General features: G+C 29.3%; 1 protein-coding gene across 5 annotated transcripts; it reads right to left on the bottom strand.

Moving 5' to 3' along the window:
• Positions 1-17,800: 17,800 nt before the first annotated feature.
• Positions 17,801-118,137, bottom strand: LOC129612343 (moesin/ezrin/radixin homolog 1). Of its 5 annotated transcripts, XM_055525891.1 has the most exons (9): positions 117,912-118,137; positions 57,602-57,667; positions 23,936-24,115; positions 23,360-23,488; positions 23,171-23,197; positions 22,266-23,032; positions 21,007-21,394; positions 20,601-20,810; positions 17,801-18,264 (listed from the first exon to the last, which is right to left on the bottom strand). In XM_055525891.1, exons 2-9 carry the CDS (start codon positions 57,611-57,613, stop codon positions 18,100-18,102), a joined length of 1,878 nt encoding a protein of 625 aa, XP_055381866.1. In that variant the 5' UTR covers positions 57,614-57,667; positions 117,912-118,137; the 3' UTR covers positions 17,801-18,099. The 5 variants fall into 5 exon arrangements, with proteins under 5 accessions (XP_055381866.1, XP_055381867.1, XP_055381864.1 ...); XM_055525892.1 differs by lacking the exon at positions 117,912-118,137 and having other exon boundaries at positions 57,602-57,668; XM_055525889.1 differs by lacking the exons at positions 57,602-57,667; positions 117,912-118,137 and adding an exon at positions 31,775-31,934.
• Positions 118,138-144,179: the final 26,042 nt, after the last annotated feature.

The raw sequence follows: 144,179 nt of genomic DNA on the forward strand, positions 1-144,179 counted from the left end.
GTGATAGGTATACATAGACTGTATTTAAAAGTAGAATTTTCAATTGTTGAAGGGAAAAGTGCTACAATACAAACCATTGGTTTGCCATTAGTACATTTTAAAAAATCCTGTTTTCTATACGAAATGGAGCATTCCCATTTTTTAATAATTGATATATCACCTGAATTGTATTTTAGCAAAGCTTTTACTTCTCGTGCTTCTGTGTTTGTAATAAAGTTTTTTATAGTATTGATAATAGCAAACATTACATTCTACTGTACCGTTTATTTCTGCTTCTATATTGTTATCTAAACTCAATTAAACACAATATTCTTTTTTATCTAAACTCAAGGAGGTCCTTCTTTAGTTGTACAATCTGCAAGGAAATTTATCTGTTGATTTTCTTCCTGTTTCTTTGCTATACCACGCATTCTAAAACGATATAAAAATATACGAGCCCTACTTTCATTTGGCTTTTCTTATTTCTATTTTACCTTGGTTTCTTCAGGTAAATTTTCTTCTATTTGTGCAATATAGAGTAAATTTCCAGTGCACAAACGTGGTATTTTCCTATCAAGACAATCTTTAATTCCTTGAGAAATGTAATTCCTATCACTTTCACATGACTTAATTTCTATAACTTGTGAAATGAGTTTGGTGTCATTTCACATCTAAAAAATTAAAAATAAATTTAAATTAATTTTAAAATGTTTAAGAAAAAACAATTAAATATAGGAAATATATTTTTTCAATATATGCAATTATGGTAAATAAAAATGCTTCTTACATAGTTTGTACATGGTGACGGTAAATTTTGTGGTTCTTCAATTAAAACTTGAGGTAGATGTTGCATCTCTAATTTTAAAATTTAAAAGATGGTGTCCATGTTTCCATTCATAGAGTTCGTGGCTGAATCCAATTTTAAGACTACGTAACAAAAACAAATTAAATAACTTTGTCTTGCTTCTACGTAAATTGTATATGATAGAAGACAAATCGATACAAATTTCCCTTTTTGAGTTTGTAATAAATCTTCGCATTCTATGTCACTTATATCAGATTCTGGTATTGCATCTGCTTCCACGTCGCTGTTACTGTATTTGCTTCAGTAAACTCCATAATTGCAATATTTGAATGAATTTGTATATGAAATTAAACAATATTAAAAAATTAATATTATTGAGAATCCTTCTCATATGTTTACAAAACTTCGAAATATATAAAAACTCCTGTTTACAATCGAAACATATTCATGAAATGTACTTTCCATATTGCATTTATGTTCTTGTTTTAAATTTTCAAAGTATAATTCGATTTCAGAAAAATTTTTTAGGCAGTTAAAGCAATTTATCATTTAACTAAGAAAACTTTAATTGATATAAGTGAGTTAATTTATAAAATAATAGATTTTTTTGTAATAACCGATATGTAAAATTATTTAAGCCTTTAAAAGCTTCAAAATTAACAAGATCCCAAAAAATAAGTCCTACAAATTATCTTTTTAAAAAAATACAAGTTTTTCCAATTTGAACTTGATTTTTTTTTGCAGAAGGTCAGCCACATTTTAAAATTCACAAAGGAATTACTAAGAAAAATATTATTTGATTTAAAATTTTGATGGCTTTACTTTTGTAAGTTTCTAAAAATTGCACATATAATTTTTTCCAATGATTTAAGCTATTCACTTACCAAAATAAAATATCTGCAGTCTCGTATCGCAATGAATTATTTTCTTTGTTATTTTATGTTCATTACTCAAATAATTATTAAGTTTTCTAATAAATATTCTAATTTTTTTAATTTTAATTGGCGTGTATTTTTTAATTTTACCTTTTTTATGCATATTTAAAATAAAAAAATCTTCCGTACAAAAATTTAACTACTTCTTCAATATAAATTAAAACTTGTTATAACTTGAAAAATATTGCACACATTAAATAAACTTGAAAAATTGCGGTACTTTATTTTTGACGAAACATTTAAAGGATTACTTTGTAAATTTAACAAAAAAATTTGTTTAAAATTTCGTAGCAGCGGAATATTTCGCAAATTTCGAAAAAAGTATTCCTTTGAAAAATAGTATTAAAGAACTCGTTTCCGTTAAATAAACGAAAATACTTACGGTTCAACGGAATTAGTTATTTAATTCTAATTATTTATAATATTGGTGCCACAAATATTGAAATCTCCTTTTAGTTTCTGATACGTAAAATATGAAACCTTTCTAATAATTATGATACTTATCAACTACATTTTTAATTAATTAGAAAATCAAAATTAAAAAAAAAAAGATAATTTTTGATAATAAGAAGTAACAATTGATATATTTAAAATAGAAAGCTTTTTAATAATATGGCAATAGAATCAATGAAGTTTAGTATTAAATGAAAACCTTTTATATCTAACGAAATATATTTTAATTACTTTAAAAGTTTTAACAAAATCGCTAAAAAATAGATTCTAATAGTTTAATACACTAAATTAAAATTAATCATAGTTCATAATTGATTAAATTCATATATTATGAATTGTCATTTTAAAAATCATTTTCGAATAAAACTGACACAAAGATCATTTTATAAACATATTTAAAATGTACAGATTTATGTGCGTTAATTTAATGATACCTTCAACTCCTTATACACATATTTTGAATAATACATTAATTATTATGTTAAATGAATGTACGAAACTTAAAACAAATGTCAATAAATATTAAGAATTCGCCACATTATTCTTTTGAAATTCTTTTACTCAAAAGTGATATTTTTTAGTTATGAGTTCTGATTTTGAAACAAACAATATAAATATAGAGGGCATATAAGTTTTAACATGAGGGAAAACACAACTTAAACTGTCGCAAATATTGCATGTATAACTAAGTACATCGTACATGTACAATTTTTAATACATATATTATTCTCATACAAAAGATTTGTAAAATATTTTTGTTAGTAAAGATCTTGTTTCAAAATTAATTTTAATAGAAAACCTAAGCAGCTCCAAAAATTACTTTTCTAGGACACAGCTCACTGTTAACACTAATTATATTTTTTGTAGAATAATAGTTATTTTAAAGGTATTGAATAAATATATTTAAAAATGTTCATTTGTGAAGAGGTACATTCGTAGTGCATATGAAACTAAAATGAAATTTCGCCAGTGCATATGAAATAAAAAATTAAAAGATTCGTTATGTTTTAAAAAATATTTTTTGTTATTTTGGCTGGAAATTTTGTTGTCTTATTGAAATTTTTCCATTTCTACGATTTTAAAGGAAACAGTTTCGCTACAATTAGCGGACTATGTCCTTGCATAAAAATAAATCCGTAAAACTAATAACCGGTTTTAGCTTCAAACGACATTTTAAACAATCACATATTTTTTCTATTCAAGTAGAAAATTTAACTGGTGCCCGAGTTATATAATATGTACGTACATAAGTGCATCTAATTTAAAAAACATTCATGTTAATATCGCCTAATTTATCAATGAAAAAACATCAGTAAACCAGGCAATACGCTTTTTAAATTTATTGATAAAATCCATCTGACATATTTGATATGATAAAAAAAAACCTTGTACTTTGTGCCTAAATAAAAATTTTTGCCTGAATTCTAAATTAATCTACAAATATATGAACAATGAAAAAAACTCCATTAAATATGAAAACATTGAAAAACTAAAACAAGAATTTGTTAAAATAAAAAAAAGGGTTATACTTAACTATAAGTAAGTAGAAGCTTTTTCATCGTGTCTTTCTTCAGTGAAAGGTCAAGTCTGTGTTTGAAGAATGAAATCAACAGCCTTGCTGTTTAATATTGTTCTCAAATTTTTTCATGAACATTGAATCTAAATGAAGGTAAAAATGTTTAAATTTTTGTTAAAATTTTTCTTTTCAAAATAAATTTGGGTCGGGAACGGGATAGAAAATCTAAAATGTAAAAAACCTCAAAATATTTTACATTATTAGAAAGTTAGATTAAGTTCTTGTTGCAATTTGAAAAACTTTTGTTCTTGTTTAGTTAAGAAATTTTAATTAGCGCAAAATAATTATTCATAAACTTGTTTTCCGAAAGGGTTAGTGAAGAGATATATGTTGGCGCATGCAGTTAGCAGCTCTTAGCAACTCCTACCCAATTACTACTCTCTCCTTCACGTTGTGGAACCTGTTAACCTGAGTAACCTGCATGAACGATTGTGTATCAACCCCAGTGTAGTAATCACGTCAGGAATAAACGAGAGAGGCAGAAACGCTACTGCATTGTAATTGATGAGATTGGTTTCTCAAAGGCTTGAAGATGAAAACTACGAAATAAAACAAAATCCAGGAGCGTCTGACCCAGAATGCAACAACAACACAAGCCACCATAAAGGTGTTGGAATTATCATTCCAAAACATATGAAGCAGTACGTGAATGAATTCATCCCATATTCAGATAGAACATTACTTCTCAAATTTAACGCTAAGCCTGTAAACTTATTGGTCTACGCTCCAACAGCTGATAAGGATGAAGATGAAGTCGAAGCATTTTATGAAGAAATCAAAAGCATCTTCAAACTGACAAAACCACATGATGTCAATATAGTAATGGGCGATTTCAACGCTAAAATTGCTTGTGGTAAAACTTTCCCTAGTTGTTGGACCGTTTGGGTTAGGCGCGCGAAATGAAAGAGGAGACAGATTGTTACAGTTTTGTCAAGAATACAGCCTTAAACTAACTAACACTTGGTACAAACTTCCTTCTAGAAGGCTATATACGTGGAAATCACCATTTGACAGCCCAACGAATATAGCAAGAAATCAAATAGACCATATGTCAATTAACCACCGATTTGCTAATTTAATCGTCAAAGTATCAACATGTCCAGGAGCAGATGTTCCATCTGACCACAATCTACTTTTGGCAAAAATGAGATTGAAGCCAACGTCTATCATCAAACCCCAAAGAACCCCTAAACCGAACCTAGAAAAGCTCAAAGACATTAATATAAAGGCAAGAATTTCAGGTGAAATAAATGATCAAATAAAATCCATTAATCTCGTCAATAACAGCTGCAATGAAATATGGCGTAATACAAAAACTATTTTAAGTGAAATTTCACTGAATATACTTGGGAAGAAGAAACCATCTCTCAAGCAAAAATGAATGACCCCAGAAATCCTATCTTTGATTGAAAAAAGAAGGGAGTTTCGGAATGGAAACCGATTGGAATACAACCGACTAAATAAAGAAATCAGATCGCAATGTAGAAGAGCAAAAGAAAACAGGATGAACGAACAATGTAATGCATTAGAGCGTCTTCAACATCTACATGACGACTTCAATCTTCATAAGAAAGTGAAGGAATTGTCAGGATCTTTCAGAAAATCGAATTCATCCTATCTAACAGACTGCCAAAATGAGATAATTACTGATCCAGAAAAACAGAAAGAAATCTGGGAAAACTACATCTCAGATCTTTTTGGAGATTCTGAAAGAGTTTCAATTATGAAATCGAGTTCGATGACCAATCCCATCTTCCAATAACAAAAGCTGAAATTCGTAGGGAAATTAATATGGCTAAAAACAACAAAGCTTGTGGTCCAGATGAAGTGCCAAGCAAGATTCTTAAACTTATTAATGATGAAAATCTGAGTATTTTAGAAACAATATTCAATAAAATATACACAACTGGAATATTTCCAGTGGAGTGGCTTAAATCCACATTTATAACTTTGCCAAAAAAGTCCAATGCGAAACGGTGTTGTGATTATAGATTGATAAGTTTGATGAGCCATGCAGTTTATTTCTCTTCTGGAACCCCTGAACAGCTCGAGCAATTGAGTATTTGCATCAAAAAATTGTAAAATAGTAAAACCATGGGGAATTTTTTCTTAAATTTATGTATTTCAAGAAAAATATTAAAATTCAGATTTTTATCAAACTAACAGTTCTTAGGAATGTTATTAGAATGATAATGCAATAAGAAATTAAGAGTAGGTGATAAATACAGCTTTTTAAATCAATAAAAATCAAAAATAGGATCAATTTTTTCATTTTTTACATATAATTAGGGCCCTTTAAATATTGACATAGAAATGGTTTTCGTGCTATATCTTCTGTACCATAAAAGATTTCTCAACACTTAGTGAAATTAAGGCTTCAGAAAGTGGCCAAAATTGTGTAAAAAAAATATCAAATTTTCCAAAAATTTCGAACGAAAGTACCTGCTTAGAAAAAACTGAAAAAATAAAAAAATGAAAAAATCTGATTTTTCCTTAAGTTCGAATGATTGATGTTTATTTTAAGCCCTTCACTAGACCTTTTAGAAACTGTTTGTTTGAAGCCCCTATCTTTTTCGGAACGGAAGTTATAATCAAAAAAGCTTATATATGTAACTAGAAATTTCGTGAAAATTCGTTAAAATCCCTGTATCTCGAAAACCCTTGAGATTTTGCACCTACTCCGGAAAAAAAGTTTTACCTATTTTCGACCCTCTAACCAGGGGTATATGTTGTTGTATACCTTTCTGAATCACTCTGTATATGCTGAAGCCAATTTTTCCGAAGCTTTAGACTCAGCCAACAAGGGGGTGAAACCAGTAAAACCTTTAATCTCAAGGTGAATACAATTCCGCCACAATACTATTGAAGGCGCACCCATTGAAAGAGTGTCTAGTTTCCGATACCTTGAGTCATGGCTTAATGATAATAGAGACTGTGATCAAGAAGTAAGATGTCCAATTGAAACAGCTAGAAATCCCTTTTACAAATTCAAACAACTGTTCTGCAGCCGCCAAATCAAATTGCAATTGCGTTTACGTCTGCTTAAATGCTACATCTGGTCGGGTCTCTTATATGGAGTTGAATCATTTACATTAAAAGTTTCACATATCAACAAATTGGAAAGCTTTGAAACATTGATCCATCAAACAATGCTGAAAATATCGTGGGTAGACCATATATCCAATGAAGAAGTTCTCCGAAGTATCAACAAAGGGAGAGAGCTACTATTAATAATCAAACAGGAAAACTTCCTATTTTGGTTATGTAATGCGTGGAACGAAATACCAATTTCTTCAATTAATAGTCGAAGGTAAAATCGGAGGAAGAAGGGGCGTAGGCAGGAAACAGCTGTCATGGTTGAGGAACATCCGTAACTGGACAGGTGTAAGATCAGCGGGAGAACTAGCCCATTTTGCAAAAAACAGAGAGCAGTTTTTTAATTTAATATCAAGCATTTTATAAAAAAAAAAAAAAATCGTAAGGTTCCTTCAAAAATTACATAATTTTTATTTTGAGTGATATTATCTATGGTTCTTTAAAGTAATAAAAAAAGTTTTGTAAAATAGTATATTACCCAGCATTTACACGTACAAGTTACTTGCAAGAAAGTTGCAATACATACAAAAATTTTACTAACACATTGAAATATTTCTACTTGCTTGTTTACTTGCAGTTCAACTTGCAAGAAAATTTTGCTGCCAGTAATTTGAGCAAGTAATTTGACATATTGAGAAATTCACAAAAAAAAATTTGTTGTTTTGATTTTTTTTTTTTTTTTAATTTAAAATTTTTGAATTTTGTTTTGAAAAAATTAAACTTAGCAAACTTATGGTTTCTAAAATTTATAAACAATTATATATATTGCTAGTTGTTTTCTTCTCAAAGACATTTTCAAAAATTAACTTGCTAAACGCCTACGTCATAATAGCAAGTAATTTGACATTTCGAAAAACTAATTGACAATTAATATTATACAAACTTGCATGCAAGTAACTTGTATGTGTAAATGCTGGGTTATGAAAAGAAAACAAACAGGAAAATATATAATCAGAAACTATTTTATAGACTTAGAAATTCATACAAAAGAAGTGAACATTTTTTTTTCTACTTTGCAGCTTTTCATAAAAGCTGCAAAGATAAATTCTAGTTTTCAGTTTTTTTGGATGGGAAATTCTTACTTTTCAGTTTTTAAGAAAAATATACTGAAAATTACAAGATATATGAAAATATTTAAGTAGATACAAAAACCAAATATTAAAATTATAATTGATGACTTTTAATTCTTTTTAAAAAACTGAAAAATAGAAATTTCCCTTAAAAAAATTTTATTAAAAAGCGTTTTTAAGCATTTTAAAAGCGTCAAATATTTTTGCTAGAAATACACATCATCACCTACTTAAACACTATGTTTTTTTTATTATTAAAAGAACTATATACAGATTTTGTCATAGTATGTGTAGACACTCACACATATATATTTGTTTTTTAAAAACCAAATAAATTATTTACAAATCGAAAAGATTTCCTATTAAAAGTAGCTAATAAAATTAATAAAGTTGTTTAAAACATTAAATAGTTTTTAAAGTAGCAATTTTCCAAGTGAGATATTTCCGTTTGAATTCAATGGTTGATTGCGTCATTTATTGTTAGTTTTCATTCATAGAAATTTGAAAAATCTTACAGTTTAAAAGAGTTGAAAAAGTTGAAAAAAATTTTTTATTAGTATCTAAAAGCTAGAAAAGTTTCAGACTTCTAAAACCTATTTTTATAGGTTTAGATAGAAAACCGATATCAAAAACTTGAAAAGAAACGGGCTTTAGGTAACGGTTAATCTTAGCAGACATTTCTTTTTATTCTGTGCCGCTTTAAAAAATGCCAGCCGCAACTTTTTTTGCATTTGAATGTTTTACATTTCTTTAAAATGGCTCTTTGAGAAGCTATAACTATTAGAGGAAAGAGTAGATAGCTAAAAGTTTTCTTCTACGGAAGTCAGTTTCTAGTAAAGATCTATTTATGTATTATGAAATATCAGCTTTATGTTTTTAATTGTGTTTCAAGAAGTTTTGCAAAGGGTTCCACGAATGAATGGGTAAAGGGAAATAAAGCACTTATTTTCAAAATTTTTGAAGATTCCTAAAAAAAATTAAATAGAAATAAATGGAAGACTAAATAATCAACATCATTAATATCAAATTCATCAACGTCATTTTTAAAATTATTTGAATATTTTTTAAATTCCTCAAAATATTAATATTTCATTTTTTTTAGTTTTGTTTTTATGTTTATTTTGTGCCCAAAAGAAAAAAAGTCATTTTTTAAATTTCAGTTTTTGAAAAATTTTATTTCGGTGTACATAGTGACATCTAACCAAAAACTGTTTCAATTCAGTATCGCTTACTTATTTCTGATAATATGTACATATTTTAATAAAAAGAATTCAAATTTGAAATTTGAATTTCGATAGAATTTTACCCTGTCCTTTGTCATTTTTTCAAATTTGATGTGTCAAAATATATGAGCTCTTTGAAATATGAAATCTTTTTCGAGAATGATACAGAGCGATCTGATACTTTGATCGTGGAAAAATATGAAAGCGGGCATTGCAGAGTACAGTATGGTAAAAATTTTTTCAAGTAGGGGAAAAAAAGAAAAAAATTATTATAACAGTTTTCCAAGGTAAAATAAGATAGAAAAATGTATCAGTATGATTGAAAGTCACAATATAAAAAAAAGATTAGAAGACTTTTATAAGCAGAATCAGAGGTAGGAGTAAGAAGGACATGCGAGTATCCGTGACTTCAAAAAAGCACTCAAAACGTAAATTTTACATTCAAAAAAGTTTTGAATTAATCATGCTAAATTACGAGTTAATCATCCTAAATTTAGCAAAATATCATTGTACATTGGCGAAGCTATTTTTTTATTTTAAAAACAAAGTTGAATCAAACCAAGAACCAGTTTTAAGTAAGCACTTTTCTGTTAAGCTAAGAAAGCACTTTTTCCTTCAAAACGCGGAAATAAAGTCTCTAAAAAACAATCTACTACATATATTATTTAAACTGATATACCAAATGATATATAAAACTATTGTACACAATTAGGATGATACTTTTAACAACCATGTCGTTTTTCTTAAAGGTCAACAGCTCTATGTCGCGGTAGAAAAAGCTCACCACTACTTTTCTGCGTTTACAGAATTTAAAATAAGTTTGCGGCTTTGTTACAATAAATAGTCAAAAAATGACATTTTTGGTGCTTGAGGGGCTATAACTTTTCGTGCAGGGGAGGTGGGTAAAAATTTTCTTTTACTGAAATTACTTTCTAGTAAAGACCAATTCATGTGTAAGATTTCAGCTTTCTATCTTCAAGAGTGTAGAGATTTTGCAAACAAACACGCAAACCAACAGACTTACGAATGAACGGACAAACTGACGGATGGAAAGTAGGGCAGAATGAAACTAATAAGCGCTTTATTTCAATTTTTTTTGGAAATGTGCTATATAGTTAAAGAAAGTTGGTACTGTCATCATCATTTATTTTACAGAACAAAGAGGATAACAAGTACATTGCTTCGTATATGTTATTCTTTTGGAGTTTAATATAAAGTTAACTATACGATATTATTTAAAAACCAAATGTTTTTTGCAATATTCAAACAAGTATAAGTGAATTTGTTTCAAGTTTTTCAAGTAAAATTTTGAAATTGTTTTTCAAAAATCTAAAATAATTTAGAAATCATATTCTTTTACTTGCGTCACTGGCGTAATAAAAAAATCTATCACCTAAAAAATGTTTTTTTGTTTGCCAGCATTTACAGCATGATGTCACAAAAAAACTGAAAGCGGAATCACGAGAAAAATATTTTGGTATGTAGATAATAAAAACAAAAAGAAAAAAAGTTTTAAAGCAATAGATAGCAATTTTTTAAAAGTATTTTTGTAAGTTCATGAGGCATCACATTAGAACCCTTGGAGTTTCCTATTGCATTTGTATGTATGTAGATAAAAAAAAATATGTATATACATATATTGTAATAAAATATTAAAATAAAATTAGAGTAAAACACTTTTCTTCAATTAGTTGTACCTCCAATTTCAATTAGTTTTACCTTCAATATAAGCTTGCCTATGTATTACGCTGTACGCGGACTTAAAGTGAAAAGTTTATTGTTTAATATTTTTGGCACCCATTTGTAAAGGTGACAAGTCGGTTTTTTAAAATAAATGAGATATGTGTACCATTTTGTAGATCCTTCAAAACTCCATCATTTTAAAAAATAAAAAGTTAAATATGTAAAAATTTTACACATAATTGCTATCCAAAATATAGGGTTTTTGCAAAATGGGACAAGTCGTCTATCTAATAAAATGCAAATTGGGTCAAGTTCTGTGTTAATATTAATAACTAGCAAAATGGGACATGTTGTTAACTTGTTTAAAGCAAACTCAAAATGAAATTGCGAAAGAGGGCAATTTTATCAAAACAAAATTTATTTTATGTACATAATATATGAGATGCAAAGGTGCTTTTAAGTTTCATGAAATTGAATAAAAGAGAACACCAGTAGGAATTTAAACAATCATTTTCAGGATTCCTGGCAAATACTATTTTTTTAACATTGGCAAAAAATTATAGGAACTTAGATTATTATAAGTCAATTATAGACGATCCAAAAAAAGGTGCCGATTACGAAAGCGACTTTAGTGAGTTAATTGACAACGACATCGGAACTATTTAAAAAGTCTTTTTTTTCATTATAAATGTAAGACTTTAAAATAATATTGATTAGGTATAATATTGAAAAAGAAAAAAATATATTCTTTCAATAATTTTTAACTTTGAAATTTACATTAAATCACTATATCCTGCTGCAAAAGGAAATAGTTGAAGAATTTTTTTTTGCAAAAAGGGATATTTTTGAAAAGCTTCATCAATTTTTCTTTAAAAATATTAATTTACGATTTTCAAAATAGGTGCTATTAAAAACAACGTATTTTGAATTTTCAAATTGTGAAAAAAAAAATCATTAACTTCGTTTTTTTCACAATCAGTTTTTCGGCATTTACCAAAATTTTTGAGTAACTTATCCCTTTTTGTAAATGGGTGACAGATTTTTCTGTTATACAATAGTTCTTGTAGTAAAAAAATGGCTAAATTAAATATTTTTGCTGTAGTTAGTGCTTATAGAGTTAGAAGCTTTACCCCACTTGAAATTTAATAGATTTTTAATTATCACATGCCCTATTCGGTGTGATTAGGTTTTTTTTAACCCTAGATGATCGCCTCTCCTGGAATACCGGCTAGAACGACCTGTATTATGTAAACAACAAAATTTAAGATTTAAGTTAGAACTTTAAGTGCATTGGTACATTCTTAAATGTCAAATCTTACAAATTCAGAGTTGTATGAGTTAACGGATACTCGACTACGTTGTAACTGTCAGTCAAAGTTTAAGTTTTTAAACGTTTGGAAAAAATCAAATAAAAGTTTTTTTACATGCAGGGAGCTTGAAAAACCTTTACAGAATTAAATCAATTGGATATTTAGAAACTAAAATAATAAATTTGATATAAATACGTTAAGTACTATATTAATGCCATATATGTATATCTACAGGTCATCAAGCTCAAACAGCAAATCAAAAATAAATTTCAAATTTATATGTAGTTTAAATGGAAGGTGTGTAGGAATTTATTGGTGTGAAGGAAATTGATCAATATTTTTGGCTCTACTGATTCTACATATTTTTTGAAATTTAAAATTTAAATTTCAAAAAAATTGGTTGGTAAATTCCATCTAAAAAATGCATTTAAAAAAAAAAATTGCAACTCAGACAACCTTTTTTGTCTTCCATATAGAAAAAACTTTTGAATAAAAAATATAATTTAAAAATAAATTGAAGAAAAAAGCAAAAAAATAATAATTTTAATCTAGATGGCTCTTAAAACTGTACTAAATAATATTAGATTCATAAAAAATACTCAGAATTTCACAAAAAAAAAATAAAAAAAATATTTCAATCGGTATATTTCGAAAATATAAAACATTAAGAATTGATTTTGTATTTTTTTCGGATTCAAAATTTCGAAAAATATTTTTAGCTTGGGGGCCTGATATATATATATGGCATTAACTATATTATAAAAACGAGAAAAAAAATAGAGTTGACCTTGTCAACTCTGTGATACCCGTACGAATTTGTTATCCTATGTGCAAATAAAGATGCCATAACTGACTAAGGGACACATTAATTTATGCAAAATTTCAATACTGTCTGTTTTTCAAAATACTGTGTGTGCCAAACTACTATTTAAGTTGTATGGCAGCTACCAGAAAAAGCTAAGAAATTTTAACAAATTTTATCAAAAACATTGGCCCTAGTAATATATTCGCTTGTGTGAAATTTCAATACCATAGCTTTTATAGTTTCTGAGATATAGCCAAATAACTTTTGAAGTTGTACGGCAGGTACCAGAAGGAGCCAAGTAATTTCAACGACTTTTATCATACACATTGGCCCTACTAGTGTATTCGTTTGTGTGAAATTTCAATACCATAGCTTATATAGTTTTTGAGATATAGCCAAATAACTTTTGAAGTTGTATGGCAGGTACCAGAAGGAGCCAAGTAATTTCAACGACTTTCATGAAACACATTGGCCCTACTAATATATTCATTTGTGTGAAATTTCAATACCACAGCTTTTACAGTTTCTGAGATATAGCCAAATAACTTTTGAAGTTGTATGGCAGGTACCAGAAGGAGCCAAGTAATTTCAACGACTTTTATCATACACATTGGCCCTACTAATATATTCGTTTGTGTGAAATTTCAATACCACAACTTTTATAGTTTCTGAGATATAGCCAAATAAATTTTGAAGTTGTATGGCAGCTACCCGAACCGGTACCCCGATCATGCCCAATTTAAATAGGGTTCTGGCACTTACTACAATAAATCATTTGTGAAAATTTGGTGAACTTAGCTCAATTAGTTTTTCAGTTATCGTGGGGACGGACGGACAGACAAAGCTAAATCAACTCAGAATTTGACGCTGATCAAAAACATACACTTGAGTCTATATGTAAGACCGTTATTTCTTAGCGTTACAAACGGTAAGGCAAATTTAGTATACCCTTCGAACATACGTTCGTACGGGTATAAATAGTATATAAAATATTCTTTTTCTTAATTTATAATATGTAATATAGATAATATAATAATTTTATATAGATATATAAAATTATTATATTTTATATATAATTTTATATATATATAATATAATAATTTCTAATATGTAATAATAAAATTATTTCAAATTCGTTATTAAAACTATCATAAAATTTAAAAAAAGTTTCGTTAAATTAATCTTATGCCAACATGATTACATTTATTTAAAAATTAAAGAATTAACATTGACAAAATTTTTTCCACTCTTTAACTTATATGACTTTATATGAACTTTTGAGTTATTGCAATTTGTTAAAATTATCATCAAACTTGACACTTTTCTTTTTTTTTGTAATTTTTTTTTTTTTTAAACATTTGGACGTTTTTTCAATAAAACGTCCAAACGTTTACAGAGACCAAAATTAAAAGTCAACTACCGGACGATTTGCAACCTAAAAACAAAATTTTGACGTTTAAGAGTTTTAGGCATTTATGATTCCCTGAATTTAATAAATAACAAAAAAAAATCACAAAATAATGGAATGTTATATAATTTTAACTTTTTATTGAAACAAAGAAAAAAAAAGTTATCGCTAGTGGAAACATTGTTTAAAAATAATTTTTATTATATTTAATTTATGTATATAGATTTCTTTTTGCTAAAACCTAAAAATATTAATTGATTGTATATAACTTAAAATGATTAATGGCTTCTTGTTATTAATGTACTTTATTTTTATAATTTTTGATTTCATATTTATTGTATATTGTCAATTTTAAGACATTGAATTTCATATACATATATTAAACTATTTTATTCAATAAAAAAACAAATAAACTTAAAGTTTGTAAATAAGTATGGTACCAAAGTTCACCATATTAATGTATATCTTATATTTATTTCTATTTATATTTTTTAAACATAAGTGAATACTTTTTAGTTTGATTTAGTATTTATTCCAACAATCCGTGACTTCAATAATGCGCTTAAGACGTAAAATTTTACAAAGCATCAAATTCCAAAAAGTTTACTAAAAGCTCTTGACATTGTACACTTTTCCAAAATGCGTTTTATACGTAATGGAGACGTAAAATAAAAGTAAATCGGGTATCGAAAAAATCGAGCACGCTTTTCTTATACCTTGTCATATAAATGTTACCAGAAATAATCGATAAAATAAACTATCATATATTTTCAGCAATAAAGCGCTAGCTATCAAGTTTTTTCCAAAATAAAGCATAAGAATGCTATTTTTCCAGTGGTGTGGTAACGTTTGTTAGTTATACAAAATTTAGTGTCATTTGTCATATTTCAAATTCATAAACAAAAAAGTTTTTTGAAAACATTCACGTATATGTTATTTTTAAAATTTGAAAAAAAAATGGCAAAAGAGCAGTAAGTTATACCTTAATTCATTAAATGTAATATTGATTTAACATTTAATTTTTGCAGTAATAAGAAATGGACCGTGGATAGGAAAAAATTATTGATTACAGTGAGGCTGAAATACGAAAGTGAATTCGTATCAAAACGTTTTAAAAAATCTACGTTATGGAACAAAATATATAATGAGATCCTTGAAATAGAACCTGATTTCCCATTCACTTCAATTGAATTATTTACAACAATATTTGCGAACACATTAATTTTTTTTAAATTAAAATTTGCACAGAACTTTAAATTGAAATTTTCAAACAAATGTCAAAGTTGTATTGATATGGTAAAAATTGTATTCCAAAATGTATCAAAAGCTTTAGTAGTTTTTTTTACAATGTAAAAGTATTGAAAGCTCTGAGACGGTACTAATACCGTATTAATACCGTACTTAAATCTTTTTTAAAGCATTATTGAAGTCACGGAATTTATTTTATGTTATTTTTTCATAGTTCATGTTTTGATATTAATGCACGTAATTGTACAACTGTTTTATTTCATTTATGTATGTACATATAAAAACAACGCCTTTACTCCGAAAAGTGCAACAATTTGAAAATGTGTGCAACCATAGATAAATCATATATTCCTTATATAGCTCAAAAATAAAACCATAAAAATATTTAATATTAATTATTTAATATAAACATATACATAGTCGATAATGGGAAATGTACTGTTTTAATCTTAAGGAAATGTTGCGTTTTTAAAATTGCAAGTGCTTGTTTTAAATTTGCAAGTTAACCTGTTTAAAAATTATGCACAAGTCAGTTAAATTTTATGTGTTATTAAAAGTTATACTATTTCTGTTCCCACTTTCTTATTTATTAAGAATAATATTTAATATGCATTATATCGTTTTTAAGTTCAAATATTGTATTTTTAATGAAACTTTTTTCTATTTTAAGCTGTAAAACGCAAAAACTACATGAAGTCATTTGTGAGCTTCTAATAAATTATTTAAAATATTTTTTCAAGTTATAATGATTAAAACTGAAATGGGGATATTATAATGTAATGATGAGTAGTAGATTTTGGGTTTTATTAAAATAAGAAAATTAAACTCGTATATACTTGTGTACTTTAAAAGCTGATCTTTTAGAATGAAACTGCGACCAGAATATGTTTATAATTTATATTTAAATTTTGTTTATAATTTTATTACGTTCTGATTTTATGATAAGTGAACGAATCTACCATTACGAAATATATATGCCAAAGATTACAATGTATGCTTCCTGAAATGATCAATTGGAATATTTTCCTATATAAAAATAGAAAATTGATTTAATATTGAAATAATATCGAAATAATATTAAATAAAATATTCAAGTATATTTCCCTTACAGTCAAATATATATTTGATTTTTTAACATTAGTCATGTATAGTTAAACAGAAAATGGTTTGCGAAACTTTTAAAAATTAGTAAATTGTATCAGTGAAATTTTTTTATATAAAAGATTATTTAGTATAATTAGGAACGAATTTAATATTTAGAAAAGTGAATAATGAACGTAATGTGTAGTTGTTATGGGTTTTTAACTGCATTAAGTTATTACTAATCTTAATAATTATGTACTTATTCTATTTTTTATAGTTACCTTATCGTAAGATGCAAATAAAATTTTTTTTAGCTTTTGTTTTCCGATTCCATTAAAAAAGTTATTTAATAAATTAAATTCAAATTTGTGACTTAATATTTATCTTAAAAAAAAAAGTATTGAAAATATTTTGAAATGAATGCGGAAGGAAAAAAAATTTAATTAGTTTTACTTGATAACTTTAACTTTAAAAGTTATACTTTTGATATCAAAGTTCCGTTATTCCTATTTTTTTCTTCTTGGTTCAATGATAATTTTCATTACTTTAATAGTTTACTAATCAGTTGTTTAATAATCAGTAGATAAACTTTGCAAGGTTGACTTTACGCTACACAATATGAAAGAAAAACCAAAAAAGGTCTTTGCATAATTAAACATTTAGCAAATACTTTAGCATTAACCGGACTTTATTTAGAGAAATAATTTTGATAACTATTTATTTTGAATATTAAAAAAAAAATCATGTTAACAGATTACTTCTTTCGATTTAACATAAAAAGTATTAAAGTAATTTTTGTTTTTATATTCATTCTTACATAATATGTATACTTTGTTATTTTGAATAATTTTATTAAATTAATATTAAATTAATAAAAAAAACATGTAATGAAACATAAAAAATAAATCGATACACATTTTTACTATATTAATGCAGTTTACTTAAAAAAAGTTTAGTTAGAAAGGTGAAATTTTTGAAGCTTCATAAACTTCTCATAAATGATAAGAGGAAATTTTCAAGTTTTCTTTTCTTTTTTCACCGAATAAGAAGTAAAATTTGATACTATTTAATAATTTTACAAAAAACTTCATAAAGAAAATTCAGAAGTGAATTAAAAATATTTCAATTTGAATTCATAATAAATTCAATATTATTTCAAAGATATGGTTTATTAAATTGACCAATATAAATATATACATTTTTGTTACATTTAGTTGAATTTGAGCTTTTATTTTCAAAGCCTTTAACATTTTAGTTTATCCTCAAAACTCAAATGAAAGTTACAACAAAAGCAAAATTAAACTATAAAAAATTAGATGTTTTAAAATTATTAATTTAGTTTTCGTTTGTTTAAATCAACATATTTTTCTTATGAATTCTATATAACATTAGGGATTTTTGCTTGCTTGAATGTATTCTCCACATTTACATGTTTTCAAATTGATCTACACGGCGCTTTGTGTTTCCTTTTCTAATTTCACGCAATGTTTTATATTTATCACGGCCTTGGCGAACATTTTCCCGATGTATTTTGTCATTGACAGTTTCTTTTGTTTCATCCCTAGATTGTGCCAAATCTTGTTTTAATGCCTAAAAATGGAAAAGATACATTATTTTTTTTTATATTTTTTGCAAATTATAAAAAACAACTGTTAATAAATTCTTAATAAACTGAACACTGAAAAAGATCATAAGGAAACAAACCGAGTAAACAATGACAGTTAAATACAACTTATGTTTAATATGCTCAACATGTATACACTTGTTCTACGTCCTACATTTTGAATATTATGAAATTGACTTTTAGGCCCGAACCGAATGAAATTTTTGACAAATATGAATTTTTGGTATTATGGTTAGCGATCTCGCTTAAATTTTGGCGAATCAGCTGTTAAATCTGTCGAATGAAAATTCTGTCTGATAAGCTGGGCGAATGAAAAATCAAATTAATATATAAATGTGTTTTTTATTGGATATTTTAGCGTAAAACGAACCAAAAACAATTCGAGCATTTAAATAAATTAATAGACAACAATCTCATTGCTAAAGGGTAGAAAAATTCAATTATTTTTGCAAAAAAACAAATGTGGTGTAATATGTGGTGTTAACCTTATTCTTTTTTGTTAGGTTTGCAGACGTCTTGCGGTAGCAGCATTTTGGGTCATAATTTAAAATATCGTTCGATTCGCCTAGTCCGTTCGATTCGCCTAGCCATTCGCTTCGCCGAATATAGTAATGGTATTAGTTTTTAAATTACTTTGGATCGACTATTTTGAAAGTTTTTGAAAGACAGAGAAATAAAACAAAACAGATTTATATTAACAACTTTAACTTATTATATTAATTTATAAATTGTTAATATTTATCTATTTTAATAATTTAATTTTTTTTTCTTTTGAAGCGATTTTTATACATATTTATTATTGCTACACAGAAAATAATGTATTAATACTGAAATAAAGTAAAAAATCTTTCTTTTTTTTCGAAAAATTAAACTTTCAGAAGGAAATTTCAATTTTTATTTATTATTAATTAATATTTATTCAAAATCTTTTTGCTAATTTTTAAACTATGTATTAGTCGGTGTTGACAAAAATATGTATTGGGATCGATAGGTCATGGACAAGATACATCTAGGGTTTTCTATAAGAACATGATAACTATATTTTTGGCAGGAAAATGTTATGAATTCAGTATTACTTAAAATTCTCTTCCTCATTTACATTAAAACATTAAAGTTATTTTTTATTCGTTCGGGATATTTAACACAACGGATTATATTAAATTATAATCTTAGAATAAATAATTTAATCTTTGTTAATTATCCCGAGAGCCCGTATTTCTCTTTTCGAATATTATTATAATGTATTGGCTCCATTAAATTGCGTAATTTTATTAGACTAAAGGACAATATAAATATTTTTTCTAAAAAATTGAGAAATTTTCTTTTGAACTTGATCTATTTAAAATCGAATCTTTCGCTAATATTATGCAATAGTTCATAGGTTTGGCTAAATTTTTAAGTTTTTATAATTTCCCCTAAAACAATTTTTTTGATATGATTTATTTTGTTAAATATTATCAAAGAAAATAGTTATAATTTGCAATGTAATAATTTTAAATAGTTAGATAAAATAAGGTATCTTTGCTGCTTAATTATAGCCAACTGAAATCAATGTATCTTGTAAATGTAGGAGTTTTTAATTTTTTTTTTTTTGGTTTTTAACCCCACAACTAATTGTAAATAATGATTTTAATGCATTATATTTCGTTCGTCACTTGACGTTTAGATCAATAGAACAAACTTTTTACTTATTTTATTATTTTTGTTTTCCTTTTGAATACTGAAATTTGTATTGCTATAATTAACTTATACTTTTTACTATTTTTCATATATGTGTACTTTTTCTTTTTTGAATTTTAATCTTAGATTGCAAGGATATTTAAAAATGCTTTTTGATGCAAAAAAAAGTTTTTTCAGTAGTTTAGAAAAAAATTCTTGAAAACCATTATATGTATATCATGTTCTTCCTGATAAGACAATATTGTACATATGAAAGAATACCATCTGGAAACTTCTCAGGAGAGCAAAATCAACTGTTTATTTTTATTAGCTTTTAGTTTGTAAAAGCAATTAAAACAATTTAAAATAGGAATAAATACCAGAAACTTGTTTTTTGATAATTAGAGCTTAAAAGCTTTGTTCCGGCGTGGATGTTTCATTGTATTTGAGAATTTTTATTACAGTAACATTTGCATACATTTTCGACTTTGAAGGTCTACCATATTCAGTAGTAGAATTCTAAATCTATTCAGCAAATTTATTGTGTGTTTTCCATAATATAATGGACTTTTTTGAATCGAATTATTAACGAAGATTTTATTCAATAAAAATCGAGCTCCATTATGGTGAAACCTACAGTTACCTTCAATTGATCGTGAAGTCTTTCATTTCTTTCGGCTAATGTACGCCTGTCCTCTATAGGATCCTTAATGCCTTCATCAGTATCCAGATCCCGTGATACATCACCATTGCCTTCACCATTAAGTAGCTCATTTTCTTCATTTTCGTCTTCGGCAACATGATGATGTTGAGGTGTTGTTGAAACGGCTAGCAAAGCTGCTGCTGCTTCGCTCTGCAAAATTTTCAATTTTTTATCATTTATCAAAAGACTAAACTTCTAAAATTAAAAGCGTGAACCATAAAAAATAAACCAGTTTTCCCATTTTATATAATTTTGAATAAATAATTGTAATATAAAGCTAAAATTGATGATAAAAAAAAAACTTAAATAAAAATATATTGTTAATTAAATAAGGAATATTGATTACCTGTTTACGACGAGCTTCCTCAACTTCGGCTTGTAATCGTTTTGTTTCATCATCCTTAGCATTAACTTCTTCTTGAATGCGTTGAACCTCTTCCTGTTTAGCACGAATTTCATCTTCTAATTTAGCTTTTTCGGCTACCTCCATGTTCTTGGCTTCTTCAAGACGATTTAGCATGGCCTGTAATTCCTTTTGACGCATTTCAAGCTCATCTTTAGATTGTTGTAATTGTTTTAACTGATCTTCTAAACGACGAATCATATCTTGAGCTTCCAACAAATCTCGCTGGGATTTTTCCATGTCTTCCTGCATCTGCTTTAAACGATCTTCATACTCCTGCTGTTTTTTTTCGGCACGCTCTCTGGCTGCTAATGCAATTTGAAGTTTTTCCCTAAACAATGAAATGTTATAGAATTGATCATTCTAATTTGCATAAACGACTGAATACAATTTGAAATTTCATGTATGTATATCGAAAACTTCTGAAGAAGAATAAATCTTAATGTAGCTTTAAAAATTCAAGCTTTTTAATAGCTCAAGTATTAATCTTTAAAACCTTGAAGAAAAAGAACACATCTCTTATTATCAACGTGTGTAACACTTTGTTATCATTTTCACAAGCTTGGAACAAAAAATTACATTTTTATTACAAAAAGTTGAGTTTGCTATTTTTGAGTGACCATATGAACTCAAGGCTCTTACTCACGATTTTGATATTGTATGTTATTTTGAAATTTATTTTTAATAATTTAGAACCAAAAGTATTGATTATTAGTATGTAAGTATGCAAATTCAGCATATCAACAGCAAAAATACGTTGAAATTCAAGTAGTGTTAATATTATTATGTATGTATCAAAAATTATGTGTTAATATAAAGGTACAGTTTTAAATGCATACATTATTTTAATTTTACTATGTCGTTCCAGCCGTCTGTGCATCTGTTTATAAAATTTCAAAAGCCAATAGATAATAAGTGAAAATTTAATATAATAATGGACATTTGCGAATAGCTGATTTTTTTAGCATCAAAATCTTGCAATTTATTCTCCACTACCATCTTGAAAAAGCATAGAAATTTAAAAAAAAAAAGCTTTTTTTTGATGAGCTATAGTTTTGAAAATATAAACAGTTTTTGAATTCATAATAGGAAAAAAACGATCCTCTTCCACCGTAAAATGACAGAGGTTAACATCATTTCCTAAACCCGTTTTTTACATTTTACCTTTCTCAAAACCATTACAAACCCGTGTTACATTTTACCTTTCTTGTTGCTTTGCATTTTTCTCTTCTCTGGCTTGCGCTTTCATTTGTTGTACATCTATTGTATCTGGCTTACGCCTTCGCATGTATAATTCATGGTTTCCCATGCATAACGCTAATATCCTTTTATTAATTCTAACACGTGGAGCAAAAAATATAAAGTCTGGAGCTTTTTTATCAATTGGTTTAATTATAAATTTGCGATCAGAAAATGATATATTACGAATTTCAGACCATGGAAAACCAATTTTCGGTGTTAATTTATCGTCTCGTTCATATATGTTTAGGCCCAATGCATCAACACCCAACCACAACTCTGTGCCTTTCTTATTGCGTATTTCAAAATAATTAACTCCATACATTTCCAAATCTTGAGCAATCTTTAAATACTCCATCATTGCGTCTTCGCGTAACATTCCACGGTGTTCCTGCCACCATGTTACGATGGATTGTTCCCATTCTTCTTTCGACATTTTATGTTGATCAATAACACGTTGTGGCAATAGACGATCATTTGCAAGAAATCCAGGGCTATGAGTTGTTTTTATATAATCCCCATGACGTGCCTGAACTGCGTAAGATGCTAATAATACGGATGTTTCTGGTGGACAATATATTTCATCAGATAAAATGGCATTCTTAACTTGCAAGTAAAACAAACGTAGTGTAATATCTTGAATTAACTCTTCGGCTACATCTTCAGGATAAAATTTTGCACGGAATTTAAATTGCAAGGGGTTTTCTTTTTTAACATCCTGATTCATAACCTAAACAAAAACAATTTTTTTTTCAAATTAATCAATAATAATTATTAGATATGTATGTACAAAAGTAAATATTTTATGTATTGTTTTTTATTAAATTAGAATTTTGTTTCTTTGATAAGGCTATATATCATAAGTTACCCATATTGAAAACGGCATTGATCCTGTCTGAATGTTTAGTACATTCAGAAAGTGAAAGCATTTAATAGAAAAAACATATATATATAAGCTCTATACATACAAAAATATAATCGACGCTATGAAATAATTAATAATTTTTTTTTCATAGAAAAAGGATTCTATGTATTTCCTCGAAAAAGCAAGACTCACCATATCTTCAAAATCACTATCAGATTGCTCTTCTTCACAAGTTTCGAAGGATTTTTCTTTTTGCTTTTTATCAACATATTTTTTGAGCTTTTTGACTTTTTTAACAACTCTTAAGAAATTATTTTCGGGCTAAAGAAATTTTGAAGTAATTAATTAAATGTCAGTTCTTTTCTACATATATGAATGTATTTCTTTAAAATTTTTTAGTTTTAAAAATCAACTTTAAATTGTCTTTAGTGATAACAAGAAAAGTTTGAAAAGAAAACTACTTATGACGAATTAGGAAAAGGAACAGATTTGATTTTATATTGTTTGAATATGCACAATTTTATATTGGAAAATAGCAATACCAAATTAAAAACTGTTATTTAAAAAATAAATAATACGCATAAATAATTATTTAAGAAATTTAATATACCAGCAATAATAATTGGTATCGAATAAATATAATATATGTATATATAACATAGCATAATGCTAGAAAAATTAAAAATTGTAAATAGCCTAGAATGGTATAAATTCGTTTAGGTGCAATACGATAATATAAAATTATGCGAAGAAATTTAAAAATCTTACTTTTTTATAAAGCTTAATCCAGGTTAAATCACCTTTGGAATCTGTATATTGTAATCCAAAAAACCAAACTTCTCTCAGGCCAATTGTTTTGACGACTTGATCAAATAATTGTTTACCTGTTGTAGTTTGCTGAATTGCGAATTCCAATTCAGCATCCATTGTTGTAACACGTACATTCAGCTGAAAAGATTTTACATTGTTTTATTTTTATATTTTTTTCAAATAATCATACATAATATTGTGTTTATTTTTTAATGCAAAATTTTTGATTTGGTTTAAATTCTGTTATTTTAAAAGTAAAAAGTTATACTGCGTGTTCTGATTCAAAACAGGAAATTTTTGGTTTTTGTAGGATGTATTTAAAGATAGAAAGGATAAACTGTGTATATATGTGTGTGTACATAAAAGAAAAGATGTACTTGAGAACATTTTAATTCTGTTGTCTTTCTTTTCCAGTTTTTGGACTTTAAGGTTGTATGTATACATATTACTTCCTAAAGATATTTGTTTTATATTTTGTTATTTTTTTGAAAATAAAGGAGGTAGGGTCGACCTATTCACATTGTTATTAAACTACTCATAATTTATTTTACACAATTTTTTACTTTTCGAAATTTCAAATGTAAAATACAATTTTTAAAAATTTTTGTTTGGAAATATGATCACCAATTGTATAAGATTTTGCTACGCTTCCATTCATGTATTGAAAACCTAGCAGTTATATCTGAGAGATAGTTATAATCTGTTACTTAACTGTCATTTAAAAACTGATAATTTATGTTTAACATCTTATTCTCATAGTAGAAGTGGATTTGCATGACAAGACAGTAACAAATCTAGTCTAATATTATAAACAGTGTTAGATTATTTATTTTAAATTAAAATTTTTCATTTTAAAATAAATTAAATTATGCGAAAATTGTCAAAACGTGTTCGACAAAAAATATGGTTATTTTTTGTGACATTGACAATTATTTTTTATTGACATTTTGCATAGACATATGTATGTATTTCAAGAAAATAATCGAAAATACATTTTTTAACATTCCTTAAAATGAGTAATTTTGTTTTTTAAAAGATTCGGTGCTCCACTGTACTTAAAATAAAATAAGCGGTAACACTATTTAATTCACGTGTTGAAGTACATATCTACATAGAATACGATATCAATATTTTTGTTATTTCGAGCAATAAGCGATAGAATTTTTTTTGCGTTATTTTTGTTTTGTTATGACATTAGCTACTGAAAGTTTACTAAAAATGGTTTGAAAAGTTACATCCAAAAATGTAACTACTATATATTACAGTATTAAAATGTTAACATATTTTTGTATAAAAAATAAGATATATGCTTTTTACCGACCGTATTGTGTAAACAATAGGTAGGTTATGTGATGGCAACAAATTTTGCATATCGAGTTTTCGGTGGGAACGTACTTCTCCATAGTAGGGAAGTGTAAATAAACTATTTTTAGCAACCTGTCGGTCTGTCCGTCTGTCGGTCTGTGTGTGCACGCGTGTATCTCAAGTTCGGCTGAACCGATTTTGATGAAATTTTATATGTAAGTTTGTTTCCACCATGGCACGGATCGATCAACTTTTGGTATATATCAGGCCTCGGGAACTGCACTTTTTAGCGGGCCTGTTTTACATTTTTGAACATTTTGAAGAAAATATTCAACCAATTTACTTGAAATTTTATATATAAGCTCAGCTCGACCGTCCGCAAAAATTCGTATGTTTTGGAAGAAATCAAATTAAACGGACCAAATATACATTTTTGTGTATATAAAGAGAAATAATCAACCGATTTCATTGAAATTTAATATATGAACTCCTCGTATTAAAACAATGAACATATAAACTTTTTGGAAAGATCAGGGCTCGAAAACGGATTTGCGGGCCGATTTTACATTTTTCACCATTTTGAAGAAAGTATTCAATCGATGTACTTGAAATTTCATATATAAGCTTTGCTCGATCATACGCAAAAATTCCTAACTTTTGGAAAAAATCAGGCTTCAGCAACTGGGCTTTTACTACGGGCCAAATATACATTTTTGTGTATATAAAGAGAAATAATAAACCGATTTCATTGAAATTTAATATATGAATTCCCGTATTAAAACAATGAACATGTAAATTTTTTGGAAAGATCAGGCATCGGCAACTATAGACGTTTACTACGGGCCAAACATACACTTTTGTGTATATAAAGAGAAATAATCAACCGATTTCATTGAAATTTAATATATGAATTCCTCATATTAAAGCAATGAACATATAACTTTTTTGGAAAGATCAGCGCTCGAGAACTGATTTGCGGGCCGATTTTACATTTTTCACCATATCCACAGAAAAAATTGATGGAATTTCTTGAAATTTGATATTTGAGTTCTGGTTGTTACCGAAACTAACTAGCGAGCATTTCAGGGAATTCGGGTAGCACAAAGCGAAACTCTACTAAGAGCCAAATTTACATTTTTCTAAGTATGTTAACTATAAGCTTACTAATGTCCTAAAAACTGGAAAGAAGTATTTAACAGACATTTTTATAATATTCTGTAACACTTTCATTTAACTAGACAATACACAATGCGGTCGGTTATCTGACCACATCAGATTTTTTTAATTTCGGTGTCAGAAAACTGAATAAGTTCTCTTATCTAGTTTTGAACGAATTAAAACACTCATTTCACTTATATGAATATAACCAATATGAAAAATTGAATATAAAATTTACTGTAATTTAATACCTGCAGATGTTTTATCTTCATGACATGACATATCTTTATTGCTAGAAAATTTGCCTTCTTAAAAAATTTTATGATCTCGAGAAATGAAAACTATTAATATCTCATTTTGACAGAAAATTTTTTGGAGCAATTGGTTAGTTATAATAGTTTTTAAGGGTTTTTTTTTATATAAATTACTGTAAAAATAAATATAATTTTTTTCTTGCATCAGAAAGTGCTTAAAATTCCAAGTAATACTGCATTTATAATTTTTTTTTTGCTAAAAAATAGTTGTCACGTTCTGCGTGAGCAAAGCTTATATATGAAATTTCAAGTAAATCGGTTGAACACTTTCTTCAAAATATTCAAAAATGTAAAACAGGCCCGCTAAAAAGTGCAGTTCCCGAGGCCTGAAATATCCCAAAAGTTGATCAATCCGTGCCATGGTCGAAATAAACTTACATATAAAATTTCATCAAAATCGGTTCAGCAGAACTTGAGATACACGCGTGCACACACAGACCGACAGACCGACGGACCGACAGGTTGGCAAAAATAGTTTACTTACACCTTCCTACTATGGAGAAGTGCATTCTCACCAAAAACTCGATATGCAAAATTTGTTGCCATCACATAACCTACCTATAGTTTACACAATACAGTCGGTAAAAAGTAATAGGGTAAAATGCCCAGCAATAAATTCTCCACCAGTACTGAACTCTTATGATTATTGAAACAGCTGTAATTAAGCATTTTGTTATAATGTTCTCTGAAATTTTCATTTTTATTAAAAAGAATTTTTCCTTTGAATTTTGATATGTATAATACATTAAAACATTGACTCAGTTTGTATTTGTAATTGGAAGTATTTAGCAGTTGCTTTTGTGCGATTAAGATTTTTCCAATTTTAAAGTGTATTTGGTAAAAACGGTGAATTATTAAAATTAATTTAATTGTTAATTCATTATATTGTAGCGAAGGTAAGTATTTTATTATTTCATAGTAAATAATGTATATTTGTAAAATTAAAAAGGTTAAATATTTATTTAATATAAATTACTTAATTATTAGGAAGCTCCTTATTGGTTAGAAAGATGGTAAATTTCAATAATAAACCGGATACAAATTGTTACAGGAATGTTAAAAATATTAGAATATCCAGTATCGAGCCATTGTTCATATCGAGAAATTGAATTATATTTTTTAAAATAAAAATTTTGGTGTTTTTTATTTATGTACTGATAAGAATAAAGCACTTATTATTATTATTAATTATGTTATCAACGATCAATCATTTAAATTCGTGTTTTCTATTGATTAATATTGGAATTTTTTTTTTTTGAACAATATAATATTATTTATTTTGATTTTTTAAATAGAATTTATGTCCCATATTTCGATAAATACTGTTGTGGTCATCTTCACGGTTTAGTTTAGAAATTTTTAAGAAAGATTTAAAATTTTGTTTCCTAAAAATCTTTAACTAAACCCGAAGATGACCATAGCAGTAATGATCGAAATATATGACATGCAATCTATTTAAAAAATTAAAATCAATAATATATTGGTCAAGAACATAAAAACCATTTTATTATTATCCATAAATAACATACACAACTTATATTCAATCTCTAACAGACATTAAAAGTTTCGCTTAAGTTTATAAGATAACTAGTCTATTTTTTTTATCAATGTATTGAACACATTACTTATGAAAAAAGAGGAACAAGTTTGCTTTGTCAAAATAGATTTATCATGTTAAGTGTGCGATTGCAATAAAAAAATCGCTGAAATCAAAAAATAAAGACTTCATCATGTAGTAAGTAAGTAAAACTTTTAGTTTTGTTAATAAATTTCCAAAAAATTACATAAAAAAATATATTAATTATGTTTTAACCCTTTTGCACACACAAAAAGAAACCTAGAGAATAGGATACCCGAGGCACCCGGGTAACTCATACATTTTGCATTATAATTTACATTATTTTAATATCAATTAAAAATTAAATCTAACGGGAAATCTCATTTTATTATTCTCAATCAGCTTAAATTTCTCCGATTTGATAATGCAAATACCAGAGTAAGTTCTTTACTGAATGATAAAACTGCAGATATTTCAGATTTGTTTATTATGTTAAAAGCAAATTAATATGCAAATTACATTTCATTTGATTGCATTACAATTGATGAGTAGCTTTTTCCGTTTAGAGGACGTACCAGATTTACGTAGTATATATCCTCAAAACCTGCAATAAATTATTATTACAGCGAATTAATTCACCATCAAATTCTCAGATCAAATTTGTGAGGGATTCTACTGTTCGTATACCAGTTGTGGGAAATTATATTGCTTGTTTTAACACACCAAACAAAACAAAGCGCAAAGCAAAAAAAATCTTGCTGAGATTGTAATGTTCCATCATGCGATGAATAATCGCTTACTATTACAAAATGTGCAAATTGTATAATATCTAAATAAAGAATAATATAATTATTATAATAAATGCATTTAAAGAAAATATTTTTGAAAACTATCTCATACTTTCCATTTTTCACACTAAATTCTATAGGTACCAGGGTACGACAGGTGCCCCTAAAGAGGTGTACTTTTAAAAACCAACAAAAAAAAAACATACTAAAACGACACCCAAGTAAATTAAAATTATAATAATCTATGTGTAACAACCGGAATACTAGCGAACACAAAGGTTAAAAAGCAGGTGTCTATAACTTGTAAGTTCTCATGACTCTTTACTGGGCACAACACTAATAAACGAGTGTTTTTCAATTTTCTTAATTTTCTTTTTTACAGGGCGATTTAGAAAGCTGTACAACGGCATATACCATTGGTTAGAGGGTCAAAAATGGGTAAAATTTTTGTTCTGAATTAGCTGCTAAATCTCCAGGGTTCCCGAGTTACAGGAGTTTCAACAAACTTTCACGAATTTTCAACTTGTTCAAATTTTTTACCTTCCGTTCTAAAAAGAATAGAGCCTTCAAACAAACAGTTTTTCAAAGGCTTAGCGCTTAAAATCTACATGTAATTTCTTTTTATTTTATACGCTTTCGGAATATCAAATATTCGAACTATAGGAAAAAAAAAAATGTATTTATAAGTGCCCTGATGTCATAAGAAAGTTTAGAGATTTAAGAGAGAAAATTTTAAAAAAATTTAAATGTAGCTACTTACATGCCTCACTAGTTTCAGACATAATGACAAAAGTTTATAAATTTCAAAGTTTATAATTTTTTCAAAGCAATAAGAAAATCTAACTTGCAATTAGGTTTGATAGGTTTTTATTCTTTGAAAGATCAAGTAATTAGAAATTTTCAGGCGGTCTTATATTTTAAAATTTAATGTTATGTTTTTTTTATTAATGATAGCACAAATTTAATACTGCAAATATTACTAAAGTTCATTTACAGTTTTTTAAGGAAAAACGCGCTACAACTTGTAGAATAGATACAAAAAGCATTTGTAAAACTTCATAAGATCTGCAAACTTGAACTCAACTGTCATTATATAAAAAAGGTTATGTTGTTCATCTTTATATTTTTTAAAAGTTTCTTTATTAAGTTTTATTTATTTTTTTTTTTAACAAATAACAACTATATGTGCGTTCTAATTTCGGTATACGTTGGCATATCCTAACTTTAACTTATGAAATTAGCAAATCGTACGTTGTCATTTAGGCACATATGTTTTATGATGCTTAACACTAGAGTTGGAGGACTTTGATATATTTAACCATCGATGTTTTCGAGTTATCGTTGCAAAACTATCGCGATATATCCATAGTTCTTCAATATGTAAACCGGATATAGTAACGCACTCGCAACGTGCCTTTGATGTGTGCCATGATATATCAAATTGAAAAAAAATTATGAAATACTAAAACTCAGAACAGAATTATTTTAATTTGAAAATTTTTTAAAGTAATGCCCCAATATCAATGCTAAAATGAAAATCGAATGGCGATAGCAATTAAGCTTAAATTCAATATTCAAGAGATATGAGTAGTAAATTTAAGTTTGAAATTTTTACATGACTATTAAAAAACCTTTTCATTTGATAATTCCATAGAAATAAAAAGCATAAGCAGCTCAAACGAACATAACCGGAAAAAAAAGTAAGAATTTCAAAATGCCTTTTTGAAATGTCTGTATATACATAAAAATTATTTCGGAATTCCGAACGTTTTAAGAACAAATGCAATTTTTCCATGTTATATTATGATTTATACATATAAGACTTAAAATTCAAATTTTTTCTGTTTTGAATTTTTTTATTTTGGAATGCAATTGCAACTAAAAAATCGGCTAATTTTATTTAAAATAGAAATTTATCAGTTCTCATTTTATTGCTAGGCACCATCTAATAGGAAAAGAAACTTTTTTTCTTAAAAAAAATTTATAGAAATTCAAATCGAGGACTCTTTTTACTTCAAAACGTCACATTTGCTTTTTAGTGGTTTGACAAAAAATTGATTTTATAAATTTTCTAATTTATTTATTCTTTCTGATGTAAATCTAATTATGTAAATGTTTTTTAGGCTAGTGATTTTTATATATATGTATGAGATAAGTATGTAAAGCCGTACAACATTTAGCAAATAAGGAAAAAAGGAAATAAGAAAAAAATTAATAGAAAAAACAAATGACAAATTTCTAGATCTATATACGATTTGCAATTTGCATATGTTTTTCCGAATGCAACACTTTAAAAATTGGCTGAAAATGAAATAAATATAATTTTCCATATGATCGAAGGTATTATTTTAAACATTGTAGTGCAATTTACACATTCTAAACACTATTTCTGCAAATGTGAAATGCAAGCAACGTAAAACTTATTAGTTGTTTTTTACTTTGAAAAAAAATAGTAATTTTTTTCTTATATGTATGTTTTGGTGTTTGAATTTGTTCTTACTATAATGAGAGACTGCCGCCCTAGTTCGCGTTAAAAGTTATTAAAATTGTTACTACTGTCAAGATTTTCTGATACTTGTTAATACCATCCATAAAACTCAAAGATCAAGATAATGTTATATTATTACTTATTACTTTAATTGTAATTATTAAAATAATTGTCACAATTGCTCACCATTTTGCTAATTTTAGTATTGCCTTCAATTAATACCACCATTTTTTTTTCAATGCAATTTTTAAATTGAAACAAAATATTTTATAGCAAATAAAATTTGTTTATATAAAAGTAATGTGCAGTGTAATGCTTTTTATTTAATACTGTAGAAATATGTGAAGAAGCCTTAAATGTAAGACATGAAATAATCTCTTTTTTTTTAATATTTCAAACGTTAATTAAAACCAGCACATGCGCGATTTGTAACAAATTTTATTTAAATGAATTTTATAGGCAGTATTAATGCATTTATAAATGCATTTTATAGGAAAAAAAAGTCACTTTAATTTATATTAAAAACTATACAAAAGTCTAATATTTTTCTTCATTCAATTGCCTGAAGTTTTGGTGATTCAACACTGTAAGACATACCGGTATACACTAAATTCCTAATGGGAGTTCCACAATATCTTTAGTTCAGATTAGTTTTTAGCATTAGCAATTATCAAGCGATAGGTCTTTCTGAAAATGCAGTTCTAACTTAGTACTAAATTGCAGCACATTTGTTTAATAAGAACTGCTTCAACTACAAAGCAGTGTTTTTAAAAATTCAGAACTGCAGTAGCAGCCATTTTGAAAACTACAACTGCAATTAAGATATTTCAGAAACTTCACGCAACATCGCATTTTTAATTTTCTAACTGCGCTAACTTAAATTGAATATTAAGCAAGATGGACGATGATGATATAGAAGATTTATTAGCGTAAGTTTAAACTCTTATCTCGATTTGCTTCTGTAAGATATTCGAATTTATAATTTTTAATTAATTTTTTCCTTAAATCCATTTTTTATGTCTAAAAAATAACAACTTCAATTTTGTACTATTGGTAGAACTGCATTTTTAAATATGACTTAGATAAAGATTTGCAAGAACTTTTTTACTACGACAAAACAAATGACAATTTTTTGCAGTTGTCAATCAATGCGAAAAAGTTTTTTTAGTTTTAAGTTAGAAATGCGTACGCATACTGCGTTTTCAGAAGAACCTGATATTTTTTGCTTTTCAATTTTATAGATTCGTATCTCGTACACAAAGTTTAGCGTACATAATTTTAAAATTTGCATATTTGTTTGTTTGTATCACAATAAATAATGATTCATTGAAGGTTTCGAAATTTCCTTCTGTATGTCCTAAAATGATTTTAACATTATTTTTGTATGAATAATAGAAATTTTAGTGATTTTGGCCGTTTCCGCAAATTAAAAATGCGCACAAAATATAACAAGAAGTTTGCATAAATATGCATTTGCACTGTAAAATTGAATCGTCAAGCGCCCACTTGAATATCTGTTCGTAAATGTAATATTTTGTCACTTACTGTAATTGCTTTTTAGCACTTTTCCGAAAATTTTTTGAAAAAAAGTGTTTATTAGTTTCATTCTGTCCGTCCGTCCGTCCGTCCGTGGACATGTTTACAAAACTCAATCTCAATTTGAGCTGAACCGATTTTGATGAAATTTTATATGTAAGTTTACTCCGACTGTGGTAGGAATTGATCAACTTTTGGGATATATCAGATCTTGGGAACTTGACTTTTTTGCGGGCCTGTTTTACATTTTTTCATTTAGAAGAAAGTATTCAACCGATTTACTTGAAATTTCATATATAAATTTCATTCGACCGTACGCTAAATCTTCTAACTTTTGAAAGATATCAGGCGTTAGCAGCTGGACGTTTAATACTAAATATACATTTTTGCGTATATGAAGTGAAATAATCAACTGATTTCATTAAAATTTCATATTTAAATTCTTCGTATTAAAACAATGAACATATATATTTTTTGGAAAGATCAGGGCTTGGAAACTGATCTGAGGGCCGATTTTACATTTTTTACCACATCTACGAAACGAATTTATGGAATTTCTTGAAATATTTGAGTTCTGGTTGTTACCGAAACTAACTGGCATGCCTTTAGGGAATTCGAGTAGCACAAAGGAAAGCTCTACTAAGAGTCAAATTTACATTTTCTTAGGTATGTTACCTATAAGCTTACTAATGCCCTAAAAATTGGAAAGAAATATTTAACAGGCATTTTTATAATATTCTATAACACTTTCTCTTAACTAGACAATACACCTTGCGGTCAGTTATATGCTGACCACATCAGATTTTTTTAAATGGTTTCCGAGACGTCGCCAAATTACTTAGAAAGTTATAAGGTACTCCGTCGCGTTCATCGAATGTAATGTGTCTTTTACTTTGATTTCATTTAATAAAATATTTCATTAGTTGTATTTATTTATGAAAAATTTGAGTGCTGCAATCTCAACATTTTCTATGCTGTAGGTAAACAAGTTTTAAAATTGTATGACAACTACCGGAACTGTTGCTGACATCACACCCGAATTATGTAATCTGCTATTTATCATTATAAAGTATTTGTAAAAATTTAGCAAACTCAATTATTTTTCATGTTGTTGACTATACGAACGGACGGACACGCAGATGTGACAAAATCTATTTAGAATTCAACAAAACCAGGAGGAAAACTAAAAATTCGAATATATTGAATTCTAAAAGTGTGGAAAATGTCGAATATTTCATAAAATATGTTGAAAAAAAAAAGTGTTTGAAATTAGTTTCAAAGAAATATTTAATATTTTTTTATTCCTGAATAAATGGCAGTAGTCGCAATATTTTACCCATTATTTTCTTAACGAAATAGACAAGTTGCAGATATTTCTTTAAGAAATTATAACGTTAAAAATTAAAGAAACAAAAGTACATGAGAAAACGATAATCTTTAAAATTAGTTTAAATTTTTTTATTTGAATATTTATTGCACGCATTGCATACAATAACTAACGCATATCCGAAAAGTTCATTTCATTTACGCTTCCTTATCATGGAAAAGTGATAGGGACTGTAAAAAATAATCATAATTAAAAGTTAATTCGTACATTTTATAATCTGTTTTATACAGCTGGGGCAAGTAAATATAAAAGGCATGCAGTATTAGTTTTACCTGTTATAACCAGGTTTCACAAATCTCAATCTTAGAAAAGAACAACTGAATTTTAAATGCACTGACCTTGCATTCAAATGCACTGTACAGCTGCTATGATATTACCTATATTGGATACAACACCGTAAGTAAGTTTTAATACTACATAATTGTTAAATAATGACCACATGCATAAAAAGGAAATTCTTGCTGCAATTAACAAAAACATATATACATATATGTTCTCAAATATAACAAGTATGTATTTCAAATTTTAACAATTATTATAATTATTTTATTCTTTTAAAATATAGTTTCTTTGTAGCTATTCTCTTTGTCGAGTAAAATCTTCATAAAAACACCCCCTTTTATAACTACTCATAACTAAGCTAATGGTAAGATTTTATTCCACTTGTGAAAATACACATTTTGCTATCACAAACATGTTGCTAAACCCAGATATTTCACTAAAAAAAAAACAGATTAAAAAGTCATAGTATAATTAAAATTCTACATTTGTATATATATTTAAATGTATCAAAACCCTATATTTGCAAAATAAAAAATTTTTTGTAACAAAACCCCATGTTGCTCGGATTGTAATATTAATAACCGTAAAATGTTGTTTTAAAGTATATTAATTACAGATTTAAAGTTTGAGATAATATATTATTATCGTGAAACATAGTATTGACGGATTTCAAATATCGGTAATGCTTTTGAGAGTATGTAATTTACCGGAAATCATTAAGCAAATGGTTAAAATAACTTCTGAATGAATTTCAAACCTTCAAGCTACTTCTAGTTTTAAACAGTTAAAATAATTAAGCAATTATTAGCAATCAGAAAATTTAGGAATTATATGCAAGGTCAGCAGGATAAGTTGAAATTTTAAAAAGCCTTAGAATTTGTGATTAATAACGTAAAATTTTTGATAATTAAGAAAAGTTCGATAGTTACAGAAAAATAACTGGGATAAATGAATGATTTTTGCAGCATTAAAATTAACACATAATTCTTTATAAAATTGAAAACGAAATTAATCGTAGATCAATGCCTAATTTTAAAGAGCTTCTATCTACAAAAAAAAATATAGAAAGATTTAGCTTAAACAATTTCACGAAAAAATCATTGGAGCAGTTCAAATAACGCTGCTTTAGTGATGAATTTGCAAATTATTGTTCTCTTCAAACTTTTTGTTCAATTTAAATGAAGTTAAAAACGTGTTTGATCAAAATCATTGCAACAAAAACCAGTATTTGCAATTTCAATTGAAACAAAACCCATTACCTGCATATAATTGCAACAAAACCCCACATTTGCATTCTTAAATTTCATTTTTTATTCAAAATGTCTTGTTTATCCTAAATATTTCTTTACAAAAAATATTAAGTTTTTTTTTTTGGTTGATAAATTACTAAACACTAGATTATACGATATCCTAAGCTATCCTGATTACATAATAGTTTACAGATCTTTCTTTTTTTCTTTCATTAGCAAGTACGTAACAATTTTTGCTAAAGCTATAATTTTTCTTTTAAATCAAGCGCTTTTAGCTATTTTCATTTATATTGCTTTCCTTGTATTGTGTTTAATTGAATATTTCTTAACCCTTGCCTGGTCACCATCGTACTAACCTGTGTAGGCATTCACTTTATTCACTTTTATTATGGCGCGTGAGGTCTATTGTGTGAAGGTATAAAATTGAGTGTTATAGGTCTGAATTCGGGTATTCATGGTCTGTTCTCATCTTTTTATATACATAAGAACTACAAAAATTGACAAAACCAAAAAGTTTGAAAATAAACAAAGCAAAACCTGTCAAAATAAAAAAAAACGCAAATAAAATTAGGTCAAACCAATGATTTATAAAGAAGCACTTTTCTTTCAAAAAGCGAAAATTAAAGTCTGCTTCTAAAAGCAATCTATCACAGTGTACCTTTATACATTTAATTATTTATTTACTTATTTATATAACGTTTTTCAATAATATATTGTAATATTATCAATACCCCTGGCTTCTAAGGCCCTTTTGGGTTTAATTTATCTTACTAATATGATGTAATATGATGATGAATTGATCTTACTAATATGATGATATGATATTTTGTTAAAATAAAAATTTTTAATATTTTTAATTTTATTTATTGCGAAAGTCTTATGATATTTACAAATTATTTCAATTATTATTTCGTAACAGGATCAATTAAATCACATTCCACATGGGAAGTAAGTCACATTGTGCTCCTAATAAAATTGATATTCTCAGTTATTGGAATCAAGATTTCATTGACATGTTTGGCACGGGACTCCAAACAACTTCTCGTAACAGAACATTCCATTAAAGTATGTTTAACATTCAAAATATTGCTACGAAAGGAAGCAGTTGACACAGTAGTATTATCAAGTAGACACTTCTTAGTGGAAGGTGTGTAACCTAGAGGTAATTTGAAATTTTAGTTTCTACAAACCTGTGGCTTATGTTACATACAGGCGGAAGGCTAGCAACTCTCATAAGTACACCATCTGTCTTGCCTCTCCGTATCTATGTAGTTTCTGATTTTCTTTGCCTTAGTTGATCGAAAATAAATAAAGCTATCGGAACTACCACTACCAATAGCAGACCTGGTCTCCCTGTCCCAAAAACATTGTAATCTTTTTCTTTTACAGTAAGATAAAGTAATTAGGCGTGAAAAAAGTTCTAATTGCATTAAGAGTAGAAGGACTATTTGAAGTTTGACTAATTGCAATATAAAAGAGCCTCATACAAGGCAAAGATTAGATAAATGTTAAAATTTAATGCCATATTCTTCCTAACTTACAATTTTTATCTATGATACAGGTCTGATATATAAGCCGTCGATATAATGCTGCCCATTCAACTTCAAAATGCGGCCCATTACTCTGCTTCAATCAGACCAACTTCAATATAATTCGTATGTTTTTCCTCAATTTATTTTTTATTGAAATTATTTTTTAATTTGAAAAAAACTTTTGAAGAAGAGGTTTCATTTCGTTTGCCTAATATTTTTTATTTGTTTTTTCGTATATTATAAGAAAAATGATCAATTAAAGGCATTTAATTACTGCTTTTTAAGTTCTTCTAACTAGAATCTTACAATATGTTTTTGCATAATTATAGCTTAAAATTTTACTTTTGTACATTTATTTGTTAAATTATAATAGTTATTTGGTATATACATAAATGTAACCAATAACAACAAACTATTATTCCTATTCTATGATTTTTTCAAACTTCGAATAATTTTTCAGCAATTAACAATGTTTTAGAAACTTAAATATACCACGATTTTCGAATATACTTTTATCAAACATCCTATTTTGGCAGATTTCAAAGTTTTGAGTTGTCAAAGATATTTTGTATTAAACTGATTATTGAAAATTCCCAATACTTTCTTGGATATAAACGTGTTATCAGTAAAAGTTTGTAATAAAAGGAAAATATGCTAAGAAGTTGGTAAATTTGCCCTATGGAAATTTTTCAATTTAATTTTTATTTTGATATGAAAAAAAAAATTATCACCGTCCATTTATGTTTTAAGCCATTTATATCTAAAAAACACGTAAAAATATTTTCATACCTGTACTTCGTGAAGGGTATATTCGTTTTGGTATGGAGTTTGTAACCACTTGAAGGAGTCGTCTCCGGTGCTCAGCGTAAAATTCTTGGTTTATTTAGAAATGTACGTCCGATCGCATGATAACTCTAAAACGAATATTGCAATTGACACCAAACTTTCACAAGTTTTTTCTTTTGTGGCAACGACGGCTGCTTTTGTAATTGGATCAATTCGGGCAACGGGTTCGGGTAGCTGCCATACAATCCAAAGAGTTCTTTTCAAATATTTCAAAAACTAATAGAGCTATTAATATTAAATTTTGTAAAGGTGTGCCCAATTATATTCTACATATATTCTAAAAGTTTTAATGGAACGGTTCGGGTAGCTGCCTACAACTTCAAAAGAAAATTTTAAATATTTGGAAAAATTTAAAGCTAGATTCATGAAGAGCGGCCGTCGTGTGTCCACTTATAGGTCACACACAATATCCGCAAAGTTTCTATTGAGTAGTTTGATCCAAGTCAAATAGCAATCAAAATTATGTCTAAATATTTCAAAAACAAATTTTTAACCTTTGAAAAAAAAAAAAGAAAGTTTGCATTCAAAATAATTTTTTTTTTCTTACTTTCTAAAATTTTATAGCAAATTAAGCGATACAGACCTTCCTCATTGACATTTAAAAGGGTACTGAATTCAATTACGAAAAAAAAATCAAAGTAAATATAAAATTGAAAAATTTCCATAAGGAAAATTTACCAACTTCTAAGCATATTTTCCTTTTATTACAAAATTTTACTGAAAACATGTTTATATCCAAGAAAATATTGTGAATTTTCAATATTCAGTCTTAATTTAGAATTAATACAAAATATCTTTGACAACTCAAAACTTTGAAATCTGACAAAATAGGATGTTTCATAAAAGAAAGTACGTTCGAAAATCGTGGTATATTTAAGTTTCTGAAACATTGTTAATTGCTCGAAAATTATTCCAAGTTTGAAAAAAATCATAGTATGGGAGTAATAGTTTGTTGTTATTGGTTACATTTATTTATATACATACATAATAACTATTATAAATTAATAAATAAATGTGCAAAAGTAAAATTTTAAGCTATAAATATGCAAAAACATATTGTTAAGATACTAGTAAGAAAAACCCAAAAAGCAGCAATTAAATGATTTTAATTGGTCATTTTTCTTATAATATACGAAATTAAAAATTAAAAAAGTAAAAACATTTCAGTCGGTATAAACCGATTGAATTATACCCTGCACCTTTCGTTATTGTGTAGCAATTACTCGAACCTGTGAAATCATTCTATAGAAACTATACGGACATGTCTGACCTATAATTGGACATCCGACTGCCAAGTTTCATGAATTTGACCTTATAATTTTTAAAAATATTTATAATTAGCTTTTGGAGTTGTATGGTAAGTACCTGAACGTGTCAAGCAATTCCATCAAAACTTCACAAATATATCTGATCCATAATCGGACACACAACTGCCAAGTTTCATGAATCTGACTTTATTATTTTTCCAAATATTAAGAATAAGCTTTTAGACTTGTATGAGATCTACTCCAACCTGTTAAGCAATTCCACCACAACTTCAGAAATATATGTGACCTATAACTCGACATATAACTGCCAAGTTTCATGAATCTGACTTTATTATTTTTCCAAATATGTAAAATAAGCTTTTGGGGTTGTATGGCAAGTACCAGAACCTGTCAAGCAATTCCACTAAAACTTCACAAATATATCTGACCTATAATCGGACACACAACTGCCAAGCTTCATGAATCTGACTTTATTATTTTTCCAAATATTAAGAATAAGCTTTTAGACTTGTATGGGAGCTACTCGAACCTGTCAAGCAATCGCACCAAAGCTTTAGAAATATGTCTGACCTATAATTGGACAACAACTGCCAAGTCTCATGAATTTGACTTTATTATTTTTCCAAATATTTAAAATAAGCTTTTAAACTTGTATGGGAGCTACTGGAACCTGTCAAGCAATTCCACCAAAACTTCAGAAATATATTTGACCCATAATTGGACACATGACTGCCAAGTTTCATGAATCTGACTTTATTATTTTTCCAAATATTTAAAATCAGCTTCTGGAGTTGTATGGCAGGTACCCGAACCTGTCAAGCAATTTCTCCAAAATTTCAGAAATATATTTGACCTATAATTGGACACATGACTGCCTAGTTTCATGAATCTGACTTTATTATTTTGCCGAATATAAAAAATTTACTGTTGGAGTTGTATGGCAGCCACCCGAACCGGTGCAGCTATCCCATTATAATTTTTAGAGCATGTGTAGAATATAATTGGACACATGTATACAAAATTTTATATTTATAGCTTTATAAGCTTTTGAAATATTTAAGATAAACTCTTGGAGTTATATGGCAGCTACCCGAACCCGTTGTCCGACTTAGTCCAACAACAATAGGGTTCGTTCTTGGCGCAAAAGAAAAAACTTGTGAAAGTTTGGTGTCGATTGCATTATTCGTTTTTGAGTTATCGTGCGATCGGACGGACGGACGGACATGTCTAAATCGACGCAGAATTTTACGCTGAGCAAGAATATATACATATGTCCATACCGCAGATGACTCCTTCAAGTAGTTACAAACTCCATACCAAAGTTAATATACCCTTCACGAAGTACAGGGTATAAAAAATACTAAGCAAACGAAAAGGAACCACTTCCTAACATGCGAAGCTGTAAATGTTAGAAAAAGCCCTCTGGAAACATCAGCTCTGCCAACAAATCCGGCTCTCAATTCTCAGAAGGTAGGTAACATAGTTATTTGCCGGGTGTCTCCTGTGAAACTTACTCAGTAAGGCTGACGAGAGCGGGTAAAACCGAGTACTCGGCGCCTTACCTGGGTTTCGTTGGTTAGGAAGCGCGTGGGCGGTAAATCCAGAAGTGTCTGACCTAGAATAGGCGGCTTCCTGGTCTGCGTCTGATTCCTGAAGGATGGCAGTTTTTGAATCCTGGCAGGAAGTATAATAAAATGCAAGCATTAATCGTTTGTGCAATGGAGAAAACAAAAGGATTTAGTATCACAGGTGGTAATCAATCCATCCTCTTTGGAGGTCGGCTCTACGGATTCTGGGGAGAGCCATTTACTGCATTTGATTGATCCATTCAGGAGGAACGCGAAAACCCGCGAAATTTTACAAAAGAATAAAACTATAGAAGGTGGACTACCGAACACTCAAGCATAAAGCTCAAACCAAAAAAAGTGATGATCAGAATGCTAACATACATAAAAGGATTAGCCAACTAGAATAGCTCTGTGTGGCTTTGAAAAACGAGGTTCTTCAACTGAGGGCTGAGAATGAGAAGCTAAAGAAAGAAAAACATGGGCAAATTAAAAGTAATAAGTCTAATGATAGCAGTCATAAAGAAGAGGACGTTGCACTACAAGCAAAGCAGTTGAGATCAATCTTAGACGCCTACTCAACAGATGAGGAAGAACTCGCCAGAGAAACAGATTGGATACTAAAGCAAAAGAGGTCCAGTAAAAAAAGAAAAGCGGAATCATCTCCAGAAGTGGTCCAGGTGACGATTAACGCTGAGAAAGCGAGTGTTCCTGATTCTAAAAATCGAGGCGATGTCACGCAAAACTCTAGGCGGCGTACAGTAATCATAAGTTATGTGGTTGACTATAATCAAATAGAGGCAACATTAAAAAATATGGACACCAATTATAAGGTTAAAATGATGAACTACAATTAATTTAAACTCATTGCAAATTCCGAAATGGATTACAGGAACCTTACTAGGACCATGAATGGATCTGGACTAGAATGGAATGCCTATGACAACAAACAGGAAAGACCAATAAAAGTTATTGTAAGAAATCTTCACCCCAGTTGTAAACCGGAAGATATAAAAGAAGACTTAAGCTCTACGGGCTACTTTTAAATATGCCCACAAATACGTTGAGGGCATGCAATAAATAGCCATGTAACTTAATTTCCAAAAATTAATAAATCTTTTGTTGAAAGTGTTGTTCAAGATGTGTTAAAAATCTCCAGTGGTCCCCATTTCCAAGTAGGGAAAAAGAATGATCTAATAAATAATTTGTCTTCGTCGGTACTGTCTAAAGTTATGGAGAAATTAATCAATGGATAGTTGTCTTCTTTTCTGAGGTTTGGCTTGTTGCCAAAGAGGCAATATGGCTTTAAAAAAAGTCCAACACCGAATCAGTTTTAGTCTTTATCACATGTGGAACATTAAAAGAAAATAAAAAAGTGGTGGCTATTGTATTTTTGGATATAAAGAAAGCGTTTGACATTGCTGACTAGGGCATATTCCTGAAAAAAACTATATAGTTTTTGAATTCGAGGAACAAGTCATTAAGGGTTTCATTCATATTTAAGTATTCTATATTGTCAAATATGGGTTTCAAAAAACCAAAATAAGTCAAAAGCTTTTGGTATACCACAGAGCAGTGTTCTAGGGTCTTTGTTGCTTTCAATTTACATGGAGGGAATAGATCAAGTCGGTATAAATGCATTATATTCCTTTTCGCTGATTATGTGTGTCTATTCTTTAATGATATCAATCACTTCGGTTACAAAATCATAAATTGACGCTGAATATAAAAAAATCAAATATATGATAATTAATCTTATTGCGTTTTCATTAAAAATAATAATTTCCGATGAAATTTTTGGAGCAAGTGGAAAACTTTAAATGCCTTTAAGCTTAACTGGAAAACCCACACAACATTTTTATTTAAAAAGCTGTCGTCCGTTGTTGGTGTTTTAAAAAAATCGCATATTTTCCTCCAACCAACGTGAAGACATCCGTTTTTTATTAAATTTTCCACAGTCACGCGAGCTATGCTATAACATTATGGGGTGTTTACTCCAACGAAAATAGTAATAGTAAATAGTCATTCAAGCTTCAAGTCATTCAAAATAAAGCGTTAAAGAATGTTTTGCTATAATAGGTTGAGTATACCGAATTCATTAATAGCCAGAATAAAATAATGTTGATAAAAGATTTTATAAAATATAAACTAATCTTATATATTTCTTAAGAAGAAACTCATTCTACCGCACAACTTATAACAAGAAGTGATCATCAAGAAGCAGACAACTGATTCATCTAGACAAAAAGAACACAACAAAATTTGGATCATCAACATCTATCTACAAAGCGACGAAGCTTTATAATGAAATTCCTGAAAATATGAAGACACTCGATAAGTCGAGACTAAAAGAAATTCTTCGAAAAACATAAAATATTAATAATTACAGTAGAGTATCAATCAATTAAATTCTAAATGATGCGATGTATCTTCGGAATGATCTTAACCGTTACTACGGGTGGGGTTCAAGTAATAACCTAAAAAGCAATGTAAGTAAATATACACAGATGTGCTACTCTAGGCAAAAACAGCCACTTTTTGCAAACTGTACTTTGAATGGGCAAGCTCTTAGTCGAGTTGATTCAATAATGGACCTAGGTGTTTGCTTCGATAGCAAGTTATCATTCATAAACCACTACAATCATGTCATATGCAGATCAAGCTCGATGTTAGGTTTCATTAAACGCTGGTCAAAGGAGTTTAATGATCCGTATGTCTTAAAATCGCTCTACACATGCCTGGTCCGTCCTCATCTTGAAAATGCTTCACAAGTATGGTCACCCTATTACGATATACATATTATATTAATAGGATTGAGTCTATTCAAAAAATTTTTTTGAGGTTTGTACTGCGCCTTCTTTCTTGGGAAGAGCCCATCATTCTTCTATCTTACGCACACAGGCTCAAATTAATTGACCTACCCACACTGGGTAAAATACGGGAAGTCGCGGATTTGTTATTCATTTTTCAGCTTATGAAAACTGACTTAATCTCTCCCGACATTTTAAATAAAATTGTGATTAACTCTAACTTTAGGTCTCGTTCCCCTGATCTTTTCATAGTTCCTTTTCCTAGGACCAATTATGGGAAACATGAACCTGTCAGCAGAATGCTGCGTTTATGCAAAAACCACAAGCACAGACTTGACTTTTACCATATTAATTATGCAAAATGTGTTACCATATTAATTTATGCAAAATTTCCGTACTATGTGTTTTTAAAATTCCGGTTATGCCAAACTACTATTGAAGTTGTATGGCAGCTACGAGAAAGAGCTAAGAAATTTTAGCGAATTTTATCAAGCACATCGTCCCTACTAATATATTCACTTGTGTGAAATCTCAATATCACAGCTTTTATAGTTTCTGAGATATAGCCAAATAACTTTTGAAGTTGTATGGCAGGTACCAGAAGGAGCCAAGTAATTTCAACGACCTTTATGAGACACATTGGCCCTACTAATATATTCGTTTGTGTGCAATTTCAATACCATAGCTTTAATAGTTTCTGAAATATAGTCAAATAACCTTTGAAGTTGTATGGCAGGTACCAGAAGGAGCCAAGTAATTTCAACTACTTTTATCAGACACGTTGGCCCTATTAATATATTCGTTTGTGTGAAATTTCAATACCACAACTTTTATAGTTTCTGAGATATAGCCAAACAAATTTTGAAATTGTATGGCAGCTACCCGAACCGGTATCCCGATCACGTCCAATTTAAATAGGGTTCTGGCAATTACTACAATAAATCATCTGTGAAAATTTGGTAAACTTAGCTCAATTGGTTTTTGAGTTATCGTTCGGATGGACGGACGGACGGACAGACAAAGCTAAATCAACTCAGAATTTGACGTTGATCAAAAACATACACTTGAGTCTATATCTAACACCGTTATTTCTTAGAGTTACAAACGGTAAGGTAAATTTAGTATACCCTTCGAACATACGTTCGTACGGGTATAAAAATCTGATGTGGTCAGCACATAACCGACCGCATTGTGCGTTGTCTAGTTAAGTGAAAGTGTTACAGAATATTATAAAAATGCCTGTTAATTACCTCTTTCCAATTTTTAGGACATTAGTAAGCTTATAGTTAACATACCTAGAAAAATGTAAATTTGGCTCTTAATAGAGTTTCACTTTGTGCCACCCGAATTCCCTGAAATGCTCGTCAGTTAGTTTCGGTAACAACCAGAACTCAAATATCAAATTTCAAGAAATTCTATCAATTAGTTCCGTAGATATGGTGAAAAATGTAAAATCGGCCCGCAGATCAGTTTTCGAGCCCTGATCTTTCCAAAAAATTTATATGTTCATTGTTTTAATACGGGAATTCATATATTAAATTTCAATGAAATCGGTTGATTATTTCTCTTTATATACGCAAAAATGTATATTTGGCCCGTAGTAAACATCTAGTTGCTGACGCCTGATTTCTTCCAAAAGTTAGGAGGTTTTGCGGCCGGTCGAGCATAGCTTATATATGAAATTTCAAGCAAATCGGTTGAATAGTTTCTTCAAAATGTTCAAAAATGTAAAACAGGCCCGCTAAAAAGTGCAGTTCCCGAGGCCTGATATATCCCAAAAGTTGATCAATCCGTGCCATGGTGGAAATAAACTTACATATAAAATTTCATAAAAATCGGTTCAGTAGAACTTGAGATACACGCGTGCACACACAGACCGACAGACCGACAGACGGACAGACCGACAGACCGACAGGTTGCTAAAAATAGTTTATTTACACTTCCCTACTATGGAAAAGTACGTTCCCACCGAAAACTCGATATGCAAAATTTGTTGCCATCACATAACCTACCTATTGTATACACAATACGGTCGGTAAAAAAGGGAAATAAATATTAATTTTTTGCATTTTTGTTTAAATTCTTAAAAGTAAATATACTCGTAAATATGTATCATTTTTATTGTTTTTTATAAAGCCCTTAAGTGAGACTTGTCTGTTTAGGTATTTTTGTGGTTGAAATAAGTAAATGAAAATAAATAGAACTTCAAATTAAACAAGTAAAAACGGTTCAGTCGCTATTCGACCGAACTATACTCTGCACCTTGGCAATCTGAGTTTAAAATATGTTTTGGAAATACCTAGCTTTAATTGTTGTATACTAAGTACTCGAAGCTGTCACTCTATAGAAACTGCACGGATATGTCTGATCTATGATTCAACGTTCAACTGCCAAGCTCTGTGAACCTAACTTTGTTATTTTCCCAAATAATTAAAATTTTCTTTTCCAGTTGTACGGCAGCTACCCGTCAAGTCATTTCACCAAAACTTCAGGAATATATGACCTTAATTGGACACATGGCTTACAAGTTTCCTCAATCTAGCTTTATTATATTTCCAATATTTAAAATTAGCTTTTGGAGTAGTATGACCTCTACCTGAACATATCAAGCGATTCGATCAAAATTTCAGCAATACATGTGGCCTACAATTGGACACATGACCGCCAAGTTTCATGAATCTAGCTTTATTATTTTTCCGAATATTTTAAATTAGTTTTTGGAGTTTTACTGCAGCTACCCGAACCTGTCAAGCGATTCCACCAAAACTTCCGCAATACATGTGACCTACAATTTAACACACACAACTGCCAAGTTTCCAAAACTGAGTTTATAATTTTTCCAAATATTTAAAATCAGCTTTTGGTGTTGTACAGCAGCTACCTGAACCAGTGCAGCCATTCCATTAAAATTTTCAGAACATATGTCGAGTGTAATTCGACACATCTTTGCAAAATTTGATATTAATATCTTAACTTTACACGTTGTACGGCAACTACCCGAACCCGTTGTCCGAATTGGTCACATTACAATACCAGCCGTTCTTGTCAAAAAAGGAACAACTTGTGAAAGTTTGATGTCGATTGCAATATTCGTTTTTGAGTTATGCTAAATGGCTAAATAAAAAGACATGGCAAAATCAACGCCGAATTTTACGCCGAGCAAGAATATATATACATGTCCATACCGGAGACAACTCCTTCAAATGGTTAAAAACTCCATACCAAAGTGAATATACCCTTCACAAAGGTGCAGGCGGATATGAAAAATAATATTATCTGGAAATTAATTCGTACATTTTAAGCTGTTTTATGTAGCTAGGACGAGTAGATAGCAGAAGATACGGCGTATTAATTTTGCATGTTACATTTAGTATAATACTTTTACATATTGCATAAGATCTCACCTCTAAATCTATTAAAAAAAAGTGCAATTTAAATGCACTAACCTAAATGCTGTTATGTTATTAATTCCCCGATATTGAATCAAACACCATCGAGTAAGTTTACATTCTACATAATTATTAAATGAAGGTTGTATGCACAAAAAATTATTATTGCATAAATTCTTACAAAACTTTATTTTTTAATAGCAAAATACGAAGAGAAGCTTAAAAAAAACGAATATGTATGTATGTATTCCAATATCTTCACATACATACATAATATATTCTCAAATATCGGATGAGCGTCAAATTATAATAATTATTATAATTATTTTATCTCTCTAAAATAAAGTTTTTTTGTACCCTTTCTCTTTGTCGAGTTATTTCTAAAAAATTTGCAAAATGTGAAATTTTTAACTTTTCTTTAAATTTAACTGTAAATGTGTATAGCTGTTTACACACCATGTCAATAATAGGAATTCAGCAAAAATTTGATGAATTATTGATTAATTTAAATGTATTATATAACAAACAAAGAATGAAAAAATCAATATTATTTAGAATACATAAATAATTTTCGCGATTTTTAATTTTAAATACTTAAGTGAAAAGTGCTACAGCAATCAGGTCGCCAATAATTGTACTGAATGTTCAGAGTGTTAATAGTTGCACCCCTTACGCTATATTATTTTTTTTTTTAATTTTCTTTTTCTTTTTAGCGTCATATATTTTACAAATTTAAAACAGAACTTAAAAATATTTAGTTACTAAGAGTTTATATTTAGAATGCTCATGGTTATAATCGCTCTTTCATAATCTATTTTTGAAAACATAGCTCAAATCTAAAGATTTATTTTTTAATTTTTATATTTTCTTATATAATATAAAAAAATTAAGCAAAAAAAAGAAAATACAATTTTATGATTAGAATTCTACATAAAACTTAATCTAACATTTATCCTAAACTCAAACTATAGCATAAAAAAATATATATAATATTATGTTTCATAATTTTTTTTTTTAAAGTAAATCTTTTTTATATTCAATTTTTCCAAAATTAGATATTTTTGTTGTTGGATAATTTTTGTGTATTAGAAATGTACATATTATATTTTAAGAAATTTTGATCAGTAATATTTACATTACTTAGCTGCAATCGAATTTGTTTATTAGACACATCTTTTACAAAATTGTATATTAACGGAAGAAAATTTTCGTTTTCTATGTAATTATGCTTATCTAAATGCACAAGCCCTCAGATAGAACATAGCCTAGTAACACACATTTCTTAATATATTCATCGTTTTCATGCCAGATATGGCTTGTAAGGGAATTGTCTTTGATTTCACTAAGCTAATTTTACGTTGAATATGGTTACGTATGAGACGTATTACGAAGTTGTCAATTCTGATGATATTAGCACTATTACATATATTTCTATTAGAATATAAATGTAGAAACCCAAAATTAGTTTTTTTGCGCGTACACGCTCTTAAACACCTACTTTCAAAAAGCCTCAACACTTCCATTATTGAAGCATTCACATTAAACCAAATAGGACTGTTGTAGGTTAAAATTGGCCTAATTAAGCTTTTATAACATAAAACTTTAATTTTTTTTAAACAATTTTCGAAAAGAAGAGTAAACTCGATGGCATAAACGCTTTATTGACCTTTAAAATTTGTTAAAATATGCTTGAAATTATACAAGTAATTGAAATAAATTCCTAGGTATTTAATATTTTGCAAGTTATTAATTCTAATTTGATTCGGCGCCTTGATATGAAATTGTCTCCAACCTTTTTTAGCACTTTTCCAAAACTTGTTTGAAAAAAAGTGCTTATTAGTTTCACTCTATCCGTCCGTCCGTCTTTACAAAAACTTTACTTATATTAGGTATTAAACTAATGGACCTATAAGTGTTTCGATTCGAGCCATTCCCCTAAGGATTTTTAATTGTTATAACTTGAAATTTTTCCAAGAAGTTGGGATATAACTTAAATTAAAACAATTATTAAAAATAATACAATATATTTCTAATACAGAATCGGAAACTTTTTTTAAAACTATATTCGCTATGCCATCTATTCCCGAAATTTTATTTTTAAGTTTTCCTAATATATTTTTCATATTATCTATTATAGTAAAATAGCTTTCATGTCTTGGCAGCTCATTCAATTTGTTTGTTCGCGTTTCGTCATCAAAATGTATTAATACAACTCCTTTAATTTCATTATTTCGGATTAGAGAATTAAATAAGTTACTCATAGTTTCTATGATTTGATGCGTTATTGGAGAAAATCTTCCAGATGTTTGCTTATGTACGTATTGCACCCTTGGGCACCCATTGTATCTAAAATTTCTTGCTCATGTACATATTGCACCCTTGGGCACCCATTGTATCTAAAATTTCTTCCTCATCCTCAATAATAAATTCATTATTAGCAACCCTATGGGTATTTATATTGATGTTCAAATTATTAAGTAAATTAATGTTAATTTTTTCTAAAAGCCTTTTTTCTCTGAAATAGAAAATGTTCGCATTATTGGTCATTTTTATATGTTTTTTATTCCCTTTACCCAGTATTTATTGACGTTAATTCTTAAATTCTCTTTTATTAGAGAACTAATGATGTTTAAAAGTGAATCTCAACATATTGAAATCATTATTTGTATAATTTTCCTTAATTAGCAAAAACCTAGCAGATAAAAGTTGGCTTTTATGTTTTCTGAGTCGAGTAAGAGTAAAACTTAAATATACCATGTTTTTCCGAAAATAAACCCTATGGAGACTTTTGGAACTTTTCGTAATATAAGCCTTCCCCCGAAAATAAGCCCTGGTTAAAATAATATGTAAAAAATATGTTTCTGAAGCATGTTTAGCTTCCTTAATACTCTTATTTCAGAGAAATGTTTGAAATAAAAAATCTGAGATTTTCATTGTTTACCTCTACAGTTTGTTTCAAATCAATTCTTGGAATTCAAAATTGTACTACGTCGCGCGTATGGTCTTATTAATTAAGTATGGTAAATTTTGGTTTCTACATTCTGTGTAAAATAAATAAATATTTATTAAAAATGTATAATTATACTTTTATTTTTGTCCTCCCGCGAAAATAAGCCCTAGCACATATTTTGGACCAAAAAAGAAATTAAGACAGTGTCTTATTTTCAGAAAAACACGGTATATCAATGCTATTATTATTTAGTGAGTAAGAGTTGGAATGGCAATTGCAATAGATTTCTGTATAACTGCCTCAATTATGTTTAAATAAGTATTAATTTCACAGATAGTTAAATATCTATATTAGGAATGCTTTTTAAAAATAGATCCGAATTAAGTTCGTTATTTAAATTCGCTTTGAATTTCTTCCAATTGGCTCTCTTAAATAAATAAAATTTTTTACCGTAGGCAATTCAAATAAAAAATGTTCAATATATCATTAACTCATTATAGCCAACTGATCACTGTCATACATAAGTGTCTTTAATTTACCTAGACTCAAAGTACTAACATTAACCTTGTATCGACTAAAATAAGGTCCAAAAAAGATTCTTTTCTGGGATATGAGGCTATTTCAGAATAGTAGAGTGACATTCGAAATTGTATATTATTGTTTTAAATAAAATCATTTAAAAAATTTTCACGACCGTTATGTTTTTGGTTACCCTAAGGTGGGTATTTAGCGTTTATGTCGCAACAGTATATAATAATTATTGATATTTACAAGATCTAATGCGTTCAGAATTTTGATAAATTCCTCCTGAAGGGGTTCACTATTTTTTTGAGAAGCATACATTGAAACAATAATTAAATTTTTGTCGCTCTGTTTATGTTTTATGTTTATTGTACAACTATCAATGCTTTTGAATGCACCAAAAATGTGTTTCTGAATTTGCCTATACATATTTAATATTTTCTTTTATAAGTAGCGTCGTACCAACAGTATCTGAAGATCTATCTTTTCTTATCATAATAAATACAATATAATTCTAAAACACTTATTGTGACTTAATTTAGTTTCACAGAGCGCAACGATATCTGGTTTATTATCATTTACGAAATCAATAAGAGAAATTTGCTTCGCTAAACACCTACATGAATCAACGTTATTGGCAATGATTTTAAAATTATTTTGTTTAGCAATTCTTTCATTAATGTAGAGTCTCATATAAGAAATCGATTCTCGAAATCTGATTTTGAATTTCTTTTTGTGAATTATTATAGCGATATAAAAATATCTCAGAGAGATGTAACATTATTACTCAGTTGCAGTAATATTAGCATTATATTCTCGAATTCTACTTTTGTGTTGCTACAATTATTAATATTAATGTTATTGTTAGTATTATTATTATTTAAGGTATTTGAAGTGAATTTATTATTACTAGCCAAAATGCTTGCAAACGAGTTATTAGATTTAACATAACAATTATTAATAGAATTTATAGTATGAATTTTTTATTTTGTTCTACTGTATATTTTAACTTACAGTTTTTCTTTTCTCTCTCCATAAAGAGAAAAAAAATGCAATTCTTTCTCTACGCATACATAGCACATTTTCGATAAGAACCACGGTGACCAGTTGTCTTACAAAGTACGCAGAAGACATTTTCTGATGGACTGTTTTTTCAATGGTACAATCCCTTGTAATATGATTCTTACCACACTTCACACATCTGGGTTCCATATTGCAATTATATGCTGAATGGTCAAATCTTTGACAACATGTACATTGGGAAAATGATTGTTTTAAATTTTTCCCATTTAATTATTTGATGTTCTATATGTTTTATTGCTAATAAATTACGAGTATCAAAAACACTTTCTGGTCCCGTTTGAACAATGAACATAGATAACACTTTTTTCTCAGAGATAGAATTTTTGGTTGTTATTCTCAAAACTTTTTTTATTGACACATTTTCAATGCTGGGAAATATTAAGAAGTTTTCAAGTTCGTCTGCTTCAAAGTAATACAATCCTTTCAGTACCATATTGATCGGCTTTAGTAGTGCATGTAAAGCATTGGACGGCTGCATTTTTTAAAGTGTCGATATTCTCCGCATATAAAACGTGTCGGTTTTTTTTATTAGATTTTATCAAAAAAGTATTAATTTTTAATTACATTTTAATTATTTTTTTATTTGCTGAAATATCATCGACATTGATTATGGTAGGTGGGACGCTTTTGCTTTTAACTCGCATATTCACAGTGCAACGTTGTGTGTTAATATTCCTAATGTTATTATGATTACTGATGGGACAGCACATCATGACGATTGTGAATATTGGACAGATCTTGATTTTTTTTTGAGATGTTTATTTCTAAGTATCTCTATGTAATCGCATTAGTGTTTGATTCTATAATATTAGTGCTAACGTTAGTAGACTCCGTCTCCATGTCAGCCAAAATGTGGAATCTATTTTCAGGATTGTAACTCGTTGATTGTTGCTTTCTTTATTGTGCCTTTGTCTAAAGTTAATTTTCCATTCTTCGTCTTGGCCTCAGCGATTGTATGTTGTTATTAACTTTTATTATGGTGTTACTAGTTTTTTTAATTATAGCATTATTTCGTGTATTGACCATTAGGTCAAGTACCACGTGTAAAAAAGTTTTTGATTAAATAAAAGTTTTTTTTTTAAATGAACTAAATTTTTAATTATTTTTTAAATGAATAAAAGGAATTAGATAATATTACTCTAATTTTTTATATTTTCGTAACACATTCAAATTAATTATTACTTATTTTATTTTTACTTTTACACTTGTTGCCACTCATGAGGTTCGAGCAATTATATATTATTCAAATTAGTTTCATTGCTATAACAAATTATATATGTATACAACTATAGCATAAATTTAGGAGGGAAAAAAAGCGTTGAATGAAGTTTTGACATAAAAGTTGAATTGGAACATTAAGCAAGTGAGTTAAGGAAAAAAAATCGATTTTTGTTGGCATGATATTTACCGTTGGTGTTCTGCGTTTATAAAAATTTAGAAAAGCTTATTTTTAAATTTTTCTTTTTTCTTTCAAATTTTAAAAAGAAAAATTTTTTTAATCTTACCATCTTTGTTTTTTTGAGGAATCTATTTACTATATTTTTTTTTGAGTTAGGAATGTGCTACGAACCTTTGATAAGATTCCGCACTGTGTAAAAATTTAAAAATTAAATCTAAATTTAAAATATCAAAGGAATTCAAGTATATAGTATAACGTAACGAAAAGATTGCGAAGAGAACTTAGCAATATAAGTAATGGTATAATCGGAAAATAATTAAAGCATCATCGATTTGTAATCATGTACGAAAATGCATCAATAACGTAAAATTTTAAATTTTGGTGTCCAAAAATGTCAAAAATACGCATCATATGCGCAACATATTACATCAGCTGTGGATCTTTTTTTTTTGTGATTTTGTACTTATGCAAAGTTTTTTGAATGGAAGCTGAGAAGTAAATGATTTATTATTTTAACTCAATAACTAATAAAGTTAATTATTTGTTTATGCACAGTATTAATATTTTTAAAGGCCCCATTATATTAAAATCTGCAAAAATTAATTGAAATTAAAAAATTTTTTTAATAGATTTTCAGTTGTTAAATATTATATACTTTTACATAAAATCTTTTTAAAATAAACGCCAAAAAACATATGATTTAGAAAGTGTTCAAAAATGTCAAAATAATATTGCATCAGCAAGATAAAAGCATCACATCGTTATAGCATCAGCAACTTTTTTTTTGAGTCGACGCTGCATTGATGCACGTTTTTGATTATTTTCCGATTATGCCCAACATAGCTAAGACTGTACCAGTAAAGTAACTTCTAAAAATCTTTTGCGGAACTTGGAATAGTTTTCAAAGTAATTTTAAATTTTTTATGCTTCCTTATGAGAGGATAAAAATAAACATTTATAACAAATTGCCCCATCCAGTTCATTTTCTTTAGCCAAAGGCTGACAGGCGAACTGTAACGGTTGAATTAACTTTGAAAACAAAATCGTGAACGTTTCTTTTTTGGCGATACATAGGTCGTGCCCAACGAATTAGAAATGCTAAAGGAAGGAGCATCTTGAAAAAACAATGAAGCCAGATTTTGTCTAGTTGTCTCTTTCTTTGCTCCATATTTATTTTATTTTTTTATCCGGCCTCTGCTACAAAATATGTGTGATTTGTAAGAAGGACAAGTTAAAATTTGTTTTTAAAGTAACCTTAAACACTACAAAATATTTCAAAATATTTTTTTATTTTAAATATCTAACAAAAAAATCAAATTTAATCAAATTTTGACTTTGATAATTTTTGACTTATAAATTTCTTTCATGAATTATAAAATTATAAATTTTGGTAAAATATTTGAAATGCAAACTTCTTTATTACTAATTTCAATCCACTTTCTTTTAATTTCATTACTTCTGGGAGAAAATTGGTCTTTTTTTTTCTTATATAAAAAAAGACCAAATTAAATCATTGCATGTACATACATATGTTATATTTTATCAAACACAAACTAATTTTGCTTAGAAAAAAATCCGGTCCTGATAAAATTATGTCGTTTGAAGTAATTATACCTGTACGAACATATGTTCGAAGGGTGTACTAAATTTGCATTACCGTTTGTAACACTAAGAAATAATGCTCTGAGATAAACACTCAAGTGTATGTTGTTGGTCAGCGTCCCAATGATAATTAAAAAACTAATCGTACTAAGTTCACCAAATTTTCACAAATGATTTATTCAAGTAAATGCTAGAACGCTATTTAAATTGGATACTGAATCTGCTATAGAACCTCAAAATTTATTTGACTATATCTTTGAAACTACAAAAGCTGTGGTATTGAAATTTTCCACAAGCGAATATATTAGTAGGACCAATTTGTTTGATAAAAGTCGTTGAAATTGCTTGGCTCCTTCTGGTAGCTGCCATACAATTTCAATAGTAGCTTGGCGATATCCTAGAAAATATTGAAAACACAGTAATGAAATTTTGCATAAATTATTATAGTAATACGGCAATTTAAAAACGTAGTCTGTCCCAGAGTGAGCTATGGCATATTTATTCGCACATAGAATAACAAATTCGTACGGGAAACCTGCTAACTTTTGGAAGAAATCAGACGTCAGGAACTGGACGTTTACTACGGGCCAAATATACATTTTTGCGTATATAAAGAGAAATTATCAACCGATTTCATCGAAATTTAATATTTAAATTCTTCGTACTAAAACAATGTACATATAGATTTTTTGGAAAGATCAGGGCTCGAAAACTGATTTGCGGGCCGATTTTAAATTTTTCACCATATCTACGGAACGAATTGATGGAATTTCTTGAATTTTGATATTTGAGTTCTGGTTGTTACCGAAACTAACTGGCGAGCATTTCAGGGAATTCGGGTAGCACAAAGCGAAACTCTACTAAGAAAGACTTTAGATTTTTTTTATATACGTAAATCTTTATAAAATAATATTCTTTTTTTAACGTTTAATATTAAATATGTTATGATTTTTTGGTTACGAACTGCACTAATTTTATTAAATAAAATAACAAAATCTTCTGTGCGTAATTTTCTAAGGAAAAAAAAAAAACAATATTTGGCATTTAATGTTAATTTCAGCTTGACAATGCTCGGAGCAAAGGAAGAAACTTACCTGAAATTTTTGACTTCTCTATGTTTTTTTCAAGATACGATTTTTTCGGGAGTGTAAGCGTGATAGAAACAAAGATGCTCCTCTTTTAGTGTTTCTGATTCTCTGGTCGTGACAATCACCATTATACGGTTAGTCGCGTCACTGACATAAAAAAAAGTCTAACAAATCTCACTTCAAATGCCTTTCTGATAAAACGACAATAGAATCCATAAACATTTTAAGTTGGTAGCATTAACTGCTGACGCAAATTCACAAAATAATATCGAAAATAGAAAGATGTGAAAAATATTTTGATCATGTACATGTATACAAACAAAGACATAGTTTTAAAGTGTTAATAATTCCTTGGAGTTTCCCACAATATTGTAACAAAATATATAAAAAAAAACTTTCTTTTTTCAGATTTCTGAAGTTTTTTCAAATTTCGAGAAACCGTTTCAAAAATTTTACTGAAGAAATTGAAAAGAACTTGCTACTACTTCGAATATTCCATAAAACAATATCGCGATGGTTTAGCAATATCGTAATTACTACTAGTACTACTACTTCACTCGCCGGTAATATGGGATAACGGCGAACGAATACACATGTTTAAAAATTCTAAAAAGCATGCTTTTAGATTGATTGCTCCTTGAATTTATAATAAGTGTGCATATCAGGGGTATTCGAATCCCCTCTAGCTTTCTTAAGAAAATAAAAATGTACTTGTTTCAATTTAAATCTACTGAGATTGAAAATTTGTTAAAAATAACAGTATGAGAGATAAAGGAAAATATTATATGGATAAACTTTTAGTTCTAATCGTAGCGCATCGAAATCGAACAAAAAGAAAAAAAAAATATTAAAATTTTCAAAACTTTAAAATTTACAAAAAAAAAAAATTAAAAAAAAAACAAAATTTCTGACTTCGACGAGCTGTATCTCGAAAACAGTGGCTCAAATCAAATTAACTATATGACATATAAAATAAAGAAAAATCAATCTCCTGTAAAACAAGCTCCTAATGACAACTCTATGTTATATGGTTCCGAAGTTATAAGCACATTTATTTATGTACAGAAAAAGTCCGATAATATTTTTTTGAACAAGTTGTAGCTCGAAAACAAATACATCTGCAACCCCCCCTCCCTAAAATTTTGAGGATTTATTTTTTTCTTTTAAGTTGAAATCCGGAATCAGTTATCTATTACATTACCTGTTTGTTTTTTGAATAATAATATGGTACGAACTATTCAACAAACTTTTCGTTACTTTACATTTATAAATTTTAATTAAACGGTGATAGATAAATGGATATAAACCGGATTTACAATTCAATTGTGGAAAATTTTTTTAATAGCTCTAATGAAATTCAACTCAAAAAGTTTTGGAATAAATATTAATAGATTATAATTAATAGATAAAATTAATAGATTATAGTTATGTCAATAGATTTAAAAATAAAACAAAATATTAAGATCATATGAAATTGAAAACATCATAAAAAAAATTTACTTACAGGTTTGGGCATCTTGAATCCGAGTTTGTATGTTAATTTTTTTATATGATAAGATTATAAAATGAACTGAAAATAGAAAAAAATAAACCTTTTAAAGCAAATCTTTATTAATTTTAAAATGAAGGTATTTTAATAAATTGAAATACGATATTTTGTATACGCATAAGCTCCATTGCATTTTAAATCACATGTAAAATAGCATCAACAATGTTTACTATTGCTTTAAATGTGGTAGTTTCAATACCCTTTAATGTAACAAAGCTATTACTGTTTAAATTCAATTTTTTTAATTTTACAAAAATTTACAATAAAGAAGAAAACTACTTATTATGATTTCGCAACTGATCGGTACCGATAGAAGACGAGAACCAAGTGAACCAGCAAAAAAAAAAAAACAAATAAAAAAGTCCAGAATTCATTCTACTCCTTGCAGTATTTTTATTTTATGGTACGATTTGTACTTTGAATTTATGAAATATATTTATTTATACAAATTAATATTTCCCATTCACCTTACAAATAATTATGTTTCTTTGTTAAATAAAAGAAAATGCTTATCAAAGCAATTAATTTCAAATTAATAACAAGTGTATTTAATTTAATAACAAAAATGAATTTAAATGACATTCTACTCGTAATTTCAACTAATCAAATTTAGGAAATAATATTAAAGTGTAATAATGCTACAAGTGCATGTGTTAACTTCTTCCTAACTTTGTTAAGTTTCTCACGTTATCGTTGGTTTCCTTGATGTTTTCGATGAATTCATTGAACTTGTTGTATTAAATTTGTACTTTGTTTGTAGTAATTTTGTTGATGAATTTGATTGTACAAAAAAGAAGTATAATCAAAGCGGAAAATGTAATGATTAATATTGTCAATGCTGAGTTCGTTTAGGTGAGGTAAAGAAAGTTTTTTATTTCGTGACTAAACTGTGTTATAGTGGGTTTGTTCGGAATCATCAAATAAAAGTTGTAAGATTTTGTCAAAATCGAAAAAAAATTAAATTTCAAATTAATTTTTGATACAATGTATGCTTTCTTAAACTCATTGTATTGCTTTACATTTCAAAGCTTAAAAATCTTGATGCTTTGTAATTTTTTATTCCATTGCTTATTTTAATAAGAAAATTTTTTGTTTCAATTGATTTTGATTAAAAAACATGTAAAAGACATAATATAAGCGTCGAAAAAATTATGTAGAAACAATTTGACAAATATTTAAGTGTTAACAACGCCTCAGACACAACATCAAATAAATTCTGAACATAGCACATCGTCAAATTATTTTGTTGATATTTTAGAAAACTATACAATGTGTCTGATGCGTCTTAAATACAATTATGAAGATACCCAGTAATTTTGGCGGATGTACCTCGGTGTAAATGCTTGGTTTGGTTGTTTCTATATATCGTATCATTTATTCGGATTATGTCTTTAACTTTAACCAAAAAGGTGCCGTACATTGTTTTTTGTCGTTGGTCAAATATTTTGGTAGGCGGTACATCATTAATATCTAATATTCAATTTGCAACAACGGGTTGCTTCAGTTGGGCACGACGCTTTATTACTATTTAGTAGAATTTAGTAGAAGAGGTATTTCGACAGAATAAGATCGTTTATTGGTTAATAAAAAATAAGATCGTTATTTTTTGTTTCCCATGATCAGGTGTTCCTGCTATAAATTTTAAAGCACTACCAACTAAATTGATGAATCTAATCATACGCTTGGGAATTTATAGGGTATGCTTTACATGTGATATTTCTTCTATTTGTTGCTTAAGATATTAACTTTTCAAATTTCTGTAATAATTGATAGTCTGTAAGATTCGTTGTGTGGGAAATATAGAAATATTCTTCATATATTACAACTTTTCCCTGCGATATGGCAATAAAGCATGCTGAGGAGTAGTCTATTATTCTAGCCGAAGGACGAGAACAAAGAGTAATCTAAAATAAAGAAAAATTTAACGGAATTTTCTACCATTTATTAATACTGTTGTGGTTAAATCTTTTTCTGCAGTATTTTGAACAAAAACTTTGGAGAATATATTACTTAAGCGTTTGTTGGTGTGCAATGAAACTTTGTCAGTTTTACACCCTTGAAGATAGAAAGCTGAAATTATATATGTAATACATCCCTATACTAGAAATTTATTTCCGTAGAAAATTTTTACGTATCTTCCCTCCTCTAAAAGTTTAATTCCCCTAAAAATGATATTTTTTAACCATTTATTGCAGTGAAAGCAGAAACTTTTTTCAAATATTGCAAACGCAGAAATATTGTGACTGCCTTCTTCTACCGCGCCATACTATATTTGAACTTTAAAAAAACCAAATGATCGTTAAAATTTACCGTTATCTAAAATCAGTTTTTGATCCTTGAAATAGTATCTTATATGAAAATAGTTTTACGTAGTAGGTGTACATAAATTCTCTTTAAAAGCAATATTTTCAGTTGTTGAAGGGAAAAGTACTACATTACAAACCATTGGCATGACTCAACTTTATTGTGCTAGAATTCGAATTTAATGTATTTATTGGTTTCTCATTTTTAATAGAATGAACCGAACTATCGTATTTCTATGTGACTAAATCAATAGTTTCAATAGTATTTTGTTGTTCTTTGGTACAGCAAACAATCAGAAGTTTTCCAACAAATGTTAGAAAGTGTTGATTGTGCGTAATAAAAATATCAACATGTAGGATATTTCCCGAAAGGTTTGGAATGAGTGCTCTCCCATTTTACGGTTTCGGGGTTCGTGTTGGAATTTATTTTTTATAGAATTTTTGCAGTTGATAGCTAGAGATTTTAACAATTTCCTTATATTTCCTCATATTTCTAATATATTCATCTGTTTCAAGTTTTACTGCATAGACCTGTGTGCTCTATTATGCTCTGTATTTATCATGTCTATCTGATTCATTTAATTTTAATTTTCCGTTTTCATTTATTAAATCTATTACGAAATTGTTGGTGTAAATAAATTTTAAACTAGGAAAATTAATAAAAATTCCGTTTCAATTTGGGATAAAGTTGTCAAGTGGTGAATTGCATTTGTGACATCGGCGTTTATGCAAAGTTATGGACATTTCAAGTAATATTTCAAAGTTTTTAAATTAATAGTGTGTTTAACGTTTTTTCGGAAAATAATTTTTGGGGTTCTAAATTGGTTTACTAAATACTCCTGAGGATTCGTCCGTTATAAGTTCGAATGGTTTTTAATAATCGCGATAGGGCAGAAGCACTGAGATTCTACTTCTGAGAAGTAGATTATTCTCCTAAAACACGCATAACTATATTACGTAACGTTTTTAAATTCTTTTAACATCTAAATGGGTTTTTTCGCCTGGTGAAAATATTATATCATTGATATAAATATGACAGGATTTCCCGATATAATTCCTCAAGACGTCATCTATGGCTCGCTGGAAAATTCAAGGAATGGAAAACTACAGAACTCATACTTGCCTTTATTTATATTAAATGCCGTCTCTTACCTATCCTTTTTAGATAAAAGAATGTGATGGAAACCGGATTTTAAATCTAATTATAAATAAAATATTTTATTATAATTCACTGTAATAGGGTTTTAAAATCGAAATGTTAAATTAATAACCAAAACAGAAATTATAAAAGATTTAAGATATTTTCATAAACATAATACTGCAAAACAATAATGTTTTTAGCACTTTTCCAAAAAATTTTTGGAAAAAAGTGCTTATTAGTTTCACTCTGTCCGTCCGTCTGTCCGTGTGTCTGTTTACAAAACTTCTACACCCTTGAAGATAGAAAGCTGAAATTTTGTACGTACATAGATTTTTACTAGAAACTTATTTTCGTAGAACAAAATTTTTATCTATCTACCCCCCTTTAGAAATTATACCCCCCCGAGACCCTAAAAATGCCATTCTTTAACTATTTAGTGCAATGAAGCCATAAGGATTTTTCAAATTTTGCAAACGCAGAAAGGCAGTGGCTTGCTTCCTCTAGCGGGGTATACTAAAGGTTAACTTTAGAAAAACAAAATGGCCGCTCAAATTTACCATTATCTAAAGTCCGTTTTTTCCAAATTTTTGATGTTGTTTATTTTCTAGACCCCAACCTGTAGAAGCTTGAAATTTTATGGGCTTTTAGACATTAACAAATAGTTCATTTCGTTGGAAGAAAATTTTTTTCCATCTCCTTCCCCTCCTCTTATGTTATTGCCTCTTGAAATTTGCAAAATTTGAATTTTTGACACCTTATATTTCCGAAACCGCAAGCTTTTTCAAATTTCTATAAACACAAAAAGCTAACGGTAAATTCCATGACATTAAAAAATATAATTATTTTTCTTAACTCACATAATTAAACCTTAAAATCGAGCATTATTTTAACCCCTCTTTATATTAATTTTTGCTTTATTTCAAAGACTGCATGTATGTATCATCCTAAATATATGCAATCCTAGAAAGAGTTTTGTATATGAATGAAAATAATTTTTAGAATGTGTGATAGGTATACATAGACTGTATTTAAAAGCAGAATTTTCACTTGCTGAAGGGAAAAGTGGTACAATACAAACCATTGGTTTGACCCAACTTTATTATATAACACATACGCAATATATTTTTAACAGATTTATAAAAACTTTTGCTGTTTTGAATTTGCAGTATTATGTTCATGAACAAAAAATGTCTTTAAAAAAAAAAAAACATATTTATTTTGGACCGAAGAGTGGAAAAATTCTATTTCAGGAAAAATAGAAATTAAGAAAAACAAAAAAAGGAAACTGAAACAAAAAGAAATTTTGTTATTTTAAGTACAACAATTAACAGACGATTTCCTAAAAAACCGCAAAAATTAGTAAGACAAAATTACAGCTCATTTAACTGCGCTAACCATGATAATTTAAATTATTACCGACCGTATTGTGTAAACAATAGGTAGGTTATGTGATGGCAATAAATTTTGCATATCGAGTTTTCGGTGGGAACGTACTTCTCCATAGTAGGGAAGTGTAAATAAACTATTTTTAGCAACCTGTCGGTCTGTTGGTCTGTCCGTCTGTCCGTCTGTCGGTCTGTGTGTGCACGCGTGTATCTCAAGTTCTGCTGAACCGATTTTGATGAAATTTTATATGTAAGTTTGTTTCCACCATGGCACGGATCGATCAACTTTTGGTATATATCAGGCCTCGGGAACTGCACTTTTTAGCGGGCCTGTTTTACATTTTTGAACATTTTGAAGAAAATATTCAACCGATTTACTTGAAATTTTATATATATAAGCTCAGCTCGACCGTCCGCAAAAATTCGTATGTTTTGGAAGAAATCAGGCATCGGCAACTAGACGTTTACTACGGGCCAAATATACATTTTTGTGTATATAAAGAGAAATAATCAACCGATTTCATTGAAATTTAATATATGAACTCCTCGTATTAAAACAATGAACATATAAATTTTTTGGAAAGATCAGGGCTCGAAAACGGATTTGCGGGCCGAAAATATTTGCCGGCCGGCTTATATATCAAATTTCATATATAAGCTTTGCTCGATCATACGCAAAAATTCCTAACTTTTGGAAGAAATCAGGCATCAGCAACTGGGCTTTTACTACGGGCCAAATATACATTTTTGTGTATATAAAGAGAAATAATCAACCGATTTCATTGAAATTTAATATATGAATTCCCCGTATTAAAACAATGAACGTGTAAATCTTTTGTAAAGATCAGGCATCGGCAACTAGACATTTACTACGGGCCAAACATACACTTTTGCGTATATAAAGAGAAATAATCAACCGATTTCATTGAAATTTAATATATGAATTCCTCATAATAAAGCAATGAACATATATTTTTTTTGGAAAGATCAGGGCTCGAGAACTGATTTGCGGGCCGATTTTACATTTTTCACCATATCCACAGAACAAATTGATGGAATTTCTTGAAATTTGATATTTGAGATCTGGTTGTTACCGAAACTAACTGGCGAGCATTTCAGGGAATTCGGGTAGCACAAAGCGAAACTCTACTAAGAGCCAAATTTACATTTTTCTGGGTCTGTTAACTATAAGCTTACTAATGTTCTAAAAATTGGAAAGAAGTATTTAACAGACATTTTTATAATATTCTGTAACACTTTCATTTAATTAGACAATACACAATGCGGTCGGTTATGTGCTGACCACATCAGATTTTTTTTGTGATAAGTTAGCAATGTTTTTGAACAAAGATGATTTTCAATGTTTGTTCACGAATACAAATATAGTGCAGTTCTCGCTATATATATCGCGATATACTGCGTTTATGAAAAGGCCTTTAATAATCACTCTTGGTTTACAGCTGTTTCATGTGTGATCTTTTGGGCCACAGTGTTGAGATAAAAAAGTAGTAAACAGTAATATGTTGTTTTCATACTTCATTTTCATACTGAAGAGGATTTTTTGACTCCAATTGTGAACCGCAATCTTTGTTGTTTTCTGGAACTTTTCCTTACTAAAGAGAATTTGATTGTTTTCTGACGCAATCTTTAATACGGTTATTATTTCTTATGTCCTTACTTACATTCAAAATAATTCAACAATTTCAAAATAATATCATTCAATTTTATAACATTCAATTGCATAACATTCAACATTCAAGTATCTTTAATTTAAATAAGAAAAATATTACAAATTAACCAAATTTGGGAAATGTCATTGAAAACTATTAGTGCTATAGGTGCATGTGTTAACTTACAATATGTATATGCATGTTTTTAAATATCAAGAAGATAAAAAAAGCAACTAGAATAATCTACTACCGTAAATATAATTTAAAGAACTTTAAAAGAAGCCCAGAGAAGAAATGTATTATTATATTTATATTTTTAGAAAAATTTATAATCATATTTCAGGTACGTCTAAGTGTAAATGGGTGCTTTCATATGAAAAACATACTAAAAGACGAAAAAAACATTCCCTTGTGAAAAGTAACATCAATGTATACCGACCGCATTGTATATAACAGGGAAGGTAGGTTATGCGATGGCACCAAATATTGCATGTGTTTTTGGTGAATGTATTTCACATCGATGTAGAAACGCAAAACACACCACTTTTAGAAAGATGCCTGTCTGTGCATTTTCATAAATCAATTTCGACGTGATATTAAGCAAAATTTGTATCCGATTTTACTTTAGCCATGTAATGAGTTGGTTTACTTTTACCAGGTAATACCAGATACGGGCCGATTTTACTTTTTCAAATTATGTTTCGCATAATTATCGATTTTTTGAAAATTCATATATTATAAACTCCGCCTAATAATATGGCAAACCAGCAAACTTTTCGAAAACATCCGGTACCAACTTGATATTTTCAAGTTTTTTCAGTTGATTTCACGTTTTTATTATTTTTAGAAAAATAAATTGACGAAATTTTTAGAAACTTTATAGTTAGCCCCAACTGACAATATGAAGCGTAAAAAAGCTTTTTGGACAAATCAATCTGCATCTGATGAAATCAGATCAGTTATAAACCTAATCTGGCTAGAAAGTATAGTTCCACTAGAAATTAAATTTATTTTCAGTTTAGTGTTCAGTTAGTTTTTTAGAACTTTTAGGAAAAATCAAATCCAGTGGATCTCTAATCAAAATTATGTTTTAAGAGATACAAGGAAAGTATAACTTTCTTAAAATTTTAAAGAATTAAACATTCATTATTCTGCCAATGAAATTATGCTATATATTAATTTTAATACAATGATATTTGATATAAATATGATATAGAATATAAACCAAACCAATATTTTGTTGTTTTCCAGTTTTACAATTAATTAATTGTAATTAATTTATTTAAATATTTTGCAACTAAATCATAACCATTTTGCAATAAAATAAAATTTCGTAAAGCAACAAGGTAATCTTTTATGGTTTACTAAATTAGAATAGAACAATAAAAGGTGATGATTTTTATAATTAACTATTGCTCGATTTAACATTTTCACAACCTTTGTATTAACTCACGTCGGATGTTTCGGATTTTCTAACCGAGTTTTAAGTTATTTTAACAAGGCTTCAGATTTTGTAATGGATTTCTAAGTTCGATGACAATGAAATATTTTGGTTTTTTTGCGGGTGGCTCGATTCGATGATATTCCACAACTCCTCCCTAGCGAAAGCCGATATCTTTGAATATATTCAAGCTATTTATTTGAATATATTCAAGTAAAAGTAAAAGGAGAAAGATTCATTCGACAATTGAAGAAAAGCCAGAGTATTATTATATATATTTACATATATTTTACTGTATTATTATAATTGTATTATTGTATAATACAATATATTGTGTAATAATTTTATTATTATGTATATTTTATTATTATACTCGTATTTATATTTATAAATATATTTTACCGCCATAGGGAGTAAATTAAAAAAGTCTAATGTCAGTTTTACTAACCCTTAGTAGGTTAACAATGGAGGTTATATCCAGGATATTGTCTAAGATATCGCATGTCTTTATATTATATTATTATAATTGTCGGGTTACATACAAAACCATAGGTTAAAACAACTCATCGTGTTTGAACTATAGTAATTTAAAGTTTGAAATGAATATACCTAATAGGGATACTTTCATTAGCAGAAGTTACTGGTAACTAAAAGAAGAATTCTAAATAATGAAATACCGCATGCGTGAAGCACTTCGAGTATTATCTCTTTAATTTTTTAAGTTTAGTTAGATTTTAGTTAAGTTAGATTTTAAGTTTAGTTAGATTTTAGTTAAGTTAGATTTTAAGTTTAGTTAGATTTTAGACTAAATTAGAAAGAAATTTAGAATAAGATTTTTAAATTAATTTTAAAGTACTACATTACAAACCATTGGCATGACTCAACTTTATTGTGCTAGAATTCGAATTTAATGTGCTGAAAGCTTTTTCTTCGGTTTGCTTTCAATTTGTCGATTTGTTCCGTAGGGTGTTGATGAACTATATTTATTGGTTTCTCATTTTTAATAGAATGAACCGAACTATCGTATTTCTATGTGACTAAATCAATAGTTTCAATAGTATTTTGTTGTTCTTTGGTACAGCAAACAATCAGAAGTTTTCCAACAAATGTTAGAAAGTGTTGATTGTGCGTAATAAAAATATCAACATGTAGGATATTTCCCGAAAGGTTTGGAATGAGTGCTCTCCCATTTTACGGTTTCGGGGTTCGTGTTGGAATTTATTTTTTATAGAATTTTTGCAGTTGATAGCTAGAGATTTTAACAATTTCCTTATATTTCCTCATATTTCTAATATATTCATCTGTTTCAAGTTTTACTGCATAGACCTGTGTGCTCTATTATGCTCTGTATTTATCATGTCTATCTGATTCATTTAATTTTAATTTTCCGTTTTCATTTATTAAATCTATTACGAAATTGTTGGTGTAAATAAATTTTAAACTAGGAAAATTAATAAAAATTCCGTTTCAATTTGGGATAAAGTTGTCAAGTGGTGAATTGCATTTGTGACATCGGCGTTTATGCAAAGTTATGGACATTTCAAGTAATATTTCAAAGTTTTTAAATTAATAGTGTGTTTAACGTTTTTTCGGAAAATAATTTTTGGGGTTCTAAATTGGTTTACTAAATACTCCTGAGGATTCGTCCGTTATAAGTTCGAATGGTTTTTAACACTAGAACTACCGACCGGTCAAAATGACCGGTTGTATGACTATTTCACAAGATTTTCTCCTTAAATTTCATTTAATATTTTATGAGGTTAGTATGACTTTTTCTAAAATTATGTATTTAATAATATATTAAATTATTTTGATTTTCCATTTCCAATTTGTTGATATACGTATGTACTATACCTATATATACCAACCGGTCAAAATGACCGGTCATTATTTTTAACGTTTTTGATGTGAAAAAATTACAAAAACTTCCAGAAATTACTGGAAGTAGTATATATTTTTATTATAAAAAGGGAAAATATATTTAGAATATTTTTATCCAGTTATAAAACTTTACCCTAAAAATGCCGAGACGTTCGAAAATACCTAGAATCTTAGAGGACATAACCAATATAAGAGAAGACCTTTCGGATACCGAAGATGATATTGATCCTGCAGAAATTTCAGAGGATCAATCAGAAACAAAAGATGTGTTTGTTTCCTCAGACAGCAATAGTGAAGAAGAGAACATGCTAAATATACGTACGAGAAGAAGAATTTTGAAATTGTCGTCATCTTCGGATGAAAGTTACTGTCAACAAACTGAAATTGCAAATAATGGAACTATTTGGACTAAAATAAAAGCTTTATTCTAAACTAAATATATTATAAATGGATTCCCCTATCTGGGGAAGGACGAAACAAGACAATCATCAATTCCTTTGAGTGAGTTTGTTGTACTGAAATTAATTTAACAATATGCCGGTGCTGGAAGAAATGTTACCAGTAAATCACTGGCACTAAAATTATTGGAAAAATGTACTACATTGGTTGGAACTATTCGTGGTAATAAAAGAGAATTGCCGGAACTGGCTAAACAAAAAAAGGATAATTTACCTCGATTTTCATCTCAAATTTATAAAACAGGTAACTGTACTTTGACAATATATAAAAGCAAGGCAACCAAAAAAGTACTTCTTCGAAGTACCAAACACACTTCTGTGTCAATTGAAAAAAGTAACAACAACTGCCTGAAACTATCGCATTTTATAATAAAACAAAATGTGGAGTAGACATGACGGATCAAATGGCCAGAAAGTATAGTGTAAAATCAGCATCTCGAAGATGGCCTCTTCAAGTGTTTTTTAACACTCTCGATTTAGCGGTAATAAATGCATGGGTTTTATAAAAGGTAACAACTGGCGAAAATATATCAAGAAAAGATTTTCTGTTTCAATTAGCAGAAGAACTTTCCACAGAGTGTAAAGATCCACCTGAACTGCAAAACTTAATTGACCTCTTGACGACCCCGAAAATCTGTAATATACGAAAAACGTGCCAAATAGGTTTCTGTAATGAAAATAAAACTATTAATATATGTGCTGGTTGTAAAAAACATGTTTGTGGGAAATGCATATTAAAACTAATTATATGTAAGAAATGTGGTGATACCAATAATAAATAACATGAAACAAATAATATTACTCATTTTTCTCTAAATAGTAAATATTTTATGAACCTGCAATGTTAGAATGAAATATATTTTATGTTCTTTCAAACTCTGCTTTCAATTTTCATATTAAATTAACTAAATATCAAACCGGTCATTTTGACCGGTTTGGTAGAAATAGGTATACAACAATTGTTGGTAGTTCTAGTGTTAATAATCGCGATAGGGCAGAAGCACTGAGATTCTACTTCTGAGAAGTAGATTATTCTCCTAAAACACGCATAACTATATTACGTAACGTTTTTAAATTCTTTTAACATCTAAATGGGTTTTTTCGCCTGGTGAAAATATTATATCATTGATATAAATATGACAGGATTTCCCGATATAATTCCTCAAGACGTCATCTATGGCTCGCTGGAAAATTCAAGGAATGGAAAACTACAGAACTCATACTTGCCTTTATTTATATTAAATGCCGTCTCTTACCTATCCTTTTTAGATAAAAGAATGTGATGGAAACCGGATTTTAAATCTAATTATAAATAAAATATTTTATTATAATTCACTGTAATAGGGTTTTAAAATCGAAATGTTAAATTAATAACCAAAACAGAAATTATAAAAGATTTAAGATATTTTCATAAACATAATACTGCAAAACAATAATGTTTTTAGCACTTTTCCAAAAAATTTTTGGAAAAAAGTGCTTATTAGTTTCACTCTGTCCGTCCGTCTGTCCGTGTGTCTGTTTACAAAACTTCTACACCCTTGAAGATAGAAAGCTGAAATTTTGTACGTACATAGATTTTTACTAGAAACTTATTTTCGTAGAACAAAATTTTTATCTATCTACCCCCCTTTAGAAATTATACCCCCCCGAGACCCTAAAAATGCCATTCTTTAACTATTTAGTGCAATGAAGCCATAAGGATTTTTCAAATTTTGCAAACGCAGAAAGGCAGTGGCTTGCTTCCTCTAGCGGGGTATACTAAAGGTTAACTTTAGAAAAACAAAATGGCCGCTCAAATTTACCATTATCTAAAGTCCGTTTTTTCCAAATTTTTGATGTTGTTTATTTTCTAGACCCCAACCTGTAGAAGCTTGAAATTTTATGGGCTTTTAGACATTAACAAATAGTTCATTTCGTTGGAAGAAAATTTTTTTCCATCTCCTTCCCCTCCTCTTATGTTATTGCCTCTTGAAATTTGCAAAATTTGAATTTTTGACACCTTATATTTCCGAAACCGCAAGCTTTTTCAAATTTCTATAAACACAAAAAGCTAACGGTAAATTCCATGACATTAAAAAATATAATTATTTTTCTTAACTCACATAATTAAACCTTAAAATCGAGCATTATTTTAACCCCTCTTTATATTAATTTTTGCTTTATTTCAAAGACTGCATGTATGTATCATCCTAAATATATGCAATCCTAGAAAGAGTTTTGTATATGAATGAAAATAATTTTTAGAATGTGTGATAGGTATACATAGACTGTATTTAAAAGCAGAATTTTCACTTGCTGAAGGGAAAAGTGGTACAATACAAACCATTGGTTTGACCCAACTTTATTATATAACACATACGCAATATATTTTTAACAGATTTATAAAAACTTTTGCTGTTTTGAATTTGCAGTATTATGTTCATGAACAAAAAATGTCTTTAAAAAAAAAAAAACATATTTATTTTGGACCGAAGAGTGGAAAAATTCTATTTCAGGAAAAATAGAAATTAAGAAAAACAAAAAAAGGAAACTGAAACAAAAAGAAATTTTGTTATTTTAAGTACAACAATTAACAGACGATTTCCTAAAAAACCGCAAAAATTAGTAAGACAAAATTACAGCTCATTTAACTGCGCTAACCATGATAATTTAAATTATTACCGACCGTATTGTGTAAACAATAGGTAGGTTATGTGATGGCAATAAATTTTGCATATCGAGTTTTCGGTGGGAACGTACTTCTCCATAGTAGGGAAGTGTAAATAAACTATTTTTAGCAACCTGTCGGTCTGTTGGTCTGTCCGTCTGTCCGTCTGTCGGTCTGTGTGTGCACGCGTGTATCTCAAGTTCTGCTGAACCGATTTTGATGAAATTTTATATGTAAGTTTGTTTCCACCATGGCACGGATCGATCAACTTTTGGTATATATCAGGCCTCGGGAACTGCACTTTTTAGCGGGCCTGTTTTACATTTTTGAACATTTTGAAGAAAATATTCAACCGATTTACTTGAAATTTTATATATATAAGCTCAGCTCGACCGTCCGCAAAAATTCGTATGTTTTGGAAGAAATCAGGCATCGGCAACTAGACGTTTACTACGGGCCAAATATACATTTTTGTGTATATAAAGAGAAATAATCAACCGATTTCATTGAAATTTAATATATGAACTCCTCGTATTAAAACAATGAACATATAAATTTTTTGGAAAGATCAGGGCTCGAAAACGGATTTGCGGGCCGAAAATATTTGCCGGCCGGCTTATATATCAAATTTCATATATAAGCTTTGCTCGATCATACGCAAAAATTCCTAACTTTTGGAAGAAATCAGGCATCAGCAACTGGGCTTTTACTACGGGCCAAATATACATTTTTGTGTATATAAAGAGAAATAATCAACCGATTTCATTGAAATTTAATATATGAATTCCCCGTATTAAAACAATGAACGTGTAAATCTTTTGTAAAGATCAGGCATCGGCAACTAGACATTTACTACGGGCCAAACATACACTTTTGCGTATATAAAGAGAAATAATCAACCGATTTCATTGAAATTTAATATATGAATTCCTCATAATAAAGCAATGAACATATATTTTTTTTGGAAAGATCAGGGCTCGAGAACTGATTTGCGGGCCGATTTTACATTTTTCACCATATCCACAGAACAAATTGATGGAATTTCTTGAAATTTGATATTTGAGATCTGGTTGTTACCGAAACTAACTGGCGAGCATTTCAGGGAATTCGGGTAGCACAAAGCGAAACTCTACTAAGAGCCAAATTTACATTTTTCTGGGTCTGTTAACTATAAGCTTACTAATGTTCTAAAAATTGGAAAGAAGTATTTAACAGACATTTTTATAATATTCTGTAACACTTTCATTTAATTAGACAATACACAATGCGGTCGGTTATGTGCTGACCACATCAGATTTTTTTTGTGATAAGTTAGCAATGTTTTTGAACAAAGATGATTTTCAATGTTTGTTCACGAATACAAATATAGTGCAGTTCTCGCTATATATATCGCGATATACTGCGTTTATGAAAAGGCCTTTAATAATCACTCTTGGTTTACAGCTGTTTCATGTGTGATCTTTTGGGCCACAGTGTTGAGATAAAAAAGTAATAAACAGTAATATGTTGTTTTCATACTTCATTTTCATACTGAAGAGGATTTTTTGACTCCAATTGTGAACCGCAATCTTTGTTGTTTTCTGGAACTTTTCCTTACTAAAGAGAATTTGATTGTTTTCTGACGCAATCTTTAATACGGTTATTATTTCTTATGTCCTTACTTACATTCAAAATAATTCAACAATTTCAAAATAATATCATTCAATTTTATAACATTCAATTGCATAACATTCAACATTCAAGTATCTTTAATTTAAATAAGAAAAATATTACAAATTAACCAAATTTGGGAAATGTCATTGAAAACTATTAGTGCTATAGGTGCATGTGTTAACTTACAATATGTATATGCATGTTTTTAAATATCAAGAAGATAAAAAAAGCAACTAGAATAATCTACTACCGTAAATATAATTTAAAGAACTTTAAAAGAAGCCCAGAGAAGAAATGTATTATTATATTTATATTTTTAGAAAAATTTATAATCATATTTCAGGTACGTCTAAGTGTAAATGGGTGCTTTCATATGAAAAACATACTAAAAGACGAAAAAAACATTCCCTTGTGAAAAGTAACATCAATGTATACCGACCGCATTGTATATAACAGGGAAGGTAGGTTATGCGATGGCACCAAATATTGCATGTGTTTTTGGTGAATGTATTTCACATCGATGTAGAAACGCAAAACACACCACTTTTAGAAAGATGCCTGTCTGTGCATTTTCATAAATCAATTTCGACGTGATATTAAGCAAAATTTGTATCCGATTTTACTTTAGCCATGTAATGAGTTGGTTTACTTTTACCAGGTAATACCAGATACGGGCCGATTTTACTTTTTCAAATTATGTTTCGCATAATTATCGATTTTTTGAAAATTCATATATTATAAACTCCGCCTAATAATATGGCAAACCAGCAAACTTTTCGAAAACATCCGGTACCAACTTGATATTTTCAAGTTTTTTCAGTTGATTTCACGTTTTTATTATTTTTAGAAAAATAAATTGACGAAATTTTTAGAAACTTTATAGTTAGCCCCAACTGACAATATGAAGCGTAAAAAAGCTTTTTGGACAAATCAATCTGCATCTGATGAAATCAGATCAGTTATAAACCTAATCTGGCTAGAAAGTATAGTTCCACTAGAAATTAAATTTATTTTCAGTTTAGTGTTCAGTTAGTTTTTTAGAACTTTTAGGAAAAATCAAATCCAGTGGATCTCTAATCAAAATTATGTTTTAAGAGATACAAGGAAAGTATAACTTTCTTAAAATTTTAAAGAATTAAACATTCATTATTCTGCCAATGAAATTATGCTATATATTAATTTTAATACAATGATATTTGATATAAATATGATATAGAATATAAACCAAACCAATATTTTGTTGTTTTCCAGTTTTACAATTAATTAATTGTAATTAATTTATTTAAATATTTTGCAACTAAATCATAACCATTTTGCAATAAAATAAAATTTCGTAAAGCAACAAGGTAATCTTTTATGGTTTACTAAATTAGAATAGAACAATAAAAGGTGATGATTTTTATAATTAACTATTGCTCGATTTAACATTTTCACAACCTTTGTATTAACTCACGTCGGATGTTTCGGATTTTCTAACCGAGTTTTAAGTTATTTTAACAAGGCTTCAGATTTTGTAATGGATTTCTAAGTTCGATGACAATGAAATATTTTGGTTTTTTTGCGGGTGGCTCGATTCGATGATATTCCACAACTCCTCCCTAGCGAAAGCCGATATCTTTGAATATATTCAAGCTATTTATTTGAATATATTCAAGTAAAAGTAAGAGGAGAAAGATTCATTCGACAATTGAAGAAAAGCCAGAGTATTATTATATATATTTACATATATTTTACTGTATTATTATAATTGTATTATTGTATAATACAATATATTGTGTAATAATTTTATTATTATGTATATTTTATTATTATACTCGTATTTATATTTATAAATATATTTTACCGCCATAGGGAGTAAATTAAAAAAGTCTAATGTCAGTTTTACTAACCCTTAGTAGGTTAACAATGGAGGTTATATCCAGGATATTGCCTAAGATATCGCATGTCTTTATATTATATTATTATAATTGTCGGGTTACATACAAAACCATAGGTTAAAACAACTCATCGTGTTTGAACTATAGTAATTTAAAGTTTGAAATGAATATACCTAATAGGGATACTTTCATTAGCAGAAGTTACTGGTAACTAAAAGAAGAATTCTAAATAATGAAATACCGCATGCGTGAAGCACTTCGAGTATTATCTCTTTAATTTTTTAAGTTTAGTTAGATTTTAGTTAAGTTAGATTTTAAGTTTAGTTAGATTTTAGACTAAATTAGAAAGAAATTTAGAATAAGATTTTTAAATTTCATATTAGAAATATAATTAATTTTCGGTTTTATAAAAAAAAAGAAACAATTTTCCTGAAAAAATATATATGAAATCCTATACTTAAATGTAATTTTAAACAATTAGCAGTCCTTCAGTAGATTATAGAACAATACAGTTAGCTAAAAGCAAAGAATTGTAATGTAGCACTTTTCCCTTCAACAAATGAAAATACTACTTTTAAAAAGCAATCTAGCGATGTACAATATTATTAAAATTAAACATCTCTTTCAAAAATTGCATACGTTTAGGATGATAAATGAATTCAGTGTATAAAGTATCGTCAGTTAAAAAAAATAATTATACTTTTTAGAAGCATGGAATTTATCGTTATAAGAATTTGCAAAGCTTACTGTTTTGGAAATATAAGGTGCTAAAAATTCGAATTTTACAAATTCAAAAGGCAAAAACTTGAGAAGGGGTGGAAGTGGAGAAAAAATTTCTTCTAACGAAATGGACTATTATTATTGGGGGGGGGGGGGGTATAACTTTTTTAAAAATTTGTTAGTAAAGATCTACGTACGTATTAATTTCAAGTTTCTATCTTCAAAAATGAAGAAGTTTTGCGAACATGTCCACGTATAGGCATACTTTTTTTCAAAATTTCTTTGGAAAAGTGTTTAAAAACTAAGTGCAAGAAACAAAAAGTTGCTAAGTTAGTTATACTAATTTTATATGTAAATAAATTTTTTTGAAACTTTTTTTAAAATAGTACATAAGAAAAAAAATGGATTCAATAAAGTTTATAGAAAAAAAAACCTCAAGTTTTACGAAAAGCTTTCGAGTTTTGTGCCTACAAATATGTTACAATGTACAGGTTGAGGACAACCCCTTTTTGCCTACGCATTACAGCTACATCCTTGAAATTAGAAGGCTTGGTTAGTTGAACTTCCGCACAACCCCTATTTTGTCTGTGACCAAAACTATAATCTTGAAATTCATATTATTTTTTTGGATTTTAAATTTTAAAACACAATCAGCTGAAAGAAATTTTAAAAAGTATTTTACTATTTATGTATTTTTTTAACAACTTAATTAAAAAACTTAATTAAAAAAAAAAAGAGATTTTTCAATTTATTGAAAAAAGAAAAAGTCGAATTTTGCAAAACACAAAAAAAAAAAAATTTCTCAAAAAATTTTGTTCTTAGAATTTCAAATGTCAATTCTCATGATTTCAACTATGAATTAATTGAAAACTGCATGATGTTTAATTTCAAAATTTTACTCTACTTCAGAATGATGAATGAAGTCGAATTTGTTGAATTCTCAAAATTACATGAAACTAGTGATTTGGCGAATTTTAAAAAATTAAACCCAATATTAGTTCAGATATTTTGAAACAAATGTCAGGTAAAGTTAAAACCTGTAGTTTGATAAAATCTGTGATGGTAATCCAAACAAGTTTTTCCCTGTTGAATTTTTAAATTTAATGTTCGACTTATTTGTCGTTTGGTCAAATATATATTTTATATATCAACAGACATATAATTTAAATATAAGGAGTTTTGAATTAAATTTAAAATGGCTTTATAGTTTTGTAGCTTCCAAAACAATTTGATAAAAAATAGTAAATGTATAAAATTTTTGTTAGGTTACAAAAATTTATGTTCTTGTTTTTAATTACTTTTACATTTTATTTATTATATATATATTTAAAAAGTTTGTTTTTTTCTATTACAAGTTAAATAATATAGATATATTAGTTTCATCGAGTAAAATTGGGAAAATTTAAGTAATTTATGGCACAGTTAAGTTCTACGAAATGCAATTTCTAGTTAATCATTTCTCAATATACACAAATATGTATACAGTTTATTAAAATCATTAAGTCAAGGTAAATTAGGTTTTATCTATGAAAATTGTTAAACTTCTCCAGTTACATTTTTCAACATATTATGTTTCAATAGACATTTTAAAAGTAGTTTTTCTTATAGAGATTTTTATAAATCAGGATATAATGCCTTTTAAACACTTCTTACAATTTACAACTAGAAAAATATAAATTTGGCTCTTAGTAGAATTACATTTTGTGCCGTCCGAATTATACGAAATGTTCGTCAGTAACTTCTGGGAACAACCACAACTCCAATATTAAATTTCAAGAAATTTCATTAATTCGTTCCGTAGATATAGTAAAAAATGTAAAATCGGCCCCCGGACCACTTTCCGAGCCCTGGTCTTTCCAAAAAATTTATAGATTTATTGCTTTAACACCTCAAATTTCAATATTAAATTTCACTTAAATCGGTTCATTATTTCTTTTTATATACGCAAAAATGTATAGTAAACGTCCAATTGCTGACGCGTGATTTTCTTGAAGAAATTTCAAGAAAATCTGTTGAATATTTTCTTCAAAATGACGAAAAATGTAAAACAGGCCCGTTAAAAAGTCCAGTTCCCGAGGCCTGATAGTCGAAATAAACTTACATATAAAATTTCATGAAAATCGGTTCAGCCGAACTTGAGATACAAACGTGCACAAACAAACTGACAGACCGACAGGCTGCTAAAAATAGTTTATTTACACTCCCCTACCATGGAGAAGTGCGTTCCCACCGAAAACTCAATATGCAAAATTTGTTGCCATCATATAACCTACCTTACCGTTTACCGTTTACACAAGGCCGTCGGTAAAAATTAAAGGTTTATAATGCAAGGTTTACATTCTGTTAACTTAAGGTTTTTTTCTTTCATTAAAAAAACTGAAGTTGTAATTTTGTATAACACTATGTTCTAATTCTAAAAAATATAATATTTCATTGTAACTAAATGCAAAATATTAGTACATGGTTACCATATGTATATTAAAAAAGCATGTTCAAATGAAAATTGTGCAATCTACAACTGAAAAAAACGAATAATAACTAATAATTTCAAATAACTTAGTCACAACACTTTTTTTAATGTTTTAATTATTAAATATAAAAAAATTTATAGTTTATATGTTAGTACACACACCTGTTACTAGAAAATAAAAAAAAAATTGGAACATAATTTTTCTGAACCATTATAAATGTAGTAGTTTACTTGTTGAAGATCTTTATACTTCATTATTTTAAAATACAGAAGATGTACGTACATATATATAATACATTTATTGTATGAGTAAATTCATTCACGTAAGAATGTGATACATACATATGCTTGTAAATTTATTTGTATTTCTAATTCATATAACATCAACAGGTGAAAGCTATTATTTTTTTCAACCTAAGTAAATAAAAAAAAGATACGGATACATATAAAAAGTTAATATATGTATACGTGCACGTTAATTACTAAAATAAAAGTAGAATATTAAGACCATGAAATACATAGAAAATCTTAAAAGTAAACACATACATGTTTGATTATTAATTTTTAATTTTAGCAAAAATAATTACGTAATAGCTTAATATTAATTAAACTTGACTTCATGATTTATTTAGCAAAATAATTGTAAAATAGATAACTTGCGATCATGAAAGTTAAAAATTCTTAGAAAATAAAATAATAAATAAAAGAGTTAATAAATAAAATAATGACTATTCAAATTAATGTATGACAAAAAGAATCTGATGTGGTCAGCTCATAACCAACCGAAATGTATATATTGTCTAGATTAGCAAAAGTATTCCAGAAGGTTATGAAAATGCCTGTTAAATACTTCTTTACAGTTTTAAGGACTCTAATAAGCTTTTACATAGTTAACATGCCTAGAAAATGTAAATTTGGCTCTTAGTAATTTCATTTTGTGCCGTTAGAATTATACGAAAAGTAACAACAACCAAAGCTTAAATATTAAATTTCAATAAGTTCCATCAATTCGTTCCTTTGATAAGACAAAAAATGGAAAATCAGCCCCAACATCAGTTTTCCAACCCTGAGCTTTCCAAAAAAATTTACAGATTCATTGTTTTAATACTTCAAATTTAAATATTTAATTTCAATGAAATCAGTAGATTATTTCTCTTTCTATACGCAAAAATGTTTATTTGGCCCATAGAAAACGTCCAGTTGCTGACTCCTGATTTCTTCCAGAAGTTAGGAGGTTTTGCGGACGGTCGAATGAAGCTTATACATGAAATTTCAAATAAATCTTTTCGCGAATATTTTCTTCATAATGATCGAAAATGTAAAACGGGCCCGCTAAAAAGTGCAGTTCCCTTATATATCCCAAAAGTTAATTAATCTGTGCCATAGTTGAAATAAACTTATAAATAAAATTTTATCAAAATCGGTTCAGCAGAACTTGAGATACGCGCGTGCACACACAGACAGACAGCAAACAGTTTACTAAAAATAGTTTATTTACACTTCCCTAAAATGGAGAAGTGCGTTCCCACCGAAAACTCGATATTACGGTTTTTTGCGATATTTGTAACTATTTTATTTTGTTATTATTATTTTACACAGTCCTTACATTTCAAATTATTTTATAAACTATGTGAATATGAACAAAACTCTAATCTCAGTGTATAAAACCACATTTTCAGATATAACAAAATATATAAAACTATACAAGGTCGTACAAAGCATATACATAGATGATTCTATTTCTATTGTACTTTTGTAAGCTTCATCAGACTTCCCAAATAACAATATTTTAAAATAATTTTTATTTTGTTAAATAATTAAATTTAAAAAAAAAAAATCAAAAATCATAAACACTATCAAAAATTTTTTCATATACAGTTTAGGACAGCATCGATTATGTATTATTACTGAAGTGTATTATTTTTAATTTAAATCTTTAAATAATTTTTCAGAATTGATAGCTATCGAACAAACATATAGGTAAATCGCCACTTGTATAGGTTAATCCAAAGCTTTGCATTAGAAATTTATATATCGTTAAACTGATGTTTAACCAAATTGAACGGAAAATGAGATCCTGCGTATATCTCATGTAATTCGTGGAATAAAATGAATCTGTCCGGTAAATACTTTTATACTGTATAATATTTTGATGAATTCCTAGAGTAATTAGCATTATTTCATTATACAATTCATTTTTTATGAATAAGTTTCTCATTAACATTACAGTACAACCTAATTTAATATTTAATTTAAATGGAATAATTTAAACATAATCTAGGCAGATTTAAGGTATTCAAGTATTCTACTGAAACAACTACATACTTGCAAACTATTATTTTCATATATTTATTATTTTGCAAAAAATTCAAAACATTTTCATACCTGTATATGTTCTTCTAGGAAAGAAAGAGAATTGAACTTTGAGAAATCTGAAAATCAGTACATCTCAAAATATCATTTACCATATTACAAATTTGACAAAAGTGAATTAGGTATTTTAAAAGAAACTGTTTTAGCGGATGATGTTTAGAAATAACTTCATTTCGTACATTTAAAAATCATTGACTAAAATTTCGATCAGTAATAGCTCGAAAAGCTGATAGTAGAATATAATATACCCATATATTTGGAAAATTTTAATGTATGAGGGAGACAGCATCACTACGTAAGGGAATCAACTGGCAGCTTACACATAAGCTACAAAGCTTAGAATACGCCGATGACGTCGTGCTACTGGCTCACTCAGCCGAAGACATGCAGATGGTCATAAATAAGTTGGCTGAAAAAGCAGAAAAAATCGGTCTCAAAATAAACACAACAAAAACAAAGCACATGAGAATTAATGGCACGAGTCGAGCCCCCATCTGCATACAGGGTAGCCCCATTGAAGAAGTATCCGAGTTTGAATACCTGGGCAGCACAATAACAACGGATGGGGGAACTAATAAGGACATAGAGCACAGAATCACTAAGGCAAGATGTGCATTCGGCAGGTTGTGGGCAACCTGGAAGTCAACCCACATAGCACGCGGAACCAAGATAAGAATATTCAACGCGTGTGTTAAATCGGTGCTGCTTTACGGAAGTGAGACATGGTTGGTGTCCAAAGCTAATGTACAGAAGATCCAGGTCTTTGTAAACAAATGCCTCAAAATTATATGTAAAATATTCTGGCCAAGAAGAATTATGAACCAAGAGCTGTGGCTGATGACGAAACAAGATCCAATAAATATACAAATAAGAAGAAGAAAATGGAAGTGGATTGGCCACATTCTAAGGCGCCCAACAACATCGGTTGCGCGTCAGGCTCTTGAGTGGAGTCCCCAAGGAAAAAGAAATGTGGGGAGGCCAAAGGAGACCTGGAGAAGAAGTGTAAATAAGGAGCTAGAACAATCAGGCAAAACATGGGCCGAAATAAAAAGATTGGCACAAAACCGAGAAAGTTGGAGAGGCTATGTTGAAGCCCTATGTTCCCAAGGGGAATAACAAGGAAACAAAAAAAAAAAAAAAAAAAAAAAAAAAATATATTTGGAAAATTTTAAAAAATTTAACTAACGATAAGGTTTTATTCCTCTTGTGGAAATCCACATTTTGCTATATTAAGCATGTTGCTACTCGTAAACCTTGCTATAAAAGAAAAAAACAGATTAAAAAGTCGTAGTAGAATCAAAATCCTACATTTGTACTCTTGTGGAAATCCACATTTTGCTATAATAAACATGTTGCTAAACCTTTCTATAAAAGAAAAAAACAGGTTAAAAAGTCGTAGTAGAATCAAAACCCTACATTTGTACATATATAATTAAATGTATCAAAAACCTTTATTTAAAAAATTTTTTGTAAAAAAATCCCATGTTTGCTTGGATTGTAGTATTAGTAGTCGTAAAATGTTGTTTCAAAATAGAATATTTGTAGATTTAAAATTTGACATAATATGTTTTTATCGTGAAACATGATATTAATTGACAGATTTCAAAGATCGGTAAGACTTTTGAGTATGTAATTTATTATTTCTAGTTTTTAAACAGTTGGAATAATTATTTGCAAGGTCTGCAGGATAAATTAATATACCCAATTCTGCTTTTACACGAATTACTTTTCCACGAATTTGAAATAACATGAGTAAATCCCAAAAAATATTTATATTTTTACACGACATAATTTAAAATAACACGAATACAAAAAAAAATTTTTTTCTACTTAAAATAAGCCTGGTATTCTGATTGAACAAGAAGTAACAGCAACTGTTTGAATAATTATGATTACTAAACGACCATAATATACAATAATATACAATTGAACTGTTTCCAATGATGGCAGTGATTTTGTAGTCTTTCGCAAAAGTATACGTCAATTATCAGGCAGTGACAATAAATAAAATTGTTTAATGTTTAAATTTTTCCTATAGTTGTACTCTTTTTATTTAAGTTTTTTATCAATGAATTCCTGATATACTCGCAATATGTAAATATTTTTTTCTAAAATCTAAATTTTATTTTATTGTAAATTATTTTATTTAATGAATTAAAACAAAAACAAATTTTTAAAATAACTACAACAATAATTTTTTTTATATAATTTAGTGTATTTTTAACTTGTTTTTTGAGGTCTAGAACCAATCTATCATTTTTGTACTTAGCCAATATCTTTTTTTACACGATTTTTTTTACACGAATTTCTCGGGAACCATTCTATCATGTAAAAAGAGTAGGTGTATATTGAAAAGCCTTATAATTTGTGATTAATCGGTTGTGACTGGGAATAATCGACTGAATTGTGCAACATTAAAATTGAGTCATAATAATTATGAAATTGAAAACTAACTAAATAGTAGATTAATGCTTAATTTTAAAGGGCTTTCTATCTCTTCTATTTTATCTATCTGATAAAAAAAAGGTGTAGAAAGACAGCTTAGACAAACTCAGGAAAAAAAATTTTAAGTTTTATTCAGCAATTCAAATAACGCTGTTTTGGCAATGAATTTGCAAATGATTCTTCTCTATTTTAAAGCTTTGATAATTTTAGAATCTTAGCAAAACAAATCAAAAAGCACGATTTTTATAAGAATGCGTTTAATAAGTACTAACCGTAGTAATAAGTATTAAAATGAACGTTGTTCTATTTGTGTTCTATTGACGTTCAATTAATTTCTTACATGTGATAATCGACCCCTGGTTCGGTTTTCAAGATATATTTTACATAAAATACGAAATAAAATACTATGTTAGTTTCAAGTTTCTTATTGAACTTTCCCCTTGAAGCTCTTATCAGCTTTCTGCTGAATTCTCTAAATTACTTATCATTCAATGACTCTGTAGGTAAAGCACTGTACACTTAAAAACACAAAATTATAATATTTTTCATTTTATTTATTTAATTATTGTTTAAGTTAAGTAAAATTGGAAGAAATTGACATTGAAAACAATTTGGCTTTTGTTTCTAATCAAAATTATGGCAACAAAAACAATTATTTACTTTACTTGCAACAAAAACCAATACTTGAACATAATTGAAACAAAACCTCACATTTGCTTTCTTAAATCACGTTTTTTGTTCAAAATGTTTTGTTTATCTTTAATATTTATTTACAGGAAGGCTTAGGATAATTTTTTAACGAGTATGAATAATATAATTTGAAATACGAGTGTTGAATTACTCACAAAATGTTTTTTCTATTTTGCTCAAAATTTTTTAATCTGCAATGTGTGCATTTTGATTCTACTACCTTCATATTGTATTGTAACAAAATAATTTTTATACCCTGCACTTCTTGAAGGGTATATTAACTTTGGTATGGAGTTTGTAACTACTTGAAGGAGTCATCTGCGGTATGGACATATATATATATTCTTGCTCAGCGTAAAATTCTGCGTTGATTTAGACATGTCCGTCCGTCCGTCCGTCCGTCCGATCGCACGATAACTTAAAAACGAATAATGCAATCGACACCAAACTTTCACAAGTTGCTTCTTTTGTGCCAAGGACGAACCCTATTGTTATTGGACCAATTCGGACAACGGGGTCGGGTAGCTGCCATACAACTCAAAGAGTTTATTTTAATTATTTCAAAAACTAATAAAGGTACAAATATAAAATTTTGTATACATGTGTCCAATTATATTCTACATATGCTCTAAAAATTTTAATGAGATAGCTGCAGCGGTTCGGGTGGCTGCCATACAACTCCAAAAGCTTATTTTAAATATTTGGAAAAATAATAAAGTCAGATTCATGAAACTTGCCAGTTGTGTGTCCAATTATAGGTCAAAGATATTTCTGAAGTTTCGATGGAATTGCTTGACAGGTTCGAGTGGCTCCCATACAAGTCCAAAAGCTTATTTTAAATATTTGGAAAAATAATAAAGTCAGATTCATGAAACTTGGCAGTTGTGTGTCCAATTATAGGTCAAAGATATTTCTGAAGTTTCGATGGAATTGCTTGACAGGTTCGAGTAGCTCCCATACAAGTTCAAAAGCTTACTTTAAATATCTGAAAAAATAAAAACGTTAGATTCATGAAACTTGGCAGTTGTGTGTCCAATTATAGATCAGATATACCTGCGAAGTTTTAGTGGATTTGCTTGGCAGGTTCGGGTACCTGCCATACAACTCCAAAAGCTAATTTTAAATATTTGGAAAAATAATAAAGACAGATTCATGAAACTTGGCAGTCGTGTGTCCAATTATAGGTCAAAGATATTTCTGAAGTTTTGGTGGAATTGCTTGACAGGTTCGAGTAGCTCCCATACAAGTCCAAAAGCTAATTTTAAATATTTGGAAAAATAATAAAGTCAGATTCACGAAACTTGGTAGTTGTGTGTTCAGTTATAGATCAGACATATCCGTGAAGTTTCTATAGAATGTTTCACAGGTTTGAGTAATTGCTATACAACAATGAAAGTTGCAGGGTATAATTCAATCGGTTCATACCGACTGAAAAGTTTTTACTTGTTTTATATTGTTATTTGCATTGCCAGACCAGAAATAAGTAAGGGATTTTGAATTGAAACTTCAAAGTCGCTACTTAGCGAAATAACACCGAAATAAAATTTTTCAGAAACTGAAAAAGAAAAAGGGATTTTTTTTCTTTTGGGTACAAAATAAACAAAAAAAAAAAAAGTAAAAAAATAAAAACAAAAAATTAATATTTTGAGGATTTCAAAAATATTTTTAATTTTAAAAATGATATTGATGGCTTTGATGCTAATTATATTGATTTCCAAATGACATTTTGGCTTTCGTTTATTTCCATTTCATTTTTTTTTAAGACTCTTCAAAAGTTTCGAAAATAAGTGCCCTACATCCTCAAAGAAAGAATGCTGGAATTTCATAGTATATAAATTTCTTTATTAGAAACTAACTTCCATAGAAGAAAAGTTTAAGGTATCTCTCGCTTTCCTCCAAAAGTTATAATCTCTCAAAGGGCCATTTTAAAGAAACCATAAACATTCAAATGAAAAAAAGTTGCGGCTGGCATTTTTTCAGCGGCACAGCATAACTAAATATTCTTCTTCTTCTTTTGGCTCTACAGTTCGGGGTGAACTTTGGCCTTCTTCACGATCTGCCTCCAACTATCACGATCACGATCCTTTAATAACTAAATATTAAAACGAGAAAAAATAGAGTTGACCCTGTGATACCCGTACGAATTTGTTATCCTATGTGCGAATAAATATGCCATAGTTGAATATGGGACAGACTTCTTTTCACACCAATTAAAAAAAAACAAAACAGATTATGACTTTAAGTTGTCGTATTACCATATTAGTTTATGCAAAATTTCAGTATTGTGTTTTCAATATTTTCTAAGTCTGATAGCAGCTATACTACTATTGAAGTTGTATAGCTGCTACCAGACAGAGCTAAGCAATTTCAACAACTTTTATTGAACAAATTGGTCCACTTAAAGCATTCGTTTGTGTGAAATTTCAATATCACAGCTTTCACAGTTTTTGAGATATAGCCAAATAACTTTTGAAGTTGTATGGCAGCTACCAGAAACAGTCAAAAAAATTCCATAATAAAAAGTAATGTCTGCTTGGATTAACCGTTACCTAAAGCCCTTTCCTTTCCAAGTTTTTGGCATCAGTTTTCTTCTTAAAGTAGGTTGCAGAAGTCTGAAACATTTCTAGCTTTTAGATGCTGATAAAATTTTTTTTCCAACTCTACCTATTTTTATTTTTTACTTTTTTAAAAAATATTCGTTCAAGTCTGAAATTATAATTTGGATATTTGATTTTCTTAAGTACTTGAATATTTCCATATATTTTGTAATTTTCAGTTTATTTTTTTTAAAAACTGAAAAGTAAAAATTTCCCATCCAAAAAACTGAAAAATAGAAAATAAAATGTTTTTTGTACGAATTTCTAAGTCTATAAAATAATTTCTGGTTGAACTAATTCAATTAATATTTGTACTAAGTTTACATTCAGAATGTAATCAATTTCAATCAACAATTTCTTAATATGTACTTATGTGATACATTTATTTAATGTAATGTAGGTACTCATAAAATGACTTGGTAATTCACATAGATACATATGTACATATTTTCACGTTCACAGCTTAATAAGATTTTTTTTTGCGCAATAAAAACTGAAAATCAACTTGCCGCCTTATATAGAAATTTTAAAATCATAGTTTATTCACATATCGATTTCCATGATAAGTGATTAACTTAAATCGAGATGTGGTATGCAGCATCTGCTTACCATCAAAATATTGGAACTAGTATTGCTCACTGGCACTCCTTATTTATACTTCTTGGATATTCACATATTTTACAGATTTGTATGTTACTCGTAAATAAAATTTTATAAATAAATGAAGATATCGTAATACATATTTGCTGCTAAATACAAAATTATTCTACTTTAGTTAAACTATTTAAAATTAAAATTTTCTACTTACAATTGCCAAGACACTGGCAATTTACATCGTAAGATGAAATATAACCGCAAAACCCCTTCAAAAACCGGGTTCAGCCCCTTCAATATTTAATATAAAAGAAAAGACTACGGAAGGTATTAACTTTAACGGAAATCTCTTCATACAACTGCAGAACAGATGAATGACGTAATCAAAGGAACGAGTTAAAAGCAGAAAAATTAAAAAATTTTTCTCCTTGACCGTTTTCTAGGAGGCCCGCGGATGCCTTGAACACGCTTCAGGCGGAATAGCATATCGCTAACCTGGCAGCCAGCTGTGCCGTCAAACTCATGGAGGCTGGGTGTTGAAACCCGAGGTCTTATGACCGCGATAGTATTCTTGAGTCACTTTCTTATGCATATTCTAGACCAGTGGAGGGCACTGATATAGTATCGCACTCCTTTGGTTCCTGGGTCAACAAAATATTGCTGAAAATTAATGGATGGATGAGCTGGCTAGGTGTAGCTCAGAAATGGGAATTTCCTCGGCGGAATGAGTATTTGCTCCTATTAATATTTATAGGCATGATTTACGAGGCTAGTCGAACTATCGAAAATTAAGATAGGTCCCTCAAGATGACCGGGTGGCTTACATGGGTCACCTATAATCGCATATAAATAAATGACGGCCTCATCATCAAAAGGTATAGGTGGCATTACGACACATTTGTGGTAATCGGGGTGCGATTGACCTCCTGTATCTGTCACACCAACCAGCCAAGGGCAAGCTGGTCACCGACTGGTTAACTGAATGACTCTTTACTCAAAATCAAATGGAAGGCCCTAATGCCAATTAAGTGGAGTAAGAGAAAAAACATACTTACAATGACAGACACTCCACAATAAATTTAGCTCTAATTTACTTACCTTAATTGTACTGATCCAATATTAGTTTATATCAATTTGCAACATTTATTTTAAAATATTATTATGCGCTTGTTATTGCATACATAAATACGTTATTATAAAATTTTTTCAATTTTTTTAACAGAGAGCAATTTTATCAAATATAAGAAGAGTAAATATTTTATATTTTTCCACGCTTTGTAAATTTACGAGTAAGAAAACAAGTAATAAAAGTTTAACAATATTTTATTAATGTAAAAAAAAACGTTGCAAAAAATTATCTTTTACAAGTACAAATACAATATTTGATAGTCTTTCGGACAACTACCAACAATTTTTATTAAAGCTAGGTATACAAGAAATTTATAGATATATGTGCCTAGTTCTAAACTCTAGAGAATTCACAATTCAACTAAAATAGAAGCAACTCCACTAAGGTAGAAATTGTAACTCTATTTAGAACAGTTCTATTTGGAGCTGTCGATGTGTTATTTTTTAAAAGTTTTTATAAACAAAATAAAACAAAGAAGAAATAAATCTAAATTGTCTTCAAAATCACCTATTCGCAGAAGTTTAATCTTATGAATATATTTTTTATTGTTTCAAAATGTTTGCAAATAGTTGTGTGTGAGATATTTTAAGTTTACTCTTTTTTTTCACAAACCCAAACGTGATATACATATAGGTTTTTTTTCCTAATAAAGAAAAGCTTTAAAAAATAATTACAAAGGGGTATATAATTAAATAAATGATTGGCTTAATTTAAAATTAATATTTTTTAAGTAATTATTTTAAAAATAATCCTAAAATGAAGAGTTAACTTTTCTTTTACAAAAATTTGGTATAAGCCTTGCTTTGAGTTAGTTGCTTAAAATCGTAAATTACCGCATAAAATAATACGCTACTAATTATAATCCATGTACATATGTATTTGGATTCTATAATGCATACAAATAAAATGCGTTAATGTTAATTGGTTAATACTAATAATATTTATTGTGCAATCATCAACAATCAATAATGACATGTTACAATGTAATATTTACAAATAAATTGTTGTTAATTTAATATATTAAATAGTATCATAAATGGTTACATTGTCAATGTTACGTTGTATAGGTTTTTCAGAAAAATGTACGCATAAAATAAAACTAACCACTTGTGCCACGAAATCATCAAGTTTATAATTCAAATTAAAAATGTATAAAAAAAAACAAATATTCAAACTTTCCATTCTACATGAAAAAATTTCAAATGTAAAACAAAGTTTCATGGTGAAATTGATTCACAGAATTAAAATAAACCGGTAGGGTAAGGAGTATAGCACACGATTTTTATACAAAAGGTCTTAGTTTCGAACCCTGAAAAATGCAAATTGTCAGACGAATTTTTCTGTTTTGGTCATTTTATTTTGCTATTTAAAATGAAAATAAATAAAATTGGGTCGAACCAATGGTTTGTAATGTAGCACTTTTCCCTTTAACAAGTGAAAATATACATATTACACTATTAAAATTACTTGATTCATATACGAAAATATTTCTAGGAAGAGGTGTTAACAAAATGTTCAATTTTAATGGTAAGTTAAGAACATAATTATTTTTTTAATGGCATAGAATTTACCGTTAGCTTTCTGCGTTTATAAAAATTGGAAAAAGCTTGCGGCTTCAGAAGTATAAGGCGCAAAAAATTCAATATTTACAATACCTTGAGATGAAAAAAAAATTTCTTTCGACCGAAATTTTATGTTTGAGTTCTCGCTGTTACTGAAACTAACTGGTTAACGTTTCAGAGGATTCGGGTGGCACAAAGCGAGCTTGCTAAATTCCTTAAAATTGAAAGAAAGTATTCAAAATGCATTTGCATAATCTTCTGTAACACTTTCACTAAACTACATAACGTATATTGCGATCGGTTATGTGCTGATCACATCCGATTTTTTACTATACCTACGAAATTGATTGATGGAATTTCTGGAAATTTGATGTAGCTCTTATCAAAACAAAATGGTGAACGTTTCAGGGAATTAGCACAAAGCGCAATTTTACTAAGAGACAATACATATATCACTTTTATTAAACTAGACAATATACATTGCAATCGGTTGCAGATCACATCGGATTTTGTGTTTAAGCGATTGACGCTTAAGGTATTCGTCTGTGGAGTTATAAATTACTTTTAATAAATTATTAAATTACTTTTTTTTGCAGTTTTCATTACGTAAAAAATAAATTTTTCAATTCGAAATTTTACAAATAAAAAAATCATAAACTACAGTAGCATATTAAAATTAGAAGAATTTTCTTCGTAATAACAATTGTGTTTCATTATGCAAATTATTATTGAGTAGGGTGAAGGAAAATAATTATCTATCCGAAATTTTTTTTTTTTATTAATTCAATTTTTCGACTTATACTAATCAATATTTGAATTAATTTTTGAAATACTTACCTTAATATTGCAAAAAGGCAATATCTGAATGAATTTTATGTTATGTTAAAACTTTGAACGCAAAAAGAAATAATAGTTTATTTAAAAAGTAAATGGTATATCAAGTAAAAAAACTGAGAAAAAGTAATAACAACTAAAGGAATTTAAGATAACAAAACTTTTTTAATTTTATTTATCAACGAACTAAATTTTTTAGTGAAGATAATTCTCCTAGTTCAAAACACAAAATTACAGTAAAAAGTAACATTGAAAATTTAAAATTCAGATAAGATAAATTAAAATTATGTCAAAAATCAATACAAGTTTTAATAAAAATATTTTTCTCATAATTAAATATAAAAGATGCATAAACAAAATGTAAGGTTGATACTCCAAATGCTATAATACAAAATGCTATACAATGCAACATAACGGACATGTTTATATGAAGTATGTACATTGTGGGCCTACAATAAATTTCCTCTTCAAGTATGGGAAAATCTTTCATATATTAAATAAAAAAAAATCTACAGCGTCAAAATTAACGAGTGCAACTTTCAAAAACAGGCTTTTCAAAAAAAGTTATAGATATTCTATTAAAATCAAATCGCCTTCTCATTAAACATCAACACAGATTTTGTTGCAAAAATTTTTGTACGAGCAAAGTACGACACAGAAACAAAGCTTAAATTAAGTACAACTGCTACATGAAAATTTATTTGTAAATTTTTATTAATAAATGCCTGCTTAATACAATTGAACTTTATTTTAATTTATAGAAAACTAGAATCGGATAAAGATAAAGCTTTTACCAATAACCTTCATATATTAAAATGTAATTTTAACCCGGTAAAAATTAGATGATTACATACAGTAAACATATCACAAGTACATATTTTTTTCTCATTTAAACATTCGTTTAGACTTTTGTTGAAGTATCACGAAAAAGAAAATAAACCAAATATTATTTCCGTTTTTTCTCATATATAATAAGTTCATATGATACAATGGTTATTGAATATATGGCTACATGAACTTCATTTCTTGGCAGACCTCATGTAATTTGCAGGAGAGAGGTAATCATTAAAGAAGAAAAATGTGGAAAAAATTATACTTGTTCTTGTTTTATTTATTTATGGTTAAGCATTTTTTTTTATTTCCCAGTAAATGTTACAAAGTACACTATCAGAACTATAAAAATCATAATATATGATAAAAGATAAAACTACACGCAAGAGCAATAGTTCCAATCCTTTTCCTTATATAGAAAAAAAAAACGTAAATAATAAAAAAAACTTAATATTTACAAAAAAAAAAATGTTATGCTTTCAAAAGAGCATCAAAACTATGATCTTTCAAGCAAAATATTTGCACTAAATGAAAAGTCTAAATAATATGTGACACGCAACACACTAAGCAAAAACCATTGAGTTGCAATATTTACATACATATTTGAATTATAAATGTCTATTTATTTCCTAATACATTAGGAACTAAATTGAAAGCTTATTCATATTTAAACCTATTTCAAGAATTTTTTCAGTGTTGTTCAAAAATATGTTGCTTGTTAAGTTTTAAATGAATTAAGAAAGAAATATATACCGTTTCAACTTCCTTCTCTTACATTCTCATTTCAATTTTCTTTCTTAAGTTTTCGCATAGGTTAGGTTAGATTAGGTTGTCGCCGCAACCCGAAGGATGCACATAGGCCCACTAAGTCCGTTGTGATACGGCCAGATCTCTCCCTTTTCGCTCTTCATCTGAACCCATACCAAGTTTATTTCGAACTGCCCCGCCATCTCGTTAAAAGACGACCTGCGGTCCCAGGGCGTTCTAGACGTGAGGACTTCAGAGCCCAGTGTCCTTATCGTGGTCTGCCTGTCAGTGAAAATATTGAAGCCACCAGTTGATGCGACATTGCAACCAAATCAGCGTAGAGCCTCCCCAATTGCGACCACCTCGCCCTGAAATTCACTACAGTGATCCGGTAGACAAAAGGAGAGCTCAACATCTAATTGCTCAGAATAAACTCCCCCACCCACCCTGCCATCGAGTTTGGATCCGCGAACATATTTAATTGGCCCCACCGCGTATCCACAGTCCACAAGAACGGAAGCATGCCCCCTAGGAGCACATGACTACTGAGATGCTTGACTTCAAATGTTAGTCTGTATGTATACTGCATAGACTGAAATAATATTATTTGAAACCAGCTTGAGTTTGACTTTAGCTGACAAGCTAAAACTATAAAGTGATTTCAAATAATATGTACCACTTACAAAAAGTAGCATCGTTGCAAATTTTTTAACTTACACGAAAAAAGTTTCAACAATACATAAAAAAACGCAGGGAAAATGAAAAAATCAGTTGATATATATGAAAAAAAAATTTTGGAGAGCAGGAAAATATATGAAGAAACCATTAAAGAAAATATATGGGGCTTTAATGGAAAATATTCTTAATCGAAAAATAAAATCAATGTGAATGAAAATCTAAAGATTGCTGAACAATGTTTTAAACGAAAATAATATATTTAAAAAATTTCACCATAACCTTAAATATTTCTTTTGGCCATAATGCTGTTAATAACTTCTAATAAATAAAAATTAAATACTTTTGATTTAATGAACCTTATTTCGTTTTAATAATACAAAAATACTAATTAAATGATTTTACATGTTTATGTTATGCAGTTATATACGCAACATTGAATATTAATAAAGTTGGGTCAAACCAATGGTTTGTATTGTAGCACTTTTCCATTCAACAATTAGTGAAAATACTGCTCTTAAATACAGTCTATGTATACCTACAACACTATTAAAAATATTTTCATTCATATGAGAAACTATTTCTAGGATTGTATAGGATAAACACTTATGCAGTTTTTTTGCTTTCATTTATGCAAGCAAAAATTAATTTAAAGAGTGGTTAACATAATGCTCAATTTTAAGGGGTAATTGCGTAAGTTAAGAAAAATAATTATATTTTTTAATGTCATGGAATTTACCGTTAGCTTTTTTCGTTTATAGAAATTTGAAAAAACTTGCGGTTTCGGAAATATAAAACGTCAAAAATTGAAATTTTACAAATTTTAAGTGGCGATAACTTGAGAGGCTCCAACAACCTGAGGTCTAGAAGAAAAACGACATCAAAAATTTGGAAAAAATGGATTTTAGATAACGGTAAATTTGAACGGCCATTTTGTTTTTTTAAAGTTTAACTATAGCATTCCACGATAGGAGAAGCAAGCCACTACCTTCCTGCGCCCAACATGGGAAATGCTTATGGTTTCACTGCAACAAATGGTTAAAAAAGGCCATTTTTAGGGTTTTGGGGGGGTATAACTTTTAGAGGGGAAGAGATAGGTAAAAATTTTGTTCTACGGAAATAAGTTTCTAGTAAAAATCAATGTACATATTAGCTTTCTATCTTCAAGGTAGAAGTTTTGTAAACAAAAAAAGTGTCCACGGACCGACGAAAGGACAGAGTGAAACTAATAAGCACTTTTTTTCAAAAAATTTATGGAAAAGTGCTGAAAAAACCACCACTCTGTATTTGAATTTTGACAAGATGTACTAATTTGAAATTTTCAATCTACCAATCCGTGTATATGCAATCGATTTTCAAGTCAAGCTAATAATTTTATGGGATCGACTTGGTTTGAAAACTTCAAGTCAAGTAGAGTTTATATGAGCTCGAAATCCGCTTGAAGCTTGAAGTCGGCTACAAAGTGCAGGTAAAAGTAGTAATTAATGATTTTTACTGGTTATATATACTTGATGTTTTTTATGCCGATTTCCTTCAGACCTTTTGCTTTTGTCTTTTTAGTCCAAATTTAAAGTCATAATCTAGCGATGCATTATTATATTCAATTTAGTAATATTAAATACCACAAGAAGTACACAATTTTTACAAGAATAACTAATGGAAATTTCTTCATACAACTACAGAACAGATGGATGAAGTAATCAAAGGAAGAAGTTAAAGGCAGAAAAATTTAAAATCCAGTTGGACGCTCTGCCAACTGAGCTACAGAAGCATGAAGAAATCTCCGACAAATTGTTCTTCATATCGCTTTACACTGCAATTGGTACGATATCTATTGTTGTTGTGATTGTGTGTTTTAAATAGAAGATTGCATGTAGCATCTTATGTAAACATTACTTGGTAATCATTCAGATTACATTTTTTTTTTAAACTTTTAATTTTTTTTAAAGAATTTTGCCCAGTTGCTTAAGCATTAGTTTTAAGTAATTGAATGTTAAAAAATCTTTTATGGTACAGAAGACAACAAAAAACCATTTCAGTGCAAGATTTTAAAGACCCTAATAAAATGTAAAATTTGATTTTGATTGATTTTAAGTGCTGTAGTTATCAATTATTATTAATTTTTACACAATCAAAATATTCACTCAAAACCAGTTGATATTTTTAAGAGTTCTTATTTTAAGGTGATTTTAACTCGATTGGCAGACAGATATAATTAAATCGACACATGATTCGCTGATGATCAAATATTTATTTGCGTCTATATTTTAAAACTTATTTACTTCCTCGGGGGAAGTCTACCTTACCGTGGTGACAGATTTGAATAAGCGAGTTCCATGGTGATCGGTTTACGTATGTGGGATGATGAATTCAAAGCCTTCTAGATCTGGTGATTCTCCCCCTCTCATTCTCAAGTACCAGTTACACCTCAGCGGTGGTAATGTCAAGATGGTGTAAGCTTCCTCGCCAATGTCCGAAAGGTTGGAGGTTAAACCAGCCAATAACGAGCTCCTTCCGACGGCAAGGTTCATTGTATGAAGTCGGCTCTGCCAGGACGACCGTCATTCTGAACACACTCGGTTGTAATTCTTGCTTTATGGTGTTTTAGAAATTACAATAAAAACAACAATAACTACAACAACCACAGCAAGAATCAGCCAGCGCATGAAAAACTGGTCTCTAGTTAGGAAATGGTTCAATCTTCATGTGCCAAAGAACCCTAATAAGGGAACGTCGTCACAGCAACAACCAAAACCGAAAGCCGAGAGAACCAGCCATAGTTCTAAGGTTAAAAAAAATCCTGAGTAGCAAACCATAGCCTTAAGAAGATTTCTGGCCAAGTATATCTTGAGTAAGATTTTTGGAAATGAGACCGGGGGGAACTCTGCGAAAAGGATGCTAAGGGCAAAATTAAATACCAGAAGGTAATTGCAAACCAAGTTAACTTCAAGCATTCGAGGTGTTCCTTGGATAACCTACATGAGGAAGACATCGCTCTGATTCAAGATCCCTGGGTGCTCAGTAACAGGATCAAGGGACCTAACTGATTAACTCATTTCTTTGCTGTAACTTCAGCATCGAGGATTTTACACAGATAGAACTGGAAGAGGAAAATGGCGGAGCTCTGTTTATCAATCCTTATATAATTTTATCTTACATAGAAAATAGTGCAATCCCATTTTTACTTTTCCAAACAGAAACAGCTTTGTTGACCGAAATGATGTCCTAGATATAACATTTAAAATAAACAATTGTTTAGTCGAGAACTGGAAAGTGTCCGACAAGAGGTCCTTTTTGGATCATGATGGAATCATTTTGACGATGCGGTTAGAAACTAAATCGTCCATACCGTATAGAAACCCAAGAAAAACAAAAAAAATATAGGGAAATGGAGCGGCGCAAGTTCCCAATCTTGTCAAATATAGAAAATAATAGTCACGACGTCGAGGAGCGGGAGCCCCAAATAAGTCAGTTTGAGCAAAGTCATGGATAATCTTCAGAGCCTGCTGCCCTTTAAAATACTTTTAAAAAAACGTATCCCCATGATGGAATGAAGATTTCTTGAAGATGGCCACAGATGTCTTCAATGTCGTTCACTCCGCAAAAGGCCATGGTTGGAAAGAATTCTGTGGAAATGTGGAGTGTAGCAGAAACTTTGTAAGACTTGGCAGATTCAAAACTAAGAAGCTTTCTTATTCTCCTTTTCTGAGGGGTTTTGACAAAACGCAAATAGACTTCAAGAGAGACCCTAAATTAAATGTAAATTTTACAATTTCACGCATATTTTTTAGCTTGCGATAACTTATTTCTATAACATTCTGAAATTTTTTATAAATTAGCTATTCCGCATTGTTGATGCTATTTGTTAATTATTACATCATTTTTTTTACTAGGTAATATTTAAAGGTGCTATAGGATTTTTATTTTTGAGTTTCAGAAAATTCATTTGTTTTTCTTTTAACCTAAGTTTGTAAATTTTATTGAACGTTCGATATTTTGGTGTATTTTTACACTAAAATATATTTCCATTGTTTTCCAATTCGTTTTTCTTCCTATATTCTTTCGCGTTATTTCGTTGACCAAATAATTTCAAATCGAAAAAGTTAATAAGACTATAATACATCTTAGTTGTAGGATTTAAAATATACCTATCCTCCTGTTTAACGCAATTAAAATTTACACCGGTTTTGAAAACAAAATTAAAAAAGAAATTGTAAAAAATTACTTACTAAAATTTATTTAATCATTAATTCTGGTAACATCAAAATTTACAAATAAAAAGTTAAAAATATAACAAATTTACTTCTAATACTCAAAACAAATTTTATGCAGCTTCGTATAATTAAACTAATATTTTATATCTTGTTACACTTGTTAGTTTTCTTAAAAAATAAAAAATTATATGAGTAAAATACTTAAGCTTTCACACATAGTCATTTCCTAGCGCAGTTTTCATTCCTTTCCACAGTATTTCTATGAAATTTCTTGTTCGAGAAACACTTTTTGCTGATATACAGCAAACTGTATATTCATTTGCTGACGGTACAGCAATATTGGTAGTGGGACCTAGTGTTGAACAACTTATTAAATGTTAAGGTCAAAAATATATACATACATATATTAGATTACAGCACTGAAGTAGATGAAATTTGCTTTTGCTTTGAATATAAAGAAAATAACCTGACAGTATGTAAAAAATATAATAACGTCCAAATAATGAATAATGAATAAACACAAAACGCGTTTGAGTAAAAATGGGTTGCGTAGTTTTATTTGTGACATACAAATTTTTATTGTAAGTGAAAAACTTAACAGTTCTTCGAGTCTGGTTCTCGAAAAGAAAATTAATTTCAAAGTTCAATCATTCGTTTATATTCTATATTGAACTGCGTCTAAGATTGTCTAACCAAAAAAAAAAAATTTTGGCTTGATTCAGTGTTGAATAAAAGAACATTAAGGTTTCAATCTTTTTTTAAATTCTCTTTTTTAATTACAAGCTTTTTATAATTAAAATATCGCATCCTAAAAATATATATTTTAATAACAAAAGTAACATATGCTGACTTGAATAATTTGAATTTGACATATGTCACTATGTTTTCCAGATATTTATTAGTCTGGAGTTTAATTATAGTAGCGTTTTGAATCACTTGATACAGTAAACACACCACTAATGCTAAAGGGAAATTTATCAAGATTGATTTATTACATCAAAAGTACCAAGATATTTGATTAAAATGATCAAGATATTTTTTATTTCAATATCGTTCAAAATAAGTGGGCTTATATTATTATTTCTTGTCAGTACTATTGATAACAAAACGGTCTTTAAATAGTTAATAATATGATTATTTCGGTTTATTAAAAGTTCGGCCAAAAATTGAAGTACTCTTTGTGGCAGGTTGACATAGTTTTTATTATGTCTGGTTAAAACATGCTATTAATCTCTTTCGCATGATCGTTTGTTCTGTCTTGTAAACGGAATAAGTATTTGATTGTCGATTATTGTTTTCAATCAGTTCTTAAAACCACTTGTGTGGATCGCACTGAATGCAAACATGTTCGAAAATATTAAAAAAAAATTGAGACATGAATGTATATATCACACTACATAAGTGACTAATTTAATGTAAAGGAAAATTCAAAAATAAAAAAATTTGTATCCATATACCGACCCAACAATAGTCATTTCAGTTGGTTTAAAAGGATCTTGAATTTCACATTACAAGTTATTAAAATTACAAAAAATATTGTATGCACTTACATAACAGTATACCGATGATAAGTGAAAGATTTACGCTTTCAAGCAATAGCTGCTCAAACACAAAATATTTAAAACTGAAAATTTAGAAATAGTCCGTTTTTTTTTCGATGCGCTACATCAACTTTTACAATTTTGCTATACATAACTTTCATGGCACGCGTTTTGTTTTGCAGCTAAAATTGATAATTTATGTAATTAACAAAAAAGATTCCGGCAATAAGCCACCCTCTCCAGACTCTTACGATTTTTGAAAATCTCCAACTGTATTTACTTACTTACTTATTTGAAATGTATTTACTTGTTTGAAATTTTTAAAAAATTGTGGATTTGTAATTTCGACCGTAAACGATTTGAATGTAAATAACTTATTAGCTGACAAATAATGAATAGAATATATTACGCATAGGGTGTATGTTTTCTCTTTTTTCTGAATGGTGTTTCTTGAAGAAAGTTTTGCAAAGCTTTTTTGAATATTTAAGTTTATGAACAAAAGTAACAATACAAAAAAGTAAGAAAGATTCACTCCGTTCCCATCTTTGAGTATAACTTTATTTCATATATTTCGAATAATATTTCTTTGCTAATTTAATTGTTGACACAAAATTTCAAATATCATTATAATAACAATGATATGTATTAAGTTAAGAATCCACAATATGTAATTGCTTTTGCTGCGTACGTAGCAGACTTATTCAATTTGTGAGCAAAATCTGCTTACACTATATGATATGATTTTACGAATACGATATACATAACATAAATTGTATGAGCATTGAGAAAACACTTGTTTTTTGTTTCCTCTTTTGTCTTGCTTTTTTTTCGTTATTTCTTCTTGTCGTTAATCTGGCTAAAATTTGTGTATTATATACAAAATATTATTTTTTGTTGATATCAGTTCGTAGTCGTCATAATCAAACGTTCTTGATATAAATTTTAATGCGCTACCAAAGAAGTTGATTGATCTAGTCATACGTCTGTGAATTTATAGGGTATATATTACATGATATTTTTTTCTATTTGTTGATTTCAAATACTACGCGTTCATGTTACGTTTCTTAATTGTGCAAGGTATTTCCAACATTCGGTAATAATTTCTTGATAGTCCGTAATATTTGTTGTATGGGAAATATAGAAATATTCTTCATATATCACTACTTTTGCCTGCATTATGGCAAACCAAGCGTTTTGAAGAGTAGTCAGTTTTTCGTGAAGTCAGCCGAAGGAGGGGAACAAAGAGTAATCTAAAATTAAAGAGAAATAAAGAGAACCGAGGTTCCTTTAATGGATCTTTCTATTATTTTAATAAATGCTTTAAAAAAATGTTGTTTTTAAATCATTATTTACAGTTTTTGCAACAAAAATTTTATTGATTGCCAAAGAGTTTTTTGGTGCGCCTAAAAATTTAACAACAAAACACCCGGTTTGTAAGTTTTTGTGTTTAAGTTCGAATTTAATCAGTTGAGAGATTTTTTTTGGGAATGTCTTAAGTTTGCTTTTAATTTTTCGAGTTGTTCCGCAGGGTGTTGATAAACTATATTAATTAGTTTCCCATTTTATCGTATCTCAACAGTATCGTATTTGTATGTTGCTAAATTAATGTTGCGCGTTATTAAAATGTCTACATGTAGAATTTGTCCCCAAGGATTCAGAATGATGTTTTGAAATTAACGTAGTGTTTCTTTTTGTAAGATAATTTTAGAGATGTGTGAAGATTGAGTTGGAATTAGTTGGAGACTTAAATTAGTTTACTAGGTATTTAATTGTAATTATTGTTTGTTTTTGGAATTTTATCATAACGAATATTAGTGGAATATTTGTGTAAATGTTAAGGTCATTAATTTCGAATTAGTAATGCCGAAAGGACTTTAATGCCTTTACAATCGTAAGCGTCTCAAAGTTTTAGGAATTTTGTAATTAAAAGATTAAGAAGGGTAATTTAGAGTTAGTTTCTGCTAAAACACACATATCTGCATGATATAACGTTTTTAGAATTTTTTCAACACATAAATGGGTATTGTCATCTATAATATATTATAATATTATCAATATAAACACGACAGGATTTCCCGAGCAAATTCCTCAAAACGTCGTCTCTAGAAAATTTTAGGAAAATTTTTAAAGCCAAATGGCAATCTGAAAACTCATATTTGCCCAAATTACCGGTTAGGTATGGTTTTCCCGGTGATTTTTCTGAAGTCAATTAAAACCTTTTTTACTAACACCATGAATGGGAGAATTATAAGAAGAGTTAGACTCTATATCAGAAGTATTGTTTATCAGAAGTGTTGCTAATTCCTCGTGAACGAAGTCGAAGAAGACAGGGGTATCCTTTGGTGTAAATAGGTTCATAAGTTGTAGTTCTGATTGTTGCTTTTTTATACCCTGCACTTCGTGAAGGGTATATAAACTTTGGTATGGAGTTTGTAACTACTTGAAGGAGTCACCTGCGGTATGGACATATATATATATTCTTGCTCAGCGTAAAATTCTGCGTCGATTTAGACGTGTCCGTCTGTCCGTCCGTCCAATCGCACGAAAACTCAAAAACGAATAATGCAATCGACACCAAACTTTCACAAGTTTTTTCTTTTGTGCCAAGGACAAGCCCTACTGTTATTGGATTAATTCGGACAACGGGTTCGGGTAGCTGCCATACAACTCAAAGAGTTTATTTTAAATATTTCAAAAACTAATAAAGCTATAAATATAAAATTTTGTATACATGTGTCCAATTATATTTTACACATGCTCTAAAAATTATAATGGGATAGCTGCACCGGTTCGGGTGGCTGCCATAAAACTCCAACAGCAAATTTTTTATATTCGGAAAAATAATAAAGTCAGATTCATGAAACTTGGCAGTTATGTGTCCAATTATAGGTCAAATATATTTCTGAAGTTTTAGAGGAACTGCTTGACAGGTTCGGGTACCTGCCATACAACTCCAGAAGCTAATTTTAATTATTTGGAAAAATAATATAGTCAGATACATAAAACTTGACAGTTGTGTGTCGAGTTATAGGCAGACATATTTCTGAAGTTTTGGTGGAATTGCTTGATAGGTTCGAGTAGTTCCCATACAAGTCTAAAAGCTTATTTTAAATATTTGGAAAAATAATAAAGTCAGATTCATGAGCTTTGGCAGTCGTGTGTCCAATTATAGGTCAGACATATTTCTGAAGTTTTGATGGATTTGCTTGACAGGTTCAGGTACTTGCCATAGAACTCCAAAAGCTTATTTTAAATATTTGGAAAAATAATAAAGTCAGATTCATGAAACTTGGCAGTTGTGTGTCGAGTTATATGTCAGATATATTTCTGAAGTTTTGGTTGAATTGCTCTACAGTTACGAGTAGCTCCCATACAAGTCCAAAAGTTTAAATATTTGGAAAAATAAAGTCAGATTCATGAAACTTGGCAGTTGTGTGTCCAGTTATAAATCAGACATATCCGTGAAATTTTTATAGAATGGTTTCACAGGTTTGAGTAATTGCTATACAACAACGAAAGGTGCACGGTATAATTCAATCGGTTTATACCGACTGAAACGTTTTTACTTGTTTTGAGTATTACAAGGTAAGCTTCCGCTTACTTCCGCGAAAACATTTATATTTCTTTTTATAGGTTGTCAAATTTATTTTTGATAATCGCTGGGACCGTTTCATAATCTATTGTTACCAAGTCAGTTTGTTCGGATGAAACGTGTTCCAGCTTCTCTTAGCCTATGATTTGGAATAAAATTTCTTTTTTAAATTTAATCAAATAGTCAATTTTCTTAAGAAAATTATTTCCAATTATACCATCAAATATTTTCAAAGCTGGGAGTATGCAGAATGTTGAAGTTTCACCCAAAATATTAATTTTGAATTTTCTTGTAATTAAATTACTACCATTAATTGATTTGATTATAAAGGTCCACTGGTGAACCATTCTTCTGAAGGGCATGATATTTCATATATGTAGTTTTTTTGAAGCTCCCGTGTCTATCAAAATGCTTATCTCCTGATCGTTATTGGTGATTTATTCTAAAAAAATGAACATTTTTGGAAATGTCATCACCTTTCGCACTGTCGTATTGAAAATTTAAAGAAACTACAGATTCATTATCATCTTTTTTATCGGAAACAGGCATATAGTTTAGGAAATATTTGTAATGAGTATTTATCTGAATTAAAATGATCGCGGGAACGTTTTATATTTGGTTGACTATTGTTCGATCTACTAAAATTAGCTTCAAATTTTGTGAAGTTAAAAGGCGTGTTGTCGCATAAGGTGGCAAAAATTTTCAGGGATGATTCTTTAATCAATTTCCAACAAAAAATTGTGCAGATATAGTCAGAATTATTGTTTTGTTTTCGAAATGTTTTTTTTAGAAAACTAGAAATTTCTCGAAAATTTTAGTTATCTTTTTTTATTATTTTTTTTCCATTGCGCCACGTTGAGATCTAAAGTTAATCAATATAAAATTTTCCTCTATCTCTCATAGTTTTGCCAGTGAATCGTGTAAAATGTGTTCAAAAAACATGCGAATTGAAGAAATTGAATTTAAAAAGATCTAAATCGCTTTAAAAACCTAAATAAAGTGAGAGTTACAAAAAAACCTCAAGAATTTCACAAAAAAATAAAAAAGATATTTAAATTGAAATACTTCGAAAACAACGATAAGAATTATTTTTGCAATTTTCTTCGATTGCAAAATTTGCATATCCAAAAAGTTATCTAATCGCATATTGGCCAGGTGGCCTATTATGTAGTGATACTTTCGCAAAACGATTCTCGAATTTTAAATTTTGACACTATGTAAATCGAATATCGCAAATTTGCGTATGCGAAAGTAGCAAAAGTGGTACTACAGAATACTACTTTCGCATACTTTTCATTCACTATTCATTATGTTCACGAATCTTATTGCGAAAGTCTAAGTGTTTGAAATAATAAAACTAAACAATATGAGTGTAACATTTATTTTGCTTTATTAAATTTAAAAAAAACTTGCATTTCAAACGTATTTTTTGTATTTTTTTAAAAAACGAGAAAAAATAGAGTTGACCGTGTCAACTCTGTGATACCCGTACGAATTTGCTATCCTATGTGCGAATAAATATGTCATAGCTGACTATGGGACAGACTATAACTTTAAGTTACCATATTAATTTATGCAAAATTTCAGTACTATTCAATAATTCGGTATTATTCAATACTTTTGAATATTAGGTAAGATATGGTCAAGCTACTATTGAAGTTGTATGGCAGCTACCAGAAAGAGCCAAGTAATTTCAACGAATTTTATCAAACACATTGGCCCAACTAATTTATTCGTTTGTGTGAAATTTCAAAATCACAGCTTTTATAGTTTCTGAGATATAGCCAAATAAATTTTGAAGTTGTATGGCAGCTAAGCAGTACAACCGAAGCAGTACCCCGATCATGTCCGATTTAAATAGGGTTCTGGCGCTTATAAAAATAAATCATTTGTGAAAATTTTGTGAACTTAGCTCAATTAGTTTTTGAGTTATCGCTGGGACGGACGGACGGGCAGATGGATAGAGAAAATTAAATCGACTCAGAATTCGACGCTGATCAAAAACATACACTTGAGTCTATATCTAAGACCGTTATTTCTTAGCGTTACAAACGGTAAGGCAAATTTAGTATACCGTTCGAACATTAAAATCTTTGCTTTGAAAAAATTGTCAGAAATGTCAAAAGCAAAAAAATTTAGAAAATGTTGCCAGTGTTAGATCATATACTTTATTACCTAAATTTTGTGTGTTTATATATCTAGGGTTTTCTATATCAGAACATGATAGCTACATTTTTGACAAAAAAAAGTAATAAATTATTTAACAGTTTTGCTTAAAATTTCAAGCGCTTTCTAATGCAAGAAAAGAAAAATTAATTTTTTCAATAGTTTCAAAAAAAAAAACCAATTTTTCCAAAAATTTTTCTGACAAAATCACATATTGACAGTTATTCACTTCTCGAAATAAAATTTTCTAAGAAGGCATTGAAATAACGTATAGATATGTCATGTTATACACTTTTAAAATTAAAATGTATTCTAGTTTTTTTACCATTTCGTTTCAAGTTGAAAATGAAACATCTGCACATATATTACATTTTTTATTTAATATGTTCATGTTGGCTATTTTCATGCTTTATTTCTCTTCGTTAAATTGCGTTCACTCTGCGAACCCTGACTAACTTTTCTCGATTTGGATCCCTCTTATAGCTTTTCCATATTTTATCCCTTCTTTTAATAATTTACCTATTCGATTTTTGAGCCATGGGGTCTAAATTTTTAGGAGGAGCTGAGAGTTTCATGGAACAACTGCATGCAATCCTAACACTCCTTATAAAGGTCGCCGTTTCCCTATTTATATTAAAAGACCTAGGTTTGAGAGCCAAGAAGTCGTCAAGTTTCAACGAAAAACTTGACCAATTTGCCGTAGCCTCAATAAATCTAGCTCTACACTTGTATTCAGTCTTGCTAACATCCGAATATAGAAATATAGCAAAGTGATCACTACCCTTTGGGTTTAGCACACTACACCAGAAAAATTTCGTAGCAATATCAGTGGAACATATCATCAGGTCTATGCAAGTAAAAGTGCCACGTGTACTAAATAAAGATGGTCAGCCATCGTTAAGCATGTACAAGTTATCGCCCTCAATCCATCCTTCTATCACTTTACCCCTGCTATTTGTAATGATATCGCTCCAAAATACATTGCGGGCATTGAAGTCACCTAAAATTATGAATGGACCCCGAAGAGGGGACTCCAAATCTGGAAAATCTTGCCTTGAAAAAACGTTATCCTGCTTGAGATACAAATTAACTATTGATATTGGCCCCACATGACTAGGGAAAAATTTTTTTATTGCAACGGTCTGAATATTTGTACTCAAATCTATTATTTCGTAGTTTAAACCCTTATCAACAAGAAAAGCTGTACCTCCAAAGCTGTACTTCAGGTAGAGTTGCTACCTGAAAAAATACATTTATAATTCCCACAATTCAAAGGAACTAAGACTCAGCAACGTGCGTTTCCTGCAAAGCAATGACCAACGGTCTATATTCTCTAATTAGTAGTTCTAAATATCCCTTATTAGTATGATAACCCTCAATGTTCCATTGCATTAAACTATATTTTCTAGAAATAGTACTAAAATTCTGTTCCATGCTTTCTATATGCTTTCAATTAAATATTAATTTATTAAATCTCAAATATTAGATTAAGTAAATTACTAGGACTAGGAGCTTCCTTCCCAACCTTCGAAACGAGAAGGCTGAATATCGTTATCCAACGCATTTATTTCACTAAAATTATCTAAAAATTTTTACTTGTAATATTACCAACATTACTGCTCGTTGAAGAAACATCATATATGTTTCTAGTTTCGTGGCAACACTACATTTCACTTGTTCCACTTGTGCTAAATTTAGTCGTATTTGAATATAATTCTATATTATTAATATTTGCACTGTTGGTATTCTGATGAAAGGTTTTATTTATACTACTATTATTATTATTTACATTAATATTGCTACTTATTATACTAGTATTGTTTCTTGATTTAACATTTTTGTTTGTTCCACTAGTTACAGTTGCGCTACTTTTATGTGTAGATAGTAGTTGTCCTGGATGATTGTGTTGTGCAGATTTTGTATGTTGAATAATATTCTGAATCGAATGTGTTATTTGTATTTTAATATCATCATCTTCTCCGTATTCTAATCAAAAACGTCTGTAGAACAGGTGCATACTTTGTATTAACCCATCGATAGCAAGTTCTTTTGCAATTAAATCTTTCTTAAAAGCTGCGATAGCTTCCGCTACTGTTACATATCGCGGAACTGAATCAGCTTTTAAATAATTACCCGGTTCAAAAGATGTATTTAGTTATTGTTTTTTCTGTTGTTGTTGTTGTTGTTATTCCTGCTGTTATTTCTGTTATTGCTCCAGTGTCAACCACATGCCTAAGAAATTGCACTGATGTACACCCAACTCTCTTTTTACACGATTTTGAAATAACACGGTAACAAAAAGCAAAAAATATTTTTTTTTAGACGAATTATTTATTCTAACACGATATTCAAAAAAATTTTTGTACACCAAGTTAAAAAAAAATATAATTGGGGAAATTTTCAGAATTTTTTTAGTCGCACTTTATATTTGTCTGTTTTTCAAAATTGCGTTATCATTAAGAATGTAAACATAACTGTATTTAAAAGTGTGTCGAAGAAAAAAATATTTGTTTTTTATAAGTTTGAGTGCCAATATAATTTCTGTTTGGATTTACTTACAACAAAAAGGTAATATTATTAAAAAATTTTAATACGTAGATTTAATACATATTAATATGTTTGAATTATATTTTGTTTTTTATTTATTTTATACTTTTTTAATCATAATATGTTTGAACTGTATTTTGTTTTTAATATTAATATACATTAAATATGTATATGTTTTTTTTCATTATATCATTTGTTGGTTCTTAATATTATACTTTTTTTGCACGGTTTTTAGGTCAACCTAAAACTCTTTTTTTTTATCTTACACAGGTTTTTAAAATTATGGAACACATCCTCAATTTTAATATGAGTAGCATGTCTTTTTTTACACGTTTTTTTTTTACACGGTTTTCGTTGGAACGTATCTACCGTGTAAAAAAAGAGTTGGGTGGACTTAGTTTTATAGTTTCATTATTAGGTAGGAACAGAATAAATTGTTATTGTTAGAAAACTTAATATATAAAATAATTTCATGTTGCTTATGAAAAATTTTTATGTACAGCTAATGATAATGATGTTTACGCATCGATGTTTTAAATTTAAATGTTAGGATCTTCCTTCAACATCTACTGCATATTAATCATGATTTTTGTTCAATTGCTCTCTTTTATGTGCATTTTTGATTTTTTTCTATTAATAAAGCTTAGCTTAGCTTTATTATTTTCAAAATTATATAAATTCTCTACAGAAATCAAGAAATTGTCAACAGTTTTCAAATCACTCTCCTAATAATGATCTATTATCTTTTTCATTTGTGTTATGCATTATTTTATTCATGGAATCAAATGTATTTGACCTACGTTCTATTTTCTTCTTGTTTTCATCAAATAGTATATCTGTTATACTTTTTTCAATAATTTCCCAATCAGCTTCATCAGCAAACGGACAATCAGATGAAAAATTTTTATGTTTTTTTTTTCGGTTTAGATTCATTGTAATTTTACCAGATATGCTAATATCACCACCGTACAGCTTTATTTTCAAGAGTCAGAGTTATACGAGTAGTTAGATTATTAGCTGGAAATGATTCCCCATTTCTGATTTTACAAAAACAAACTTGTTCACCATTTTCTGGAATTAGATATATATATAGAAAATCATGAAACACTTTGTAATGTGTTATTTGTATTGTTGCCCATCTTTGTGAACAAATACAATATTTGTAACCATGCTTAAGATGTAATCAATCCAAAACATTATTATCGTTACCAAGCTAAAAAATCTAATGAAGCTGCAAGCACTTGTAATTGTATTTATATAAAGAACAAAAAAGTTCCTCAAAGATTGAAGAATTTAGTGCTACTCGAATCTCAATATATTTTATAGCTATCATTTTCAGGAAAGAAATTTATTTTAAACGCTACACCATTGAGGATATAGGAAAATTTATGAGGATATATTAAATTTTAATACTTTGTAATAAATAAAATTATATAAAATATAATATTATTATTCATATATTTGGTTTATTTTTTTAAAGTCAATGTTTCATACTATTGCAAAATCATGCACTCTTATATACTGTCATTAATATCTATCATATCATCGTACCATCATATTGATAATTAAAGATAATTTTTTAAACCTATAGTTAATAATGAGAAGTTTGTTATTGACATTTTATGTATGTTAAGTGAAATTTTATATTTTTTAAGTGCAATGGTTACTGTACTGGACCCTTAATAGAAGGGTCCAGTCAGATCACTATAAAACTAATTGCCATATTTCAATAATATCCAATGTTAAAAATGCCAGTGAAATAAAGTAGTAAATATCAATATCCGTTATATAAAACTATGGTAAGGCCGTCACCTACCTAGTAAACACAATGGCGCAAGAAGCTGGTGTTCATGGTTATCTACAATATCGTGTATCAACCCTGTGCCCCTCCCAGGAGCGAAGTAGGAATAAAACAAGTAAAAATGTTTCAGTCGGTATAAACCGACTGAATAATACTTTGCACTACCTTAATACATACCTTAAAAATTTGTTTTTGAAATATTTAGAAATAACTTTGATTGCTAAATGGCAATTACTTGAACCTGTCTAACTATTCAATAGAAACTTCAGAAATATATGTAATCTGAAATCGGACACACGACGACCGAGTTTTAGCAATCTGACTTTGTTTTTTTTCCAAATATTTAAAATTAACTTTCGGAGCTGAATGGCAGCTACTCGAACCTGTCATACAATTCCAACAAAACTTCAGAAATATATCTGACCTGAAATTGGACACACGATTGCCGAGTTTCATGAATCTACCTTTATTATTTTTCCAATTATCAGTGCAATGAACCAGTGCCGCCGTTCCATTAAAATTTTAAAAATATATGTAGAACATATTTGGACATACCTTTACAAAATTTAATATTAATACCTGTATTAGTTTCTGAAATATTTAAAAAAAACTCTTTGAGTTGTATGACAGCTACACAAACCCGTTTTTTTTTTCTTTTTTTTTTCCTTCTTCACTCTTAAGAGGAGTATAGGGCTAGTGCATGATATCTGTCATGCCCTAGTTTCTATAATCATAGAGAGGTAGCTAGGTAGGTGACTAACCCACCGTAGTTTTTATATTAAATATTTCAGTTTATATTTACTGTTTGTTTTTCTTAGTCTTTAGTATCGAATATTATGAATATTTGAAAATTACTTGTATAATATTTATTAGTATTGCACATTAAGTTATATAATATTGAATATAATTTTTATAGTGACCTGACCGTGTGAGATATTTACTTTTTTTTTCAAAAACACATACGTATATATATTTGTAGGTATGCTTTTTCCTAACAAATAATAACATAAAACTTAAAATAAGAAAAGCTCTTAAAAACAATTATAAATAAAGTTGGGTCAAACCAATGGTTTGTATTGCAGCACTTTTCCCTTCAACAAGTGAAAATTCTGCTTTTAAAAACAGTCTATGTATATCCACCACACTATTAAAATTGTTTTCATTCATATACAAAACTATTTCTAGGATTGCATATATTTAGGATGATGCATACATGCAGTCTTTGAAATAAAGCAAAAATTAATATAAAGTGGGGTTAACATAATGCTCGATTTTAAGGGTTAATTGTGTGAGTTAAGAAAAATAATTATATTTTTTAATGTCATGGAATTTACCTTTAGCTTCTTGTGTTTATAGAAATTTGAAAATGCTTGCGGTTTCGGAAATATAAGGTGTCAAAAACTCAAATTTTACAAATTTCAAGAGGCCATAACTTGAGAGGGGGTGGAGATGGAAAAAAATTTTATTCTAACGAAATGAAATACTTGTTAATGTCTAAAAGCCCCTAGCTTTCAAGCTTCTACAGGCTGGGGTCTAGAAGAAAAGCGACATCAAAAATTTGGAAAAAAAGGACTTTAGATAACGGTAGATTTGAACGGCGATTTTGTTTTTCTAAAATTTAACTATAGTATACCGCGGTAGGGGAAGCAAGCCACTGCCTTTCTGCGTTTGAAAAATTTCAAAAATGCTTATGGTTTCATTGCAACAAATAGTTAAAATAGGCCATTTTTAGTGCTTTGGGGGGGTATAACTTCTAGAGGGGGGGAGATAGATAAAAAGTTTGTTCTACAAAAATAAGTTTCTAGTAAAGATCTATGTAAGTATTAAATTTCAGCTTTCTATCTTTAAGAATGTAGAAGTTTTGTAAACAGACACACGGACAGACGGACGGACGGACGGACGGACGGACGGACGGTCGGTCGGACGGACGGACGGACGGACGGACAGAGTGAAACTAATAAGCACTTTTTTTCAAAATTTTTTTGGAAAAGTGCTAAAAAGTAAATAATTAAATAAATTAGTAGCATCATTTAAGATCTAGTATTTATTGAGAAATTTTTTTTTTTAAAATAACCCTAATTTGAAGAGTTAATTTTTCTTTTTCAAAAATTTGTAAATTACCAATTTTACATTTTTGCTCGTATAAAGAGAAATAATCAACCAATTTCCTTGAAATTTAACAATGAATGTATATATTTTTTGGAAAGATCAGAGCTCGGAAACTGATCTGGGGACCGATTTTGCATATTTTACCATGTCTATGGCACGGATTGATGGAATTTCTTGAAATTTTATACTTGAGCTCTGGTTGTTACCGAAATTAACCGGGGAAAGTTTTAGAGAGTTCGGGTGACACAAAGCGAATAAAGCTGCTACGAGACAAATTTATATTTATTAGGTACATATTTTAGCTAAAAGCTTGCTAACTTCCTTAAAATTGAAAGGAAGCTTTCAAAATGCATTTTCATAATTTTTGTAACACTTTTATTAAACTAGGAAGTACACATTGCGGTCGGTTATGTGCTGATGACATTAGATATTTTAAAATAAATAGGCTTTATCCTCAAAAATAAATATCAGCAAGTTTTCGTCAGTAAATGTTTAACGTAATAAAATATTTTCTTATTAAATTTTTGCTTAAAAGTACGTATATTCTCAAAAAATGTAATGTACCCTTATATTTTGCTTACTAATACATTTTACAGCAAATCGCGAAAAGAATACGTAAGTATGCGTGGTGACAAATCATTGGCACGTTTCGAATTTTCTATGGCACGCGTGGAATTGAACATTTTCATATTTTTATTCTATTTATTCAAAAACTTTCAGGCAAAAAAATTTAAAAGTTTAATAATTTTTTTTGTATAAATTTTTAGAAAGAATTGTGTTAGTTTGTTTATCATTTATATTTGTTTTAATTTGTCTAGTAGCTTTTACAGTTTATCTTGTATAAAAACAGAGAAAGAAAAAGAAAAAGGAAAAAGAAACAAAAAATAACTAATGTCTTTTTTGATAATTTCTGTATTGAAATAGATTTTAGTATAAGTACAGTTTAAGTAATTGTTAAATTGTGTATTCATTTTTTGTTTTCTCTTTTTATGTAAATTTGAGTTAAGCAAATAAATAAATTAATAAAAGCCCAAATTTTTTACAATAATGCTAGTGCTGGTGTAGTAAAATAAAAGTTTATTTCAAGCTTCCTACAAAATTCAATTATGGTTTTTCTTTTAATGTATATATATTCCTGCTCAGCATAAAATTCTGCGTTCCAGAACGAATTATGCAATCGACACCAAACTTTCATAAGTTGCTGCTGTTGTGCCAACGACGGCTGCTATTGTAATTGGACCAATTCGGACAACGGGTTGCAATACAACTCAAACGGGTTTTCTTTAAATATTTGAAAAACTAATACCGCCTTATACAGACTGAAACGTTTTTACTTGTTTATTGCTTACATTTTGTAAAATTGGACTGATATAATTTTTTTTTTATTGAAATAAAACTTATTTAATTCTTACGTACATACGTATGTTAGTGTATACATTTTATAGCTAATATTTTGAAATTGTTATACAAAGTTATTTTTCAGTTTAATTCCCTTATAAAAAGTTCTCGGTACGTTTGCATAACAATATATGTATGCGATTTTTAAAAATTTGGCACGCATATCTCACAAGTCTTGCCACCCAAGACATACTTATTATAAAACAAAGTAGATTTTATTAACTTTAACGATTTTCATAAGGAAGTTTTGACATCTTGTTATAACTCATAACATAATAAATTTAGAATTTTTAAATTTTTTGTTCTAATAATAAGGAATGAAACTTTAAGGTACATAATTATCTATATTATATTTTACAAGATTTTTCCAGTTCATGAACAGGTATACATATAATCTAATAAATAACAAAAACAAAAAAATGAAAATAGCAAAAGAGAATGCTGGGTAGAAACATTACTCAATTGATTATACATACTGTAAAACAAAAACAAAAAATGAAAAGCGAAAAGCGAAAAGCGAAAGAGAATAAAAAAAGAGAAGTAATATTTTTTTTGTTTTTTTGCTTTACTACCATAAACAAAAATAAAAAGCAAAAGGAAGCGAAATATTTTAAATGAGTTAAGTAAGAGTAAAATAATTTTTTGTTGTTATATTTAACATGGAATGGAATTAAAAAAAATAAAACTAAAAATTGTGAGAGATATAAGAACACGAATAACGTTACGTTACGTACTTAACTAGATAACGTTGTTTAGAAGGAAATTTTTCGTTCTTAATTGTTAACTAATTCTTAATTTGAATTTTAATCATATCTATGTAATTAACAGTGACACATATTACATCTTAAAATTTATTAAATTAAAAATATTTCCATTACTTTTATTTATCATTAGTATTCAAACCAATATAATATTTATGCATATACAAGTATATACCTGCATATGTATGCCATAATATGTACAAATTTTTCTAAAGTTGATTGCCACAATCCTGTTTTTACAACAGATAATACTGCTTATAAGCAAACCACAGGGGCCCCTAGTGTATGTATATTTTTTTAAAGTTTCCTAACGAAACAATATTAAAACAATAACAAATGAAGCAATAACATCCAGATGTAACAAAACATCTGTTGTTTTTAAAAAAAAAATTACATTCATTTAAGCCTATGCGACTCATCCTAAACATATGTAAGATCTTTATATTTTCAAATATTATTTATTTTTTGATTTGTGTTTCTAATAATACAAAGTATAAAAGAAAGAGGTGTTTTCATTATAGGAAAATGTTTACAAAAAAATCTTAAAATAGGGCTATTTCGGGGCTAAAAAAATCCAATGTCAGACTTTTCTGTTACCCTAGTCGCAAAACTATAATGTCTTTTGCCCCATGTCTCTAGCTCTTCTAGTACCCCTACTTTTTCACAACTCAGAAGTATACTGAATCTTTGAATATTTCATTTAAGGTCACGTAAAAAAAATAAAATTGAAAGAGTCGTAAACATAATATTCGAATTTAAGGGTTAATTGCGTGAGTGAAGAAAAATAGTTATACAATTTTGATTGTACAGCATTTACCATTAGCTTTCTGTATTTATAAAAATTTATAAAAGTTTGCAGTTTCGGGAATTCATATAAGGTGACAAAAATTCAAATTTTCAATATTTCAAGAAGCGATAACTTGAGAAGAGGTAGAGGTGGAAAACAAAATAAACTATTTACTAATATTTAAAAGCTGCTAAAACTCTTACAACTGACGGTCTAGAAAAAAAACGTTAACCAAAAATTTAAAAAAAATGTATATGTATTAAATAAAACGTGTTATTTTAGAATCCATTTTTCATTTTAAATATTTAATTATGCTGCGTCGCGGTAGAAAAATCCCGACGCCACATTTCTGCGTTGACAAAAGTTAATAAATGATGATAGTTTATTTAAAATAACTAAATATGGCATTTGTCTTTGAGGGTCTATAACTTTTAGAACTGGGAGATATAGGTAAAAATTTTCATGTACGGAAATAAGTTTCTAGTAAATATCTATGTACGTATGAAATTTAAGGTTTCTATTTGCTAGTAATAAAAGTTTTGTAAACAGACACACTGACGGACGGACGGACTGACAAAACACTTTTTTTTTAATTTTTTTGGAAAAGTGGTAAAAAGAAATGACGATAATTGTATGTAATGTTTTCAATATAAAAAATATTTGTCATTACTAAAATAAAAATCAGTGAAAACACAAAAAATACATAATATACATATGTATATTTGTGAAACACAGTATTATAACAAATTTTTGATAAAATGAATCAGGAATTTGTAAATTGGTTAGTTTTCTCTTAATTATTTTTTGAAATTGGTAACAGTGCTCTATTGTGCCCAAAAGATTTACTAAAAAAAATAATAATAATAAAAATCTGATGTGGTCAGCACATAACCGACCGCAATGTGTATTATCTAGTTAAGTGAAAATGTTAGAGAATATTTTAAAAATGTTTGTTAAATATTTATTTCTAATTTTTAGGACATTAGTAAGCTTATAGTTAACATACCTAGAAAAATGTAAATTTGACTCTTAGTAGAGTTTCACTTTGTGCTATCTAAATTCCCGGGAATGTTCACCAGTTAGTTTCAGTAACAACCAGAACTCAAATATCAAATTTCAAGAAATTCCATCAATTCGTTCCGTAGATATGGTGCAAAATGTAAAATCGACCCGCAAATCAGTTTTCGAGCCCTGATCTTTCCAAAAAAAATTATATGATCATTGTTTTAATACGAGGAATTCAAATATTAAATTTCAATGAAATCGGTTGATTATTTCTCTTTATATACGCAAAAATGTATATTTGGCCCGTAGTAAACGTCCAGTTGCTGATACCTGATTTCTTTCAAAAGTTAGGAGGTTTCGCGGTCGGTCTAGTGAAGCTTATATATAAAATTTCAAGTAAATTGGTTGAATATTTTCTTCAAAATGCTCAAAAATGTAAAACAGGCACGCTAAAAAGTGCAGTTCCCGAGGCCTGATATATCCCAAAATTTGACCAATCCGTGCCATGGTCGAAATAAACTTACATATAAAATTTCATCAAAATCGGTTCAGTCGAACTTGAGATACACGCGTGCACACACAGACAGACAGACCGACAGGTTGCTAAAAATAGTTTACTTACACTTCCCTACTATGGAGAAGTGCATTCCCACCGAAAACTCGATATGCAAAATTTGTTGCCATCACATAACCTACCTATTGTATACACAATACGGTCGGTAAAAATGTAGAAAATTTGTGAATTGCTAAGTAATACATAAATGTTGTAATAAAGATTAAATAATGTATCCAATGGCGAAATTAGTCTTTTGATGAATGTTAAAAGTGAAAGAAATACATAATCTAAATATGTATTTCTGAAAAATGAAAAAAAAAAGTGCAAAAATAATCGCATCTTATTTATTAAATGTATATATTTAAAAAAATAAAAGATGAGGAAAATTGGAAGTTTTCCTTAAGCTCGAATGCTTGTATTTCCAAAAAACGTGTGGTCAGCACATAACCGACCGAATTGTGTATTGTCTAGTTAGGTCAAAGTGCTACAGAATATTATAAAAATGCCTGTTGATTACTTCTTTCTAATTTTTAAGGCATTAGTAAGCTTATAGTTAACACACCTAGAAAAATGTAAATTTGGCTCTTAGTAGATTTTTGTTTTGTGCTACTCGGCTTCCCTGAAATGCTCGCCAGTTAGTTTCGGTAACAACCAGAACTCAAATATCGAATTTCAAGAAATTCCATCAATTCGCTCCGTAAATACGGTAAGAAATATAAAATCGGCTCGCAGATCAGTTTTCGAGCTCTGATCTTTCCAAAAAATTTATATGTCCATTGTTTTAGTACGAAGAATTTAAATATTAAATTTCAATGAAATCGGTTGATTATTTCTCATTATATAGGCAAAAATGTATATTTGGCCCCAATTATGTTGATATCTCTTGATTGCGGTTGAGTTTTTCTTACTTTTGGATTGTGCTACAATATCCATTCCCTTACTATTGTAACAGTATGTTTCGGGTCGTTGTCCTGGTACATATGAAATGTACCTCCAATTCCTAGTTTATTAGCACTTTGCTTTTAATTATTTTTCAATATATCTAGATATTTCTCTCAATAAAATGTAAATTACCAACTCCCGATGCTGATGCCACAACTTACGATGTGGGAATTACATCTTGTGATTTCAGGTCTTCATTTACTTTTCTTCAAAGTGTAACCTTTCCGGCCGATCCAAATATATTAAATTTCTTTTATCGGTAAATGACACATCTTTCCAGAACGAAACATCTTTCAAAATGTATTTTTTTTATTTTTTTCACTAAGTTTTGCATTTTTTTTTAGTTTTTGAGTGTTCTTTAAAAGTGAAAACATTTTTTTAGCAAATATGAATGAATTCATTTCCTTTCATTGTAGCTGTGTTGGAAGAACTCAAAATTAAACAAAAAAATTTAAAACTTTGAAATTTAAAACAAACACTCTCTTTAAATTGCTTTTACAAGTGGTTATTTCTTTCGTAGACTTTTGAGGGTTATTCTTACTACGAAAGTAATTCGTGATTACCCTATTAGGAATATTCGTAGCAGAATTTTAGTAATTCGGAACTGAGGACATGAAATTCGTAATTTTTCGAATTTTGGAGATACGAACGTAATTAATGATAGATCTGTATATTTAATGATCTCTTTATTATATTTTGAATTGCCGTACGTGTTTTACTTATAATCTTTCTTATTTCTCTTTGTTTAGTGTTGTCTGGGTAGACCATTTTGAGTGTGACGTAATTCTTATACAATATTTTAAAATATTCTATTTTTATTCATTTAAATAGTAAATGATTAATTTAATTAGGGTGGTTTTAAAAAAGGAATATATTAATTTAGCAAATTTATAAATTTTAATTATTTAATCCGATATTCCGTTAAATAAAAAAAACGTTTCAAAGTTGAACCATTTTCACTTTGAGTAACTGCTTATATAATTTTCATTGTCCTTTAAATATTTATATTTTTTTTGTACATTTTTATACATATATAAAACCTTCGAAGAGAAATAAATTAATAACATCAGAGTTTTTTTAAGTAAAAAATAAAATATTTGTTTTTTATTTAAAACATTTAATCTGTGTTATTTTTCGTGCAAATATAAATATTATATAAATTATATAAGTTGTATAATATGTACATAAAACAACTTTCCAAATAAGATGTCATTTTTTTCGTCGTAGGTAATATGCATTTAATTTCTTTGGCCAAATTCAAGAATACCTTTTTTGGATCATACCTTCTGGTTCTCAAGATCATGCCTTTGCCAACTTCGGATTCTTAAAATACAGATACATACAAAAATTTGATCATATTTAAATCCAAAACTAAATACAATAAAACTCAATTGTCAAATAAAAACTAATTTTCTCTTATTTTTATTTCCACCCTCCGAACTCTATCCGAATTCTATTAGTTGTAAACTAATAGAATTCGAAACGCATTGTAAAAAATAAACATTGTAAACATTGTAAAATTTTGTCAAGATACCAGCCAGAACCTGACACAACATTAAAATTCCCGTCTTTTTTATAACTCCCGTTATAGCTGCTAAAAAAAATTACAAGCCGAATTGCATGCCACATTTTTTTTTAAATAACTTTGCTATACGAAACTCTGTTTAAGGGCATTAGTTAAAATTACAATCATTTAACAATAAAATTTTCATTTCCAGCGTTTGTCATTTTTATAATCTTTTGCAATACCTTCGCTAAACTAGAAAACATAACTTGCAGTCGCGAATGTGATAACATTTCCTTATACATAATTTTAAAGTTATTTTTTTTTTTTTAATTAAGTATATTATACGATTTACCAACGTTGTTATCGAATTGAATAAAAAAAGTTACAATTCCTATTATAATTCCTAAAACTGAAGAATTGTCATTTAAAATAAAAATAACTTCAATAATTTCAACTTGTAAATTAGCTTACAACAATCTATATGCACAGACATACATATATTCTCATACCTAGCCATTGTTTGCTTGTTATTTATGTTTACGAATGCCTATGTATGGAAGTAGGACTCTTCACGAGATCGCATTCAATTTTAACATAGTTATCTTATTAAAAAATAATAAGCTTGTCTCGTGATTTTTTTCAGGAAAAAAATTCAATTTTGCTATGAAAATTAGTTTTTAATCAAGCTTATATTTTAAAAGTAACCTTGACGCTTAATATTTATTAAAATTGAACTAATCCCTTGATTTCAAAAATAGTATTTTATAAAAATTTATAGTCTTTAATACGCGCTCTGGATACATACATATTTATACTTAAACATGTGTATGTTAATTTTTCTAAGTTCCCAGAATACTTCCAAAGAAATAAAATTTAATGAACACCGGTTTTTTTTTTGCATGTGACAAAATATTACCACCCCAGAAAGCAAAAAAAAAAAAAACTTTAATCCTCTAGCTTCTTACCAAGTTAGATTGCGTTTGGACTATGTTTCTCCTCTTTGTACATTAGAAATGCACGATATAAATAATCTTTTTTAATTAAATCTACTTTTACACCTTCTTGACAAAATGTTAGTAACTTATGACTCACCAGTTTTCGATCATTTAGAAATTTCATTGAGCAAAACTTATTTGTCTGTTCTTAAACATTTCTCTTTTATTATTATAATTATGTATTTTATAATTTGCTATTTTAAGATTTACTAAAAACTTACCAAACAAAATTAATTCTCTACCAAAAAAACAATATGGGCCTTACAAATTTTCTTCTTCCCGTTCAAGTATTAATAACTTTATAAACAAAAATCCACAATATTTTCACAAAATTTATTCAAATTTTCTACAGAAAATTGTACAAAACTTAAGAAAAATTATAAAAAAAAAAAAAAAAAAAAAATTTATTACTCAGATTTTAATACAACGCAACTCATGCGAATGACACCACAAAAGTCATAGAAATTAAGTTTTTAACGAAATTTTTCAACTAGAGGTTGGAGAAAATAAAAACTAATCAAATAAACAGGGATAGAACCTTGAGAAGACTTTCAAATTGTATCATTGCTAGTCTAAATTCTAAAATGTTCAAAATTCAATTTGTTAACTTTTTATATATAAAGTAATATCTTTATATCTAACAAGTACCAATACTAAATTTTTTTTACGAAATATTACGAATTTTTAGCTTCGTTCCTGTTTTTTTCTTTAAATTCTACTGATCGTGTCATATTTCTTAATATTTTAAAAAATCTCAGGATATTATACACATTTTTTAAAAAGCTTCCCATTTAAATTCTATTGCACGAAAAAGAAAGAAAGGTAGGAGGAAAGAAAAAATGAAAAAAAAATTGAAATTCATATTTCAGTATGGTTTCAAATGTTAATGAGGAAGGATGTATGATTTTTCATGCACATTTTGTATTTCCCAATAAGGTAAGTTAAGTAGTGTCGGCTAACAAAAATGTTAGTAAAAGTAATACGTATAGGTTGACACATTTCAACAATTTGAATTATCTCATTTCGGTTATTTATACGTTGCTTATAAAATTGTTTCAAATAATTTCAGTTAGTTTTTAAGTTATTAAAAATAAATATGTATGTACCTACTTCCAATAAAATTTTTTTTAAATAATTATTTTAAAACTATTTCAAACATGTTATATTGGGTGCTTCAAAAATTTTGTTGTGTTCTTCTTTCACATTTTATTAGCAGGTAAACAAGAGCAACCTATTTATAAAATGGCCCTGCCTGTTTATGAATCTTAATAGTAAACGCAAACGGACAAAAATTTACATCAGTACCTGTCGTTTTTCAATCGGAGTTTCCTAAGATTTGAGTCATTTGCTAAGATACTATTTATTTAAAAAATAAAAAAGATATTCGAATCCGGTCATATAAATATATTATTGTCTTTTCCAAAACCTTTTAAATATTTTTTTACTTAGGTAAAAAATTTTCTCACAAATAGAGGTAAAATTTAGAAGCGTATATAAAATTTGTATTTAAAAAATAATATTTGATTGTATTTTAGATATTATTTTCTAATTCCCTCTTAAAATTTTTTCTTTACTATGTATTAATATCGATATTCAATAATTACCTTTCATTAATTATATTTTCAACTGGACACCAAAGTTACTTCCCATATCTTGAGTAAGTTAGGGTAAGTTAACCCTATGAGAAAAAAAAGCTGTTCACTTAAAAATAATGAAATGCTTTCAATAACATTGTGCTTGTTGTTTTTCCGCAATTTCAAGAATTTTAAAGTGGTTATGAATGAAAATATTAATATATTTTCTTGATTTTTCAAATATATTTTTAAAATTTTACCTGCTTTATAATAAGTGTGAATTTATTTTAATATTTCTTCTCAAAAATAGCCACTTTGATTTAAAAAAAAAACCCATATAAAATAAGGTCGTGCTTTCAAGTTTCTCTCTGAGCATTGGGACTTGTTAGATATAAAGACATTATATAAAGGTATTTCCCACAGAAGTTTATCATAAAAAGGAGACGTTTCGTAAACGATATTAGGTTAATATCGGGTGTAATAGTAATCAATGGTAGGGGAAGTAATCAAAAATGTACAACGGTGCAGTGTTTATACAAAAAAAATTACTGATGCTATGTCGACAAGGAATTAGAAATAAAAAGAAGAAGCATATTTGTTTCTATCTAGCTTGCACTCCCTAAAATATCGTATTTTGAAAAAAAAAACACAATCAAGCCAAAAACCTCAGAATCTTTCTTTCCCCCAGCACCGTCAAATTTAAATTAACATTATAAAGTATAGTTTGTAAATAAAAAATTATAAAATATTAAAAAGTGTTAGTGTTAAAAAAAAGATCATTATATAATAAAAATTAAAAAAAAAATATAACAAATCGAAAAAAAAAATTTCTGCAAGAAAAAAAAGGTGCATAGATCAAAATTGTTATTCCCATTTGTAAAAACAGATGAATGTTTTACACCACGCACATGTGAATATTATTTATTTTAACAATTAAGTGAAATATTTATTCAATAGTGTAAAGTTTGACTCATAATTCGTAGGGATAATTCGTAGGATTTTAGACATAGGGGGAGGAATGGGTAGTATGCGATTATAAGGATGGGAACCAGTCACATCCTCCTAGCCTCTGCTACCTGACGCCTACTCTCACCTACACGTGGTCTCCCCTGTTGCGCTGAGCAACCCCTTCGAAAGATCTGGTCTCAACCCAGGTGGTGTAGATAGGGTCAGCAACAGACGAGAGGGCGGTCCTGTAGCGTCTGTTCAACAATTGGCGGCTACGAGCGGGCGTCTGTCTTGGAGCAAGCGGTTCGCTATACAAATGTGCAACAAACCAGAGATGGTACAAATATCGAATTATTTTATAATGCAATGGATAAAACACATGGATTGAATACCCCAGGTGGTACGCCAACTAGTTTGGTAAATCCACCCTCTAACGAGGTCGGCCCCACGGATTCTGGGGGGGGGGCCAACTATTGCAGTATAATACCACTTCACATCCAGGAAATAAATCAACATTGACATCGAGTCTTTGGTTCAAACACTGCTCTCGGAAGTAAAAGAACTAAGGGAGGAAAACTCTTCATTAAAGGCTGCCCTAAACCAAAGGCTAGAAAGCAGCATTAACAATGGAAGCCATAATCAGAGTGGCCATAAAGATAACATGTTGCGTAAAAGGCTATCGTCATCTGGCAGCGACTTTACGGGCTTCGAAACTGATAGTATACCTACGACGTTGTCCTCTAAGAGACAAGTGAAGAAAAGAAAAGCTAAGAGTTCTCCTGAAGTAGTAGTGGGAGACAGGGTGTCCACTGAAATGAATACGAATAACGCAGCTATGATCGAGACACCTAAAACACCTTCCTCAAAGGCTGTGAATGTACAAAATGATACACAGCAAAGCAAAAATGACCTCAAAGCTCCAGTCAGTGATATAGTAAGAAAACCCCCACCAATTAATGTTGTTGGAATTGATAACTTCAATAGTGTTAAAAAGATAATAGAAACAATAACGCAAAACTATAAGGTTCTGGCGCTTAATAATAACGTCTGGAAAATTAATACAGAAAAAATAGAAGACTATCGTGCCTTATCAAAAAAATTTGATAGTGATAAAATTGAATGGTTCACCTATGAAGACAAAAATGATAGGCATATTAAAGTGATGGCCAGAGGACTTCACTGGACTTGTGATAAAAATGACATCATAGATAATATTAGGGGCCAGGGGCTTAAAATTATAGACGCCGTAAACATTTTAAAAACTGAAAGAAGTACTGATGAAAGGGGTGAGCGAACTATCCGAAGAAGACCACTTTCACTTTTCATGCTATCGTTTGATAATAAAGAAAACATAGACAAAATTTATCAATTAAACCGAATCTTGGGCCTCGTAGTTAAAATAGAACCTTTGAGGAGATCTGGAAAAGTAATCCCCCAGTGCAAAAGGTGCCAGGACTACAATCATACAAAGGGGTTCTGTAAGAAGATGCCAAAATGTGTAAGATGCGGTGGAAATCACCTCACAGCAAACTGCCCAATTCCTAGGAGTGTCGCTGCAAAGTGTGCCAACTGTGGTGGCAATCATCCGGCAAATTATCGCGGGTGCCAAATCGCCAAAGAGCAGCAGAAAAGAAGAGATTTGCGAATGCAAAGACAGTCAGTGAATAAAAACTCAAACAGACCAGCAACAACTACAAACTTAGTAAGTGTAAGACAAAGTAATCAAATCTCAAGTAAAGTAACGAGTGGAATTTCATATGCGCGAGCTGTGCGTGACAATCACTCTAGTCATAATGTAGGAAATAGCAATAGTAATAAAACTAGTATAGAAAGAACTTTAGATCTAATAATTAAAAGACTTGACGAGCAAAAAATAGCTGAAAAACACATCTGTGATAGGATAGAAAAGATGTCTGACACGATTAGAATCTTGAACTGGAATGCAAACGGACTATTAAATCGCATTTTGGAATTAGAAGCATTTTGGAATTAGAAGCACATAATGAAAGAATTGACATAGCACTGATATCGGAAACCCATTTTACCAATGAGAGCTTCTTAAATTTAAGAGGTTACACGTGCTCAAAAGAATATCACTCCATACATCCTGAAAACAAAGCTAGGGGTGGTGCGTCAATCATTGTTAAAAACAATATAAAACATTACCTGGAGCCAAAAATTGAAAAGGATATTATGCAAGTTGCATCTATTAGAGTAAGAATGAATAACAAAGAATATAAAATTTCGGCTATTTACTGTCCTCCTAAACATAATCTAAAAGAGGAATATAAAACATTAATTAGGAGCTTAGGTGATAACTTCATAATTGGGGGAGACTTCAACGCCAAGAATACTTTTTGGGGCTCAAGAATTACTACGCCCAAGGGTAGAGCCTTGTATGAAGCTGCAAGTAAGCTGAAATGTAACTTCCATTCAAGTGATAAACCTACATATTGGCCCGCGGATGTAAATCGAACTCCAGATCTCATCGACTTCTTCATTTCAAAAGGATTGGCCAGTGGTTATACCCATGTGAATGAAAGTTTTAATATATGCTCTGATCACATTGCTGTCATTTTAACTGTAAGCGAATCAATTATTCTTAAAAATGAACCATTGAGGCTATATAACAAAACCACAAACTGGTCTGGATTCCGTGAAGAATTACAACATCGTATCATTTTGCAAACACCGTTAAGAACCTCAAACCAATTAGAGGAAGAGGCTAATAACTTCATAACAGACATACAAAATGCGGTATGGAATAATACAACGGTCAACAAAACTTACCCAGACTATAAATTATACCCAATGGAGGTTAGAAATTTAATTAAAGAAAAAAGAAAAGCACGTAAAGTATGGCACATGTCTCGTTGCCCATCAGATAAGCAAAGATTGAACCAGCTAAGTAATAGACTGAAAAAACTTCTTAATGAAATCAAGAATGAATCTATCAGTAATGAGCTGAAAAATTTATCTGCTGAAAAGGACTCAGGTTATTCCTTGTGGAAAATAACGAGAAACTTAAAAAATCCTAGGATCCAAGTACCTCCTGTACGTAGGGAGGACAACTCATGGGCTATTACTGATCTCGAAAAGGCTTGCTGTTTTGCAAACTATCTTGAGGGTATTTTTAAACCCATTCCACGCCAATCAGATGATGAAAATACTTACCAAATTGTCAACCAAGATGACGCACCTATAAGAAAAATTTCAATAGGAGAATTAACGAATGAAATCACTAAATTAAAAACTAAAAAGTCTCCTGGTTACGATCTAATAATTGATACAGTGCTTAAGGAATTACCGCGGGTAGCCCTAAAAAAGTTATTGTTTTTATTTAATGCGGTAATGAGGTTGCAATATTTTCCTGAAATTTGGAAGGTGGCTGAGGTCCTGATGGTGCCAAAACCAGGTAAACCGCCAGTTGAAGTAAAATCCTACAGACCAATATCACTTCTACCAATCATATCTAAGGTCTTGGAAAAGCTACTGTTAAAACGAATGATGCCAATAATAGAAGCGGAGCATTTAATTCCAGATCATCAATTTGGATTTAGAAGTAACCATTCAACTATTGATCAGGTCCACAGGATCACGAACGTAATTGAAAACTCGTTAGAGAGAAGAGAAATATGCTCAGCTGTTTTCCTAGATGTCGCTAAGGCATTTGACAGGGTGTGGCATGAGGACCTGATCTCCAAGCTACAGGTTTTCCCGACAAAAATAAGTGAAGTCCTGAAGTCATATCTAAGCCATAGAACGTTTAGAGTGAGGCAAGGTGATGAATACTCTGGACTTAGGAGCATAGAAGCAGGTGTGCCCCAAGGGAGCGTTCTGGGTCCGGTGCTATATTTGGTATTTACACGAGATATTCCTCAGGCGATATTTTCCCATACCGCAACTTATGCAGATGATACAGCAATCTTAGCCCATGGTAATACCATCCAAGAAAGCACGGAGAAATTACAAAAATCATTAGATGAAGTTATGTTATGGATGAAAAAATGGCGAATTACAATTAACGAGGACAAGTCGGTTCATATCAACTTTACTTATAAGCACATAAATAACAATATTCCAGTACTATTAAATAATAAAATTGTGCCCTATGCCAATGAGGCAAAATACCTAGGGATGACACTAGATGCAAAATTACGATGGAAAGAACACGTAAAAAAGAAAAAACAGGAGTTAAACATCACAATTGCTAAATTGAATTGGTTATTGGGGAGATACTCAGAAGTGAGTGTCCATAATAAAGTATTAATATACAAACAAGCAATTAAACCAATTTGGACATATGGTATACAACTTTGGGGGTGTACAAAGAAAACGAACCAGCAAATTATTCAAGTCATTCAGAACAGAGTACTGAGAGATATAGTAAAGGCACCTTGGTATGTAAGAAATTCTACCATACATAGAGATCTCAACATTAGCACGGTCGAAGAAGAAATAAAAAGATACTCCATCAAACATGTAAATAGACTACAGCAGCATCACAACACTGAAATTAGACAAATAATGGTCAACGAAGTTCCTAGACGATTCAATAGAAAAAGACCTACTGATATACACCTGGGTTGAGAGAGAATTCATATGATCCTTGGGGTTGCCAACAATGGATGGTTTCCCCCACACTTAAATAAAGAGATAGAAGAAAATTGCTGGATAGGTCAACTTGACTTAGTTGCAATAAATTGAAGAATTTAAAAAAAAAAAAAAAATAATTCGTAAATTTATTAAGTTTTTCATTTTGGTCAGCGTTTAAACGGCCATCAAAGATTGACAATCATGGTTGATATTGATGAAGATTGACCATGTAAACATTATCAATCAATGCTTTTCATCAAACTTTTGATTGACAATAAAATAGAAATTGGTTCTTTTTGACAGAAATAAAAAAAATAGCGCAAACATAAGTTTTTGAACAAAATGGCTGTTATCATCAGTTTTAATGTTTTTTTTTTGCTACGATTTGTCGTTTGAGAGGGGAGTGTCAGTTTTTATTCCATTAAGATTACTCATTTTTCAATAGGACTCTTGAATTTTCTCAAATTATCGACTGAATGTCTCACTTTCAAAAATAGAGTGAATAAATTTTGTATATATTTGAGAAAAAAACGAATTCTTCTCACTCTAAAATTACGTTATCAAACATATAATAATTACTCATTTTCCTCTCGCTTGCCGATTAAAATAGCGAGATACACGATCAGGCACTTAAAGTGCACATTGGAAGATTGACAATGACTGATTACATTTTAACACCTTTAATTGATTGACATGTAAACGCTACCTTGCAAAGAAAGCATTTGTTTTTGATATATTCTAAACTAAAATTACTTGATGGATGACATAATTTTGCTAGAAGCGCTTTTTTTCTAAGCAAAATTAATTTGTGTATAATAAAATCTACCATACACACAATATTTAAAATGGACTTTTTTTTATTTATATTTACAGTTTTTCTAAAACTGATAAAATGAAAAGAAAGTGTATTACAGAATGAAAAGTAAAAAAATGTACTGAAAAAGTTTTCATTTCAAATATTTTATCAGACAGTACTACATACATATGTATGTATATGTTCATATCATTTTGATTCAAAATCTAAAAAAATGATATGGTAAAATTTATTTAACGCCAAATTCCTTACCTAAAATTGTGTGTAATAAATATTTTTTTTTTAATGTGAATAGTTTTGTTAACATTTCTTTTTACATTGAAGATTTGGTCAAGAAAGAAATATGTATGTATGTATATCGTTGAACACAGTGAGAAAAATAAAATTTTTGTGTAAGTTATTTACTATTTGTGTGAGTTAAAATACATACATATATTGTTTAAGAATGAATAAGAATGGAAGCTCAGTTAATGGGGAAGATACGACAATATACCACAAATTTTATTTTAGTTAGTAATAATCAAATATTAATAAAAATTTGTTAAAAGTATATAGTTTTATAGTCATTTTAAATTCCAAATTCAAGAAATTAATGAAACGCCACCACAATAATGTCTCACATTGAACAATGTTTGCTAATATTGTCGTCATCACGAACACTGCAAGAATCACCCAAGGTAGTACAAAATGAAAAAATAATATGTTTATATTCAAGGACTGTAATATAAAAATATTAATATATAGATGATTTTAATTTATAAAATAAATTTATTCAAAGAAAAAAAATTGATAAGTTTTGTTTAAATTTAATTTTTTTACAGATATTTTAACTAAAAAAAAATATTTTAAAATATTTTTCGGTTTTTACTTGTAAAAAAAATTTAACTTATCTTTCTTTATAAATTACACTTCCAAATACGCTTCCGCTACGACTACGACAATACTTGGAACAAAACAAGAGACAATTAGATAAAATATTATTGCGTTTTTGGCTTCATTGTATATTCAAGGTGCTTCTTCCTTTAGTATTTTTTTTTTCTTTATTTCAATAGGTACAAGGAATTCAATATAATTATTAACTTAAAATACATTTTGATTTAAGGATCAAGCCTAAGCTATCTGATCTTATAATTTTATATTATTTGTAATTATTATTTATAATTTAGCGTTAATATAATAAAAAGTTTTCAATCAAGGAATACATATAAATATAAGTAAGAATTAAAAAGCTAATACATAAAATTAAACAATTGAATGTTAAGTTAAACTGTCTCTACGTATAGTAACACATAGAATAATAAAAAACAATGTACATATAAGTTAAGACACTATGATACACGCGCATAACATCAGACGCTGAGGTCAGCATAATTTTCATGAGAATATTGTTTAGCAATTTACCTGTGAAAACTCTATTTTTATAATTCCCACAATAAATGCCTAACAAGCATTTTTAACTTTATAATTTAGCTTTAACTTTATAATTGTAATATTTTGCTTAATAATCAATTATTTACTATAAATATGTTCAAAAATAGTAATTAAGTTCAGTTAAGTTTTGTTATTATAATTAAACACATTAACTCAATAAAACGGACATTAGTCCACGAAAATATTTTTTCACAAGAAATTGAACTATAATTTCTTAACTGGCGCCCGAGTAGCAGGGACCTGGAACTACAGAACGTTATCACCCTGGGAACATAACGAGTTAGTTACAGACCATATAAAAGTGATACCAATCGTACCGCAGTAGGCTTACCGCAATTATCAACGCTCTAAGCTAAAAAGGACCACTACGAAGTATCCAAAGCAACCCAATGCGAAGCATTCTACTCATAACGTGAGTACAACAAAACACAAGAATAAGAATTCTTCATTAAACCTTTACGAGTGACAAACATTTTTTAAGCTAAAAAGTAGCGAAGCATTATTTACAAAAATAAAAAAAAAAAAAAAAATAAATAAAGTAAATAAAATACAATAATATTAAATATGGAGGAAAAAATCGAAGAAATACAAAATGCAATGAGAGAGATGACTGGGGCTATTAACGCTCAACTCAACATGATCAAAGCATTGCAAATTAAAATAGAATCATTAGAAAATTCAAGAAAACCAACGCAACAACCCCCCTCGTCAGGACCAGTAGGGCCAAAGACAGAGCAGGACCTAAAAGACATTTGTAAATTACCAGATGCAGTAAAGGAGCTGCAAGTGTTCGATGGAAACCCGACGCAGTACGTATCATGGGTTCATAGCGTCGAGAGCATACTGGCAGATTACGCAATCGTAAAGCAAAAACCCATATATAGAGCAATACTACAAAACATTCGCCAGAAAATTCGAGGCAATGCGAATGGTGCTCTAATATCGCACAATATTTTTGACAACAGCTAGGATGAAATAAAGGCATGTTTGTCCCTTCATTATGCTGATAAACGAGATGTCAGGACATTGGTACACCAACTATCCAATCTAGCTCAGAAGAACCTCACAATTGACGAATTCTACGCCAACGTCAATCATCAGCTGTCGCTGATAATCAATAAAATTAAAACCGAAAATTATACTATCGACACATTACAAGCACTAAGCGAAACATATCGGAACACTGCCCTAGATGTGTTCATAAGAGGGCTAAACGGAGATCTATCAAGAATGCTCATCATTCAGCGACCTCAATCCTTACCAGGGGCGTATTCTTCTTGCCTCGAAATCCAGAATGCCAGCGTACGTAGCATACCAATACACAATAAGGGCTCAACCAATAGAGTGGTAGCTCCAATCAATGCTCTTTCAAGGAAAAAACCGTCATTTAACCAACCACAGCCAATAAGCACTTACTACCAACAGCCATACAACGGCAATAGATACGCATTCAGGGGAACGAACGAAGAGGCACCAGCCAGCCCAAGCCAACCGAAACCGCCTGTCCCGATGGAAGTGGATCACTCGATACAAACCAAACAGGTGGACTATTCAAACCGGCCCAGTCAAAATTTCAAACGACCAAGCGACACAAGCTACCTGAATCGTAAGCAGCAGAGATTTTATAACTTGGAAACTTCTGAAGACGCAGCACAATATGAAGAACAATTAAGAGCAAATTACGAGCACGAATCAGAGGAATCGGAATGCGAAGAAGAAGACGAATTAAATTTTATACTCCCAGCCTCTCGAGCATTCCACACATAGTATACAACACAGCCGACAACAAAATGCTCAAGTTTCTTGTAGACACTGGGGCAAACAAAAACTTCATAAAGCCAGAACACGCCAAGAGACCAAGGCCGACAGTACGCCCATTTACAATACGATCAGCTGGAGGAGATATTACTATTACACAAAAAGTCAGTGCGAGACTTTTCAAACCGTACGGCAACAACACAAAATTAGACTTCTTCCTACTACCAGGACTAAAGTCATTCGATGGGATCATCGGCGACGATACTTTGAAACAACTGGAGGCAATCATTGATCGCAAAGAAAACACGCTGAAAATATCGCCGAACATCACGATACCGCTAAGAGGTAAGAAATCGATCCAAGTAAACAATATCGAAACAAGGATGGATCATCTAAACCAAGAATCCAGGAACAAGGTCATCAGCCTTCTTAGCAAGTACCAGAAACTCTTCGGTTCTCTCAACGATCAAGAAACTATCGACACTCAAGTTCGAGCAGAAATTAAAACCTCGACTAGCGAACCAATCTATTCAAAAATTTACCCATACCCAGTAAACATGAGGAACGAGGTGAACAACCAAATCCAGAGTCTTTTAGAGAACGGAATCATCAGCCCTTCAAAGAGTCCATACAACGCACCAATTTGGGTCGTCGAAAAGAAAAGGGACTCCACAGGAACAAGAAAGTACAGAATGGTCGTAGATTTCAAAAGACTCAACGCTGTTACCATATCCGACGCATATCCAATACCGGATATTACTCAAACAATAGCGAGTTTAGGGAGCTCTAAATACTACACCACGATAGACCTAACTTCCGTCTTCCACCAGATCAAGATGAAGGACGAAGATATAATGAAAACCGCCTTCTCCACATTGAATGGTAAGAATGATCGATGACGTATTAAAAGAATATATTGGGAAAATATGCTACGTTTACATCGATGATGTAATAATATTCGGAGGAAAGACTGAGGACGAACATCTGAGAAACGTTGAGAAAATTTTCGATACACTAGAGAAGGCCAATTTGAAAGTGAATTTAGATAAAACTGAATTTATGAGGGCAGAAACGAAATTTTTAGGCTTCATCATCACAAGTGAAGGCATAAAAACAGATCCTGAAAAAATCGCAGCAATACAAAAAATGAAGATTCCAGAAAATTTGAAGGAGTTAAAAGGTTCCTGGGGTTAGCATCATATTACAGAAGGTTTATCAGGGATTTCTCACAATTAGCTAAACCACTTACCAACCTTACCCGAGGTAAAAATGCCCAAGTAAAGGCTAACCAATCAAGGAAAATAGCCATCACATTCAACGAAGAAGAACTCAGAGCATTCAAGGAGTTGAAACAGGCCTTATCATCAACAGAGTTATTAGTATTCCCCGATTTTGGACAACCTTTTATCCTAACGACCGACGCTTCGAATATAGCACTCGGTGCAGTGCTGTCGCAGGGCGACATAGGCAAAGATCGTCCAATATCATATGCGTCACGAGCACTCAACAAGACAGAAGAAGCATACGCAACCAACGAGCGAGAACTATTAGCAATAGTCTGGGCTCTAGACAAGTTCAGGTGTTACCTCTATGGAGCAAAAAAGGTAAAGATTTTAACAGACCACCAACCTTTAACATTCAGCCTAGGCAACAGAAACAACAACGCCAAGCTTAAGAGATGGAAATCACGAATAGAGGAATACAACTACGAGTTAATATACAAGCCGGGGGTCACTAACAAGGTTGCCGATGCACTCTCAAGACTAAAACAAGAACTCAACAACACAGAAACTACAGTAACAGTGCACAGCGCAGAAGAGGACAGCAGCGACTTAATACCACATTGCGAAGCTCCGCTTAACCTGTTCAAAAATCAGATCATCGTTTCACAAGGACCAATACCTTCTGCCTACGAAAATCCTCATCCAAATTACCATAGCCATTATATTGGTCTTCAAGATATCAGCAATACGAGTCTATTAGAAGCATTAAAGAGAACACTATCACCTTCAATCGTCAATGGCATTAAAATACCTGAAAATCGAATTCAGTTGCTGCAGGACTTATATAAGAACACAACGAATCGTGCAGGATATCAACAATGAGGAGAATAAGTACCAAATCATCAGCCATGAACATAAACGAGCACACAGGAACTGGAAGGAAAATAAGGAACAAATAATGGAGAAATACTACTTTCCGCAAATGGCTAGCCTCATTAAGAAATACACATCCGAATGTGAAACATGTAACACCAGTAAATATGACCGCCATCATAATAATCCATGGCTATCAGAAACACCTGTACTCACCTATCCATCTGAAATCCTTCACATAGATATGATACAAATAAATAAGGAAAAATTCATCACTTGTATCGATAAATTCAGTAAATTTGCAAAATTCTTCAAAATAAGAAACAGATCAGCCTTGCACTTACGACAAAAATTGGTGAAAATTGTACATTACTACACAGTACCTCGAATGATAGTAATGGATAGAGAACCTAGCTTTTCAAGCCCTGTTATAGTCGATTATTTGAGGACATTGGGAATCGAGGTATACCTCACTCCAACGCAAAGAAGCGAAGCAAATGGTGATGTAGAGCGAGTCCACTCAACAATAGAGGAAATATCCAGATGCCTACAACAGGAACATCGGAATTTACCATTTAAAGAAATAATTAACATTGCCGTCGATCGCTACAACAACAGCATTCACTCCGTTACTGGAAAGAAACCATCAGACATTTTTTATGGAAGAACGCAACGAATCAATTACCAAAATCTAACCAACTTTCAAGACAAGGTTCATGAAGATCTTGCTGAAAGAATTCGTAAAAGCCAAAAAGACAAAATAAATAGAGAAAAGAATAAAAGGAAACAACCTAAATCATACGAGCCTGGAAAAGCTATCTTCGTTGCCGATAAACAAATAAAGAGCAAGAACAAACCTCTTTATAAAAAGGAAATAATAGCTAGGAATAACAATGTTACAGTCACAACCGAAAGCGGAAGAAGAATTCACAAGGCACACATAAAGAATTCCCCCAACTAACAAAACATTTCTCTCTTTTCAGCCTATTATTTAGGGTTTCAACAGCTTTACAAATATATGAATTCAAGTCACCTATCATGACTATAAAGGAAGGCGTGGGACGAATATTAAATGGAAATCTAAAATTAGTTCACAGGATCGACCTCACCAATTACGAGGACGTGCTACAGAGATCAAAAGTAGAAGCAAACCAGTTAAATTCCAGCAAATTCACCAAAACGCAACTCACCTTCCAAATTCAACAAGCCGAAGATTTGATTAAAGAGCTGACGGAACACTCCGCCATAAGAAAACGATCGATAAATTGGATTGGCAGTGCCTGGAAATGGTTATCAGGTAACCCTGATGCAACCGATTGGGATGAAATACTTAGAAGCCATAACAACTTGATCCGGAACAATAATGAGCAATATCATATAAATCAAGTTCTAACAAATACAACAAAGCATATTCTGATGCAATATAATAGAATTATTCAAAGGTTCGATGAAAATTCGAAAGAGGCTAATTACCAAACGCTTTTCAACCAAATTAATACGATAAAGGAAGAAATAAAAGAAATCGTAAGAGCAGTCCAATTAGCCAAAGGGAAAATAGTGAACACCAACTTATTAAATAAAGAGGAAATCAACCAATTGATTTCTGAAATGCAAACATTACCGTATTTCAATGTTATTGATGCAATTGAGTACGCTACACCAACAGTAGTAGTTAAAAACATGACTCTACTCTACATATTATCACTACCCAAAACCAGCGGTGTCGAATATAACTATATTAAAATCAGAGCCACCACTGAAAATAATAAGCAGTTGCATCTAACCTACAAAAGTCTACTAACAAACCTCAAACAAATTTTTGGCATTAGCAACGAGTGTAATAAGTATAAAGACACCTTTATCTGCAAAATGGATCAAATAGAAGAATTACATGATGACCACTGCATCACCCAAATTCTGAGAAACAGCAACAATACTTGCGAGTACGAGTTCAACAGAAGGGAATCAGTCGAAGTAATCAATGAAAATACGATATTTCTCAATAATTTCAATGGAGCAGTCAAAGCTAACAACAGAACAAAAAACCTAAACGGTAACTTCGTCATAGAATTTTACAATGAAACAATTCAAATTAAAAACGAGACCTATACCAACAAAGAATTTCAATCGTCTCAAATCATTTTGCCACCTATAATGAGCGACAACCATTCCTCAGGAAAAATGAAACTCAACCTAGATTATCTGCATAATTTGCACTTGGGTAACGTCAAACAACTGAGCGAGCTCACTACAACTTCAGCAGTTAGCATAACATTCAATGCCGCATTCACCTTAATTATCATCGACATTTTACTAGCAGCAGCTATCTACAAATACCAAAACCGGAAAAAAATTAACATCTCTTTAAAAACGTCAGAACTAGGAGAACTGGAATCAAAACTCCAACCAGTAAAATTGAGCTTCTGATCCACGTGGACGCGGATCTTAAAGGAGGGAAGAGTTAAGACACTATGATACACGCGCATAACATCAGACGCTGAGGTCAGCATAATTTTCATGAGAATATTGTTTAGCAATTTACCTGTGAAAACTCTATTTTTATAATTCCCACAATAAATGCCTAACAAGCATTTTTAACTTTATAATTTAGCTTTAACTTTATAATTGTAATATTTTGCTTAATAATCAATTATTTACTATAAATATGTTCAAAAATAGTAATTAAGTTCAGTTAAGTTTTGTTATTATAATTAAACACATTAACTCAATAAAACGGACATTAGTCCACGAAAATATTTTTTTACAAGAAATTGAACTATAATTTCTTAACTTATATATTATATAAAACAAAAGCAAACTATTTCATTGAAATTAATAAAAATCGTAATTCATTATTTAGTTTTATTAAGCGCGAACACATATCACAAATTGTTTTACTCTATTTTTAAAGATATTCAGGGAATTTATTTGTTTTAACTCTGAAGGTAATTCATTATATAGTTTCAGGCATTTGTAAAGACAATTATTTCTTTGCTTGTTGGATCTAAACAATGTTAAATAATAGTTGGACTTGTTCCTAGTATTCTAGTATTGTTGTTAGTTAAAACGAAATTATGTTTCAGCTTGTTATTGATTATTTTAAAGGCCCATCCTAAAAATATTTTTTAGACTAATAAATTTTTCAGAATATAAATTGCTTGTAGGATATTGAGGTGGATAAAAATAGATTATCTTTATAGTTTTTTTATGTACAACATCCAATTAGTGCAGAATTTGTTGACTAGCACCACCCCAGATACAGTTTAAGTATATGACATTGGACAATATAAATGAGCAAAACATTGTATGCAACGCATCTGTTGTTATATATTTCCTTAATCTACTCAATATAAATATATGTATATGGTGAGATCTTACTTACAATATGCTGTACATGATGATTTCACTTTAACTTATTATCTATAATCAATCCCGGGAAATTAAATTTGTTCGTAATTTCAATTTCTTGTTCTCCGTAATAAAATTTTTGGCCAAACAACATTATTTTGGTTTTACTTGTGTTCAAGTTATGCCTGTGATTAAGCAGAAAATACTCTATTAATTTGAAATCATGTTTAATAGCAGCCCTAAGTTCGATTTCCGTTTCCGCCGAAAATTTCAAGACCGCATCATCAGCAAATAATTGTATTTCACCCTTAAGATTCAACCTAATGATCTCATCCAGATAAGTTTCAAATAAGTCTGGCCCAATAATAGACCCCTAGGGAACACCCCTTCTTAGTACCAAGGAGTCGCTGTCACTTAGACACGCTGCAGTTGTGTTCGAGTTATTTTGAAACACATATTGCTCGTTGTGTAAGATGCCATTGCTTAATAAAAAATGTGTCATGCGACGCTTTATTATCTTTTCAAAAATTTTTAAAACACATTCAGCACTGATATAGGTCGGAAATTCGATTAGTTTGTAGTTGAGCCGGCTTTGTGTATTGGTGTTACTTCTGCAGTTTTCAAGGATTATGGAAAATTTGAGGTACTTATTGAATCATTTATTAGTTTTGCTAAAAAAGGTGAAAGCTCTTTTGAAAAGTTGTAATGAATTTCGCAGAAATCCCTTCATAACCCGTCGCTGCGGATGATCTCAATTCAAAAATAACCTCCTGGATCTCGCCCATGTTTGTCAAACGAAACCCGTCGAATATTGTTCTTCTGAAATTGGAACTATTTAAGTAATTAATATCCACCGGTCGCATTGCGATATTGATACTATCCGTACTTTTGAGCCATTTCATATTAATTATAAGCCGCACTATTACCAATTTCTAGTTTTTTAATTATGGTATAAGCGCTTTGATTAATATCAGTATCGCAAATTATTTTATTATAATAATTCCATAAATTCCTGCTGTTTGAAACCTCCGTTGATATATTTTTAGAGAAGAATTTTTTTTTCGCTTGTATAATTAATTGATTTACCTCATTCCTAGACGATTTGTGAAGTTTCAAAATATGTTCATTATGCGAAAACCTACGGGCGTGCCTATAGTATGAATCTCTTATTTTTATCTCTTATTTTTATTTTCGTTGGTCATCCATGTTTTTTTCAATTTATTTGTTCCAGTCAAAACAATTCTTTTATTGCATCTTATTAAATTTTGTAGGTCAGTACTCGTAATTAAATCAATAAAGTCTTCATAAGAATTAGTATGTAACATAGACCAGAAATTGTCTAACTTTATGCTATCATAGTCAAAAATTGTTTTTGTTTTAATATCATTTTTCAAAATTGGTTTCAAATTCATGTTAATCAAAAAAATTTCGTGGTCAGATAGAGCGGTGTTGTAGATTCCAATTTTGTATTTGTACGAGTATGGCATAGAATCCTTATAAAATGATCAGTAATCGTTTTTGTTGAACCACTAATCCTGGTAGCATATTCAGGCGTTAATTTGTTCAAAATTATATAACCGTTACAAAGTAATGTGCTCTTATGATTGATCACAAGTTCTTAATTTGTTTCTAATAAATTTATATTTATGTCACCCAATATTAATGAATTTTTATACCTGCATGCAATGTCGTCTAATTTATTTATAAAACCGCTTCTATTTGTTTCATGAGATCTATATAGTCCAATTATATTTATATTATGTCTATCTAACCTAACGACTAAAATATTTGTTTTACGAAAATCTTTCCCATAAATGAACGTAGAATCAATTTTACTGTGTAAATATATTGCAACTCCTTCATATGGTTGCCCTCGATTCGAAAAGTAAGAATTATGTCCACCTATATTAAAAAACTATTATGTGAATATCAAAATTATAAGAATAAATTAAGGCCTCTAAGAGATCGAGTTTATTTCATAAACTTCGAATATTTATGCTTAGAATATTTAGATACACTTTACCATTTCCAAATAATTCGTGGTTGCATACCCCTGTGGTATAAAAAACATTACTCAGATTATCATTCACCATTGTAAATAAAAAGCTAGTCTGAATCGAAATACATATGTATATACATAAGTATATCGAAATAAGTAAAAGAGAACTCTTAGCATAATCAAAAGATTAGAAAATTTATCACGTGTAATCAATAAACTTCGAAAGAGAGCATTTTTATTTTTGAAAAATATAAAAACATAATTGCATTCCGATGACATTGGTAAAATATTAATTAGATTTAGTTTTAAATTAGAGCGCGGCGTGGTAGAATTAAATTCGTGTTTAAGAATTAAAGAAATAATTATCGCCTTGCATATTAATAATTCTCTTATAGCCATTAAAATTAGAGTAAGTCAATTCAAAATAACTTTTATTTTTTTTAATATAAAAATTCATTTTTAAGTTTATATAATATATATAAGTGTAAATAACAAAAACAAAAATATAACCAAGAAAATATTAAAGTTAAAGCTAAGTGTGACAGTTAAGATGTCAGTCAATGCTGAATTAAATTTACACCTATATTTTGTTTCATATATAATTAATAAAATAGCTGAATAATTTAGTAAAACAAAACAAAATGTGATAATTAAAATATAATATAAAAATTTATGAAAATACGTGGTTTCGTGTATTAGATCAAGTGTCGAATATGATTGTGATAATATATGTAGATGCATATACATATATAATTCGTTGTATGCCGATGTGATGTATTCACCATCTTGACGCAATATTAGTTTGACATTTTTGGATACTTTCTAAATCAAATATGCTTTTTGGTTTTTATTTTCAAAAGGTTTTGTTTAACAGTATTTAAAATTAACCTAAATGTCTCGGTTTTTAATGGACACGAGAAATTTAATGCTTTACAGAAGCAATAAATTTTACCTTCAACAACGCATTTTTATTAACAATATGTTTACTTTGACAGAAATTTTTTAAAATAGAAATTGTAACAAAGTCGTTGAGCAAATACTATGTAAGGGCAGTACAATATGTAAAATAAAAATGAAATTATACAAAAGAAAAAAAATTTTTCACAAAAATTTGTTACTGTTCTATGATCCATTGATATACATATGTAAAGCCACTTTGCACTTGAAACACATTTATATGTATATTATAAAGCCCTTTAACGAAAAAAAATATCAAGTTTTAACTTGAGACACTCCTTATAATTATCTTATAAGGGGTGTCTTGTATTTTTGTACTCTCTTAGTATGAACCCTTATAAGTAGACAAAACATGTGTATAGAGATGATGTTGATAATTCAACAGGTGAGTTTTTCACTTTTATGTATTTAATTAACTCCCTTCCTGCGCCACAAGGATGTGTATCTACCTTAGTTATAGTCTGTTTAAATTTCGAGATCACATGATTTTCAAGTTTGAAAAATTGGAAATCTTAAATTCTCATTTTTACACAGTGAACAGACTGAGTCATAGAAACATAGCGCGCATTTTTTGTTCTTTTTGTAGTTGCTCTTACTTAAGACCTTATGTAGCCAAAAAGTTTTGTAGAACTTCTGTCAGAAAATACTATTCAGAAAAAAACGCACAAATTATATATTTTACGCATTATTTGTTTACTAAAGCAGTATTAACATTTAATTCGTTTACTGTCGGGTTTACAATTTTTTAACATTCTCAAATATGTAAATACAAAATATACAATTTGAGATCTCAGAAGTTTTTGGTAACGTTTACAGATCAAGCAAAGTTTCACGACTTTATTCGTTTGGGTGGAAATTTGATGAAAATTTGATGAAAATTTGATGCATAAAGGTCCAATCAAATCAATTGAAACTGAATGAGAAAAATAGATTTTTATCAAATTTTTTGGCAGAAATAAAAAAATAAAATAGCGAGATCTGTGATCAACTTTTTATTGTGGTCAGCGAAGTTCATTATTATAAAACTTATAACTTAGTTAAATTATTTTTTAAAAATGTTATAAGAAGATATAAAAGAGGACCTAAGCTCTAGAGATTACAAGATCTTAGATGTAACCAATAAAATTACAAAAATAAAAGAAATAGGGAAGAACATTATGGTGCCTCTAATGTTGTTTATGTTAACGTTCTCAAATGACGAGAAGATGAAAAAAAATTTATAAAATCGATCACGTAAACAGGATGAAAGTTAGGATAGAAGCACTTCGAAAGGATAGGAACATTCCGCAGTGTAAAAGGTGACAAAGGTATGGACATACACAAAAATTTTGCCAGAGAGAACTTAATTGTGTTAAATGTGCAGAAAGGCACTTAACCGCAGATTGTAGTAAGCCAAGAGTACTGCAGTAAAGTGTTGCAATTGTTTTGAGGCCCACGCAGCAAACTATATGGGATGCCTTGTAGCTAAGGAACTGCAGAGACGTAGAAATAACAACAGCAAGAACAATTTACCTCGAGAATAGTCTCAAAATATGTAATATACAAGGACGTTCTCCAAACGATAACCGATGACAGTGGCACAAGCAATGAAGCAAGGGCTAGTGACGTGAATGTTTTGTATGAAATGCAAAATATGATGCAAAACATGCTAGATATGGACAAAATCTATATAGATGCGAAGGGAAAAAATCGAATACCAAAAACCTGATAAATTATGGCACGAGGGAATTTTAAAATAGCGACATGGAATAGCAATGGTATTGCAGATAAAAAGGACATGCTTGAAGTTTTTTTACATACACAGAATATAGACGTGTGCCTCGTAACTGAAACACATATGACCTTAAGAAGCAGGATTGAGTTTCCACTTAAAGAATTTACAACTCGAACCACCCTGAAAATATAGCGAAAGGCTGAACCGCGACAATAATAAAAGAAAATATAGGGCATTTTGATCTGTACCAGATGCAATCTGAGAGAATGCAAATGACGGTTTTTCAGATCACTTCGACTAAGCAGAAATTTAGAGTGGCTGCATTATGTTGTCACCCCAGATTTAAAATAATGGCAGAAATGTTTCAGAACGTTCTGGGTGAACTAGGCGATAGATTTATATTGGGGGGGGGGGGGTGACTTTAACGCCAAGCACACTGTTTGGGGTCCAAGGCATACTTTAACTAGAGGAAGAGAACTTAGCACAGCATTTGGCGGCACGGGGTGCCTTTTTCACTCTACTGCGAAGCCAACGTATTGGCCAACCGATGTTAATAAGTGTCCAGATTAAATATTAAATTTTTCATAACAAAATGGATTGCACAAAATTTCATTGATTGAGGTACATGATAACTATAATCTTAACTCCGATCATTCAGTGGTTATTCTTAAATATTTTAATGAAAAGAGCGATACCTGCGCTGAGAAATGGTACTATAGATTGGTTAAGATTTCGTTTAGAGATTGAACGACAAATGGATCTAAGGAAAAGAATAAGAACGACCCAGCACAAAGATAAGGAGGCCGAAAATTTTGCTAAAATTATTCAAAATGCGGCTTGGAATAGTTCGAAAATTAATGCTATTAGAAGGGATGGCATTAATTATCCTCCACATATACTAGAAAAAGTAAGACACAACAGAGGTGCGATAAAGAGGTGGCAGCAAACGCGTGATCCTACTGATAAAGCTAGATATAATCGTGAATTGTAGTAACTAAGATGCTGTATTGGAAAAAACAAGGTGGATTCGGTTGCCAATTATGTTCCAAATTTGACGGCATGTGAGAAAACTAATTTCTCACTGTGGAATGCAACAAAGAAAATGAAGCAACCTATCAAACATCTCGCTCCTATTAAAAACAAAGAATGGAACGTGGGCAAAAACTGACAAGCAAATGCGTTTGTGGATCCACTGTCCACATGACAGTCAGGACGTTTATGAAAATGTGGGATCTGCTTTTGTTGAGCAGATTCCACATTTGAGATAACGTGACTATTCTAATTTTATGTTACAGGGGAAATCAGGAGTCTTAAATCTAAAATGGCTCCAGGATTTGACCTAATAACGGCAGATATTTTGAAAAAATTACGCAAAAGGTTATAACGATGCTTACGCACCTAATTAATGCGTGTATAAGGTTTAATTACGTTCCTGACATTTGGAAAGTTGAAGAGATAATCATGCTGCACAAACCTGGCAAACCTATAGACAGGGCGACTTCTTATAGACCAATCTGCAAAATTTCAAAACTGCTAGAGAAAATTTTATTGAAAAGACTTCAGCTTATAATTTAAAGTAAAAGGAAAAAAATCTCAAAATGGACAAGATAGTGTATAATAAATCTTAACGGGGTGAAATCAGTACACGTGAATTTCACTAATACAAAAATTGACAATTCATTTTCGGTTCGGATAAATGGCGTCTTAATTCCGTTCGCAAACACGGCGAAGTATTTGGAAATGACGTTGGACGCAAAGCTCAGATGGAAGGAGTATATAAAGAAAAAGAGATCTCAACTCGAGGAGGAATACAGAAACTTTGAATGGCTTTTGGGAAGGCGTTTTAAGTTGACAATATACAACAAATTTTTGATATATAATCAAATATTTAAGCCTGTCTGGGCTTACGGTATTCAGTTATGAGGCTGTGCTGCGCAGACTCGTTTTCAAAATATGGTATTACGGAACATTGTAAACGTTCCGTGGTATGTCTGTAATGCCGATATACACATGGATCCTAAATGTCACAGACGAAATTAAAAAGCAAGTAGCCAGTCACAAAATACGTTTATCCAATCATGTCAACATCGAGGTTGCTCGATTGGTTAACAATCAAAACTCTGTTTAGAAACTCAAACGTACGAAACCTTTCGAGTTAGTTTAATGTTTTTTATCCGGAACATTGAGTACTTAGTACGCTATTGTGCCAGATCAAAAGCTTATAAATAATCAAAAAAATTAGATTAAAATTAATGGTTAGTCGTTTCCTACTAGTTTTATTATTTATTTTGAGGAGGGTATTTTTTAGTGGATTAAAGTTCTACACTACTGCTTCTCGTCTGGCAATGTCTTTCCCGATTTTTCACCCTTCCTCTCGGTAACAAAAAGAAAAATTTAATTTTGAATTATTAATTTTGACTTTGGTTTAATTTATTTTTCCAATGATTTAATTTTTTTTTCTTTAAATTTATTTTATATGACTTATTTTTCTTTGCGAATCACTCACTCTTCAACATATATGAAGGTGTATATAAAAAATTTGATTCGACAACATATTTTACCAAATAAATTTTGAGTTATATACAGAATTCCTCATCCAATTTTGTTAAAATCAAATTAAATCTTCAAAGTTTGTTTGATTTGTAAATGCTATCTTTGAAAATTCTTTATTTTGGTAAATTGACGAAATTTGAAATTGAAACAAAATTATTGCTTTTCAATGAAAGTCAATTTAGAAGTAAACATTTTGTATGGAAATGAAATTTTTATTGAACGTTTTTAAATTCGCGGTACATTTTTCTTGCTTATTTTTAAGGTTGAAAGCCAAAATTTATCTCAAAAATGAAAATCTTATTATTTTTTTAAATATTTTTAATTGAAAGAAAAACATTTGTTTTAAGTTTTAAAGCTAGGCGCGTATGTCTAAGAAGTATTTTTTAAAAATAGTCGAAAAATCTTCTTTCGTTTGTAGATTTACTGTACTGTAAATTTGTACTTTACAGTTGAAAATAAAGTTATATTTTATTATTCAATTGCAATGACTATTTTTTTTATATTTGTCCATCTTTTTTAAATATTTTGAGTCACATAGAGAACTAATGTTGTTTAATAAGTATTTACAAAACTTTATTTTTTACATATAAGATTACCAGCGTTTGTATTAGCAGCATACTTTCTCAAAGCAAACTTTTTTGTGACTAAATTGTGTCTACTCGATATTAAAAATAATAGTATCTTAACAGGAATTTTGTCATTTGTATGCCTGCAATGAAACTTGATTAACGTCGTTAATTATCAACACAATTCCCAAAAGGCGTTGCTCCACTTTAGACCCATAGAAAACTTTCACACGTAGCATACAGTAACAATGCTTCAATTTAAAATCTTTTTTTGACAACATAACGTCGCTGAATGTAGACAAACATTTTTTGTTGGGATGTTCCTAGTGCTTAGAAAGTAACGGGAACCTAGGTTGTAGTTCTGGATTGTCAACATACAATAAGCTGTTGATATATAACCAAATGGTAAAGCTTATATGGGCGTATGGCTTGCAGCTATGGGATTGTGCCAAGCAAACGCACATCAAACAAATACAAAGTTTCCAGAACAACGTGGTGAATGCTCCTTGGTATGTGCGCAATATAGATCGGGGTGTCCCCAAAGTAAGTTAGGAGATAAGGAACTGTGCCATGAAGCATAGGGCGCGTTTGAGGCAGAATGTAAATGGCGAGGCCTCCGGACTTATAAGGGAGGGGGTTTGAACAAAAAAACTCAAGCGAACGAAACCCCTCGCTTAAAGGGCTGTGACAGCACTACCTTCCTTCAAGTTAAAAAGGCACAAAAACAAGATAGAGCAAAACTAATGGTTATTCAGCTTGACCAGTTTTAGGATTTTATGACCATCCAGGTGCCTTTTAGATTGGGTTAAAGTGCCCCCACTATTAATAGTTCTGATAACAGGTTAGATCCGCCTGTCTTTGTCTTTCGATGATTTTAAAAACTATTAAAAAAAAAAAATTATTTTTGTGCCATTTAATGAAAATCATTACAACCTTACAAATTAGAAACAAATATTTTTTGATTATTTAACACTGCACTGAGAAAACTTTTTCCTACATTAGATATTTTTTATAATCAGAACAGATATAAAAGTGTATTCAAAAGTGTACACTTTATTTCATATTTTAGTAATACTTTATAATATCATTGGTATTTCAGCAATGTGCCTTGATAACAATTTTTAGTTTTTAAATTTCTTTTTGTGCAAGTACACAATTTATACCATCAAATCGCACAATCAAACACACACTTTATTTTTAGTTCATAATTTATAATTATTTTATTTTTATGATATTTTTATGATTTTATGAAATTTTAAATATAATTCATTTAATATATGTATTCTTACATTCTATTAAAATTTTTACAAATTTAACCTTTTATTATTTTTTTTAATACACTTAACTTTGATTGAATTTTTATGCTTTTTTTACTTTTCTTATTTTTAACTTATTTATTTAATCTTGTGTGTCCAAGCGCGGTGACGTTCCGGAAAAAGAAGAACGAGGATGGCATGAAATTCTTCTTCTTACATTGGTGTATTTCACAAGTTTAACATTAATTTCATGGCACATTACAAATAAATTCTTTCTCATTTGCTAAAGTTTTTATTTGAATACTGTTAACTTCAGTTTATCAAAACATTTTTTATTCAACTACATTTTATTTCGAAAACAAAAAAGGGCCTATCCTACCTGGGAATATCCTACCCCTTTATTTTTTATATTATTATTATTATTATTATTATTATTATCAGTATTATTATTATTGTTATTATTATTATTATTATTATAATTATTATTTTTATTATTATTATTATTATTGTTATTATTCATTTCTCATTCTATTCTTAACTTTCGAGAAATAAATAACTAAAACTAAAAAATAATAATAATAATAATAATAATAATAATAATAATAATAATAATAATAATATTAATAAAAATAATGATACAGAAAAAACACAAATAATAATAATAATAATAATAATAATAATAATAATAATAATAATAATAATAATAATAATAATAATAACAATAATAATAATAATAGTAATAATAGCAATAATAATAATTAATAATAATAATAATAATTAGTTTTTCTTTGTTTTTGTTTTCAACTAGGTGAAATAATCTCGAAAAACGAAGAAGGACTACGCTACCTGCCTCTTTCCTCCGACAATGGGTGAGTGTAA

The sequence above is a fragment of the Condylostylus longicornis genome, unplaced genomic scaffold, assembly GCF_029603195.1.
Source record: "Condylostylus longicornis isolate FDR11 unplaced genomic scaffold, ASM2960319v2 ptg000069l, whole genome shotgun sequence".
NCBI classification, from domain to species: domain Eukaryota; kingdom Metazoa; phylum Arthropoda; class Insecta; order Diptera; family Dolichopodidae; genus Condylostylus; species Condylostylus longicornis.

Coding starts and splice junctions, on each gene's coding strand:
- LOC129612343 (XM_055525889.1), bottom strand. CDS start 31,816: ATGGTGGTATTAATTGAAGGCAATACTAAAATTAGCAAAATG. Junction 24,116..31,774: donor ATACTAAAATTAGCAAAATG/GTGAGCAATTGT, acceptor AAATCTTTTCAG/CTGAATGTACGTGTTACAAC. Junction 18,265..20,600: donor GACTTCACGATCAATTGAAG/GTAACTGTAGGT, acceptor TTCCATTTTTAG/GCATTAAAACAAGATTTGGC.